Below are 144,179 nucleotides of genomic sequence, written 5' to 3'. Positions count from 1 at the left end.
AACTTGAAACGTGTTTGTGTTCCTGTGAAATTAAGCACATTGGCTGCTCCGAATCGCGCTAGTCAGTCATCCACTAAACAACTACTTTGGTAGTGAGCAGATATACTGTTAATATCACTCGGTTCAGCTGAATATGACCATGATGTATCAATCAATCAAGACTATGAACTCACCAGTGTTTTGATTGACAGTAGACAGTGACAAAGACGTTGATCTTATGGTTTCTTGCTGTCCAAAGTCTTCCTCCCCTGCACTATGTACCTGTTGTTAAACAAAATTTGAAAACAGGTGGTCAGGAAAACTCCTGGCTCTAAGTATATACTACCGGTCAAAAGGTTTAGAACACATACTCATTCAAGGGTTTTTCTTTATTTCTACTATTCTCTACATTGTAGAATAATAGTGAAGACATCAAAACTATGAAATAACACATATGGCATCATGTACTAACCAAAGAAGTGTTAAACAAATCAAAATATATTTGAGATTTGAGATTCTTCAAATAGCCACCTTTGCCTTGATGACAGTTTTGCACACTCTTGGCATTCTCTCAACCAGTTTCATGAGGTAGTCACCTGGAATGCATTTCAATGAACAGGTGTGCCTTGTTTAAAGTTAATTTGTGGAATTTCTTTCCTTCTTAATGCGTTTCAGCCAATCAGTTGTGTTGTGACAAGGTAGGGGTGGTATACAGAAGCCCTATTTGGTAAAAGACCAAGTCCATATTATGGCAAGAACAGCTCAAATAAGCAAAGGGAAATGACAGTCCATCATTACTTTAAGACATGAAGGTCAGTCAATACGGAACATTTCAAGAACTTTGAAAGTTTATTCAAGTGCAGTCGCAAAAAACATCAAGCGCTATGATGAAACTGGCTCTCATGAGGACCACCACAGGAATGGAAGGATAAGATAATTAGTTACCAGACTCAGAAATTGCAGCCCAAATAAATGCTTCAAGTAACAGAGACATCTCAACATCAACTGTTCAGAGGAGACTGTGTGAATCAGGCCTTCATGGTGAAATTGCTGCAAAGAAACCACTACTAAAGGACGCCATCCCTTTTGTGCTTAGTGGGACTATTATTTGTTTTTCAACAGGACAATGACCCGACACACCTCCAGGCTGTGTAAAGGCTATTTTACCAAGAAGGAGAGCGATGGAGTGCTGGATCAGATGACCTGGCCTCCACAATCACCCGACCTCAACCAAATTGAGATGGTTTGGGATGAGTCGGACCGCAGAGTGAAGGAAAAGCAGCCAAAAAGTGCTCAGCATATGTGGGAACTCCTTCAAGACTGTTGGAAAAGCATTCCAGGTGAAGCTGGTTGAGAGAATGCCAGGAGTGTTTAAAGCTGTCATCAAGGCAAAGGGTGGCTATTTGAAGAATCTTCAATATAAAATATATTTTGATTGGTTTAACACTTTTTTGGGTTACTACATGATTCAATATGTGTTATTTCATAGTTTTGATGTCTTCACTATTATTGTACAATGTAGAAAATAGTAAAAATAAAGAAAAACCCTTGAAGGAGTCGGTGTTCTAAAACTTTTGACCGGTAGTGTATGTCACCGTCAGTAGAGGATGCCTGGTTGTTCTTTAAAAGTAATTTCCTCTCAATCTTAAATAGACATGCCCCATTCAAAAAATACAGAACTAAGAACAGATATAGCCCCTGGTTCTCCTCAGACTTGACTGCCCTTGACCAGCACAAAAACATCCTGTGGCGTACTGCATTAGCATCAAATAGCCCCCGCGATATGCAACTTTTCAGGGAAGTTAGGAACCAATATACACAAGCAGTTAGGAAAGCAAAGGCTAACTTTTTCAAACAGAAATTTGCATCCTGTAGCACTAACTCCAAAAAGTTTTGGGACACTAAAGTCCATGGAAAATAAGAGCACTTCCTCCAAGCTGCCCACTGCACTGAGGCTAGGAAACACTATCACCACCGATAAATCTACAATAATCGAGAATTTCAACAAGCATTTTGCTACGGCTGGCCATGCTTTCCACCTGGCTACCACTACCCCGGCCACCAGCTCTGCACCCTCCGCTGCAACTTGCCCATGACCCCCCCGCTTCTCCTTCACACAAATCCAGACAGCTGATGTTCTAAAAGAGCTGCAAAATCTGGACCCCTACAAATCATCTGGGCTAGACAATCTGGACCCTTTCTTTCTAAAACTAGCCGCCGAAATTGTCGCAACCCCTATTACTAGCCTGTTCAACCTCTCTTTCGTAACGTCTGAGATCCCCAGAGATTGGAAAGCTGCCGCGGTCATCCCCCTCTTCAAAGGGGGTGACACTCTAGATCCAAACTGTTACAGACCCATATCCATCCTGCCCTGCCTTTCAAAAGTTTTTGAAAGCCAAGTCAACAAACAGATCACCGACCATTTCGAATCCCACCGTACCTTCTCCGCTATGCAATCCGGTTTCCGAGCTGGTCATGGGTGCACTTCAGCCACGCTCAAGGTCCTAAACGATATTATAACCGCGATCGATAATAGACAGTACTGTGCAGCCGTTTTCATTGACCTGGCCAAGGCTTTCGACTCTGTCAACCACCGCATTCTTATTGGCAGACTAAATAGCCTTGGTTTCTCAAATGACTGCCTCGCCTGGTTCACCAACTACTTCTCAGATAGAGTTCAATGTGTCAAATCGGAGGGCCTGTTGTCTGGACCTATGGCAGTCTCTATGGGGGTGCCACAGGGTTCAATTCTTGGGCCGACTCTTTTCTCTGTGTATATCAATGACGTCGCTCTTGCTGCTGGTGACTCTCAGATCCACCTCTACGCAGACGACACCATTTTGTATACATCTGGCCCTTCATTGGACACTGTGTTAACAAACCTCCAAACAAGCTTCAATTCCATACAACACTCCTTCAGTAGCCTCCAACTGCTCTTAAACACTAGTAAAACTAAATGCATGCTCTTCAACCGAACGCTGCTTGCACCCGCCCCACCCGACTAGAATCACTACTCTCGACGGGTCTGACCTAGAGTATGTGGACAACTACAAATATCTAGGTGTCTGGTTAGACTGTAAACTCTCCTTCCAGACTCACATTAAGAATCTCCAATCCAAAGTTAAATCTAGAATCGGTTTCCTATTTCGCAACAAAGCCTCCTTCACTCACGCTGCCAAACATGCCCTCGTAAAACTGACTATCCTACCGATCCTTGACTTCGGCGATGTCATTTACAAAATAGCCTCCAACACTCTACTCAGCAAATTGGATGTAGTCTATCACAGTGCCATCCGTTTTGTCTCCAAAGCCCCATATAATACCCACCACTGTGACCTGTACGCTCTTGTTGGCTGGTCCTCACTACATATTCGTTGCCAAACCCACTGGCTCCAGGCCATCTATAAATCACTGCTAGGCAAATCCCCGCCTTATCTTAGCTCATTGGTCACCATAGCAACACCCACCCGTAGTCTGCGCTCCAGCGGGTATATCTCACTGGTCATCCCCAAAGCCAACACCTCATTTGGCCGCAATTCCTTCCAGTTCTCTGCTGCCAATGACTGGAACAAATTGCAAAAATCTCTGAAGCTGGAGACACTTATCTCCCTCACTAACTTTAAGCATCAGTTGTCAGAGCACCTTACCGATCACTGCACCTGTACACAGCCCATCTGAAATTAGCCCGCCCAACTACCTCATCCCTATATTGTTATTTATTTTGCTCATTTGTACCCCAGTATCTCTATTTGCACATCATCTCTTGCACATCTATCATTCCAGTGTTAATACTAATTGTAATTATTTTGCACTATAGCCTATTTTATTGCCTTACCTCCATAACTTGCTAAATTTGCACACACTGTATATTATATGTATTTCTGTTGTATTTTTGACTTTGTTTTGTTTTACCCCATATGTAACTCTGTGTTGTTGTTTTTATCGCACTGCTTTGCTTTATCTTGGCCAGGTCGCAGTTGTAAATGAGAACTTGTTCTCAACTGGTTTACCTGGTTAAATAAAGGTGAAATAAAAAAATAAAAAAAATGTCAGGCAGCCAAGGGTGGATAGCTAATCGACTACGCCACCTAGATGTGTGTATAAGCCCTAGGAAATCAGAGACTGGAGTAGAGTGTGCCATATAGGTTAAATCCAAAACAATTATGTCACTTACCTCCTCTAGCTCAAAGGAGTTGGCCTGTTGAAGACTGTGGGAGGCCTCCCCTTGGGCCCGGATTGGTGGAGGGTTCAGAGGACTCTGGTACCTCTTGATCCCCCATACACCTGGATAATACTGGGCTGCTGTAGGCACTGCTGTGGTACCACCACTGGGAGTGAGAACCATCTCAGGTGTGTCTGCAGAACTAAAACTACAAATCACATCAGCTACAGTGATTAGACAAGGGGACCTCCTTCCACTAGGGAGCTCTATGGGCACGAACGTTGACTCCACCAGTGTCCCAGTTTCTCCCAAACTGGAGTCACCCTCAGACACAGCCTTTGGAATGGGAGTTATGACGACCTCTAAACTCTTGGCTGAGTTCCTGGTAGTTAAATGCTCCTCCTCCCTGGGTTTGTGTAGTGGGTCTGATGTGGTGAAGGATCGGTCAGATCTGACATTCTCACAGGACACAACAGATGACAAAATGGTCGCCATCTGTGTGTTATTATTCCACTGTTGTAGTTGACTGCTGTAGAGTGCCTGGTGCAGACTCTCAACGATCTGAGGACATGTGACTTCATGGGTAACCTTGGCAACCGGTGCCACCACCGCTGCCCAGTCTGTGTGATGAATTGTGTTTTGAGTGTCTCCAACCTCACAAGTAGGACTTGGAGTAGTAAGGCAAAAGTCCAGTTTCTTTCTACTACTGGGTTCTAGCTGACCTGATTCTGAAAGTGATGATGCTCGAAGATTGCGAGTTCTGTCGGTGTCTCTCTCCCTCTCTAAATCAGCCCCATCCCTGTCTGATGACGATCCCTGGTCCAACTCCTTGCCTCTGACTGTGTCTCTATGTCCCTGTGTCTCTGTCTCTCTGTCCTTCACGATAGCACTCATGTCCGCAGCAGCACTCATCCCATTACTGTCCCCTGTATCCTGATTATCCTCCTCCATGTCTCTGGATATAGCCTCTGCCTTGGCGTTCTCCAGGACCAGTCCCACCAAGTCAGGCAGGCTGCTTCTCTTCTTGGGGGATGACCCAGGTCCGGAAGAGAGTCCTGGACCACGGCAGGCAGAGTCCGAGCCCAGCCGGGCGGAACCACCAGAGCCAGTATACAGGCACATCTTAGAAACCGTGTCCTTGAGTCGCTCCACTGGAGACCTCGGTTCGCTGCGAACGCTTCCCATGAAGCGCCGTCCAGTCTGCCTGTCGGCGGTGGGGGAGAAGCTGAACTCGGGAGGGGCGAGCTTCTGGAGGGGTGTGCGGGACACGTGGGAGTAGAGGGAGTAGAAGGCATTGGCCATGGCTGTTAGCACCTCTACCTGCCTGAAACGACCTACAGGGGGGAAGAAACGTTCATCAGGGCAATTGAAAGAGATAATAACCATTTGTTTTGAATGTGCTGGCTGCCTAACACACAGGACAATGAGAGATGCATTAACGTGTCTTGTTCATAGCAAAGACTGAGTATAATGTATTTATTGTATGTTAAGACTCTGATTGGTGGAGAAACATATTATACTGACAGTGCTATGTAAATGTAGTCATATAGACACTCTGTGGATGTAGGTGTCTATTTAGAGATGAAGCTCTTTGAACTGCATAGAAAGTGCTGCATAACTCAAGTTATTATGTAAATGAAAGCTGAATCATGTACAGAGACTCTCTATACCTGGTTGTGGGTGTGTATGATGATGGTGATTACCACAGTAGTGTGTGGGAGTCCGACACATTGGTGTGAGTGTGTGTGTTTGTGTGCGTGTGTACGTTTGTGTCTTACTGGCTAGAGAGAGTCCTGGGTCTTCCTGTCGGAGGCGGTACAGTTGGGACTGGAGGAAGAGGCGGAAGTTGATACCGTGAAGCTGGGAGGGGAAGTTGAGGAAACGGGTGGGGATGCGGTCGGTGACCTTAGGCTCGTCACATCCGAACCCCAACTGGTACAGAGTCTCCTCTGCATCCTCTGCACACAGTTGCAGCACCTCAGACACACTGGGGGGTGTAGGTGACGAGTCAGAGAGACAGATAGAAAGAGAGAGAGGGGAGTGAGAGATTTACTGACAGATTTGATATACTATATGATAGTTAAGACTGTGTAACATACGGTTGATAGTGGTTGGTCCTAACTCACCTTGACGTCTTACTGGTGCTGTTGGAGAGGCCACTGGAGGCAATACTGTGGCAGAGGTGGAGTAAGGGCAGAGCCAGCATCTGACGGGGAGTACTGCAGGAACAAAGACATGAGATCAACATGCGACAGGCGAAAAATAAACAATGAAACAACTTAAAAAACTAACCAGAATTATTATAGTAATAATGGTTGAAGCATGCCTGTATTCAACAGATATATGTTAATGTAACCGTATTTAATGTACTAGTAGCTGGGAAAATGCATAAAGAGGGATTATAAAAAGAAACTCTAGAACAGAAATATAGCTTGCCATATGCCAAAGTTTGTGGGTTGCTCTAACTGACCTGGTGGTGGCTCCTCCTCTGTGAAGATGTTTGGGTGGCGGAAGCAGCACCCTACACAGTCAGCAGGCACCACCGTGGGAAGATAAAAGCAGGTCAAGCTCATGTCACGTCAACCAAACATGACTAATCTAAACCTCCCTCTGAATAGGAAGGACTTTTGGGCATAATTGATGTAATGAATCCACACATTCTTCTTGTTTATATTCCATTTATCTTACCCCAGTTCTGAGACTCCTTCAACATTTAATGCTTTAGCTGTAAAACATAAAATAAAAGTTTGAGTGGAAAGAGAACACTGTGTGTGTGTGTGCGCATTCGTGCGTGCGTTTGCATTCATGCTTATGTGTGCGCGTTTTCCTCCCAGACCTCTGTGACATTTGGCCATTTGTGTTGTGAGGCTCCAGTGAGCGATGGCGCCTCTATTTGCAGACACGCTCTCATTATTTCTTTGTATATTGGTCCAATCTTTGGGAGAGTGTCCGTCAGTCAACAGCTAAATCACATGCACCAGGATGTCAGTCGCTCATGGAAGAGGTGAAGGCTTAAGGTTTGATGCTACAATGAGCCTACTGTTTTATTGCAGTGTAACTACAGTAGGCTACAGTACATGTCCCTGGTGTACTGGCAGTGGAGAAGCAGTCCTTAGCCATGAGGATTTTTATGAAGGCGTCCACTAGTCAAACAGGTATAATGGACTTCAGTATTGGATAAAAGGCCTATGTTCTTTAAACATATTTGGTAATGGAAAATGAGTTCAAATAGGAATAACAAAAACAAAGAGGGAGGCTGTTGCACAGAAGCAGGAACAAAGCCTTTTCCAAAACATCCATGATGGTCTCCTACTTTTCCTACAAAGCTATTTCCTGCTTGGATTATTTACTATGGTGTGTGTGTCATTGGGTTTATGTACTCTGTTGTCCTCACCCTCAGCACCCAGACTCAGGTCATCTTCAAAACTGTTGGCTTTCAGCAGAGACTCTGGAAGAGGAGAATAGATGATCAAATAGAAGAAGAGGAGAGACTATAATCAGTGTTTTATACGGACCAATAGGACATTATATCATGATATCCATGCTGATAGTAGATTGCAGTGACGGTGGCTTTGTCAGACTTACCAACAGTCAGATGATGACTAGAGTTCTGTGAGCCTGTCTCCAGCCTAGTGAAAATATATAACGTACACCAAAACAACATCTTAGGATTCTGTACAGAGGAATAGCCTAAGATTACTCCAAATGTGTTCTCCAACTCATAAAACTAAAACTAAAATTACATGTTTTGAAAAAGGCTCAGTGCTGTTATCCTTGCAAGGTGAGGTGTTGAAAGGTATTGAAAACAGGGGTGTCAATCATTTTTACCCCTACCTTTTTGAGATTTTTTTTATTACTAGTTAAACAAAATCTCTTTCTCTGAGCAATTGTATTAGTATAAAATAATATAATTTCCCAAATGTTTTGAGCATACAATATATATAATAATAATTTGGTGGGTGCTTCTATTTGCCCTGTTTTAGATATGTGTTTTTTGCATATCCCAACTCTTCCTGAGACACCCTCGGAGAGTAGGGTCACAGCCAGGGTCTGCCATTATCAACGGCGACCCTGGAGCAATAAGGGTTAAGTGACCTATTTTTTACAGATTATTTTGACAGATGTTCACCTTGTCGGCTCGGGGATTCTAACTAGTGACCTTTGGGTTACTGGCCCAACGCTCTAACCGCTAGGCTACCTGCCGCCCTATACATCTATTTTATACAGTCAGTTTTGCTAATCTTTATCAAGGGTGTCAATCATTTCGCACCCCACAGTATACTATACGGCTCTGGATCAAACCTATGGGCATTACTTCTAGCTAGCTATCCTCTCAGTCTATCCAGTAAAGCTACAGCTTTTAAAAGTCAGTTCACTTCCTACATAGGAGATGCTCTCAGGCTGAGTGATTAGCAGTCAGATTATCAAGTCACATTAACCACATATGTTTTAAGAACGCCCCAACATTTCTTATCTGACATTATTTTAAATCAGATTCTATAAAGCCCACAAAGCAGCCTGGTCATCCAAGTTCACACATCAGTTTAGCCACATTTTCAGACTCAACTTGATCAATACAGTCACAGCCAAGTTAGCCATGATCATTAGTAATACATTTGAAATTGCACAATAGTGATGTTTGCATCCAGTGATGCAACAATTGCTTTTCTGTGCTTACATGGCTGCTATTTTCCGGTCAACACATAACTGGAGGAATCAACAGAACAAACACTACTTTTGTACCATTTCCTATGATGCAAATTTTTTACTATAAACACAAAGTACTAAAATAGAACGCCCTATAGTATAAATAGGACCAAACTAGTTCTAGAACCAAGTTGTTTTGGAGCATTGACCATTGACCTGTCTCCATATTCTAAACAGAATTCACATCTGTAATATTTCCCCAAACGGTGGGCGGTTTCCCTTCACCTTTTGTTTTTTTACTTGCCAGTTGCCACTGACTGACACATCATCCTATTGAGTATTTCTTGTAAGTTTAATTTCAAAGTCAAACCTTTCACGGCATGCTCACTCACCCACAGCCCAGAAGCCAGCTCTCAATCTTTCCTGCAGAGCATCCTGTGGAAACAGTAGACATAGAACAGTCTGGGTGAGCATTCAGCATTCAGAAAATTAAGACTTCTTACACTCTTTTTTCTGTGCTTTGTCACAAAGATGTGTGATGCATCATGCAGTGGCCAACCGCCCACATATTATGAGTTATAAATATACCAGTATGAAAAAAAATAATAATAATGTATGCACTCACTAACTGTAAGTCGCTCTGGATAAGAGCGTCTGCTAAATGACTCAAATGTAAATACCAGACTAAGCAGTGTTGTTGTTGTTAGGGAGTTTTAACCCTCTGCCTGTTGTTGATTACTTTATCCCATAGATATCATATAGTAATGCATCAATGTCACTCAAATGTAAATTCTTTATCAAGCTACCAAAATGAGAACTGACCATCTGAGAAAATGTCATCCTCTGATGCAGACTGGTGTGGATCAGAGGGATGGGTGTATGGTGGTCCCCGTGGGACAGAAGGACTGGTATATCCTGGTCGTTGTAGGGTAGAGGGGTGGGCAGAGGGATGGATGTACGGTCCTGGTCCCTGTGGATCTTGTTCTTCCAGGGTGAGCCACTGTCGACTGGTCTGGACCCAGGCCTGACGCCTGGTCGTAGAAGACGGGCTCTCCATCAGACTGCTCACCTATTCACTCAACAGCTCACCTATTAATTGAATAGCCTACTGTCGTATATGATGAATGGTGGCAATTATTGCCATCAACAAAGAGTCCGTTATGCTGCATCATGTTAGAAGTTTTTATTCATACCACGAGGTTACAGCATAAATTACAGACACGCGTTGTCCGGAGAACGGCTCCTCAGATTGCTATGGCCGCTCTAACGTCTCATCGTTTAACCCCTATTTATAAACACTGATGCCCCCTCTTCTGGCCAATCACCAGTCTCTCCTGTCTACAACCCACCTCCTGTCTGTGATATGTGGTATTACACCTAAAACATTCCCTCTTGATACTACCATAAACAACATTCTATTTCTTCATGAAAAACATTTAACAAAGGCATAATCTTCAGATACTATACTACGTCAATAATTATCAGCTGGGAGAACCCAAATCATGACGTAAGTATTATATCATCAGTAGGCTTATATAGACATAATACTTCCAAACCAGGTCCATCCAAATGATAGTTTCAGTGAAGCTACTGTAACCTACAGGGCTTTTCATGCAGGAACATGTAACCCCTCTTTATAATCTAGTACAGCTGGTTGGAATAGCAAATTATGACATAATTGAAATAAACAGCTGCAATTAGAAAATTATTGACACCACACACTAACTCAAATCAATCCATAAGTAGGTAATCATCATAATAGTCACAAACTCACACAATGCTTGTAATTATGTTAATGTACTGAAAAATCATAGCCTACATGACAATCACATTAGAAGTTCTCTCTTGGAAAAATAAAGTTATTGTTTTATATAGCCTAACAACTGCCAATATTTGTAGAAGCCTTTCAGTGCACATAATTACTCATGTCAAATTTGATAGAACTTTATTGCACTGCTCAAGCAAAAACAAGGACATATTTAGAAAACATGGCTGAAAATCCAAACGCATGCAGATGCTTATACCAAAGTAGGCCTACAGTATTCTATTTCAAGGACTAATGTAGAGACAAGCACATTTTCATCTCAAGCCTACCTTCACTGGCGCACCGCAGTTTTCAATTCTGGTTTCTCCCACTGCGCTCACCATTCTCGACTCGTATCTTGTTATCAGAATAGCACTGCATACTTCATACAGGGTTTCTTCAGTTTTTCTGATGACTATTTATTTAAACGGATAAATGTTGAGATTATCAACGCAAAACCTAGGCTACATGTTCATGGTTCTCTCTTTCAACTGTCTCTTTAGGCGCAAATACAAAGAAGGTAAAAAGGGAAGTGTGGCTTCAACTGAAACTAATTAACATTGCGACACATCCTCCCTGCAGAAACAGAAGCCGACACAGACACACTGTAGATAGTCTAATGAAGAAGAGCTGACAGTTGCCCTCTTTATACCTGCTGGTGCTAACATGCGCCCTGATATTGTCCACATTCTGATCTTGTCCACATTCATATTGTGCTTTATCAGATAGTGATTGGATCATATTGATCAGATCACTTAACTCACATGATAGTTAGCGCATGGTGTAAACAAGGCTAGTGATTGTGACTTCATGGGAGTCGTCACTCGAAGTTGGTTTTGTCTAGAAGGAATATAGCTTTTGTTAAGATTGACTTTCGTAGCAGGTTCAGGAGAACTTATGCTGCAGGTTAGGAGAATTAGGTTAAGGTTAGGGAAAGAGTTAGGGTTAGCTAAAATGTTTTTTTATTTTTTATTTTTTAGGTCAATTTGACAAAGCTGTATTCCATCTAGACATGACCCTCGAAGTTGGAGAGCCACACAGACAGTTGACCAACCTGGTCTCAGTGCATTTTGTATTATTCTGTATGAAATCCGAGACTCCGTTTATTATGATACGTTAGGTTTCATATGGAATGTATTAATTTGTGGATATCCATCACCCATTTCGTATGATACATTACAAATTAGAATTCGTATTATATGTTATGAATTTGCGAAACGTACAATATGTTATGAATTAGAAAAATTTATGATATGTTACGAATTCTAACTAGGGGGCTAATTGGCTAACGTTAGCTAGGCTAGGATTTAGGATTAGGGTTTAAGGTTAGGATTAAGTTTAGGAGTTAAAGGGTTAAGGTTAGGGGAAGGGTTAGCTAAAAGGGTTAAGGTTAGGTTTAGGGGAAGTGTTAGCTAGCATGCTAAGTAGTTGCAAAGTATCTAAAAAGTAGTAAGTAGTTGAAAAGTTGCTATTTAGCTAAAATGCTAAAGTTGTCCGTGATGAGATTTGAACTCTGGAACCTTTGGGTTGCTAGACTTCGCGTTATACACCCACCCAGCCACACAGAACAAGTAACCATCTGTCTTATCTAACCATACCAAATGTAACATACCATACCAAATGAAACATACCCTACCAATTTGAATGATTTACATGTACTATGTTACGTCTAGTCTATGAGACCAGGCTGGACAGACAGACACCAGACAACAGGCTCTCCTGCCTGTGTGGGCAGAGGCTGAGCAGTCAGTGCAGACAGGTTATCTATTATTTATCCCTTCAATTCCTTTACTTACTTAACAACTATGCAAAACTAATTTTTATTATAGGAAATCCCTATAATAACAGCAATATTTTGATGATCCTCAAACAAGACTGAAATCTGAGTTAGGCCGATGCTACTGGAGCCATAATCTTATCAAAGTTTTATTTGATTTATTTTACATTACAATCATTGCCTGCAGTAGGGTTAGACATAGATCAGTAGGGCAATGTGATGTGATGACCGGTGTTCTGCTAAACTTGGAGGTTGGTGGTGGCACAATCAAATGATATGGCCTGTTACCCTAATTATTGTTCTCAATATCCAGTGTGAGGACATAAAAAAGGCGAATCAAACAGCGTCTAGGTGCTTCTGGATACCTAACATTCGTGCTTGAAGGAGAAAAGTTGGGGGGGAGGGGGAGGGATGCTAAACTGACACGCATGGTGCACAAATTGATGACGTATGTCGCACAGCTTAGAGTTGAGATGGAGACTAATGGATTCCGTTCAGGACCGCCCACTGGGCGAAATGCCGTGTAAAGAGTGTGCGCCAAATCTAGAAGACATAGGCCAGGGAGGTATTTATTACGCCGATTCGGTTGTTTCAAATCAAAATCAAATCAAATGTTATTTGTCACATACACATGTTTAGCAGATGTTATTGCGGGTGTAGCGAAATGCTTGTGGGGGTGTAGCGAGATGCTTGCTTGGAAGATGGATGACGAGGAGGAGACCTGGCTGATGACTGTGGCATGTTTTGGGAACATGGAGAGGCCAGAGATAGCTAGACTAGTAAATTGGGCTAAGGAGAAAGGCCATCAGTGCATTTTCTGCAAGCAGTACATCGGATGATGGTGCGGCGTGAGTGTGGTGAACGGACAGACGTGGTTATGGACCGCGAGGAAGAAGGAGAAGAGCCGAATGCAGTGGGAAGCTATGAGTTGTTGACGAATGGTGCCAAGTACAAACCGTATTCTGCTGTCTCTGATGGCTCAGAAATTGAACCTGACGAGAGTGAGGGTGAATTACTTGTGGTGGCAGGTGTGGTGAAGACCTCCGAGTCCGAGCCAAGCCGCGATGGTCATGCAAAGGATGATTCGGGCCCAGTGGGAGTGGATCCCTGCCTTTTGGCTGATCCATATGTCAGCTCAGGCTGGGTAGAAAATAAGTTGGTACTGTTAAATCGGCGAAGATGGACTTCATTTTCTGTGTTTCGCCCGTTAAAAGGGAACTGACGCTTCGCGCCACGCGACTAGGGACAAGACCTGTGACTTGCTTTGCTCTCTAGAGCAGGGCGCCTTTGAAAGGAGTGAGTACTGGAGTGGCGTTAAGTGTTGAGGTGGAGCAACTGAAATTGAAGATTCCTTGTGTCTGTGACGCCCGCCATTTGTTGTGACGCAGACCCGGTGGCAAGCGTGGTGAAACTGAGAAGACACTGTCTGTCCTTTTGAGTTTTGAAGTAGTCTTTACCTGATCAAGTCATGTTAGGATATGTCAGTTATCCAGTGAGAGCTTTTTTGCCGAACCCACTAAGGTGTTTCAGATGCCAAGCTTATGGACATGTTGCAGCATGTTGTGTAAGAGGAATATTCTGAGATGTGAGAAGTGTACAGGAGGGCATGGGACAAAGGAAAGTGTTGTATCGGTGGAAAAAACAGTGTGTGTCAATTGTGGGGGTGCCCATGTTGCTGGGGATCAGAAATGCCTGGTGCGAGAGAGACAGGTTGAGGTTGCCAGGGTCAGAGTAGAACAGAAGGTGTCATATGCTGAGGCAGTGAAGAGAGTAGAGGATGACAGGTCAAGAGTGATTAGTACGCCTAGACCAATAAAGAGTGATACGAATTTGTGCTTCAGTAAGGTTGGCTTCTTTGCATTCATAATGGAGACAAAGCACTGGAAAACAACTTTGGACGCTGTAGAGCGCTTTACATAAATCCGCTCCGAGGTGGTTTAAACTACATTCTAATGTTGATTGCTTAAAGAAAACAGTTTCAAGCAAAGTGTTTTATGCATGCTCAGTTCTTGGAACTCCATTGCGTGGTTCTTTTCATGGGGAAAAGTCCTCAATGAAACGGACATTAGGCTAAATGTGGAGAATTATACATTTGCCTCTGTTGGCCATCAAGTAGCCTATAAATGTATATGCCATTGTAGGCTACCATTTGATACAATAACATTTTTGAAATGACGATATCATTGGAGTCATTGCAAATCAATTTGTGCCACTTGTGTAGCCTACCTGGAGCTGGAAACCAATGTAATAAATAGCCTATAACTTCAGTTTGTTTTTGTAGCCTTGTGTTATTATGAACGCATTAGATTGACTGTAACAGTAGTCAGAATAGGCTACAGGTAAAATGAATTCAAAAAAATAAACACTGGCTGTTGTTGACAAGCATATTCAGTTAATATACATATTGGCACCAGTGACTGGCACCAGTGACTCGGTTAATAAAAAAGTGGTCAGATGACGCAGATGCTAAGCTACAGGACTGTTTTGCTAGCACAGACTGGAATATGTTCCGGGATTCTTCATATAGCATTGAGGAATACACCACATCAGTCACTGGCTTCATCAATAAGTGCATCGATGACGTCGTCCCCACAGTGACCGTATGTACATACCCCAACCAGAAGCCATGGATTACAGGCAACATCCGCACTAAGCTAAAGGGTAGAGCCGCCCCTTTCAAGGAGCGGGCCTCTAACCCGGAAGCTTATGAGAAATCCCGCTATGCCCTCCGACGAACCATCAAACAGGCAAAGAGTCAATACAGGACTAAGATTGAATCGTACTACACCGGCTCTGACGCTCGTCAGATGTGGCAAGGCTTGAAAACTATTACAGACTACAAAGGGAAGCACAGCCGCGAACTGCCTAGTGACACAAGCCTACCAGACGAGCTAAATCACTTCTATGCTCGCTTTGAGGCAAGCAACACTGAAGCATACATGAGAGCGTCAGCTGTTCCGGATGACTATGTGATCACGCTCTCCATAGCCAATGTGAGTAAGACTTTTAAGCAGGTCAACATTCACAAGGCCGCAGTGCCAGACGGATTACCAGGACGTGTACTCCGAGCATGTGCTGACCAACTGGCAAGTGTCTTCACTGAAATGTTCAACATGTCCTCGACTGAGTCTGTAATACCAACATGTTTCAAGCAGACCACCATAGTCCCTGTGCCCAAGGACACTAAGATAACCTGCCTAAATGACTACTGACCCGTAGCACTCACGTCTGTAGCCATGAAGTGCTTTGAAAGGCTGGTCATGGCATTCTCCCAATCCTCTTCTGGATCATCCAAATGCACTCTAGCAAACTTCAGACGGGCCTGGACATGTATTGGCTTAAGCAGGGGGACAGGTCTGGCACTGCGGGATTTGAGTCCCTGGCGGCGTAGTGTGTTACTGATGGTAGGCTTTGTTACTTTGGTCCCAGCTCTCTGCATGTCATTCACTAGGTCCCCCCGTGTGGTTCTGGGATTTTTGCTCACCGTTCTTGTGATCATTTTGACCCCACAAGGTGAGATCTTGCGTGGAGCCCCAGATCGAGGGAGATTATCAGTGGTCTTGTATGTCTTCCATTTCCTAATAATTGCTCCCACAGTTGATTTCTTCAAACCAAGCTGCTTACCTATTGCAGATTCAGTCTTCCCAGCCTGGTGCAGGTCTACAATTTTGTTTCTGGTGTCCTTTGACAGCTCTTTGGTCTTGGCCATAGTGGAGTTTGGAGTGTGACTGTTTGAGGTTGTGGACAGGTGTCTTTTATACTGATAACAAGTTCAAACAGGTGCCATTAATGCAGATAACGAGTGGAGGATAGAGGAGCCTCTTAAAGAAGAAGTTACAGGTCTGTGAGTGCCAGAAATCTTGCTTGTTTGTAGGTGACCAAATACTTATTTTCCACCATAATTTGCAAATAAATTAATTCCAAATCCTACAATGTGATTTTCTGGAAAAAAAATTCTCATTTTGTCTGTCATAGTTGACATGTACCTATGATGAAAATTACCGGCCTCTCTCATCTTTTTAAGTGGGAGAACTTGCACAATTGGTGGCTGACTAAATACTTTTTTCCCCCACTGTATCTATGTCCCCATCTGTGGAAAATCTACCCTCATCCTCTTTTCTGAACCTTTTCCTATTTCTTTCTGTACTGTCATGTAGGTAGACTCATCACTGATCCTACTACCTTCATCCATCTCAGACTTACTCCCATCTGAGCTACCTGCCATGCCTACCTCAGTCTCAGTACAGATGTGCAGATCCGGCAACCAAACGCACCACAGATTTCACTTCCGAAACCGAATGTTATGATCAAACACCCATCGAGCTGGGATTGAGTTGGCAGATCGCATCTCACTTAAAGATGCATACACCGCCACCTACTGTACTAAAGTGTGAGGCCAGTCACAGCCTATCTACATAAAATTCTCTTAATTATTCCTGTTCCTAAAAGGAAAATAATTACACCATCAACCCAACTACACCTATATACAATTATTTCACCACCCCATTAACTCTTCTGCAGTAAAATCTCATACACCCAAGTACTTCTCTCCATCTGCCACCTAGACTCATTAAAACCCACTACCCAATTCCACTACTTTGACCCTATCTGCTCTTGCACCATGCCAATGGCATGGGAGGACGGGACACCAGCCCTCAACACACTCTGTAATTCTTCTGAAGTCAAATCTCGTATACCCGAATACTTCTCTGTAGCTGCCACCACAACAACTATACTGCTCAAAAAAATAAAGGGAACACTTAAACAACACAATGTAACTCCAAGTCAATCACACTTCTGTGAAATCAAACTGTCCACTTAGGAAGCAACAATGATTGACAATACATTTCACATGCTGTTGTGCAAATGGAATAGACAACAGGTGGAAATTATAGGCAATTAGCAAGACACCCCCAATAAAGGACTGGTTTTGCAGGTGGTGACCACAGACCACTTCTCAGTTCCTATGCTTCCTGGCTGATGTTTTGGTCACTTTGAATGCTGGCGGTGCTTTCACTCTAGTGGTAGCATGAGACGGAGTCTACAACCCACACAAGTTGCTCAGGTAGTGCAGCTCATCCAGGATGGCACATCAATGCGAGCTGTGGCAAGAAGGTTTGCTGTGTCTGTCAGCGTAGTGTCCAGAGCATGGAGGCGCTACCAGGAGACAGGCCAGTACATCAGGAGACGTGGAGGAGGCCGTAGGAGGGCAACAACCCAGCAGCAGGACTGCTACCTCCGCCTTTGTGCAAGGTGGAGCAGGAGGAGCACTGCCAGAGCCCTGCAAAACCAGCAGGCCACAAATGTGCATGTGTCTGCTCAAACGGTCAGAAACAGACTCCATGAGGGTGGTATGAGGGCCCGACGTCCACAGGTGGGGGTTGTGCTTACAGCCCAACACCGTGCAGGACGTTTGGCATTTGCCAGAGAACACCAAGATTGGCAAATTCGCCACTGGCGCCCTGTGCTCTTCACAGATGAAAGCAGGTTCACACTGAGCACATGTGACAGACATGACAGAGTCTGGAGACGCCGTGGAGAACGTTCTGCTGCCTGCAACATCCTCCAGCATGACCGGTTTGGCGGTGGGTCAGTCATGGTGTGGGGTGGCATTTCTTTGGGGGGCCGCACAGCCCTCCATGTGCTCGTCAGAGGTAGCCTGACTGCCATTAGGTACCGAGATGAGATCCTCAGACCCCTTGTGAGACCATTTGCTGGTGCGGTTGGCCCTGGGTTCCTCCTAATGCAAGACAATGCTAGACCTCATGTGGCTGGAGTGTGTCAGCAGTTCCTGCAAGAGGAAGGCATTGATGCTATGGACTGGCCCGCCCGTTCCCCAGACCTGAATCCAATTGAGCACATCTGGGACACATGTCTCGCTCCATCCACCAATGCCACATTGCACCACAGACTGTCCAGGAGTTGGCGGATGCTTTAGTCCAGGTCTGGGAGGAGATCCCTCAGGAGACCATCCGCCACCTCATCAGGAGCATGCCCAGGCGTTGTAGGGAGGTCATACAGGCACGTGGAGGCCACACACACTACTGAGCCTCATTTTGACTTATTTTAAGGACATTACATTAAAGTTGGATCAGCCTGTAGGGTGGTTTTCCACTTTAATTTTGAGGGTGACTCCAAATCCAGACCTCCATTGGTTGATAAATTTGATTTCCATTGATAATTTTTGTGTGATTTTGTTGTCAGCACATTCAACTATGTAAAGAAAAAAGTATTTAATAAGATTATTTCATTCATTCAGATCTAGGATGTGTTATTTTAGTGTTCCCTTTATTTTTTGGAGCAGTGTATTTTCTGTGATTTACGTTCCACTTCTGCGGTACAGTTGATAACCATTGCATTAACCGCTAAGAAGCCAACCTTACTGAAGCATAAAGTTTATCACTCATTGGCCTATCCCTCTGTGCTGGCATAGATATACTACTCACACGGATACTCTCAGGATCCCTTACCCTTGACCCATCCTCCTCTACTTTCTTCACTGCCTCAGCATACGACACCTTCTGCACTACTCTGACTCTAGCCACCTCAACCTGCCTCTCTCGCACCAGACACTTCCGATCCCCAGCAACATGGGCACCAATACAGTTGACACACACAACTTTATCCACCGAAACTACACAGTCCTCTATCCCATGCCCTCCTGCACACTTTCCACATCTTGGAATCTCCCTCCTACAAACTGCTGCGACATGACTATAAACATTGCACCTGAAACAGCGCAGTGGATTCGGCACAAAAGCTCTAACAGGACAACATCCTAACATGACTTTGTCGGGTAAAGACTCTGACTCAAAACTCAAAAGGACCGACAGCGACTCCTCTGTTTCACCACGCTTACCACTGGGTCTGCGTCACACCAAACGGCAGGCATCACAAACACCAGGAATCTTCAACTTCAATTGCTCCACCTCCACACTTAATGCTATCCCAGAAATCACTCCTTTCAAAGGTGCCCTGTTCCTAAGAGCAAAGCAAGAAACAGATATTGACCCAAGTTATATGACATGGAGCGGCCACTCTCTCTGGTCAGAAGAAACACAAACAAATATAACAAGTCCACTACAGGTTACCTTCACTGATTCAACTGCACCCAACTCCTTTCCCACCCACCCTGAAACCACAAATGGATCCGCCAAAAGGCAAGGATCCACTTTCTCCAAAAATGTCACTCCTACTGGACCAGATTCTTCTTTATCATGTCCATTGATGCTAGGCTCGGGTTCTGAGCTCTTCACCACACCTTCCACCTCACTTAACTCGCCCTCATTCACTTCCATTTCAACTCCAGAACTCGGTCTGGCGCTCGGCTCACTCTGTTTGCACTTGACACCATTCTTCTTCAACACCTCATCTCCATTTTTATTGCCATCTTCCTCAAATTAAAATCCAACCTCTGCTTTCCTCATTCTCTTTGACCACTTCTTCCTCTTTTCCCCCCTCCATTCCTCCTCAGAAATCCACCTTTCTGTGTCCCTGTCCCAATATTCCTCTTCTTCAAATTTGCTTGCGGCCCGGTGGCATCCCGACGTAACTCCATCCCATAATCGTCCTGCTCACCTCAGAAACTTGTCTTCTCCGGGCACTGACATTTTGAGCGCATGAGCCTTCTGTCCACTTGCAACTTTCAACAACAAACGTCCAACTAAAGTGTGTAACACTCTTATTCTTCTTCTTGTCAGCGTCTCTCCCGACTGGTAGTCACGTCTTTGGCGACTTCTTCTTCTTCTTCTTCGATGAGGTTTAACGGCAGTTGACATCCAATAAATGTTGCATTACCACCACCTACTAGACTGGAGTATAACTCCCTTATACTTTGCTTTAAAAAATAAAAAATAAAATAAAACAAATACCCTACCATCTAACACTACACTCACAAAAAATTAAAATAAATACAAATTAACTATAATAATAATAATAACTACCATACTCCTTTTTAAATATATTTATTCCTACTTCATGCCATCAGCCTGAAAGGATGGGACACCACCACTTAACACACCCTGTAACTCTTCTGATGTCAAGTATCGCACACCCAAATACCTTTCTGCAGCTGCCACCACAACTTCTATATTATTTGGCTTACGTTCCATCCCTGCAGTACAGTTAATAACCATTGCTATAAATGCCAAAAATCTAATCTTACTGAAACATATACAGTTGAAGTCGGAAGTTTACAAACACTTAGGTTGGAGTCATTAAAACTCGTTTTTCAACCACTCCACAAATGTCTTGTTAACAAACTATAGTTTTGGCAAGTCGGTTAGGACATCTACTTTGTACATGACACAAGTAATTTTTCCAACAATTGTTTACAGACAGATTATTTCACTTATTATTCGCTGTATCACAATTCAAGTGGGTCAGAAGTTTACATACACTAAGTTGACTGTGCCTTTAAACAGCTTGGAAAATTCCAGAAAATGATGTCATGGCTTTAGAAGCTTCTGATAGGCTAATTGACAAAATTGGAGTCAATTGGAGGTGTACCTGTGGATGTATTTCAAGGCCTACCTTCAAACTCAGTCAACGCGTTCTGTCTCCTAGAGAGGAACGTACTTTGGTGCGAAAAGTGCAAATCAATCCCAGAACAACAGCAAAGGACCTTGTGAAGATGCTGGAGGAAACAGGTACAAAAGTATCTATATCCACAGTAAAACAAGTCCTATATCGACATAACCTGAAAGGCCGCTCAACAAGGAAGAAGCCACTGCTCCAAAACCGCCATAAAAAAGCCAGACTACGGTTTGCAACTGAAGATCGTACTTTTTGGAGAAATGTCCTCTGGTCTGATGAAACAAAAATATAACTGTTTGGCCATAATGACCATCGTTATGTTTGGAGGAAAAAGGGGGTTGCTTGCAAGCCGAAGAACACTATCCCAACCGTGAAGCACGGGGGTGGCAGCATCATGCTGTGGGGGTGCTTTTCTGCAGGAGGGACTGGTGCACTTCACAAAATAGATGGCATCATGAGGAAGGAAAAGTATGTGGATATATTGAAGCAACATTTCAAGACATCAGTCAGGAAGTTAAAGCTTGGTCGCAAATGGGTCTTTCAAATCGACAATGACCCAAAGCATACTTCAAAAGTTGTGGCAAAATGGTTTAAGGACAACAAAGTCAAGGTATTGTTAGGCCTACTGCTGCTAGGTAGCTCTCTCTGCTCTCTCCCTCCCCTCTGTCTGTCCTTGATTGCAGGAGTGAAGTCTGGTGTGCGGGAGTCAGGGTTCCAGCTGCAGCTCATTCACCATAATCACCTCAGCCTTTAAGACCCGGTCAAACTTGCCACTCATCGTCAGATCATAGTCAAGACGACCGTGTTAGTCTCGCTGCCGATTCAACCTGGTTATTTTTGCTCTTTGTGTTTTTGGCCTGCTCTATTTACTTTTTCTCCTGTGCCACAGATATTGGAACCTGACTCCTGCCTCCGCTTCACTCCTGCCACCACCATCCTGCTCTCCTTTACCGGACCTCTCTTTTGGACTCACCACGGACACTAGGACATTACGGTACCACACCTGCCCTGATCTGGATCTGTTACCCTCCCTGTACCTGGACTTGCTCTTCCCCTATATTTGGAAACCTGGACTTTGAACATTGTAAATAAACCTGTTAAAACTTATCTGGCTTGGTGTACTTGTCTGCATTTGGGTTCTTATCCAGTTAAATCATAACAGTATGATCTGACCAACATGAACCCAGCAGACAGTAGCTCGGATACCACCCCAGAGTGCACTCAAATTTGGACTGCCATAGCCAATCAGGGCATTTTACTTGGCCAACATGATACCCTGTTTAAGACGATTGCTGAGGACAGTCAGGTGCTGCTTAATCAGGTTCAATTACTCTCCAATCAAGTGTCTGCCCTTACTACCCCTTCAGCCCAGATCCGAGAGCCTTTTGTTCCTGCTCCAGAGCGCTATGACGGGAACATGGGAACCTGTGGCGATTTTTTTGACTCAATGCTCGTTAGTGTTTGAACAACAGCCCCTCACCTACGCCTCAGAAAGAGCCCGTATTGCCTACCTTATCAACTCTACTAGCGGTTCCGCTCGTGCCTGGGGATCCGCGGTCTGGGAGAGTCAGTCGGACATCTGCAACGCTTACGTTGCCTTCACCACGGAGATGAGGAAGGTTTTGACCACCCCGTACGAGGCAAGGAGGCTGCGAAACGGCTGTTTTCTCTTCGGCAGGGGGCTCGTAGTGTGGCGGAGATGGCAGTGGAGTTTCGGACTTTAGCAGCAGTGAGTGGTTGGAATGACGAGGCATTACAAGGAGTGTTCATCAATGCTTTGTCTGAGACTTTAAAAGATGAATTGGTGTCATATGATGAATCGCCTACGCTGGATAATCTTATTTCACTCACTATCAGGTTGGATAATCGGATTCGGGAGCGCCGCCGGGAGAGGAGTGTTAGTTCCAAGCAACCTGTCTGTCATCAACAAACTCCTCCCTGCATCGTCCCTACGGAGAGAGCCGTGTCTTCCCGAGTCGATACGAGGAGCACTGAACCCGAAGCCATGGAGGTGGGTCGTGCACGGTTGTCCTCAGAGGAGCGTGCACGTCGTATTCAGGCTCGGGTCTGCCTGTATTGTGGAGAAGCTGGTCATTTCGTTCCTTCCTGCCCAGTTCGTCCGGGGAAAAGGGCCGGCTCATCATTAATGGGAGAAGTTTTGGTGAGCCGAGCAGCGGATTCTTCCTCTTCTCCCCGCATTCTGCTCCAGGCATCCCTCCAGTGGCAGTCCCAGAATTTCTCTGTTAGTGCGCTGATTGACTCTGGTGCCGACGAAAGCTTTTGGATAGAGAGTGGGCTCAACAAATGGATTTGGAGACTGTTCCTATGGACTGTCCGCTGCAGGCTAAGGGTCTAAATGGACAATTGTTGACCCTGTATTACCCATCAGACTGTTCCTGTTTGTCTTAGAGTGTCGGGAAATCATCAGGAGAACATTCAATTCTATATTATCGACTGCCCACAGACTCCCTGGTCCTTGGTATCCCCTGGCTCATAAGACACAATCCACACATTGATTGGGTGACAGGTAGCATTGTTTCATGGAGCACATTTTGTCATGTGAATTGTTTGTGTTCTGCTCAGACTCCTGCCAGTACTGTGCCTCAACCTCCACTGGAGTCCATGGATCTTTCTGCTGTTCCTGACGTGTATCATGACCTGGCATCCGTTTTCTGCAAACACAGAGCTACTTCTCTTCCTCCTCACCGGCCTTACGACTGCGCCATTGACCTCCAGCCAGGAGCCCCGCTCCCCCAGCAGTCGCCTGTACAATCTCTCCCGGCCGGAGACGGAGGCTATGGAGAACTACATTCGGGACTCCTTGGCGGCAGGTATTATGCGTCCTTCCTCGTCACCTGTAGGAGCGGGATTCTTTTTTGTTGCTAAGAAGGATAAGACCCTCAGACCCTGTATTGATTACCGTGGACTTAACAACATCACCATTAAGAACAAGTATTCTCTGCCTTTGATTAATTCTGCTTTTCCCCTTCATGGTGCTACCATCTTTACGAAACTGGATCTACGAAATGCGTATCACCTGGTGCGCATTCGTAAGGGTGATGAATGGAAGACTGCCTTCAACACACCCCTTGGGACATTTTGAGTATCTGGTTATGCCTTTTGGGTTGTCCAATGCCCCTGCTGTTTTTCAGGCACTAGTCAATGATGTCCTTCGGGACATGTTGAATCGGTTTGTTTTTGTCTATCTGGATGATATCTTGATTTTCTCAGAGTCCTCTCAGGAACATGAACTGCATGTGCGCCAGGTGTTGCAAAGGTTGTTGGAGAACAAACTGTTTGTGAAGATGGAGAAATGTGAATTTCATGTGTCTGAGACCTCTTTTTGGGTTACATCATAGCTCAGGGGGAGTTGCGGATGGACCCAGCTAAGATCTCTGCTGTCACGGACTGGCCAGCTCCCTCTACCCGCAAAACAACTTCAACGATTCCTGGGGTTTGCGAACTTCTATAGGAGGTTCATCAAGGACTACAGCCGCATTGCGGCGCCACTCACCGCTCTCACCTCCATCTCACGACCGTTCGCTTGGAATGAAGGGGGCCGAATCAGCGTTCGAAGAACTGAAACATCGCTTCGCCTCGGCTCCCATTCTGATGCAGCCGGACCCCGACCGCCAGTTTGTCGTGGAGGTGGATGCATCCGACACTGGGGCAGGTGCGGTGTTGTCGCAACGTTCTCCTGAAGATAACAAACTGCATCCCTGTGCTTTTCTCTCAAGGAAACTTTCTCAGGCTGAGAGGAATTATGATGTTGGCAATCGTGAACTGCTCGCCGTTAAGCTGGCTCTCGAGGAGTGGCGACATTGGTTGGAGGGGGCGGAACAACCCTTCATCGTTTGGACGGATCATAAGAATCTGGCTTACCTCCAGTCAGCGAAGCAGCTCAACCCCCGTCAAGCCAGGTGGGCACTATTTTTTGGGAGATTCAATTTTTTCTCTGTCGTACCGTCCTGGGTCACGCAACGTCAAGCCTGACGCCCTGTCTCGTGTTCATTCGGCTGTTGATACTGGTAGTAACCCTGAACCCATTTTGCCTCCTACCTGCAGTATTGCGGTCATCACATGTGACATCGAGGGGATTGTTAGACAGGCTCAACATCATCAAGCTGACCCTGGGAGGGGTCCTCCTAACCGGATGTTTGTCCCTGAGTCTGCTCGCTCCCAGGTACTTCAGTGGGCTCACTCGTCTCCCCTTACCTGTCACCCTGGAGTTTCGCGGACCCTTGACTTTGTGCGACGGAAGTTCTGGTGGGCCAGGATGGAGGCGGACACTCGAGCCTTCATTGCTGCTTGTACGGTATGTGCACGAAGTAAAAACTCCACCCAGGCCAGCGCCGGTCATCTACGACCTCTACCTATACCCAGCCGGCCCTGGTCGCATATCGCTATGGATTTTGTCACTGGACTTCCCCCCTCGTCTGGAAAGACTGTCATTCTTACGGTGATTGATCGTTTTTCTAAGTTCGCTCATTTTTTGGCCCTACCTAAACTGCCCACTGCCAGAGAGACGGCTGAGATTTTGGTTGAACATGTGTTCCGCTCTCATGGTCTACCCACGGATATTGTCTCTGACAGGGGTCCCCAGTTTGTCTCCCAGGTGTGGAAAGCTTTCTGTAAAGCTTTGGGCATTACATCCAGCCTGTCCTCTGGATATCACCCCCAGACCAACGGGCAAGCCGAGAGAGCGAACCAGGAGATGGAGACCGCTCTTTGCTGTGTCACTGGGTCTAACCCTGGGTCATGGAGCTCCATGCTCCCCCTGGGTGGAATATGCTCATAACACCTTGACTAACGCTTCCTCTGGTTTGTCTCCTTTTCTGTGTGCTCTGGGTTATCAACCTCCCCTGTTCCCTTCCCAAGAGAGGGAACTGGCGGTACCCTCGGTGCAGTCCCACATGCGCCGCTGCTTCAAGGTCTGGAGGAAGGCCAGGGTAGCTCTGTCCCGAGCTTCGGCGTACATGCAGAGGCAAGCCAACCGTCACCGGTCCCAGGCTCCCGGTTACTCTCCTGGTCAAGAGGTATGGCTGAAGTCACGGGACCTTCCATTGAAGGTGGAGTCTAAGAAGATGGCGCCTCGTTTTATAGGACCGTTCAAGATACTGTCTATTGTTAACCCCTGCGCGGTTAAGCTACAGCTTCCTGCCTCCCTACGGGTTCATTCCACCTTTCATGTTTCCCAGATTAAGCCTGTGTCGGTTAGCCCTCTGTGCCCGCCCTCTCGTCCCCCTCCTCCGCCCAGGATCGTGGGTGGGGGTCCGGTCTACACTGTCCGGCGACTTCTGGATGTTCGCCGCCGAGGTCGTGGTTGCCTGTACCTGGTGGATTGGGAGGGTTATGGTCCTGAGGAACGTTCCTGGGTGCCCAGGAGCTTCATTGTGGATCCTGCTCTGGTCCGAGAGTTTCATAGGTTACATCCCGATAAACCCCGTCGGCCGCCAGGTGGCGTCCGTAGAGGGGGGGTACTGTTAGGCCTACTGCTGCTAGGTAGCTCTCTCTGCTCTCTCCCTCCCCTCTGTCTGTCCTTGATTGCAGGAGTGAAGTCTGGTGTGCGGGAGTCAGGGTTCCAGCTGCAGCTCATTCACCATAATCACCTCAGCCTTTAAGACCGGTCAAACTTGCCACTCATCGTCAGATCATAGTCAAGACGACCGTGTTAGTCTCGCTGCCGATTCAACCTGGTTATTTTTGCTCTTTGTGTTTTTGGCCTGCTCTATTTACTTTTTCTCCTGTGCCACAGATATTGGAACCTGACTCCTGCCTCCGCTTCACTCCTGCCACCACCATCCTGCTCTCCTTTACCGGACCTCTCTTTTGGACTCACCACGGACACTAGGACATTACGGTACCACACCTGCCCTGATCTGGATCTGTTACCCTCCCTGTACCTGGACTTGCTCTTCCCCTATATTTGGAAACCTGGACTTTGAACATTGTAAATAAACCTGTTAAAACTTATCTGGCTTGGTGTACTTGTCTGCATTTGGGTTCTTATCCAGTTAAATCATAACAGGTATTGCAGTGGCCATCACAAAGCCCTGACCTCAATCCTATAGAAAATGTGTGGGCAGAACTGAAAAAGCGTGTGCGAGCATGGAGGCCTACAAACCTATAAAATTCATCCAATTTATTATAGGAAGCTTGTGGAAGGCTACCCGAAACGTTTGACCCAAGTTAAACAATTTAAAGGCAATGCTACCAAATACTAATTGAGTGTATGTAAACTTCTGACCCACTGGGAATGTGATGAAAGAAATAAAAGTAAATAAATAATTCTCTCTACTATTATTCTGACATTTCACATTCTTAAAATAAAGTGGTGATCCTAACTGACCTCAGACGGGACATTTTTACTAGGATTAAATGTCAGGAATTGTGAAAAACTGACTTTAAATGTATTTGGCTAAGGTGTATGTACACTTCAACTTCAACAGTATCCCTTGTTGGTTTATCAATCTGTACTGGTACAGATCTACTACTCACACCATTCCTCTCAGGATCCCTCCCCCTTGACACACCTTCCTCTACTTTCTTCACTGCCTCCGCATATGACAACTTCTGCACTACTCTAACCCTGGAAACCTCAACCTGTCTCTCTCGCACCGGTCATTTCGGATCCCCAGCCCCATGGTCACCCCTACAATTAACACATACCACTACTTTCCCCAATGCTACACATTCCTTTGTCTCATGCTCTTCTGCACACTTCTCACACCTAGGAACCTCCCTCCTACACACTGCTGCCACATGCCCATAATCTTGACAGCGTAATGTATTCGGTACAAAAGCTCGTTCCGGATAACTTATATATCCTAACATAACTTTGTCGGGCAAATACTCAACATTAAAACTCAAAAGAACAGACAATGACTCTTCTGTTTCTCCACCCACGCCACCCTGTTTGCGTCGCACCAAACGATGAGCCTCATAAACACCGGGAATCTTCCCCTTCAGTTGATCAGCTTTCACATCTACCGCTACCCCAGTAATCGCGCCCTTTTCTTGAGAGCAATACAATTCACGTTTCTTGCCCCCATTCGTTTAACATGGAGCGCCTGCTCGCTCTGACCAGCAGAAACACAAACAATTATCACTAGACCACTTCTGGTTACCCTCACCGATTCCACAGCACCCAACGCTATTGTCACCCACCCTGAAACCACAAATGAATCAGCCAAAAGGCAAGGGTTCACTTTTTACCAAAAACTTCACTCCTATTGTCACAGACTCCTCTTTATCCTGACCCTCTGTGCAAACCTCGGGCTCCGAGAACTTCACCACACCTACCACCTCCGATACCTAGCCCTCATTCACTTCCATTTCTCCTCCTGTCTTTAACTCACTTTGCTAACACTTTCTACCATTCTTCTTTAACAAACCATCTCCCTTTTTCACGCCATTATTAACTGACTCAATCTCACCCTCTTCCTCCCTCTCTCTCTTAGACCTCCTCTGCCTCTCTTTTCCCCTCCATTCCTCCTCCGTATTCCAAGTATAACTCTCCTTATGATAGTACTACACTTCTCCTGACATACATCTAGTTCTTGCCTTGTCTAGGGACGCCATTTCTCCTCCGACTCAACATGGGCAGAATGCCAATCCGCCTCCGTTTGTCAACATTACTGGCTGTCTGCACCCATCATGTCGCAATCGGATCTGCGGAGAAGATTCAAACAACGTTGTTTATTTGACGCCTTTCCAACTACACTTTGAATTTCAGCGGGTTAGTGGTGCGTCCTCAGTAAACTCTCCTTGACTCTAAAGTTTTCTGCATCACAACTGTCTCTCCCTCTAGCTCCTCCTCAGCACACGGCTTTGGCCACATTCGCATGGTTCAAACAAAAACGCCCTAATGATTGGTTGACAAATAGTGCCTCCCACAATGCAGGGGTGTAATCATTGGGTGGATTTGATTATGCTGAAGAGCGGAGAACAAGGAAAAGGCCCATCACGTCATCAAGTGAAAGCGGGGAGGAAGGAGTGCCCTTCTCAAATCTAACAGTAGGCTAATCTGTACCGCTCTGTCATTTTGTCAACAAGACAGCATGGTGTATCGTCCAGAAACATACAACATCTCTTTTCCATTAAATAAATGTTAGAATTTTCTAACTAGTTTTAATTGGGAAGACAGAGCGTTTTTATCAATCACTTTTGCATGGGAAAACACAGAAGCTTACTATTTACTACGTCTGCTTAATTATGTCACTTTTTTTTTACCGACTTCGCCATCGGACAAAGTGGGGCACCTGGCTCACACCTGGTTCCAAATCTAATGCAATCATCTTTCAGCCGGTGCAAAACACGCTTACAGTTGCAACAAGAGTTTCTATTGGACAAATTCAGGTAGGTCCCTCCCCGTTTCATTCCGTTTGCTTCTGCTTAAAGGGTAGGTAGCATAAACACAACCACATGTAAAATATGGATTTGCTTTAGTATTTGCATCAAAAGTTATTACATACAACCGATCAGAATTCAGAAGAATGACGAAGTCATGCTGTAAAAAATAAATTGTGCCGTGTGACGTAATATGGTGGACCCGGCAAGCTATATGTAAACTCCAACAGAAATAACTCCCACAGCCAACTAGTCTGCTAATGTTAGCTCTACCAGCCTGCGAACGTTGCGTGACTACCAGCCTGCGAACGTTGCGTGACTGCATGAGTCAGGCAGTTGGTATCAACACTTAGCTTACAGCTACATTCAACTACATTTGAAAGGCTGGTCATGGCTCACATCAACAGCATTATCCCAGAAACCATAGACCCACTCCAATTTGCATACCGCCCCAACAGATCCACAGATGATGCAATCTCTATTGCACTCCACACTGCCCTTTCCCACCTGGACAAGAGGACCACCTACGTGAGAATGCTATTCATTGACTACAGCTCAGCATTCAACACCATAGTGCCCTCTAAGCTCATCACTAAGCTAAGGATCCTGGGACTAAACACCTCCCTCTGCAACTGGATCCTGGACTTCCTGACGGGCCGCCCCCAGGTGGTAAGGGTAGGTAACAACACATCTGCCACACTGATCCTCAACACGGGGGCCCTCAGGGGGTGCGTGCTCAGTCCCCTCCTGTACTCTCTGTTCACCCATGACTGCATGGCCAGGCACGACTCCAACACCATCATTAAGTTTGCCGACGACACAACAGTGGTAGGCCTGATCACCGACAACGATGAGACAGCCTATGGGAGGAGGTCAGAGACCTGGCCGTGTGGTGCCAGGACAACAACCTCTCCCTCAACGTGACCAAGACAAAGGAGATGATTGTGGACTACAGGAAAAAAAGAGGACTGAGCACGCCCCCATTCTCATCGGCCGGGGCTGTAGTGGAACAGGTTGACAGCTTCAAGTTCCTTGGTGTCGACATCACCAAAGAACTATCATGGTCCAAACACACCAAGACAGTCGTGAAGAGGGCACGACAAAGCCTATTCCCCCTCAGGAGACTGAAAAGATTTGGCATGGGTCCTCAGATCCTCAAAAAATTCTACAGCTGCACCATCGAGAGCATCCTGACTGGTTGCATCACCGCCTGGTATGGCAACTGCTTGGCCTCCGACCGCAAGGCACTACAGAGGGTAGTGCGTATGGCCCAGTACATCACTGGGGCCAAGCTTCCTGCCATCCAGGACCTCTAATAATATAATAATAATATGCGATTTAGCAGACGCTTTTATCCAAAGCGACTTACAGTCATGCGTGCATACATTTTTGTGTATGGGTGGTCCCGGGGCTCGAACCCACTACCTTGGCGTTACAAGCGCCGTGCTCTACCAGCTGAGCTACAGAGGACCACTACTAGACCACTACTCTATACCAGGCGGTGTCAGAGGAAGGCCCTCAAAATTGTCAAAGACTCCAGCCACCCTAGTCATAGACTGTTCTCCCTGCTACCGCACGGCAAGCGGTACCGGAGTGCCAAGTCTAGGTCCAAAAGACTTCTCAACAGCTTCTACCCCCAAGCCATAAGACTCCTGAACAGCTAATCATGGCTACCCGGACTATTTGCACTGCCCCCCCACCCCATCCTTTTTACGCTGCTGCTACTCTGTTAATTATTTATGCATAGTCACTTTAACTCTACCCACATGTACATATTACTTCAACTATCTCAACTAGCCGGTGCCCCCGCACATTGACTCTGCACCGGTACCCCCCGTATATATAGCCTCCCTACTGTTATTTTATTTTACTTCTGCTCTTTTTTTCTCAACACTTTTTATGTTGTTGTTTTTACTTTACTGTTGGTTAAGGGCTGTATGTAAGCATTTCACTGTAATGTCTGCACCTGTTGTATTCGGCGCATGTGACCAATAAAATTTGATTTGATTTGATTTGAACAAAACCAAAGTTTTGTAAATACTTAACACTATCTAACCATTATCAAATATGTTACCGGTATATGCAGTTATCTTAGCCATCAAGCCAGCCAGCTAAAGGTAGTTATTTTAGTTTATTAGCTAGCCTAGCCAGCTAACTAGCCTAGCTAGCCATCCACCATGATCGACATAGCTAAATAGTAAGCCGGAGAACAACACCAACTAGTCTAGCACAGGCAGGAACACACAGAACACAACAACAACAAAAAGTCAGCAAATAAAAAGTAGAGAGAGCGGAGACTTACCAATTGACGACTGAGTTATCTACCAAAGAAGAACCAAGAATAGGCACTTCAGATGGAGAGGCCGTTTAACCAGCCGAGGAAGAGTCAACTAATCCAATAGCAATATAGTGAGGTAAATCCAAAGTTGATAGATTCCAGAGGCAATAATCCAGAGGCAGCATTGGGCACAGGAGACGAGGGTAAGTAGTGGAGGATCCTCAGAGGAGGAAGGTGAGGACCATCCTCCTCAGTGAATTTCATAACAATAAAAATAGTGAAACTTTTAAAAGTTATCCGTTTTAGATAAAACTATACTAAATAAATGTGTAATCACGTCACCAAATAATTTATAAAAACACACTGTTTTGTAATGAAGGTCTACAGTAACCTCAACAGCACTCTGTAGGGTAGCACCATGGTGTAGCTGGAGGACAGCTAGTTTCTGTCCTCCTCTGGGTACATTGACTTCAATACAAAACCTAGGAGGCTCATGGTTCTCACCCCCTTCCATAGACTTACACAGTAATAATGACAACTTCCGGAGGACGTCCTCCAATATCAGAGCTCTTTCAGCATGAACTGACATGTTGTCCACCCAATCAAAGGATCTGAGAATGAATTTAGTACTGAAAGCATAAGCTACAGCTACCTAGCACTTCAGTGCATAACATGTGGTGGGTAGTTGACTCAAAGAGAGAGAAAGACAATAGTTGAACAGTTTTGAACAAATTCATTTATTTAAAAATGAAGGAGAAGCGAGAGAGATAGCTAGCTATATTTTGTTGTATTTCTGTACACTTACACTTAGCTAGCGAATGCAGCTAGCTAGTTTAGCCTACTCAAACACCCGGCTCAAACAGAGAGGGATGCTATGTTAGGTAGCTGGCTATGGCTATCCAACACTGGAACTCTTCCAAGTCAAGGTAAGCTTTTGGTTTTATTAATTTACACCGGGGCCCTCCGGTGTAACTGCTAAACTGCTTACTGTACTGCATGATTGTAGTGGGTTTACAAACACGTTAGTTCTAGTAGCTATGTTGACTATGATGTTAGCTAATATGATGACAATATGATGTGTGTAGCAGTTAGCGGTTATGATGCCGGTTATGATGTAGTAGTTAGCGGTTATGATGCCGCGGGGCGGCAGGTAGCTTAGTGATTAAGAGCGTTGTGCCAGTAACCGAAAGGTCGCTGGTTCTAATCACCGAGCCGACTAGGTGAAAAATCTGTCGATGTGCCCTTGAGCAAGGCACTTAACCCTAATTGCTCCTGTAAGTCGCTCTGGATAAGAGCGTCTGCTAAATGACTAAAATGTAAATGTATTGATATGAAGGTTTGCCTTGGAAAGTTTTTTTTGCCTGGTCACAAACAGCTGATGTGTTGTGCACTGACGTCCACAAGCAAAGGGAAAGGATGAGAGGAGGAGAGCGTGTAGATGCCAGAAGTAATTATACAAGCAAAGTGATCATGCTGTTTGTATGTGACTGCTATGAAAGTGAACTGTGTTTAGGGGTGTATTCATTCCGCCGATTCTGTCGAAAAAAAGTTTCTTAAATGGAAACAAACGGAACGAAACGGGGATAAACATACCTACATTTGTCCAATAGAAATTCCTGTTTGCAACTGTTGGACTAATGATTGCTCCCTAGATCAGCTAGATGCAGGCAAGAGTGTGCAAGGCGGTATTGAATGTGTCACTGTCTGCCACCTTGATTACTACAATCTTTCTCTCGACCTGTGTACCTACGTTGTAAACATTCATTCATAGGTTAGGTTGTAGCAACCTCATGATGGGTATAGGGAAAATGCTTCCTACCCTTTACAAAACATTTTGCAACAGATTCAGCAGTACTAGACCAGGCCCACCTCAACTCAGCCCAGCTCTACACAGCACCGACCACTACCCTAGGGTCTGGCAAAACACTGTTGAGGGTAGTGCACACCATTATGCAGTCCATACCTTGTATCATTCACATCATCAGCCTACATATGCTGAGAGGTTGGAGCTTCGCCAGCCACACTGCCCTCCACACCACACTCCTCAATTTCCCCCACAACCTCCCTCCCAGGCTAGTTTTGGTTACCCCATCCCCAGGACAGGCCTGGGACACTCCTGCCCCCCATGGCAGCCCCAACCCTGCAACAGGAGGCACACCAAGACCTCCTGTGCCCACCCAGAATGGAGCATTGGCAGCCACTCCAGTCCCCTGCAGCAGCTCCACTCCTTTGGCGGGTGGACTGAGCTCTGCCAACACTACTCACCCAGTTCCAGCCCCTGCATCCAGCGACTTGAGGGAGGTCTATCAAATGCTCAGTCTGCTCTGCTCTCACGTGGTTGCAAGGAAACCTTGACAAAGTCTCAGCTCACTCAACAAATAGCTGCAGATGGCCCTATATGGCTGTTAGCGCTTATGGGAATGAGCTTAATACCCCCTTTGACTTTCAATCTCGTAGGGGGCTTGGGCTAAGTGTGATTTCAAAAACGGACACAATTGACATTTGGGTACAGGACTCATTTCCTGACATTCTGGTTCTCTCGGAAACATGTTTAATTGGTTCTTGTCTCTGATAAAGACATTGAAGTAAATGACTGTAATGTATTTAGATGTGACAGATTACAGAAAGGGGGAGGAGTGGCCATATCTCAAATCAAATTTCATGGTGTCCCAATCTTTAAATATTTCTGTTCCCAAGACATTAGAGCTCGTGGTTATAGATGTGTCCATAAACCAGAATACACATTTTTTTGTTGCTGGGATTTACCACCCCACTGCTGCCATGGCGGATGCTATTGGTGCTATATGTGAGTGTTTAACAACTTTTCTATCCTTGGAATTTGTCATTTTATGGGATTTGAATCTGGATTGGCTATCCCCAGCCTCAGATCAATTTAAGAGTATACACATTGATTTTAATCTGACTCAATTGATCTCAAAACCCACACGGCTAAATGTGAAAAACCCGGTTAACTATTTGTTGATTGATTTAATTCTTACTAATAACCCCCATAAATATTTGTCTAGTGGAGTATTTGCATATGATCTTAGTGATCATTGTCCCATAGTATGTGTTAGAGATACGAAACAGCAAAATACAAGATACATTTTTTTTAAAGCTTTCTCCTCATGGGTTTTTACATGACATGTTTTACTCTGATTTAGCCACTGTCTCCTGTATTCCTGTATTCCTGACCCCGAGTTGGCTCTAGAAAAGATCTCCTCCATATGTATTCCTCTGGCAGATAAACATGCCCCTTTTAAACAATTCAGAGTCCAAAATAGATCTTACCCCTGGTTCTTTCAGAGTTATCTGAGCTCATTCAGATGAGAAATCAGGCCTGGGCCAAAGCAAGGAAAACCGACTCTGTAGTGGACAGGTAATCTTTCAGACAATTGAGAAACAGATGTACTATCTCGATTAAGAAAGCTAAGTCAAGCTACTTTTTAAGCTCTATCTCTGACTCTGCTGGTGATCCTTCAAAATGTTGGAAAACAGTAAATGCACTGAAGCGTACAAATTCCTCTTCTTCCCTGCGTCAGCAAGTTCTGTCTGACTCTGGCATAACTGAGAAGAATGGGAAAAGTTATGCTTTTAATCTACATTTTATCTCAGCAGGCTTTTTTATTTGAGAGAAACTGTGGTTTAATTGACCCTGGTCAGTCAATCGACTGCTCTTCCCTCTGCCAGCCTCTAGCTGACTCAACGGTTGACCCGTCAACTTCTAGTGAATCTTTGTTTTCATTTCAACAATTTACTATCAGTTATGTGCTAGATGCCTTGCTTTAGATTGATGTAAAAAGAAATCCACTGGGGCTGATATGCTTGATCCATTTTTCTCTGCAGCTCTCTGCCCCCCTGATTGCTGAATCATTAACTCATATCTTTAACCTGACAATTATATCTGGTACTATCCCCAAGGTTTGGAAGGCAGCCCATATACTCCCACTTCACAAAGGTGGTGACCCTTGTGACTGAAATAATTATCGGCCTATTTCTAAACTTTCTTGCCTAGCTAAAATATTAGAATCCTTGATTAATTCTTAGCTAAGAACTTTCTTATCTTTGAAATGTTTTCTAAATGTACATCAGTCGGGTTTTAGACCAGGTCATAGCACTATCTCTGCTACATCTCTAGTTATAAATGATGTGGTTAACTGTATGTATAAAAGGCAACATTGTGCTGCCTTCTTCATTGACCTGTCAAAGGCTTTCGATACTGTTGATCACTCACTGCTAATTCAGAGGCTTTCCTCAATAGGCCTAGACCAGGCTGTATGTAACTGTTAAAAAAGTACTTGACAGATAGAAGTCAATGTTTACTTACTGATGATGTTAAATCAGTTTCCTGGATATTACAAAAGGTGTCCCGCAGGGGTCGATTCTGGGTCCTGTACTTTTTACCGTTTACATTAACAATATCGACTTGTCTATAAATAAAATTAACCAGCATTTGTATGCCGATCATACTGTTCACAGGAGGCTGCTGAGGGGAGAACGGCACATAATAATGGCCGGAATGGAGCAAATGGAATGGCATCAAACACCTGGAAACCATGTGTTTGATGTATTTGATACATATCCGCTCCAGTCATTACCACAAGCCCGTTCTCCCCAATTAAGGTGCCACCAACCTCCTGTGATACTGTCGTGTATGCTATTGCCCCCACGGTTGACCAGGCTCTATCTGAACTACAGTCTGCCTTCATGGTAGAGCATGACGCTTGCAACGCCAGGGTTGTGGGTTCGTTTCCCACGGGGGGCCAGTATGAAAATGCATGCACTCACGAACTGTAAGTCGCTCTGGATAAGAGCGTCTGCTAAATGACTAAAATGTCAATGTAAAATTAGTACTGAATGCAGGTAGAAATAAGTCTGATGATTTAAGCATATGTACTTTTGATGGTGTCCATATTGATCGTGTCCCTGCTTACAAATATCTTGGCATCTCCCCCCAAAAAACAACAACAATTAAATTAAATTTAAAAATAAAAACGTTTAAAAAATATATACAAATACAAACAAAAAAAATATATCTTGGCATCTGGATAGATGAAAAGCTGTCTTTTAAAAAGCATATTGATTAGTTAGTTAAGAAGCTGAGAATAAAAATGGGCATCTTCTAAAGAAATAGGTCCTGCCTCTCGCTAAATATTGGAAAGCAGATTAGTCGACGTTCCTATTGGTTCTAGGCTATGGCGACATCATCTATATGAACGCAGCTACCACTTCATTAAAGCCGTTAGATGCATTTTATCGTAGCTTTATTACGGGCGACAATTTTTGTACTCATCACTGCATTCTCTACCAGAAAGTTGGTTGGCCCTCTTTGATGTAACGTATGTTGATACATTGCTATGTTTTCATTTATAAAGCCCTTTTACAGAAAGTCTCACTGTACCTAACATCATTAATCAACTTTAGACATGCAAGTTACCACACTCAGTCTCTGGAAATTAATTTGCTCTACTGAGTTAGGTAAATCAGCTTCGAGTTTTCTTGCATTTTTTTTGTTGAACAATCTTCAAAATATTTTTACATTTGATGTTCTGGTGCCTCTAGGGCAATTCAAAAAGCTGATTGAGGACCTTATTACTGATTAATGGGTTTGTTTTTCTGTAAAAGAGACATTGGTCTCAGTATGACTCCCTGATAAAATAAAGGTTACATTTAAAAAATAAAAAGGCTTTAGTCTACAGTCGGTTGATTTTGCCTTACCACTCAAACGAGCCCATAGTTAGGGCGGAGACAAGACCATCTCGTCATTATATAGAGTGTCTCTGGTATAGCTCACTGAGTGGTCTCATCTACACCCTATTCGATTAACCAATGCCGTTAAGAAAGAGATAGATTAAGTCACATTAGCCCAGTTCATTGGTAATGGTAGACTGTTAATATTCTGTGCTGACCATGTTCAGCAAAGGAAGATTTTGAAAATGAAAACTCTCAATGGGAAGAAAATCACAATCGGCTAAGCTGAGGGGGGGTCATTTCTGGGGTTCCACTATCTATGTTCATAGAAGATATAAATACAATTTAGAGGGGGGCATAGTGGTTGAAGCCAAAAGGCTGTTCAGTAAGAAAGAGGGGCAGAGAAGTGAAAGCTTGTCAGTACTATTCATGTTTGAGAAGATTTTGCCTAAGAAAGTACAGATGGGCTTCCTGGCTTTCACTGTTAGGGTTTGTCCCACCTCCATTAAGGTGTTTTAAATGCCAAGGAATGGGACATGTAGTGGCTCTGTGCAAAGGAAAGAAAAGATGTGCCAAGTGTGGAGGGGAACATAATTATGGTGAATGTGGGAACAATGTCAAGGCTAACTGTTGTTATTGGACAGTGCAACATTTGGTTGATGCCAGAAAGAGGCTAGAGAGGCCCAAATATATAAAATCCCTCATAACGTATCTTATGCAGAGGCTGCAAGGCAGATTGGTGGAACTATTAGGCAGAATGATGGAGATAATAGGGTTACTCCTGGAAAAATTGGACCTACTGTAGGAAATGTTGCTTATGCTAGTCCTGACATGGTTATGAGACCTGTTCAGAAATCTTGCTCTCACAAATGTCTTGTGTCAAAGGACACCTTGATAGTTAATCAAATTGGCTTTATAGCTGTCAGGGCGACGTGTATAAGGTGAGCGAAGTCAAGCGCAGGACACCGAGCTACTGTCAGACAAACTTTACTAGCACAGTAATCAAAATACAAACAAAACCTCCAAACAGGGAGGAAACAAAATACGCATACACCCGAACACTGCCGACCTCACGGAAAACAATCACACACAATAACCAATGAGAGACAGGGGGTTATAAAGGGAATACAATATAACATAATGGGAAACAAGTGAAAACAATCAGGACAAACTAGACAAACACCGAAACATAGATCGGTGGCAGCTAGTACTCCGGGGACGACGAACGCCGAAGCCTGCCCGAGCAAGGAGGAGGGGCAGCCTCGGCTGATTCCGTGACAGTATCCCCCCCCCCTTGACGCGCGGCCCCAGCCGTGCACCGACCCCGGCCTCGGGGACGGCCAGGAGGACGCTGTGCAGGGTGAGTCGGATGACTCCGGTGGAAGTCCCTCAACATGGAGGGATCTAGGATGTCCCTCCTAGGGACCCAGCACCGTTCCTCCGGACCGTACCCCTCCCACTCCACGAGATACTGCAGGCCCCCCATCCGACGCCTCGAATCCAAGATGGAACGGACTGAGTACGCCGGAGCCCCCTCGATGTCCAACGGGGGCGGAGGAGCCTCTCGTATCTCACTCTCCTGGAGTGGACCAGCCACCACCGGCCTGAGGAGAGACACATGGAACGAGGGGTTAATGCGGTAATTAATGGGCAGTTGTAACCTATATTATACCTCGTTCAATCTCCTCAGGACTTTAAATGGCCCCACAAACCGCCGACCCAGCTTCCGGCAGGGCAGGCAAAGGGGTAGGTTTCGGGTCGAGAGCCAGACCCGATCTCCCGGTGCATACACCGGAGCCTCACAGCGGTGGCGATCGGCGCTCGCCTTTTGCCGCCTGATAGCTCGCTGCAGATGGACATGGGCAGCGTTCCAGGTTTATTCCAAGCACCGAAACCACTCGTCCACCGCAGGGGCTTCGATCTGGCTCTGATGCCAGATCGAATTTACATTTACGTCATTTAGCAGACGCTCTTATCCAGAGCGACTTACAAATTGGTGCATTCACCTTATAGCCAGTGGGATAACCACTTTACAATGTTTTAAAAAAAAGTTTTTTTATATTAATTTATATTTGTTTATTATTATTATTATTATTTTATATATTTTTTTGTTGTTGTTGTTTTTTTTTTGGGGGTAGAAGGATTACTTTATCCTATCCCAGGTATTCCTTAAAGAGGTGGGGTTTCAAATGTCTCCGGAAGGTGGTGAGTGACTCCGCTGTCCTGGCGTCGTGAGGGAGCTTGTTCCACCATTGGGGTGCCAGAGCAGCGAACAGTTTTGACTGGGCTGAGCGGGAACTATGCTTCCGCAGAGGTAGGGGAGCCAGCAGGCCAGAGGTGGATGAACGCAATGCCCTCGTTTGGGTGTAGGGACTGATCATAGCCTGAAGGTACGGAGGTGCCGTTCCCCTCACAGCTCCGTAGGCAAGCACCATGGTCTTGTAGCAGATGCGAGCTTCAACTGGAAGCCAGTGAAGTGTGCGGAGGAGCGGGGTGACGTGAGAGAACTTGGGAAGGTTGAACACCAGACGGGCTGCGGCATTCTGGATGAGTTGTAGGGGTTTAATGGCACAGGCAGGGAGCCCAGCCAACAGCGAGTTGCAGTAATCCAGACGGGAGATGACAAGTGCCTGGATTAGGACCTGTGCCACTTCCTGTGTAAGGCAGGGTCGTACTCTCCGAATGTTGTAGAGCATGAACCTACAGGATCGGGTCACCGCCTTGATGTTAGCGGAGAACGACAGGGTGTTGTCCAGGGTCACGCCAAGGCTCTTCGCACTCTGGGAGGAGGACACAACAGAGTTGTCAACCGTGATGGCGAGATCATGGAACAGGCAGTCCTTCCCCGGGAGGAAGAGCAGCTCTGTCTTGCCAAGGTTCAGCTTGAGGTACCAGGACCGGCTGATAACCTAGCACACACTGGAAAGGCATAAGGTTAGTGGAGGAGTGGCGGAGTGAGTTTTGGGCTATCTCTGCCCAGGGAATATATCCTGACCACTCAGTCCTGGCAATAGGACCTCAGAAACCTACACACATCCTGGTTCACTCTCTCCACCTGCCCGTTACTCTCGGGGTGAAAACCTGAGGTAAGGCTAATCGAGACCCTCAGACGTTCCTTCTCTAGAGGTGAACTGGGAACCCCGATCAGACACTATATCCTCAGGCACCCCGTAGTGCCGGAAAACGTGTGTGAACAGGGCGTCAGCAATTTGTAGGGCAGTAGGGAGACCTGGCATAGGAATGAGACGGCAGGCCTTCGAAAACCGATCCACAACGACCAAGATCGTCGTGTTCCCCTGGGAGGGGGGGAAGGTCTGTGACAAAATCCACCGATAGGTGAGACCACGGCCGTTGTGGAATGGGTAGGGGTTGTAACTTCCCTCTGGGCAGGTGTCTAGGCGCCTTACACTGGGCGCACACCGAGCAGGAGGAAACATAACCCCTCACGTCCTTAGCTAAAGTGGGCCACCAGTACTTCCCACTAAGGCAGTGCACTGTCCGACCAATAACAGGATGACCAGAGGAGGGTGACATGTGAGCCCAATATATCAATCGATCGCGAACCTCGAGCGGCACGTACCTCCGACCCTCTGGACACTGTGGGGGAGTAGGATCGGTACGTAACGCCCGCTCGATGTCCGCATCAACCTCCCACACCACCGGTGCCACCAGACAAGACTCCGGGAGTATGGGAGTGGGCTCAATGGACCTCTCCTCTGTGTCATATAGTCGGGACACGGCGTCTGCCTTAGCGTTCTGTGACCCTGGTCTATAGGTGAGCTTAAATACAAATCGGGAGAGAAACATAGACCACCTTGCCTGGTGAGGGTTCAGCCTCCTCGCTGCCCGGATGTACTCCAGGTTACGATGGTCAGTCAGAATGAGAACAGGGTGTTTAGCCCCCTCAAGCCAATGCCTCCACACCTTCAGGGCTTGAACCACAGCTAACAGCTCCCTGTCCCCCACGTCATAATTGTGCTCCGCCGGACTGAGCTTCTTAGAATAGAAAGCACGGGGGCGGAGTTTTGGTGGCGTACCCGAGTGCTGAGACAGCACAGCGCCGATCCCAGCCTCGGACGCATCCACCTCAACTTGGAACGCCAAAGAGGGATCCGGATGTGCCAGCACCGGAGCCGAGGTAAACAGGTCCTTCAGATGTCTAAACGCCCTGTCCGCCTCAGCCGACCACTGCAGATGCACCGGACCCCCCTTTAGCAGGGAGGTAAAGGGAGCTGCTACCTGTCCAAAGCCCCGGATAAACCTCCGGTAGTAATTGGCAAAACCCAAGAACCGCTGCACTTCCTTCACCGTGGTGGGAGTCTGCCAATTACGCACGGCAGAAACGCGGTCTATCTCCATTTCCCCCCTGATGCGGACAACCGATGTCCCAGGAAGGAGATGGACTCCTGGAAGAACAGACATTTCTCCACCTTCGCATACAGGTCATGCTCTAACAGTCTACCAAGCACTCGATGCACCAGGGACACATGCTCGGCTCGTGTAGCGGAGTATATTAGAATGTCATCAATATACACCACTACACCCTGTCCATGCAAGTCCCGGAAAATCTCATCCACAAATGATTGGAAGACTGAAGGAGCATTCATTAAACCGTATGGCATGACGAGGTACTCATAGTGACCCAAGGTGGTACTGAATGCTGTCTTCCACTCATCTCCCTTCCTAATGCGCACCAGGTTGTACGCGCTCCTGAGATCCAATTTTGTGAAGAATCGCGCCCCGTGTAATGACTCCGTCATACTAGCAATCAGAGGTAGAGGATAGCTGTATTTGATTGTGATCTGATTGAGACCACGGTAATCAATACACGGGCGTAAACCCCCATCCTTCTTCTTCACAAAAAATAAACTTGAGGACGCAGGGGAAGTGGATGGCCGTATGTATCCCTGTCTCAGAGATTCGGTGACGTATGTCTCCATAGCCGCCGTCTCCTCCTGAGACAGAGGATACACATGACTACGCGGAAGCACAGCGCCTACTTGGAGGTCTATCGCACAATCCCCCTGTCGATGAGGTGGTAATTGAGTCGCCTTCTTTTTACAGAAGGCGAGTGCCAAATCGGCATACTCAGGTGGAATGTGCATGGTGGGAACTTGGTTCGGGCTTTCCACCGTCGTTGTCCCTACGGAAACACCTGCACACCGCCCGAAACACTGATCAGACCATCCCTTGAGAGCCCTCTGTTGCCATGAAATGTTGGGGTCATGAGATGTTAACCAGGGAAGCCCCAACACCACGGGAAACGCAGGAGAATCAATCAGGGACGGCCTGTTCAATAGGGCGATATGGGCGACGCACTGCCAAACGGGAAAAGGAAGGGATTTTTTTTCTAATCAATTATATCACGGCAACAGTAGTTATCAGTGTTGTAATCTATACGTCTGATCTGCCACAGTGCCACACTGCCACTAAATGTCGAATCAGGCTAAAGTCGTGCTTCAAATGGCTCCACCCCCTTTTGGGGCGATTTCAGTCAGATTGAAAATCGCCCAGAACTTCTGTCATAGACTCCCATGTAAAATCTATTTTTTTCAAATTTCAGAGCCTTCAATACAATCTCAATGGGTGTCTGTGGGCTTGCACTTACGCGCTTTACGTCATACGTTACGTAACCATGAACGTAACTGAGAAAAGAGTGGATTGTTTGAAAGAAGTTCCTTTTTGTCGGCGAACAAATGAAGATAAATTGGCAACGAAACAATTAGGACCTCCCAGACCAAATTTAATAATTCAACAGGTTTCTACTAAAGGCGGAAAGTCCTACACCCGAGGATTTTCCAAAAATTGGTACGAACGAAAAAGACATTGCCACTCACTCAACTGGATGACGAGGGATACAGGCTAGCTGTCCGCCGCCACAACGATGAGGTTAGTGTTGATAATCACAAGTTTACTGGATGTGGATATGGTGTAATAAAGGCAGTTTATTCAGAGGTAAATATATCTGGAATCGCGTTCACGGACCCGTTCGTCAAACTCTTAGGGAGCTATAAATTAAGCCCCATTACTTACCATATCAGATAAGAGAAATTGCTGCAGCTACATATATTTTACATCCTGGCCCTACATAGTTCACTATTTGCATCACTTACCAAAATATTACATGTGGTCATATATGCTTGGAAAGTGGAGATGCCATAGAACGTCAAAAAAGTAAACATTGCTGGAGACACATTGCCGTTTTGGAGAAGACATCGCGTTTGCTAGCGAAGAGATTTGTTGTGGCAAATGAACTTGGGCTGGGAATTGCCAGGAACCTCACGATAAGATATATGCATCAGCATTGCGAGTCTCATGATTCTATACGTATTGCGATTCGATACTGTGATTTTATTGCGCACCATATGTCTGTTGCAGAGGGATCAGAAAGCCATGAGAACGAGTTTTGATCAGTCATGGAAATAAAAGTGCTGAAAACAAATTGGCTCCCAATGTGAAAAGATTGAGAACAAGCTATGAAGGAACAATAATGGTGTTTTGGTGCAGGTACAGCCAACTAGCGCTAAAATATTGCGATATTGTCAATACAGTATATCGTAAAGTATCACTATGTAACTCGATTTCTTTCACCCCAATCCCTCAAATTAACGGTAAATAACTGAATTGTTTGCCCCACATTTAGCTAAGATGATTAGCTAGCCAGCTAAAATGTTTTAGTTAGTTAGCAGTCGCATCTACAATAGTTTACTGTCAATAACATGTCTCCAAAAATGACGTGGTGTCTCCAATTGTGTTGACATTTTACAATTGCAATGCGCATCCATGAGTATCCACTTTCTGTAGCTCAGCTGGTAGAGCATGGTGCTTGTAACGCCAAGGTAGTGGGTTCGATCCCCGGGACCACCCATACACAAAAATGTATGCACGCATGACTGTAAGTCGCTTTGGATAAAAGCGTCTGCTAAATGGCATATTATTATTATTATTATTATTATATCTGAAGAGAGCCCCGAAACATTGTGTGCAGACATTTTATGCAATAAATGAAGTAGGTTCAATCTAGTAGTTCTGATCTTCTGATTGGTCCTGATGAGTTGGGCGAGGTCCCCTGCAGGCTACTGTCACTGTTGCATTGGCTCTGAGTCGGGTTCTCTGTCTTCAAATGTTCAGCCTAAGAGAGGGGATTTTTGTGTGTGTGTGTGTGTGTGTGTGTGTTTAACAGTGATGATGTGTGTGTGTGTGTGTGTGTTTAACAGTGATGATGTGTGTGTGTGTGTGTTTGTGTGTGTGTGTGTCCTCAGAGCAAAAACTCGTGAGTTGGAAGAACTGAGAGGCCTATGGCGTGGGTGTTGTCCTTGGCCACCTGCTGACAAGGCTGACAAGATAGGACCCTTTTGTCCATTGTTATTGGATAGGAACAGAACTTATAACCAGCTCCTGACCTAAATAGATCTTAGCACAACATTTTACTCAACATATCATATTCCATATTCACTATAACAAATATATTTACTACGACATTAGCAAGAACCGCCACATCCTCAGCCGGCTAATCCAGTGTGTGAAGTTTTGCGGAGTGTTTGAGTTAGCTTTGCGAGGCAAAGATGAAACTGAGGGCTCCACCAACCCTGGTAAGCCAACACTTTTGAGATCAGTCAATAAATGCTTCTGGTATTGACTTATATGCTGCCCCTGTCTTCATGTTGTTGCTGGACATATCTTTTTTTAAATGTGTGTAGGTCACCTAAATCATCAGAAAAATTGCCCCTCCTGAGAATTTTTTCAGGAGCCGCCACTGGAATCAATCAAATACAAACGTAGTATCTCCTCATGGCCCTCCTGCGTTTTCATCCTGAGCGGCGCTGTGACTTCCCTAATCAATCCTGACCCCAAAGGGCGGCTATCTAGGGCATGGATGGGGAAGGGCACATCAACAGGTACAATAGGAATCCCTAACTTATAGGTGAATTGGCGATCGATAAAATTTCCAGCTGCGCCTGAATCTACTAGCGCCTTATGCTGGGAGTGAGGAGAAACCTCGGGAAACACAACTTTAATACACATATGCGCAACAGAGAGCTCTGGGTGAGTTGGGTGCCTACTCACCTGGAATGACTCATCAGTGCGCTGCCTACCGCCTCGATTCCTAGGAGACCCTCCCCAGCACCGACCAGCAGTGTGTCCTCTGCGGCCACAGTTGGTGCAGGGGACGGCCTCCCTCCTGGTCTCTCTCCTGGTCTCCCTAGCACCAACACCTCCGAGCTCCTTAGGGGTCGGCTCGGAAGTGCTGGGGGATGGAATGGACGGCCCTGAATCCGGACGTCCGCGGGTAGCCAACAGGGTATCCAGGCGAATGGACATGTCCACTAGTTGGTCGAAGCTGAGGTTGGTGTCCCTGAAGGCCAATTCTCGACGCACGTCCTCCCTCAGGCTACATCTGTAGTGGTCGATGAGGGCCCTCTCATTCCATCCCGCGTTGGCAGCCAGCGTCCGGAAGTCCAGCACGAACTCCTGTGCACTCCTCCTCCCCTGTCTAAGGTGGAATATACGCTCACCCGCCGCTTTACCCTCTGGTGGATGATCGAATACTGCCCTGAAGCGGCGGGTGAACTACGCATAGTTGGACACGCTCTCGTATCCCGAGGGCACCGGGTGGATGGTTGCTAGGTAGAGTTCAACCTGGAGCAGGAAACCCTGACACCCGGCCGCAGTGCCATCATAAGCCCTCAGGAGTGAGAGCCGAATCCCACTGGACCCCGGAGGTGAAGCGATGGGCATCGCCGATGGTGGTGGTATCGTTGGAGTGCTCAATAGTGCTCACCACCCGTTCCATGGCGGTGCCGAGAGCCTGGATCATGGCCGCTTGGTGTTCGACGCGTTCCTCCATTGATCCAGCTGGCACCGCCGCTCCTGCTGACTCCATGAATGGTGTGTGATTCTGTCAGGGCGACGTGAATGTGGTGAGCGAAGTCAAGCGCAGGACACCGAGCTACTGGCAGACAAACTTTACTAGCACAGTAATCAAAATACAAACAAAACCTCCAAACAGGGAGGAAACAAAATACGCATACACCCAAACACTGCCGACCTCACGGAAAACAATCACACACAATAACCAATGAGAGACAGGGGGTTATAAAGGGAATACAATATAACATAATGGGAAACAGGTGAAAACAATCAGGACAAACTAGGCAAAGACCGAAACATAGATCGGTGGCAGCTAGTACTCCGGGGACGACGAACGCCGAAGCCTGCCCGAGCAAGGAGGAGGGGCAGCCTCGGCTGATTCCGTGACAATAGCATTCATTGGAAAGGTTATCAACCTGACTGCCTTTGTGGAAAGGAGAACTGCCAAGTTGAAGATCATTGTGGAAGCAGCAACAGAGTTTTTAGGAGTAACAGATGTTACTGTCGCCATGATTGTTATATTTAATCCTAATAATACTAATGATGGATTGTCTCAGTATGATGATAATTAGTTATGGTTTTTGTCATCCTTCAGTGGAATGCCAGAAGCCTTATTGCAAATGGTCAGGAGATTAAGAAATATGTAATTGATTTAGATCAAAGATCTGAAGTGATATGTGTTCAAGAAACGTGACTTGGACCACGTTGATTTTATTATTCCTGGTTATTGTTCAATCAGATCTGATAGCTCAATTGGACAGTGTGGTGGTTGTGCTACGTTCATAAGGGAAGGTCTTGTATATCGTAATATACCTGTACCATCTGAATATGAATGTGTGATGGTGGAAATCAACAGTGCAGGTAGTAATATTAAGTTGCAATACTTTTACAAACCTTGTTAACTATATGTAGCGATGTTTGATGAAATATCAGGAGAATTGGTCTCTAGAGAGATATGGTGCGGCGACTTTAATGCACATAATAGTTTATGGGGAAGCACACATACAGATGCTAATGGTATTATTATGGAAGATATGATGGAAACAAGAGCATTAGTATGTCTTAACAATGGATGTGGTACAAGAGTTGATGTTGTTAGAGGCGTTACATCCTGCCTAGACCTCACACTGGCTTTGGACTCTATTGCGTAGGGTCATTAAGTCTGTCAAGAGAAATGCATGGAGCCAGTTCTGCTCTACAATAGGCAGGGGTACTGAGCTGGAGGATGTATGATCTATGTTGAACAAGATGACTGGAAGAAGCAAGTCCACTTGAATTCCAGTTTTGGGTGTGGGTTAAAAAAAAGCTGATTTGTTGGGGAAGACATGTGCTAGGATACATATGTGGGTTACTTTAGACTAAGTATATAAGCAATTCAGGTGTGAGATTTTAAATTATTGTGTTAATGTGTATAAGAAAAGGGATACTGTTGACTCTTCTTTGGATGCTGATTTTACCATACATGAGATGCGTTCAGCCTTAATAGGCTGTGGATATACAGCTCCAGGTCATGATCAGTTGTGCTGTGTAATGTTTAAGCTTCTACCTGATGAGGTCATGAATGTTCTCCTGGGATTATTTAATACGATTTGGAGTGAGGGTGTTATACCTTCTGGTTGGAAACGTGCAGTAATATTATATTTTGTAAAGCCTGGTAAGGACCCTTCATGTGCTGATAGTTACAGACCAATAGCACTGACCTCTAACTTGTGTAAACTGATGGAAAAGATGATTGTCATATTTCCTGGAACATAGAGGTTTATTGAGTCTACTTTGGATGCATTAGTAAAGGTGAGCAATGAAGTTGAAAAAACTCTGGTCATGAAGGAAGTAATGGCTACTGTCTTTTTTTATATTGAAAAGGCATATGACACTATGTGGAGAGAAGGCCTACTGATTAAGTTGGAAAGACTTGGTATCGGTTGGAGGTTATATAACTGAGTTTTGGCCTTCTTATTTAAATCGCTCTTTTCGAGTTAAAATAGGATCCATTTTATCTGATGCCTATGGAGTTGACAACGATATTCCTCAAGGCAGTGCTATCAGACCTATTTTGTTCAATATTATGATTAACAATGTGTTTTCGAATGTAGGTAGGGGTATTGGGGCTTCCCTATATGCTGATGATGGAGCTATTTGGAAGAGGGGATTGAATGGCTCTCATGTGACCAAATCTATTCAACAAGCTATGGTCAATTGACTTGGGTTTTAAATTATCAGTGGCGAAGTCTTGCTATATGAAGAAAGTTGCTGATAATATACAGTTGTTTCTATATGGACATCCTATGGGGTTTCTAAATAGAGATTTTTGGGTATATGGTTCAATGAGCGATATACATGGAAAGATTATGTCATAAATGTTGAAACAAAGTGTAAGAAACTTATGCGCTCGGTCTCTGGTTATGAATGGGGTGCTGACAGACAATCGATTGATATTTATAGAGCTCTGATCAGGACGACAATTGATTACGGGTGTATAGTTTATGGAACAGCGGCGAAGACTTGGCTTCAGAGGCTGGACAGAATCCAGTATATAGCTTTAAGGATATGTATTGGTGCATTTAAATCAACATCTGTATGTGCCTTACTAGTGGAGGCAGGTGAGATGCCTTTGGATATACGGTGTAAAAAAGTGTCATTCGCTTATTGGGTTAGGCTGAAAGGCTGTGAGGTTGATCATCCCACTGCTACTACTCTAGATGACTGTTGGGAATATACTAGTAGACAAGGCAGTGATTTTGGTTGGACAGTTGGAAAGCTTGCTGATGAGAGTGGTTTGAGGGAGTTGGAGGTAGGGCTTTAGTGGTCATGAAACTTTGTCAGCCGGTGACTGTCAAGCAAATAATTGCCAGTCTCACGGTAATTGACCGTTAATTAGCATAAACACGTTTAGCATCTATAATAATATATAATATGCCATTTAGCAGACGCTTTTATCCAAAGCGACTTATCCAAAGCGACTCCTGGCTTCCACGCATAGCCTCCAAGCCACTGATGCAGACCTTTTAGAACAGGGGTGTCAAACTCATTTTAGCTCAGGGGCCACATGGAGGAAAATCTATTCCCAAGTGGGCCGGACCGGAAAAATCATGGTATATATAACTTAAAAACAACAACTTCAGATTGTTTTCTTTGTTTTAATACGATCAACATACAACATAAAGCTGGAGCCTGAGGACAGTGTGTCCAAAATAGTACAAGCACAACATCACTATTAATCATAAAACACGTCAAGTTTATTTGAAAATTCTAAAGAAAAAGAACACACAAACACACACTGCCTCAGTGATTAACAGAACTGTTTCACAGATCACAGAACTATATCAGGGTGTCATTTCTCAGGCAGAAATGTAGATAAAAAATAATGAAATCCTGTTCCCCAAACAAGTGCAAGAACCACAGAGTCAAGAATAGGTTAAATATACAAATAAAATAAAATCAATTAAAAACAATAGCACATCAACATAAAAACATATAAACATAAAGCTGGAGCCTGAGGACAGTGTCCAAAAGCACAACATCACTATTAATCATAAAACACCTCAAGTTATTTGAAAGTTCTGAGGACAAAGAACACACAAACACACAATGCCTCAGTGATTAACAGAACTGTTTCACAGATCACAGAACTATATCAGGGTGTCATTTCTCAGGCAGAAATTTAGATAAAAATAATGAAATCCTGTTCCCCAAACAAGTGCAAGAACCACAGAGTCAAGAATAGGTTAAATATACAAATAAAATAAAAACATTTAAAAACAATAGCACATCAACATAAAAACATATCAACATAAATCTGAAAGCGTTGCTCAAACTCCCGTAACAGTCCCATTATTTTATCTTTGAACCGCTTCATGTCTGCCACATGTTGGGTCGCGCACACATTTTTCAGACAGGGGAAGTGAGCTGCATCACCACCGGCAAGTTGCGTCTCCCACAATGACAGCTTCAACTTGAAAGAACGTATGCTGTCATAATACTGCGTGACAACTTTGTTGCGCCCTTGCAGCTGTTTGTTCAAGTTATTCAGGTGCTCTGTAACATCCACCATAAATGCAAGGTCCTGCATCCATTCTGCGGAATGAAATTCTAACACTGGTTTGCCCTTTTCTTCCATTAACTTCTTCTCGTAAATCAAAGAAACGCCTCAGCACAGCACCTCGGCTTAACCATCTTACCTCAGTGTGGTATGGCAGGCCATAGATGTGGTCTTTCTCTCTGAGAAGGCTGTCAAACTGACGGTGATTCAGGCTTCTGGATCGGATGAAATTAACAGTTTGGATGACCACCTTCATGACGTTATCCATCTTTAATGACTTGCAACACAAAGCCTCCTGGTGCAAAATACAGTGAAAAGTCAAAAAATCACGTCCTCCATTTGCAGATTGCACTTTCTCTCTGAACTTTGTCACAACGCCTGCTTTTTTCCCGATCATTGAGGGCGCACCATCTGTAGCCAGGCTGACAGCGCGGGACCAGTCCACTCCGACCCTGTCCAGCGCGCCGACGAGTGCGGTAAAAATATCAACTGCTGTCGTTGTATCTGTCATCGGCACCAACTCCACGAACTCCTCGGTGACGGTCAATGTGTCATCAACTCCGCGGATGAAAATGGCCAGTTGTGCAACATCTGTAATGTCCGTACTTTCATCAATTGCAACCGAAAACGCAATAAATGACTTTACTTTTTGCTTCAACTGGCTGTCCAAATCCACTGAAAGATCGGAAATCCTGTCTGCAACTGTGTTTCTTGTCAGGCTGATATTTGCAAAAGCCTGCCGCTTTTCAGGGCACACAATCTCCGCTGCCTTCATCATGCATGTTTTTACAAATTCACCCTCACTAAATGGTTTTGAAGCCACTGCGATTTCATTAGCAATGAGGTAGCTAGCTTTCACTGCAGCGTCACTGATGTCTCGGCTGTGAGTAAACACAGACTGCTGTTTCTTCAGACCCGCCAACAGTTCATTCCCCTTCTCTCATCTCCGCTGTCCTTGAAAGTTGTCATATTTGTCGGCATGAAGACTCACATAGTGGCGACGAAGGTTATATTCTTTCAGCACTGCAACATGCTCTGAACACACCAAACATACAGCTTTCCCATTCAATTCCGTGAATAAATAGAAGGATGACAATTTTTCTTGGAACACTCTGCACTCTGCGTCCACTTTTCTCTTTTTTGACAGAGACATAATGGGGCAATGAGGGTGCCAAAGCACATAATGTTAAAAGTAGAAGCCGTAATAAATATCGCGGGCAAAACAAAGTAGCTCATTGGCTGCACGTGCTTGACCTACTTGCTCTGCCCCGGTATAAACAGTTTGCTTGCTTAACACAATTGCTATTGCGCCATCCAGTGGACGCAATTGGAACAGCAGTTTATTTTATTGAAAAATTGCAGCGCATTTTTATGCTTGACAAAATTATTATTAAATAATTATTATTATTTTTATTTTATTTTTTTATCATCTCGCGGGCCGGATTAAACCCGTTTGCGGGCCTGATCCGGCCCGCGGGCCGGACGTTTGACACCCCTGTTTTAGAACATCTACATTTAAAAAAGTATAATAAATCAATTTAATATAGCCTACACCGTCACAATAAATCCATTATTTATTTTAGACAGGTCTAAAGAAACATGATATGAAGAAAATGTAGTCTATTTCAGAAGAACAGAATAGCATACTCTGAGTTGATCTTATGTTAGGCCCTGATCTAGCTATGCCATATGGCTGTGGGCTACACTAGTTCATTTAGCAGACAAGATTTGCTTAGAATTCCCCTTGTGTGGCCGTAATGCCCCCTAAAAAATCAATGGCTTTGGCCCTTGGGCTGAATATAATAGGCTAATTACAATTCCCTTCTCCCGGCTGCCGTGCTCCGAAGCACCTCTCACTCACATGGCTCTCTCAGATGTAGCCAATGCCTGTCACGTGATCGGGTCCTTCTCACAGGCATTTCAGCTAAGAAGTAGGCTACAAGTGAATGAAGACGCAACTGCAAGCGTCCGTCTTATCTTATCTATTTCTTGAACTGCATTGTTGGTTAAGGGCTTGTAAGTAAGCATTTGATGGTAATGTTGTATTTGGCGCATGTGACATTTGATTTGATTAGATTGTCATTTCCATCAATGTAATTGTCTGCATCATTTCCAAACCCCTATATATTTTTTGTAAATATATACACTACCGGTCAAAAGTTTTAGAACACCTAATCATTCAAGGGTTTTTCTTAATTTTTTACTATTTTCTACATTGTAGATATATAGTGAAGACATCAAAACTATGAAATAACACATATGGAATCATGTAGTAACCAAAAAAGTGTTAAACAAATCAAAATACATGTTATATTTGAGATTCTTCAAATAGCCACCCTCTGCCTTGATGACAGCTTTGCACACTCTTGGCATTCTCTCAACCAGCTTCATGAGGTATGGAATGCATTTAAATTAACAGGTGTGCCTTCTTAAAAGTTAATTTGTGGAATGTATTTATTTCTTAATGCGTTTGAGACAATCAGTTGTGTTGTGACAAGGAAGGGTGGGTATACAGAAGATAGCCCTATTTGGTAAAAGACCAAGTCCATATTATGGCAAAAACAGCTCAAAAAAGCAAAGAGAAACAACAGTCCATCATTAATTTAAGACATGACGGTCAGTCAATACGGAACATTTCAAGAACTTTGAAAGTTTCTTCAAGTGCAGTCGCAAAAACTATCAAGTGCTATGATGAAACTGGCTCTCATGAGGACCGCCACAGGAATGGAAGACCCAGAGTTACCTCTGCTGCAGAGGATAAGTTCATTAGAGTTACCAGCCTCAGAAATTGCAGGCCAAATAAATGCTTCACAGAGTTCAAGTAACAGACACATCTCAACATCAACTGTTCAGAGGAGAATGTGTGAATCAGGCGTTCATGGTCGAATTGCTGCAAAGAAACCACTACTAAAGGACACCAATAATAAGAAGAGACTTGCTAGGGCCAAGAAACACGAGCAATGGACATTAGACCGGTGGAAATGTGTCCTTTGGTCTGGAGTCCAAATTTGAGATTTTTGGTTCCAACCGCCGTGTCTTTGTGAGGCGTGGTGTGGGTGAACGGATGATGTCTGCATGTGTATTTCCCACCGTAAAGCATGGAGGAGGAGGTGTTATGGTGTGGGGTTGCTTTGCTAGTGACACTGTCAGTGATTTATTCAATTTATTTTAAATTAACTTAACCAGCATGGCTACCACAGCATTCTGCAGCGATACACCATCCCATCTGGTTTGGGCTTAGTTGGACTATCATTTATTTTTCAACAGGACAATGACCCAACACACCTCCAGGCTGTGTAAGGGCTATTTTATGAAGAAGGAGAGTGATGGAGTGCTGCATCAGATGAACTGACCTACACAATCCCCCGACATCAACCAAATTGAGATGGTTTGGGATGAGTCGGACCGCAGAGTGAAGGAAAAGAAGCCAACAAGTGCTCAGCATATGTGGGAACTCCTTCAAGACTGTTAGAAAAGCATTCCTCATGAAGCTGGTTGAGAGAATTCCAAGAGTGTTCAAAGCTGTCATGAAGACAAAGGGGGGCTATTTGAAGAATCTCAAATATAGAGTATATTTTGATTTGTTTAACACTTTTTTGGTTGCTACATGATTGCATGTGTTATTTCATAGTTTTGATGTCTTCACTATTATTCTACAATGTAGAAAATAGTAAAAATAAAGAAAAACCCTTGAATGAGTAGGTGTTCTAAAACTTTTGACCGGTAGTGTATACAAGGCATTAGGAAAATTTTCAGATCCCTTGACTTTTTCCACATTTTGGTAGGTTACAGCCTTATTCTAAAATTGATTAAATCGTTTTTTTCCCCTCATCAATCTACACACAGTACCCCATAATGACAAAGCAAAAACAGGTTGAGAATTTCTTGCTAATTTATAAAAATATAAAAACTGAAATATTACATTTACATAAGTATTCAGACACATTACTCAGTACTTTGTTGAAGCACCTTTGTCAGCGATTACAGTCGCGAGTCTTCTTGGGTATGACGCTACAAGCTTGACACACCTGTATTTGGGGAGTTTCTCCCATTACTCTCTGCATATCCACTCAAGCTCTGTCAGGTTGGATGGGGAGCGTTGCTGCACAGCTATTTCCAGGTCTCTCCAGAGATGTTCGATCGGGTTCAAGTCCGGGCTCTGGCTGGGCCACTCAAGGACATTCAGTCTCGAAGCCACTCCTGCATTGTCTTGGCTGTGTGCTTAGGGTTGTTGTCCTGTTGGAAGGTGAACCTTCGCCCCAGTCTGAGGTCCTGAGCGCCCTGGAGCAGGTTTTCATCAAGGATCTCTTTGTACTTTGCTGCGTTCATCTTTGCCTCGATCCTGACTAGTCTCCCAGTCCCTGCCAGTGAAAAACATCCCCAGAGCATGATGCTGCCACCACCATGCTTCACCATAGTGATTGTGCCAGGTTTCCTCCAGAAGCATTCAGGCCAAATAGTTAAATATTGGTTACATCAGACCAGAGAATCTTGTTTCTCATGGTCTGCGAGTCTTTAGGTGCCTTTTGGCAAACTCCAAGAGGGCTGTCATGTGCCTTTTACTGAGGATTGGCTTCCGTCTGGTCACTCTACCATAAAGGCCTGATTGGTGGAGTGCTGCAGAGATGGTTGTCCTTCTGGATGGTTCTCCCATCTCCACAGAGGAATTCTAGAGCTCTGTCTGAGTGACCATCGGGTTCTTGGTCACCTCCATGACCAAGGCCCTTCTCCCCCGATTGCTCAGTTTGGCCGGACGGCCAGCTCTAAGAAGCGTCTTGGTGGTTCCAAACTTCTTCCACTTAAGAATGATGGAGGCCACTGTGTTCTTGGGGACCTTCTATGCTGCACCCTTCCCCGGATCTGTGCCTCGACACAATCCTCTCGGATTGCACTGTCAACTGTGGGACCTCATATAGACAGGTGTGTGCCTTTCCAAATCATGTCCAATCAATTAAATGTACCACAGGTGGACTCCAATCAAGTTGTAGACACATCTCAAGGATGATCAATGGAAACAGGATGCATCTGAGCTCAATTTCGAGTCTCATAGCAAAGTGTCTGAATACTTATGTAAATATGGTTTTTCTGTTTTTACGTTTTTTTTAAATATGCAAACATTTCTAAAAACCTGTTTTCGCTTTGTCATTATGGGGTATTATGTGTAGATTGCTGAGGATTTTTGTTTTATTTAATCAATTTTAGAATGAGGAGGTAACGTAACAAAATGTGGGAAAAGTGGAGTCTGAATACTTTCCGAAGGCGCTGTACATATCTTTGAAAAATATGTTTTCCTTTATTATTTTCCCCTAAGACTACCACCCCTCCCCTAATTGGAGCAAACTAATGGACAACAACACTTAGGCTTCTACTTCCAGCTTATACATACTATATACATTTTACGGACACAATGTATTTTACAATAGTTATCCTTTGTTTGTTTTATATATGTGATATTAGTTTTTATTTAGAATGGACCATTATCATGCACCTGTCTCGGAACAGGGACATGGGGGAAAAAAATACAAGTAATCTATGCACTTAAATAGCGAATAGAGGACGCTTTACCCATGGTTCATTTTCATAAGATCCAGGTAGGCTATACTCCTGTTGTAAAGCAAAGCAATGTCCTTAATATTTGGAATGTTGATAAATAAATATAGTAGGCTTAGCCTATAGAAAGCTCTTTTTAATAGAGGCCATCAACTCTCAAGCAATTGCATAGCCAATAAAAATGTTGTGCAACATGAGCTCATGGGCACTCATGAAGTGTTTGAATAGATTTTTGATAACATTTGCATTGATGTCAGAGTGATTAGAGGGACAATAGAGTGCTGAGTACCAGGCAGTTAGCAAGTTTGGTAGGCTACTAATGACCATTAGCAGCATCAGAGCTTGGAGAAGCCTAATTACCGTGACTAAACGGTCACGTGGAATTTGACTGCCGTCATAACTCGTCGCCGCCGGTGTGGCGGTAATACGTTCACCTTAACAGCCTTAGTTGGAGGTTGGCCCTTCTGTGGTGATAGATGTTCCTCCGTGGTTACTCTCAGATCTTGTTGTTGATCTAACTTTAGTAGAGAAAAGATTGGTCAGAAGTTAGTGATATAGGGAAACTGGTTGACAATTACATTAGTAGATGTTTTTATTCATTTTTACCGCTTTACACAGATGGATACAAGGACCCAGATAGTGGGCGCACAGGAGCAGGCTTTTACGTTCCTAACTGTGATGTGCAGAAGACTAACAGATGAACTGTCAGTATTCTCAGCTGAACTGTTGGCGATAGTAGTTGCCCTCGAGTGGGTGGAGGATGTACAACCTGTTAGAATTATAGTATGCTCAGATTCTCTGTCTGTATTGAATAGTTTATCATCTGGCAAATCTAGTAGGAGTGACCTACTATTGGAGGCATTAATGTTATTATGGAGCATTGAAAGACTGGGTGTAGTAGTGAGATTCTACTTGGTCCCAGCCCATTTGGGTGTGGAAGGGAATACAATTGTAGACCAGATAGCCAAAATAGCTTTAAAACGAGATATAATTGATATTAATGTTCCACTGGGTAGAGGTGAGGCCAAATGTAAGATCAGAGTAATTTTGATAGATGTGTGGCAGAAGAGATGGGCCTCCGAAGAAAGGTCAGTGGACCAAGATTCAAAGGTCATTAGGAAGGAACAGGTGGTGTTTGCTCGATTGCGCCTAGGACATTGTACATTGAACTCGTCATTACATCTGGTTGGCAAGCGAATGGTTTGTGTATGGTCGATGAAACTGTAGTCATTTTTAGCAGACACTCTTATCCAGTGCATACATTATTTATTTTTCATACTGGCCCCCCGTGGGAATCGAACCCACAACCCTGGCATTGCAAACGCCATGCTCTACCAATTGAGCCACATCCCTGCCGGCCATTCCCTACCCTGGACGACGCTGGGCCAATTGTGTGCCGCCCCATGGGTCTCCCGGTCGCGGCCGGCTACGACAGAGCCTTGATTCGAACCAGGATCTCTAGTGGCCTTAGACCACTGAGCCACTCGGGAGAGAGGTTAAGATTGAAATGTAGGGTAATTTAGTTAGTAGGGCTCTTTTTTATTTTCTCATTAGAACTGAGTTAGGTAGGAGGATTTAGAAATGTGGAGCTAATGTTGTAAACCGTGATTGACCACACACTACAAAACAGTAGGTGGCAGCATGCACCTTTAACGTTTGTTTGCGGATCACCAATACATCATAGAAGAAGAAGAAGAGAACCCGATCATCATCTCACACTTCCCTCTTCCCCGAATCCTTTTAAAACTCTCCCCCGGGTTTCTACCCTCCCGAACCTCTCCCCTTCTACCCTCACAACCCCACCCTCCCCCCGACAACACATCCCAAAACACGGATCAGGTAAGAGCATCTTATATATTTGTGTGCAATAAAATCTCAAATAAACCCACACCGCATCTTGGATCTGGCTAGCTAGTACACACAGTCAGGCTTCACGTGAATTTGCCAGGCCGCACTACTTGCACGCAGCTCACACGAGCTTATTTGTCATTCAAATGGCTGCTATTTACGCGTGTAAATTTGTAAATGACCAGTGTTGATGTTTGTAACCGATATATTCTTGAAACATTGCTAGCGTGAATGACAACTGGACAGCCATTCATACAATGTACACATGCTCCACATACAGATGCTAGCCACCCAGTTAACTTGCTAGTTAGCGCGCTATGCTAGGTCGTAAATCTAGCTAACTAAACGCTAGACTAGAGCCGGCCGGTGAGGCTAAACTACATGCATTAGTTATGAGTTAAGTTAAATTCATTGCAGCCAAGTAATCGGACACATTGTTCATTCATTTACGAACTGAACCCCAAGTTAGTTTCGCTCGGGATTCACTCTTGGGACCATTAACCTGTTTGTTAGTTAGTCTAGCATGCTAGCTAGCTATCCATTGAAATTGATCTGACTAGCCAGCAGTGTGCTACTAGTACTAGCAAGCTAAAAGATGCACGTGAATCATTGCTATGATGACCACTCCAACTAAGTTTGATTGTTACTTTTAGTCTAATGGCAGGTTACTTTGCATGAATCATGATACAGTACTAATGATGATCATGCACGCAACCTCACAAAAGGCCCCATTCTTGTTTGGGTCACTAGTAGCTGAGTAAACTCGACTTTGTCCATATAAAGTTAGCTGTATCTCTACGGAGTTGAGTGTTGGCGGAGTGTACCATGCTATCAGTCGATACTCGTAAAAATATATATTGTTTAATACTTACCTTGTACTACCTTTTCTTTGGGTGCTGAAATCCGTAGTTTAAAAAATAGATCTAAGTAGCATTTGACGCGACCTCTGCAGAGGTAGCTGTTGTTGAGAAGGAGCAGACCGTAATTTCACTGCAGATAATTACTCTAGTTTTGGCAAGGGACACACCGTGGATTAAAGGGCGCAATATGACAACCTCACATAAAATGACTTTTTAATAAAAAACAATGGAATTCAACAGCCAAAGATAAGCCCACAGTTACATAGGACAAACATAGGTACAAGGTAAGCATTAGAATAATGTACATTTTTACATCCATGATAGCGACTCGATGTAGTTGGTGGTACTCTCCGCCAACACTTATCGCAACTCTACACCGTAGAGGTGCAGGCTGTATGGACATAGTTGAGTTTACTTAGCTAGTTCACGTGCTGCAAATTGAATTTTATCACTCTTATAATAATAGAATCAGTTTAGGTCAGGTGTTATGCATATATTTGATTAGTTTGTAAGAACATCAGTGCCCACAGATAATCTCCTCCATTGAACTTAAAGCAGCTACTGTTTTAAGAAACATAGCATTATTTGGATGGTTTCAGCAGCTTGTATCGTTTACTTGTACAGTGATATTATGTTACCTTCCTATCAAGTTTCATGAGTTCAGTAGTTCGCTAGCCATTTAGTATTATTGCACAAAGTCATAGGCTGAATTAAAAACCAAAACCAGCGGTCATATTCTGTTCACATTCTATATTCAATTGTTCTCCTGCTCTTCCCTCAGCCTCTTTACTCTTCTTCCTATGCACTATTCTAACTTTTTCTACTTTTCTTACTGTTCTCTTGTCTGACCTCCAGATCCCATCTTTGTGACCAGACTCCAGTTTTGACCCTTCTGCAGCAGCTACTCTCCCATCCAGTGGTAGTTATGGACTCCGGTGTGATTGAAGGAGGACTCAATGTCACCCTGACCATTAGATTGCTCATGCACGGCAAGGTGAGTAAGCTCCCACAGCAGGTGAGACTGTTAGCCCACTGAGCTAAAGGCTAGGTAATGTCATGCTAACCATTAGATTGCTGATGCAAGGTGAGTGAGCTCCCACAGCAGGTGACTAAGGCATTACATTTCTAAATGCATATTTTTTCCTTTTCTCTTTTAGGAAGTTGGAAGCATCATTGGCAAGAAAGGTGAATCTGTGAAGAAGATGAGAGAAGAGGTGGGAACAGATGCCTTCTGTTTCTGAAAGACAGTAAAGCTTTTTGTGTTCTGTTAGTTGCACGTCTTATATAACTAATGGTGAATTTCCCCTCCCCCTGTGTCCAGAGCGGCGCTCGCATCAACATCTCAGAGGGCAACTGTCCTGAGAGGATCATCACTTTGGCAGGCCCCACGACCGCCATCTTCAAAGCATTCTCCATGATCATCGAAAAGCTGGAAGAGGTAACTTAGTTACCCTGTCTTGTCCAGGCCCAACTGTTTATTTGTCACTTTGGCATCTGTATGGAATGTGATTTGGCTGCTTTTACGAAACTGATTCACTCTATCTCTCAGTACAGCCAAGGTGCATGAATAGAGGAACCGACTGGATGTGTGCTGTGTTCAGCTAATCCTAGAGGACTATTAGAAGTTGATTTGAAAAAAGGTTATTTATTAACAATACATTTGTTTCCAGTTGTCCTCCAAGAGTGGCTGAACACCTCTCGCATATCCATCAATGATGTTGTCAAGTGGAAGTTCTGGAGTAAGTTAGTTGATCAATCACTCTCCTCTCTTCTCTCCCAGGACATCAGCAGCTCCATGACGAACAGCACGGCCACCAGCAAGCCCCCGGTCACCCTGCGCATCGTGGTGCCAGCCAGCCAGTGTGGGTCCCTCATCGGCAAGGGAGGCTGCAAGATCAAAGAAATCAGAGAGGTGAGTGGGAGAACAAATGTACTCACATTTCAAATCAAATCAAATCAAATTTTATTGGTCACATGCGCCGAATACAACAGGTGCAGACATTACAGTGAAATGCTTACTTACAGCCCTTAACCAACAGTGCATTTATTTTAAACAAAAAAGTAAGAATAAAACAACAACAAAAAAGTGTTGAGAAAAAAAGAGCAGAAGTAAAATAAAGTGACAGTAGGGAGGCTATATATACAGTAAAATAAAGTGACAGTAGGGAGGCTATATATACAGGGGGGTACCGTTGCATAGTCAATGTGCGGGGGCACCGGCTAGTTGAGGTAGTTGAGGTAATATGTACATGTGGGTAGAGTTAAAGTGACTATGCATACATACTTAACAGAGTAGCAGCAGCGTAAAAAGGATGGGGTGGGGGGGCAGTGCAAATAGTCCGGGTAGCCATGATTAGCTGTTCAGGAGTCTTATGGCTTGGGGGTAGAAGCTGTTGAGAAGTCTTTTGGACCTAGACTTGGCACTCCGGTACCGCTTGCCGTGCGGTAGCAGAGAGAACAGAACATTTGCACTTGTCTTTTCTTACTAGCACAGATTTAGCAGAAAGTGGCTATTTGGAAGGTTTGACTTGCAGTGATTGTGATCGGTGGTCGTTTTACCTACCTTAGTTCCCAGCACTAATTGTAAGTTTGTCTGGATATGAGCGTCTGCTAAATTACTAAAATGTTACTGTAAAATGTAAGTCCAGACCAGTCAATCTCTCCTCTCTCTCCCTCTCCCCTTCCTCTCTCTCTAGTCAACAGGTGCTCAGGTACAGGTGGCAGGGGACATGCTTCCTAACTCTACAGAACGGGCCATCACCATTGCAGGGACCCCCCAGTCCATAATCGAGTGTGTCAAGCAAATCTGCGTGGTTATGCTTGAGGTAAGTGTAAGTAATATCCTCAGATCGTTGATCTATTTTTATTCCGTTTAAATATGAATCATTTTCTTAATTGATCAAATTACCCCTGCAACCTCTTTGGTTCCCATCTTTTACTCACTTATACAAAAGTGTTTTGAAAACGTCTGAATTAAACCCATTTTCCTGTCTCTCCTTCTCTCCCGTCCCTCCTTCTCTCCCGTCTCTCTTTCCTCCAGTCTCCCCCTAAGGGGGTCACCATCCCATACCGACCAAAACCTTCAGGATCCCCTGTCATCTTCGCCGGAGGACAGGTATGTTTTGATATTTTTTATTTATATACATTATTTTTTCTGGGGGGGGGGGCTCCTCTGAGAACTAACCTGTAGTTGAAATGTTTATTTATTTTGTTTTATTTAACTAGGCAAGTCAGTTAAGAACAAATTCTTATTTACAATGACGGCCTACCAAAAGGCCTCCTACGGGGGCTGGGATTAAAAAAATATAGGACAAAACACATCACGACGAGAGACACTACATAAAGAGAGACCTAAGACTAACGCAGCAACACGACATGACAAATACATGGTAGCAACACAACATGGCAGCAGCACAACATGGTAGCAGCATAATATGGTACAAACATGATTGGGCACAGACAACAGCACAAAGGGCAAGAAGGTAGAGACAACAATACATCACACGAAGCAGCCACAACTGTCAGTGTCCATGATTGAGTCTTTGAATGAAGAGATGGAGATAAATCTGTCCAGTTTGAGTGTTTTTTGCAGCTCGTTCCAGTCGCTAGCTGCAGCAAACTAAAAAGAGGAGCGACCCAGGGATGTGTGTGTGTGTTTTGGGGACCTTTAACAGAATGTGACTGGCAGAACGGGTGTTGTATGTGGAGGATGAGGGCTGCAGTAGGTATCTCAGATAGGGGGGAGTGAGGCCTAAGAGGGTTTTATAAATAAGCATCAACCAGTGGGTCTTGCGATGGGTATACAGAGATGACCAGTTTACAGAGGAGTATAGAGTGCAGTGATGTGTCCTATAAGGAGCATTGGTGGCTAATCTGATGGCCGAATGGTAAAGAACATCTAGCCACTCAAGAGTACCCTTACCTGCCAATCTATAAATTACGTCTCCGTAATGTAGGATAGTCATCTGAATCAGGGTTATTTTGGTAGCTGGGGTGAAAGAGGAGCGATTATGATAGAGGAAACCAAGTCTAGATTTAACCTTAGCCTGCAGTTTTGATATGTGCTGAGAGGGCGACAATGTACCGTCTAGCCATACTCCCAAGTACTTGTATGAGGTGACTACCTAAAGTTCTAACCCCTCAGAGGTAGTAATCACACCGGTGGGGCGAGTGGCATTCTTCTTACCAAACCACATTACCTTTGTTTTGGAGGTGTTCAGAAGAAGGTTAAGGGCAGAGAAAGCTTGTTGGACACTAAGAAAGCTTTGTTGTAGAGCGTTTAACACAACATCCGTGGAGGGCCAGTTGAGTATAAGACTGTTGCTGTATTTTTTATAGGGTTAGGGTTTGCAAGTATGTTTTTGCCTTTTCACCTCTGTGTATGGTACTTTTCCCTTTGGTTTTATGTTACTGTAATGGCATCTCTGGTGGTTAGTAACAGAAATAGGGATGTGCACTGTTATTCGAATATCCGAACGTACGTGAGTATTCCTTTTTGTGGGCAAGAATGTAGGGGCTTATTTTAACACGAAAAAAAGACTTTTTCAAAATTTAATATATCCATGACATTTCAAATTATAAATTCAACAAAACAACCGTTCAATGAAGTTATGACGTGCGCTAGGCAGAATGGAAACGTGCTTTGTTTTCAATCGCTTTAACATCCCTTTAGAAATTGCATCATTCCCGATAATATGGATACTTTGTTCAAGACTTGGTAACTTTAAAATGTACTTGAGAGCGTTTAGACGTAGACCTATAGGGTCTGTGTGTGTTGAAGCAAAATAGACTCTCGTTAGGGACGTCAAGCGTTCAGGCGCTGCACAGACACTATGGAAGCTCAAGTCTGTTAAATTGTTTCAAAACATTTTGAAACTCTAAATTGTTGAATGAGTGAGATGGATGTACAATGCCTAGTGACAGTCTACACACCCGTGCAAAGTTTTTTCATTTTGTTGCCTTAAATTTCTATCTAAAAAGGGATTCAATTGGGATTTTACCCCACTGATCTACACAATATACTGATTTGTTGAAATTATCCAGTCAGTTTCTTTTTTTGTATTCGCCATCTACCGTAAACTTTGGCACAAGGAGATGGGTTGATAAATGGCTACTACAGGTTCTTATCTATCGACAGGTATACGTTGTATACCCAAGTTCGTTGTGGTTTTGTCTGTAAGAAGAGCGCAAATGGTACATGTCGCTGCGGTTATTGTCCCAGTTTCATTGATTGCAATATCGACGCAAGTGATTAATTTGCGCGTGCTATTACAGTTGAATAAGCGAATCAGTCCCAGTTTAGAGTGGATGTTTGGCAAAAGTTGGCGTGTGTGCACTTTTAAGGTACTAATTTAGCAAAATAAAAGTAATCTGAACACAAGTGTGACGTACAGTACCAGTCAAAAGTTTGGACACCTACTTATTCAAAGGTTTTTCTTTATTTTTACTATTTTCTACATTGTAGAATAATAGTGAAGACATCAAAACTAAGACATGACACCTATGGAATCATGAAGTAACCAAAAAGGTGTTAAACAAATCAAAATATATTTTATATTTGAGATTCTTCAGTAAAGTAGCCACCCTTTGCCTTGATGACAGCTTTGCACACTCTTGGCATTCTCTCAACCAGCTTCATGAGGAATGCTTTTCCAACAGTCTTGGAGTTCCCACATATGCTGAGCACTTGTTCGCTTCTTTTCCTTCACTCTGTGGTCCAACTCATCCCAAACCATCTCAATTGGGTTGAGGTCAGGTGATTGTGGAGGCCAGGTCATCTGATGCAGCACTCCATCACTCTCCTTGGTCAAATAGGCCTTACACAGCCTGGAGGTGTGTTTATGGTCATCATCCTGTTGAAAAATAAATGATAGTCCCACTAAGCGCAAACCAGATGGAGTGGCGTATTGCTGCAGAATACTGTGGTAGCCATGCTGGTTAAGTGTGCCTTGAATTCTAAATAAATCACTGACGGTGTCACCAGCAAAGCACCATCACACCACCTCCATGCTTCACGGTGGGAACCACACATGCCGAGATCATCCGTTCACCTACTCTGTGTCTCACAAAGACACGGCTGTTGGAACCAAAAATCGCAAATTTGTCTTGCAGGAATGCAGTGTTTGGTTTTCGCCAGGCATAATGGGACCCATCTCGTCCAAAAAGTTGACTCAAGTTTGCCAAAAAGCACCTGGATGCTCATCAATACTCTTGGAAGAACGTTCTATGGACAGATGATTCAAAAGTATAACTTTTTGGATGACATGGTTCCAGTAATGCCTGGCGAAAACCAAACTCTGCATTCCACAGTAAGAACATCATACCAAAGGTCAAGCATGGTGGTGGTGGTGTGATGGTTTGGGGATGCTTTGCTGCCTCAGGACCTGGACGACTTGCCTTAATAGAAGGAACCATGAATTCTGCTCTGTATCAGAGAATTCTACAGGAGAATGTCAGGCCATCCGTCTGTGAGTTGAAGCGCAGCTGGTTCATGCAGCAAGACATTGACCCAAAACACACAATCAAATCTACATGAAAATTGCTAAAAAGCAACAAATTGGAAGTTTTGGAATGGCCTAGTCAAAGTCCAGACCTAATCCCAATTGAGATGTTGTGGCAGGACATGAAACGAGCAGTTCATGCTTGAAAACCCACACGTCACTGAGTTAAAGCAGTTCTGCATGGAAGAGTGGGCCAAAATTCCTCCACAGCGACGTGAGAGACTGATCAACAACTACAGGAAGCATTTGGTTGGAGTCATTGCAGCTAAAGGTGGCACAACCAGTTATTGAGTGTAAGGGGGCAATTACTTTTTCACACAGTGGAATTGGGTGTTGCTTTACTTTGTTTATGAAATAAATATGTAATTGTTGTGTTATTTGTTCACTTATGTTCCCTTTATCTAATATTAGGTTTAGGTTGAAGATCTGATAACATTCAGTATCACAAATATGTAAAAGTAGGGAAAATTAGAAATGGAGCAAATACTTTTTCATAGCACTGTATGTGTTATTTCTTCACTATTATTCTACAATGTAGAAAATAGTAAAAATAAAGAAAAACCCTTGAGTGAGTAGGTGTGTCCAAACCTTTGACTGGTGCTGTATGTGTAGATTACTTTCTATGTTTTGGTCTTCAAAATATCACAACCTATTTCAGCATATTCATTGTTTTGACACTGGGCTATAAATCCATGACAACAGGAAGCAGCAACAGCATCATTTTCAACGTGTTTTAGGAATACAAATGATACTTTGAACCTTCTAACATACGTTTGTCCTGCCTACTCTTGTGGCTGCGAATCGTGACATGTTGACAGGATGCCTATGAACACTTTGTTCTTGTTTCAGGCGTACGCCGTTCAAGGACAACATGCGATACCCCAGCCAGATGTAAGTGCTGTTGTCACAATTTCTTCCTCCTGGTGTCCGTATCCTCCCTACCCTCTGTCTTTTCCCTAACATCCTTAACTGTCTGTACCTTTCCTACCTTACGCTATCATCCCTACCCTTCACCTCTCAATTTATGCCCCCCAGTTACCTATCCTATGGACCTCCCTGCCCACCATTCCCAACCTACCCTCACTCCAACCAGTGCGCTAGGGAAAGGTGTGGGATAGACTAGGTCAGAGGCTCCAAACCCAGCCTAGTTGTGACGCCTAAAGAGGAAGGATTTGTTCACAAACTCCAACAAGCATCATGGTGAAGAGATGACATTATTAGACACTCCAATTTAGAGGAGTTAGTGTATTAACCAATCATATTATTCTCAACATAGCACTGGGTTATGGCTTAAGAAATGATGTATATGTTCACTATTGATCTTGTATTATTGTCTTAAGTGATACTGTATTGATTATACCATGGCCTGTAGTTGATGTGTGGGCCTGGTTGGTAGGGGCAAGGAAAGATCATATCCATCTGCCAGAAGACTACAAGCAAACATTCCAAACTGAGTCCCAAGTTCTCCTGAGCTACAGTGGAAAGACCATAGGGTACAAATGACTAAGAATGATTCCACAACCCACCCAACACTTGTCCATTTTAGAGAAAGAAAAGAAGATAGGACAACTGGTCAAGATAGCTGGGCCGTGTGTTCATTAGGGCATGCAACAGAGTTTTCAACAGGTAGTCCCTCCCTGTTTCAGTCAGTTTGGTACGTAATGAACACTATAACTACTCTTATGAATTAATGTTGTGGTGAATGAAATGGTTTCGGTACCGTACTGACCATGCTTCTTGTCCCGTCTCTCTCTCCATTTCTCTCCTCCCTCCCTGCCCCCTCTCTTGCCCTCACAGTCTTCCTCTATCTCTCCACAGCTCACCAAGTTACACCAGCTGGCCATGCAGCAGAGCCCCTTCCCAATGGCCCCCAGCAACCAAGGATTCCAAGGTACTAGGGGACTTGAGAATATAGTTTGTATAAAAATTAAAGGTTATTGAAACTACTGCGCTCAGAACTGGTGTGTTGACTAAATAAAAACATAGAGTAGGTCTGCGCTCAAAAGTTATTTTATGCTTATTTTATTTGTTGAGGCAACTAGCAAAATAGAAACGTTTTGGCTGTCAGGCCATCGTTGGTGTGTCACACTGATGGAAAGAGAACTCCTTGACTTTCAGCTTTACCTGCTGAAATGTCAGTTAAGATTTTGTTCCATGGAACATGCCACTACAATAATGGCATTTACATATCATGAAGAGTGCCATGTTCCTCTTGATCCTTGTTTTGTTGATGTATTTTTGGCTTGTTGATTTAGGAGGGATGGATGCCTCTGCCCAAACTAGTTCCCATGAGATGACCATTCCAAATGATGTAAGTATTTCCACAGTGATGACTCTGACCCTCCCCTTCCATTTCCCTCCAGCGATTTAGACATTTCACACTACCAATCCACTTTAGTTGATTGGCTTAACTGACTTCCTGGTTTTTCTCCCCTGGAGTTGATTTGGCGTAACTGACTTCCTGTTTTTCCTCCTCTAGTTGATTGGCTTAACTGACTTCCTGGTTTTTCTCCCCTGGAGTTGATTTGGCGTAACTGACTTCCTGTTTTTCCTCCTCTAGTTGATTGGCTGCATCATCGGTCGCCAGGGTGCTAAGATCAATGAGATCCGCCAGATGTCGGGTGCCCAGATAAAGATAGCCAACTCCGTGGAGGGCTCCGCGGACAGACAGGTCACCATCACTGGTTCCCCCGCCTCCATCAGCCTGGCAGAGTACCTCATCAACGCCAGGTCAGACACAACATTAGTTACCACACGCTTTTTAACCAACTACCAACTGTTGTCCTCTTAAGAGTCAGGGATAAATTGTCTTTGGGTTGCAAAATTCCAGAAACATCCCCCAAATTCCTGGGATGGATGATTCCCAGTTGGAGGATTACCTCCCTGCATGTTAACTCCTGATTCCGGAAATCCTCCAACCAAGTTTTCTGAAAAACCTGGGAACTTTCTGTAATTTTGTTTCTGGTCCTGGAGCACCACAGTTGGTTGGTGCAGGAGGCTTTTGATCCAGCCCAACACAAACTAACACAGCTGGGTTGGAACAAAAGCACACAGCTCTCCAGAACTAAGGTAGCCCAGTATTCTACCAAGCCCCTTTTGGTATTTTCTGTATAATTGAGAATCCACCCACTCTCATCTACCCCACACCACTGTACTTCCTTTTGAGATTTGGGTACCTCCCAGTTAGTCTGCCTACAGTACAATGTGTCCAGTGTTTGTGTTAGATGACTGCCTAACCCCCAACTTCTATCCATGGCATGTGTTGTACTCTACTGGCTCTATTCTGAATACCGGTAGTTCACCATGTTTGAGGGGATCAGTTTGAACAAGATGAGGCACAGAATCGCTCATCTTGATCACATAATGAGTAGTTATTCGGGGATGCAAGGTGATTTGTAGATCAGCGATCCTGCGCAGTCCGGCTGGAACGTAGTCGATCTCAAACACGCACATTGTCTATTGAAACATGAGTCAGTCTTCTAATGATGTTTACTCACTGATGGCCCACTATGGTCAGTTGTGTTATACCTGTCCGACTCTCACACCCCTCCCTGACTGTCAGTCTGTGCTTAATATTCCCCCTCATCCACCCTCCCAACCCTGATGTCTACCCCTCCTCCCTCCCCCCATACTCACCAGCCTATCCTGTAACCCATCCCGACTGTGTGTCCCTCTTTTTCCTTCTTGTCTCGTTTCTACAGCGTAGAGTCCTCTAAATTCTCCTCCTCGAACCCTGAACAGACCCACAGCACCAGCCTCCTCTGCCCTCCTCTCTCCACTACTACCACCTCCTCTCCTGCCGCTACCTCCTCTACTGCTTCCTCCTCCTCCTCTTCTTCCTCCTGTTTGGCGCCCCCCTCCGCCTCCATCTCTCTGTCCTTGTTGGCTCCTCAAGGACCCTCTGACTCCCCAATCTCCCCCAGCTCCCCTGCTGTCCCCTGTGTCTCCAGTCTGCTCAGTCTTAAGTCCCTCCCCCTCCTGGCCCTCCATGTTGTTTCCACTGGCCCCACCTCCTCCAGTAACCCTGCCCACTCAGCCAATCCCGAGCCAAAGCTTTCCTCGGAGCTGGGCTCCAAGTCTAAGAGGCGAAGGCTCTCTCCTTACTAAAGCTACGGCAATAATAGAAACTACAGTACAGACGTGAAGTGTGTCCCAAATGGTACTATTCCTTATATAGTGCCCCACTTTTGACCAGGGCCCTTGTCAAAAGTGGTGTACTTTATAGGGAATAAGGTGCCATTTGGGATGTAGCTTAGCATTGTCTGTACTTGGTCCGCACTGCTCTGTACCTGGCTGTGCCCTATGCCACATGCTTCTTAACTATACAATTCATCAACAAAAAAGAAAAGGTTACACGCCCAGATATGGCCTCTCTCTTCCATGTTCTTTGGGTCCACTGCTTTGGTTTACGTCTATCTATCCCATACCCCCCCCCCTCACCCTCTTGAAGGACACTTGAGTCCCTGCTCTTTCTATCTAAGGACACTGCATCAGCATGGACACCCTTGTCTCAGACAGACTTCAACTTGACTAATTGAAAAGCTTTTGGTTGGTTTTTCTCTCTTGCTGTAAGCTCAGGTAGCACCTTTCATGCCATCTTTATATTAAGATCTCATGCTATATTTCATTTATTTCAATATTAACTTTGTCCTGGATAATGTGTGTGGTAGCTAGTTGTATTTGTTGTAAAGTGTTCATTATAATGCTAAAATCTTGTTTTGTTTATGTATCGAACTGCCACATGGTGTGACGTTGGGCTTAATCACTATAATAGTTTGCCCTCAGGTATCATATCGCCCCGCTATTCATGGGTTGTTGGACCTGTACAATTTCAGGAAATGGATGTCCTCGTAATGCCTAGATTAGGACTCTTGAATCGAGCCATAGCTGCTTCCTTTAGCCTTTCGCTGGCAATCACCGCTGCACTACAATTTTTTAGCACTGATCAGAGGTCAGTGACCGTAAGGGGATATGGAAGGACATGGAATACACTCCTTGAAGAGGTTGATGTCAAGGAAACATCCTCTTATCCATTGATAGTTAATACACCTCGAGGCTTATCTATTGGGTAGACATTTTCTGAACTGAAAAAAGGGTTGTGGAGGTTTGTAAAAGGTTAAATTCTCCGATTTTATCGATCTGATTTGAAACGCACAGCATGGCTTACTCTCTCCCCCTTCGATCTCTCAATGTGTCTCTCTCCAGGCTCTCCTCTGAAGCGACAGGACTGGCGGCCAACTGATAGAACAGACTGCATAGATGTGATCTGCACTAACCCCCCCCACATTTTACCTTCTACCACCAATTGATCCATCAGTCAGCGTTCTCCTTTTAAAGTGGTCAATGCAACTATCCAACGCCACCCACCTGATTATTTTGATCTGCTTTCATTTTTCTGTTTAAAAATTATTATTCTTAAGTCCCTTTGAGTCCCGGTTGGAAGTTTTTAATGATTTGTTCTTAGATAATTTTTTTGTTGGATGGAGAACTTTCTCCCTATCTTTCTTTACAGCATCACAAGAGTAGAGGTGGGGAAAATCTGAATAGGTTTAGTTCAAACAAAAAATAGATTGACTGTTTTTTAATGGGCTTTTTTATCCCCCACTCCCACCCAACCATCCTGCATCCCCCTAGTAATTTTATCCATTGAATTTCTGCAAAAACACACCTTGATTTGATTGTCACTTCCTGTTATGTCACAATGCTCGCGGAATATAAGGGGGGGGGGGGGATACGTACCTTGTGCTGTCGTCACTGCTGGTATTTTGGGTATGACAAACAGCTCTAACACTACTAGAAGACGTGGATATTGCATTTGTTGAAATAATTTCAAACTGTATGTACTCATGTCACCTAAACTTTTTTTGTTTGTGTCATTCCTATTTTTCCACCTTGACTTTTGCCCCCCCAGTGTGATCATATGTTTCTTAAATGGAGGAAATATTTGTTTTAACTACCAAAGGAGAGAAACTCCTGAACTATGACTGACTGGTGTGTCTGTCTGTGAGTGTGAGGAGAGAAACTAAGATATTATGAATCGTTGATGAGCTGAAACTAAGACCTGGCGATAAATTAATTAATTTCCTGCTCTTTGCTTTCTTTGCTCAAGGCATATTTAATTTTGTATTATTTGCAGGAAATATAATAACACTTTTGTGCACGTTTTGGAAATAATGTAGACCTTGGGTGCCACAACATTGTTAAAAAAAAAACTACAGAAATAAAATGTGAAATGCTCAAACTACAAATTCTCGTTCTTTGTGTTGCTCCCAGTCGTGTGTGTGTGTGGCATTTTTCACAATGTGCAATACAGTTATTATACTGGGCACTCTGAAGTTCATTGGAATGGTCATTGCTTTTATGAAAACCTATAACACTTACCCAGAATTAAAACCTGACACCCACATTTCCAGTTTTTGAACAGTGATTTTTATTTGTCTTAATTTGTTTCTTAAATATATTTATTGTACACAGATACAATACATAATGCAATATAAAAACAAACATTTACTTTCAAAGGAACGAGAAGTCTGTTTTTGATTCAGCATATTGAAAACTAGCCTGAAGCCAAATCTGTTAGTGTTGTTCTGCACAAACATTAACGTGACATTGACCATAGAGACTTGATAAGACAAATCAACAGATCTGGAAGCAGGCTAATCAGAAACATACAAGAAAGAGCCTCTTTCTCCAGTCACAACGGGGCAGTGGTATTTTGCTGTATTGGCAAAACAATTAATAATTTGTCAGGTCCAACATTTTTGGCACCCTTGAAAAAGATGAACAAAAAAGACTAAAATAAATAATACAAATACTGAGCTATTTTGCATGCGCAATTTTTTGGGGGAATTATGTTTTATACTAACACAATCACTCAGAGAATGAGATTGTGTTTAACAAGTACAGGTAATAAAATAAAACAAAATCTCAGATTGTCAAAATGATTGGCACCCCTGTTTTCAATACTCCAGCACCCTCCCCTTTCCGAGGATAACAACACTGGCCTTTTTCTAAAATGTTTTGAGATTGGAGAACACATTTGGAGGGATCTTAGCATTCCTCCATACAGAATATTTCCAGATCCTTAATATCCTTTGTCTGCGGATATGGACTGCACTCTTCAATTCAAACCACAGGTTTTCAATGGGGTTCAAGTCCGGAGAAGTTGAAGCAAAATAGCCCCATAACATCAAAGATCCACCACCATATTTTACCGTAGGTATGACAAACTATTCTGCATATGCTTCTGTTTTTCAACGCCAAACCCACAATTGGTGTGCGTGGCCAAAGAGCTCTATTTCCATGTTATCTGACCAAAGCACTGTCTGGAGGTTGATAAATGGCATTGGCAATTGGATTGGAACTGGTGCTATAAGAGCAGACAAACGATATCAAGATCCCTCCCAACATGTTCTCCAATCTCATAAAACATTTTAGAAAAAGGCTCCGTCTCACTGTCCTCGCTAGGAGAGGGTGCTAGAGTATTGAAAATGGGTGCGAATAATTTTGACCCCTATATATATACTTTCGTTTATTTATTACCGTACTTAAACTAAATATTTTTCTCTGAGCAATTGTATTATAAAATAATATCATTTCAACTATTGTTTTATTGCATACAATATAGCTCAATGTTTGTATCTACTTTATACAGTCTTTTTTTGCTCATCTTTATCAAGGGTGCCAATAATTATGGCCCTGACTGTATATGTCTGGTTGACATCCAGTATAAGACTTATTTGTCTAACAATTGTTTGACTGAAGGGGACAGAATAGATTCTGAGATTTTAAATTTTTTACAAATCGATGCTTTTACATAAAATAAACACTAGTGGATCTATAAAACCTTACAGATTAAAGAACACAGGAGCTGCCATTTTATAGCTAATCAAATGGAACCTGCTGAGTCATTCGATAGATTAGTCAGAACAGAATTCTGCCAACACTACAGGAGAGGACGGAAAGGAGGCTGTTTAAACATAGGCCTCTATTGCGTCCCAATTCTGCCCAAGTTTACACTTGCTCACTCCTCCCCATGGATAAAAAAAAGTATATTTGGATTGGCAGAGGGTGGTTCCACCATATTTCTTACAGCATTCCTTTCCTTTTCAATCCAAGAAGGGAAGTGAACAAGTGCGCATTTAGGTGATAAGGATTTAGAATCGGGACGCAACCTTAGTTGACAGGAAACTAACTAGTTGCCAGACAATTAGTTAGTTTAGGAACAAACTAGTCTGCTGCTCATGAGTTGGATAGTTTTCATAGAGATGGATAGTTAATTAGTGAGTGGTAGAATCCCTTTTTTCTATAGATTCTGTTTCTATGGCTGACTAAGTCCCTTTGATCTGAGCCTCATGCTCTGACTAACATCTGCATTTGGACAAAAATACAATACAAGTATATTACAACCATGCTTTAGTGAACTGCTCAAGTATCTTTACACTTCTAGATGGCAATGCACATGGTCGGTGACTGAGGCTTTGTCTCAAATGGCACTCTATTCCCTATGAAGTGCACTACTTTTGACCCAGAGCTGTGGGGATTACGGTGCCATTTGAGATTTGACCTGAGGTTTTGTTCTCAAAGATATCCTAGTAGGTAGTATTGCATTTTAATACAGTATAAACACTGCAATACCAAATAAATACAATAGTTAATCTACAAAAACAAGTGCTGTCAGACCCTGAAAGAAAGGGGCTGTAGTTTGAGTGTACTCCATGGTGCAGCCAGGGGAATGATTCAGAGTTAGTGGACATATTGCTTGGTGTTGTTCTTTAGCTATTATTGTTCTGTTCCCTTCAACCTGTGTCTTTACTGCCATAGAAATATAATTATTAGATTAGATTCTATTTCTATGCTTATTAATGCCTTCCGGTACCAGACCAATAGAATATATGTTCAGGGCCAGGTTCAGTAGGCAAACGTTGAATGTTTCAGATAGAAATGTCATGAATAGAGCTGACATGATTAATTTGTTCTACATGTCGAGAGGTATGTTTGTTCTACATAATCTATTTCTATCTGAACTATCCACAACGTTGTGCCCTGCTGAATGCTCCTGAGTTCTGTTGTCCGGTACAATTCAATAGCGCCCTCTAGTGTAAAACATCAGTCAGCACCATTAGATGATACAGTCTTGCATTTCAACTCATTCAAATATGTCTATTAATTGTAAAGTGTGTCAAGAGGTCCAAATATTTACATACAGTTAATGTTATGTTAAATAAAATACAGATTGTATAAAAGATTAGGACAACAAAATCTCTGATGCAAAACATTTATAAATACATGTGAAAATGTAAAGAAGAAGAATGTAAACATTGATTTTCTCTCTAATACCCAATAAATAAATTAAATGACACTCAGTGCATAACGCTTGTGAGGAAACAAAGGATTTTGGACATAAAATAATCAGTACCAATCAAGTAAACAAAGTGCAGAAAACAACACCAGATGCCTCTGACAATGTTGACATATTATATTTACAAAATCTGAATGGGAGACTTTACATAGAATAGATAATGAAGTTTGACAATTTTTTGACAAAAAATAGAAGTAACAAACTACGGTCTGGATAGTGAAAGAATCCCTATAACATGTAGAAGTTACATCCGTAGTCTGGTGTTGCAGAGGTCCCTGTAGGTGAGGTGAGTTGGCTTGTTGAAGTGTTTTTGCAAGGCTGGGGCTGGGAAATGAGGTTGAGGTGAGGGTGGGGGGGCTTGGTTGGCTGTACATAGGTCTGTCGAGGAGGCTGGGGCTGAGGTCTGGGGGGAGTGGGCCTAGGTCTCAGTCTGAGGCTGGGGCCTGGCCTCCTCACCAGTTGGTGCTGGGGGGCCTCTGGGGCTGGGGCTCTGTGCAGCCTGAGTAGTCCAGCTCAGCACTGTCACAGTCAGAGTCATCATACAGACTCTGGAGTGAGGAGGAGAGGCAGAGTTAGAGTTAGAGGATGGGCATTACTGCATTGCGACTGGTTATTAATACAGTTTTTCCTAGCCATGCCACCTGAGTATTACCTGACCTGGAAATATCATTTCACCTAAAACTGGGTCCTAGTGATCAGGGAAAAGGATGGGCCCTACCAGTGGCGGCCTGCCCATTAAGGCGTTATGGAGAAAAATAAATTGAAAAATAAATTGTATTGAAAACAATTGATTCAATAATACATGGATTATGTTTTAAATGCTCATAAAAGTGTGTTAATGTGTACATTTTCCTGTTTAAAAAATACACTACATGACCAAAGGTGTGTGGACACCTGCTCGTCGAACATCTCATTCCAAAATCATGGGCATTAATATGGAGTTGGTCCCCCCTTTGCTGCTATAACAGCCTCCACTCTTTTGGGAAGGCTTTCCACTAGATGTTGGAACATTGCTGTAGGGAATTGCTTCCAGTCAGCCACGAGCATTAGTGAGGTCAGGCACTGATGTTGGGTGATTAGGCCAGTCGGCGTTCCAATTCATCCGTGTTCGATGGGGTGGAGGTCAGGGCTCTGTGCAGGCCAGTCAAGTTCTTCCACACTGATCTCGACAAACCATTTCTGTATGGACCTCGCTTTCTGCACGGGGGCATTGTCATGCTGAAACAGGAAAGGGCCTTCCCCAAACTGTTGCCACAAAGTTAGAAGCACAGAATCGTCAAGAATGTAATTGTATGCTGTAGCGTTAAGATTTCCCTTCACTGGAACTAAGGGGCCTAGCTCGAACCATGAAAAACAGCCCCAGACAATTATTCCTCCTCCACCAAACCTTACCATTGGCACTATGTATTGGGGCAGCTAGCGTTCTACTGGCATCTGCCAAACCCAGATTCGTCCGCCAGACTGCCAGATGGTGAAGCGTGATTCATCACTCCAGAGAATGCGTTTTCACTGCTCCAGAGTCCAATGGCGGCGAGTTTTACAACACTCCAACCAACGCTTGGCATTGCGCATGGTGATCTTAGGCTTGTGTGCGGCTGCTCGGGCCATGGAAAGCCATTTCCATGGCCCGAGCATGTTCTTGTGCTGACGTTGCTTCCAGAGGCAGTTTGGAACTCGATAGTGAGTTTTACAACCGAGGACAGACGTTTTTTACACACTTCGCGCTTCTCTGTAGCTCAGCTGGTAGAGCACGGCGCTTGTAACGCCAAGGTAGTGGGTTCGATCCCCGGGACCACCCATACACAAAAAAAATGTATGCACGCATGACTGTAAGTCGCTTTGGATAAAAGCGTCTGCTAAATGGCATATTATTGTTATTATTATTATTTCAGCACTCGGCTGTCCCGTTCTGTGAGCTTGTGTGGTCTACCACTTCGAGGCTGAGCTGTTGTTGCTCCTAGACGTTTCCGCTTCACAGTAACAGCACTTACAGTTGACCGGAGCAGCTCTAGCAGGGCAGAAATGTGACGAACTGACTTGTTGGAAAGGTGGCATCCTATGACGGTGCCACGTTGAATGTCTACTGCCAATGTTTGTCTATGGAGATTGCATGGCTGTGTGCTCGATTTTATACACCTGTCTTCAACGGGTGTGGCTGAAATAGCCAAATCCACTAATTTGAAGGGGTGTCCACATACAGTGCATTCGGAAAGTATTCAGACCCCTTCACTTTTTCTACATTTTTAAAAACATTACAGCCTTATTCAAAAATTGCTTAAATACTTTTTCCCCCCTCATCAATCTACACACAATACCCCATAATGACAAAGTGAAAAAAGTTTTTTCAATTTTGAATACTATTTACATAAGTATTCAGACCCTTTGCTATAGGACTCAAAATTGAGCTCAGGTGCATCCTGTTTACATTGATCATCATTGAGATGTTTCTACAACTTGATTGGAGTCCACCTGTTGTAAATTCAATTGATTGGACATGATTTGGAAAGGCACACACCTGTCTATATAAGGTCCCACAGTTGACAGTGCATGTCAGAGCAAAAACCAAGCCATGAGGTCGAAGGAATTGTCCGTAGAGCTCCGAGACAGGATTGTGTCGAGGCACAGATCTGGGTAAGGGTACCAAGAAAGTTCTGCAGCATTGAAGGTCCCCAAGAACACAGTGGCCTCCAAATGGAAGAAGTTTTGAACCACCAGGAGTCTTCCTAGAGCTGGCCGCCCGGCCAAACTGAGCAATCGGTGGAGAAGGGCCTTGGTCAGAGAGGTGACCAAGAACTTGATGGTCACTCTGTCAGAGCTCCAGAGATCCTCTGTGGAGATGGGAGAACCTTCCAGAAGGACAACCATCTCTGCAGCACTCCACCATTCAGGCCTTTATGGTAGAGTGGCCAGACTGAAGGCACTCCTCAGTAAAAGGCACATGACAGCCCGCTTGGAGTTTGCCAAAAGGCACCTAAAGAACTCTCAGACCATGAGAAACAAGATTCTCTGGTCTGATGAAACCAAGATTGAACTCTTTGGCCTGAATGCCAAGTATCATGTCTGGAGGAAACCAGGCACCGCTCATCACCTGGCCAATACCATCCCTACAGTGAAGCATGGTGGTGGCAGCATCATGCTGTGGTGATGTTTTTCAGCGGCAGGGACTGGGAGACTAGTCAGGATCGAGGGAAAGATGAACGGAGCAAAGTACAGAGAGATCCTGCTCCAGAGCACTCAGGACCTCAGACTGGGGTGAAGGTTCACCTTCCAACAGAAAAACTACCCTAACAACACAGCCAAGACAACGCAGGAGTGGCTTCGGGACAAGTCTCTGAATGTCCTTGAGTGGCCCAGCCAGAGCCCAGACTTGAACCCGATCGTATATCTCTGGAGAGACCTGAAAATAGCTGTGCATCCAACCAGACAGAGGTTGAGACGATCTACAGAGAAGAATTGGAGAAACTCCCCAAATACAGGTGTGCCAAGCTTGTAGCGTCATACCCAAGAAGACTCAAGGCTGTAATCGCTGCCAAAGGTGCCTCAACAAAGTACTGAGTAAAGGGTCTGAATACTTATGTAAATGTGATATTTCAATTGTAAAAAAAAATGTTTTTGCTTTGTCATGATTGGGTATTGTGTGTAGATTGATGAGGGAATATAACAATTTAATCAATTTTAGACTAAGGCTGTAACGTAACAAAATGTGGGAAAAGTCAAGGGTTCTGAATACTTTCCGAATGCACTGTACTTTTGTATATAGAGTGTATATTGTTCAAAACAAGCTGTGAAATCGCATAGCATCAATTTTGACAGCACAAGGTAAATGGACCGTCCTGGGGCACTCAAATGTGCGCTCAGTCAGAACTTCTGGGTCTGCTCTAGCCTCCCTCCTAATGAGTCTCTCGCACCAGAATGCTTTCTTCCGCACATGAGACTAGATCTGCTCTATCAGGTACAGATGGCGTTAAAACAAAGAGCTAATTGTAATTAACTTGGAAATAAATAATCATAACAGTCATTGGAGCCTGGGACCTGATAAACGGGACATCTACATCCAACAAGAGTCCAAGGACAGATGGATACACTTGCTAGAACTTTCTCATTGCGGATGTAGTAGGACAAAAAAGCATGACTGTGGCTAGACAATTTGATTGTTTCCCCCCCACGGTGTTCATCAGGTTCTACTGTAGGTGACAGGGCAGCATGTTGGGTGGACTAAAACAGCATAAAACCGGTGTATCACAAAGCATGATCAAATTAATTAGCCAGCTACAGTAATTTTGAGAAACATTGAAAAATAGTTTGGTAAATGTTTTGGTCAAATTAACCAGTTATCTACCTTTGATAAGTAGTTAGCTAGCTATAGCTAGCTGGTAGCTTGCTATCTAGTTAGCTCCCATGCCAATTTCAAGTCTATCTAAACTAATATCTGACTTACTCGTAAATGTGAAGTTATTTCATAATGAAAGTTAACTGGCTAGCACATCAAGGTTTGTGACATTAGCTATCCCAGTTAGATCATGTGTTTTCACTTATTGCATCTGCATACTTGTTGCGTTCTCCCTGGGGCACTTGTTTGTTCGTGAGCTGGCTGCTCGTTCTATATAATATAATATAATCTGTTCAAAACAGTGGCAGCATGTGCAGCATTGGTCATTTGTTTTTTAACATGCAAAAGTGAAATAGGTGTATTTATGCTGTTGTTCAAATGCACAGATCGCTTTAAATATCTTCTCAAAGAAACTACCAGTATTTCTAAAACTTGCCATATTTCTGTCATGCTGTTTTGTTGACAACTTCAACCACGACCACCCCCACGCCCACCCCCCAGCCAATCAGCGGCCGCCACTGATCCCTACTCAAGAGCAAAATCCAAATGTAGACCTATATTCTGTTATAGTGATGGCAGCCTTAATGATCAGAGCATGCATTATAATGGGGATTCCGTCTCTCATCATTTCTCGGTCGATTATTGCTAAACATAACAGTTCTCATGGTAACCCTACAATAGTTCTAGTTGTCACGGTAACCCTTGGTCATAGCTCTAGTTGTCACGGTACCCCACCTCATAGTTCTACAGTTCCCATAGTAACCCTGTCCCTTCCTACCTCATAGTTCTGCTCTGTGTTGAGGTGGGTCTTGACCTGGCGGATGGTGGCCTCCTCTGATAGGCCTTCAGCTGGGTCAAGGGCAGGGTCGGCAGGGATCTCCGACCCCTGGGACAGAAGGTCGTCGCTCTTGTCGTCCAGGCGTTCATCTGTGTTGGTGCTGACCACGTCCGGCGTGCCACTGTGGGAGTGGTCGCTGGTGTTGCCCTCCTCTCCGTCCGACACGGACACTGCTGACAGGTTCTCAGAGCTGAAGGTAGACAGGGACTGGCACTTGTTGATGCTCACTGGCCGACTGCATGGGGAAGAGAGGAAATAGATGAAATAATGGGGCTCTCAAACTCAGACACAAGCTCTTTTTATCACACCAATAATACACTATAATCTTGACTATATACAGTATAATGTATAAGATGTATATTCTCACCGTCTCCGTGGTAACTCCACCTCACTGTCCACCTCCCCTTCCTCTTCCTCTGAGGACACACCACGTCTCTGGAGGAGACAGGGAAGAGATATGATAAGACTTAGAAAGGGATCAGCTTCATCTTACAACCTTTTTCTCAATTTATTTGGAACATTGTTGGAATATTTTAAAGAAAAGAACCAGCACCGCATGCACTACAGACAATGCATTCTTTTCTTATTCGAAACAGCTTTTTCTGGCCCAGCATCTTTATTACAGTACTGTGACAGACCTACCTGTTTGCGTGTGACCTGTTTCCGGTAGAGCAGTGCTGCAGGTGTGAGGTGGCTCCTGGGTGACCTTATGATCCCTGTCTCCTCCTCCTCCTTCTCCTCCCCATCCTGGGGTATTCTCCCTGGGCCTCCCAGCACCGACCTACTTGCTGTCGCCCCCCTCCCACAGGGTGAATCTGGGCTACTGGAGAACGGGATGGAGGCCGCCTCCTCGCTGGGGGTGTCACTACGAATTGGGGTCTCTGTCTGATCGTCTGTCCCTCCTCCACCTCGACCTCCTCCTCGACCTGCAAGTCATTCATACCAACCAGCGTCAGTTTCCTTATTTCCTAAATACAGAAGGACTATACACCATAACCCAACATCTACAGTGTATTTAATAACGAATGTCTGTCTGATCATGTCTTGTGTATTATGTCCTGTGACTGAAGTGTTGTATGTGATCTATTATGGATATGTCCCAAATGGCACACTATTCCCTTTATAGTGCACTACCATAGGTCTCTAGTTAAAAGTAGGGCACTATGTAGGGAATAGGTTGCAATTTGGGACGTAGATAATATGTATGCAATGTATCCCTGTATATTACTAGCAAATTTCCCTACGGGACATTATTATAACTATTCATCACCTCCTCCTCCCAGGCCAGCAGAGGCGCTCTGGCTGCCCCCTCTCTCCAGGCCGGGCTTCTCCTGTCCCCTGTGGCGGCCCTCTGCCTCCAAAGTGGTGGAGATAAGGTCTGGGCTGGACGAGGACATCTTCTTCAGCAGCAGGTCATGTTGGAGACCTCTTAGGGCTGCGCTGGGGTCCAGGTGCTGCTTGCTGCTGGGGGGGAGAATACATCTTTATTGTGGGCCCTGAAGGGCGATTTGGTTGCAGCAAAATTACACCCTGGCTCCATCTCAATGCGTCTTTTTGCGATTCCTCACATTTTTCTCAATTGTATTGGAGGAGAAGGTCCAAGGTCCCTCCCCTCAAACCTTCTTCTTCTTTGACAGAGGTTGCGAGGAATCAAGGAAAGATTAATTGAGATAGAAACACAGACTGGACACATAAAAACAAATGCACACAACTACACATCAAGTAGAGGATAGCTTTCAATATACACTGAGTGTACAAAACATTATTAACTTTCCATGACATAGACTGACCAGGTGAATCCAGGTGAAAGCTAAGATCCCTTATTGGTGTAACTTGTTAAATTCACTTCAATCAGTGTAGATGAAGGGAAAGAGAGGTTAAATAATGATTTTTAAGCCTTGAGACAACTGAGACATGGATTGTGTATGTGTGCCTTTCAGAGGGTGAATGGACAAGACAAAATATTTAAGTGCCTTTGAACGGGTATGGTAGTAGGTGCCAGGCGCACCGGTTTGTGTCAAGAACTGCAACGCTGCTGGGTTTTGATGCCATGACATGACAAATTGTGGCTGTTCTGAGGGAAAATGGGGGGGTGGTGCAACTCAATATTAGGAAGTTGTTCTTAATGTTTTGTACACTCAGTGTAAATACCTGGGTGTGGAGGTGGTGTTGGTGGTGGTCAGTGACATAGTATTAGCCAAGCCCAGGGTAGAGGACAAGGCTGCCTTCAGCCCAGCCAGGTCTCCACTGCTGCCCTTCCCTGCCTTCCTGTAGCGGGGCTTGGCCCGGCGCGACCTCCCCGGGGACGTGGAGCCCTTCTGGGGGCAGGAGGGGATGGTCACCTGGGTCATGGAGGAGTCCAGTTTGGGGAGGATCACCTCTGACTTTAGCAGGTCTGGCCTACTGGAACACACAGTGAGTAAAGTATATAGTTTCTGTACACTGAATCAATAAAGTCAAAGTCAAGTCAAGAGAAATGGATGCAGCTACAGCCTTTCCCTTTGTATCCAAATAAACTATATACATTGAAGGCGCATACTGTGCATGCTTACAACAAGTAATAATACATAATAACTGTATGCCCTATAAGTGTTACATGCTATTTAATCCAAAACACATACAGTATATACAGACAGGGATTGAATATGTGGGATTAGTGAGTGTGAATGGTTCAATGGTTTCCCCCTCCTCAGTCTCACCTCTTGCTGTGAGATGCCAGTTTCTGAGGTACGTTGCGTTTCTTGATGAGTTTCTCCATGGAGTTGGGTGAGCGTTCTTGTCTGGAGCTGTGGTGTTTGATGCATCCTGGGTACTTCTTATCCAGGGACTGCTCCCTCCTGGGAAACACACACACAACATTGTTTGTTTGTTTGTTTGTTCATTCATTCATTCATTCCCTGAACACAACAAACACTATTCATCACAAACGTCTGTATTATGTATTACATTATGTCTGCTATTCCCTCTCCCTCCATGTGTCTTTGGCAGATAACCATGAATGTTGTATACACAGGTGGATATTGATTGTAAGGTGTGCAACAATAAATATGAATATTACTTGAGTAGCTCTTTCTCCTTTAGTTCCAGCTGTAACATGACAGCATTGAGCTCCATGTAGAGATTGTTGGCTCTCTCCAGCTTCCTCTCATAGTGCTCACGGATGTCCAGGGCATGCCTGAGAGGGAGAGAGAGAGAGAAAGAGAATGGAAGGGACGGACAGCGTTATTACACACATTACAGCTAGCTATTCATTTACTGTCTGCAAAGGCGCAATGACCACAATTGGGAGCAACATCATTAACATCAATGGACAGCCATAAGCAACACACACAGAACAGCTTTTGTTGTATGTATGTATGTATGTACAGTTGAAGTCGGAAGTTTACAAACACCTTAGCCAAATACATTTAAACTCAGTTTTTCAAGCTGTTGAAAGGCACAGTCAACTTAGTGTATGTAAACTTCTGACCCACTGGAATTGTGATACAGTGAATTATAAGTGAAATAATCTGTCTGTAAACCATTGTTGGAAAAATTACTTGTGTCATGCACAAAGTAGATGTCCTAACCGACTTGCCAAAACTATAGTTTGTAAACAAGACATTTCTGGAGTGGTTGAAAAACAAGTTTTTTATGACTCAAACCTAAGTGTATGTAAACTTCCGACTTCAACTGTATGTATGTAGCTACGTATATGTGTATGTATGTATGTAGCTATGTAGGTATGTAGCTATATATGTATTGTGGCGTACAGCAGGTCAGCCACTAGGGGGAGACTCGTCGAGGCCTGGTAACAGATGGAGTATACATCACGAGGCGGTGGCTCCATCTGCTGCTATGGGTACAGTCTGGCCCATCGGGCTCAACGGTTCAACGACTGGAGGTTCGTACCCGAAGAGCGACCTTCTGCGCGTCACCAGGGCATGGGTCCTAACCGACGTATCCACCCTCTCCCTCCTCGACAAAGTGGTCCTGGATCGCTTCGTACGGGCGCTGCCCCACGACATGAAGAGGGCAGCGAACCTATGAGCGCCCCAGACCTTGGAGGGCCTCCTGGAAGCAGTGGAGACGCATCAGAACACTCAGGCCCTACTGAGGGGGAGCCGGGACGAGTCGGCGACCTGTGCGAGGGGACGGAAGGACAACCCCACCGCGGTGTACCCCGAACCGACAGTCGGCAGGGCCAAGGGACCGCAAACCCGTGGAGAGACGGCTGGGGCATGGCCGACCCGCCACCGACGACCCCAGGTAGATGGAGACCAATGGAGGTGTTTTGAGTGTGGTGCCCGGGGGCACATGGCCTGGAATTGCCCTGTTCGATAGGAGTCGATGCCATCAGCTAGCACCGGAGGCCAGGTGGGTCACGCCGTGAACTATGTCACCTCCTGTTGGGCGCACCATGAATCAACTGCACCCATGGTCCCGGTGAAGGTTGACGGACACGACACGGAAGCGCTATTTGACTCCGGAAGCATGGTTATGCTCGTAACCACGAGCCTGCTGTACCAGGAGACCGAATGGGGTAGGGAGATGTCCATTTCCTGTGTTCACGGTGACAAAAAGCGGTATCCCGCCGTATGGACCAACATCGTGACACCACAAGGGAGCTGCCAGATGATGGTGGGTGCAGTACCAGAGCTGCCGGTACCTATCCTAGTGGGACGGGATTGTCCGCTGTTCACGGCCCTATGGTGGCACGAGTTGAAGAAAAAAAACGAGCCGGCCAAAGAAGAGAGCGGGACGACCCCTCGCCAGTGCGGCCAGGCACCACCAGTTAACCAACCTGACTCTACGGGTCCGGAGTCGGAGGGGGAGGGGGAGCCGGAACCCGAACCCCCTGGGGAACCACTGGAGGAGGAGCCAAGCCTCCCCCTTCTCGATTTCGAGGGGCCAGTCGAGACCCCCGTTGGGGGCCAACTGAGGGGACAATTCGGGACGGCCCAGTGGGAGGATCCGAATTTGAAAGCTGCCGCAGCCCAAGTGATAGCGGTGGATGGACAGCTACTTCCGGGGGTGAGTGACTGGCGATACCCCCATTTCCAAATTAAGAATAACCTTTTGTATCAGGTGTCGTGCCAACAGGGGGAACTTCGAGAGGTATTGTTGCCGCCCCGACGGTACGTAGGAACCGTTCTTCAGCTGGCCCACACCCACCTGTTGGGAGTGCACCTGGGAGTGGAGAAGACCCGGGAACGGGTCACCGCCCGGTTCCACTGGACCGGGATGAGGAGGGCAGTGGAAGTGGAGGCTATGCTGAGGATGGGGGTCGTTGAAGAGTCCCACAGTGCATGGTGCATCCCCATCGTGTTGGTGCCCAAACCGGATGGTAGCCTCCGGTTCTGTAATGATTTTTGGGGTGTGAACGACATAAGCATATTCGACGCCTACCCCATGCCGAGGGTAGACGAGCTAATCGACCGATTGGGAAAGGCCCGGTACATCAGCACCCTTGACCTGACCAAAGGATATTGGCAGGTACCATTGGCAGTCTCCTCCCGGGAGAAGATGGCGTTCTCGACACCAGACGGTCTATACCAGGACCGGGTGCTCCCGTTCGGTCTCCACGGAGCCCCCCTCCCCCCACATTCCAGCGACTGATGAACAGAGTGCTTCGACCCCACCAGCAGTACGCAGCGGCCTATCTGGATGATATCATCATCCACAGCCAAGGTTGGGAGGAGCACCTGACGCGCCTCCAGGCGGTGCTGGACGTGCTCAGACAAGCTGGGTTGACCGCAAACCCCAAGAAATGCAAGCTAGGGTTCTAGGAGGTGGAGTACCTGGTGTATTTGATTGGACGGGGGGACGTCAAGCCCCAGGAGAGGAAGGTTCACGCGGTACGTGACTGGCCCGTTCCACGCACCAAGACACAGGTCAAGTTCTTCCTGGGACTGGCAAGTTACTATAGCCGGTTTATCCCCAACATTGCGGCTATAGCTTCCCCCCTCACCGATCTAACCAGGGGACTAGGGGCCGTTCTGTCCCAGATACATGATGGGGAGGAGCACCCCATCATGTAAATCATCCGAAAGCTGATACCAAGAGCAAAAAAAAACAGCAGGTCAGTCACCAGGGGGAGATTCGTCGAGGCTGGACGTGCCAGGTCTCGACGGGCTCCCCGGACAGGACTAATTGGGGCTGATTGGGAGCTGGTGAGTAATTAAGGGCGGATTGCTCACCAGCTGTGCAAGGCCCATAAAGCTGACAGAAGGGCAGCACATGAGGGAGGACTGGGGGAAGTAAGGTAACTTCTGTGTAGTTGGAGACGGTATCCTGGAGAGGGTCTCATGGGGGAGACTTAACCTTTTCTTTTGATTATTTTATTAATAAACACCCTTGAAACCGAGCTAATCATACTCTGTCCGTGTCTGATCTGTGTAAACGTCTTGACCCAACCCCCTGATCTGCCACAGTATGTATGTATGTATCTACGGTGACTTCGGAAAGTATTCAGATCCCTTGACTTTTTCCACATTTTGGTAGGTTACAGCCTTATTCTAAAATTGATTCATCAATCTGCACACAATACCCCATAATGACGAAGCAAAAACAGGTTTTTAGAACTTTTTGCTAAAAACTGAAATATTACATTTACATAAGTATTCAGATCCTTTACTCAGTACTTTGTTGAACCACCTTTGGCAGCGATTACAGCCTCGAGTCTTCTTAGGTATGACGCTACAAGCTTGGCACACCTGTATTTGGGGAGTTTCTCACATTCTTCTCTGAAGATCCTCTCAAGCTCTGTCAGATTGGATGGGGAGCGTTGCTGCACAGCTATTTTCAGGTATCTTCAGAGATGTTCGATCTGGTTCAAGTCCGGGCTCTGGCTGGGCCACTCAAGGACATTCAGAGACTTGTCCGGAAGCCACTCCTGCATTGTCTTAGCTGTGTACTTAGGGTCGTTGTCCTGTTGGAAGGTGAACCTTTGCCCCAGTCTGAGGTCCTGAGCGCTCTGGAGCAGGTTTTCATCAAGGATCTCTCCCTCGATTCTGACTAGTCTCCCAGATCCTGCCACTGAAAAACATCCCCACAGTATGATGCTACCACCACCATGCTTCACCGTAGGGATGGTGCCAGGTTTCCTCCAGACGTGACGCTTAGCATTTAGGCCAAAGAGTTCAATTTTGGTTTCATCTGACCAGAGAATCTTGTTTCTCATGGTCTGAGAGTCCTTTAAGTGCTCATTGGCAAACTCGAAGCGGGCTGTCATGTTCCTTTTACTGAGGAGTGGCTTATGCCTGGAGTGCTGCAGAGATGGTTGTCCTTCTGGAAGGTTCCCCCATCTCCACAGAGGTATTCTGGAGCTCTGTCAGAGTGACCATCGGGTTCTTGGTCACTTCCCTGACCAAGGCCCTTCTCCCCCGATTGCTCAGTTTGGAAGAGTCTTGGTGTTTCCAAACTTATTCCATTTAAGAATGATGGAGGCTACTGTGTTCTTGGGGACCTTCAATGCTGCAGAAATGTTTTGGTACCCTTCCCCAGATCTGTGCCTCGACACAATCCTCTCTCGGAGCTCTACGGACAATTCCTTCGACCTCATGGCTTGGTTTTTGCTCTGATATGAACTGTTAACTGTGAGACCTTATATATACAGGTGTGTGCCCTTCCAAATACTGTCCAATCAATTGAATTTACCACAGGTGGACTCCAATCAAGCTGTAGAAACATCTCAAGGATGATCAATGGAAACAGGATGCACCTGAGCTCAATTATGAGTCTCGTAGCAAAGGGTCTGAATACTTATGTAAATAAGGTATTTCAGTTTTTCATTTTTAATACATTTGCTAAAATGTTAAAAACCTGTTTTCGCTTTGTCATTATGGGGTATTGTGTGTAGATTGATGAGGAAAAATATTTATTTAATCAATTTGAGAATAAGGCTGTAATGTAACAAAATGTGGAAAAAGTCAAAAGTTCTGAATACTTTGCGAATGCACTATATGTATGTATGTATGTATGTATGTATGTATGTATGTATGTATTTATGTATGTAGCAATGTATGTATGTAGCTATGTATGTATGTTTGTATGTACAGTGGGGAAAAAAAGTATTTAGTCAGCCACCAATTGTGCAAGTTCTCCCACTTAAAAAGATTAGAGAGGCCTGTAATTTTCATCATAGGTACACGTCAACTATGACAGACAAAATGAGAATTATCTTTCCAGAAAATCACATTGTAGGATTTTTTATGAATTTATTTGCAAATTATGGTGGAAAATAAGTATTTGGTCAATAATAAAAGTTTCTCAATACTTTGTTATATACCCTTTGTTGGCAATGACACAGGTCAAACGTTTTCTGTAAGTCTTCACAAGGTTTTCACACATTGTTGCTGGTATTTTGGCCCATTCCTCCATGCAGATCTCCTCTAGAGCAGTGATGTTTTGGGGCTGTCGCTGGGCAACACAGACTTTCAACTCTCTCCAAAGATTTTCTATGGGGTTGAGATCTGGAGACTGGCTAGGCCACTCCAGGACCTTGAAATGCTTCTTACGAAGCCACTCCTTCGTTGCCCGGGCGGTGTGTTTGGGATCATTGTCATGCTGAAAGACCCAGCCACGTTTCATCTTCAATGCCCTTGCTGATGGAAGGAGGTTTTCACTCAAAATCTCACGATACATGGCCCCATTCATTCTTTCCTTTACACGGATCAGTCGTCCTGGTCCCTTTGCAGAAAAAACAGCCCCAAAGCATGATGTTTCCACCCCCATGCTTCACAGTAGGTATGGTGTTCTTTGGATGCAACTCAGCATTCTTTGTCCTCCAAACACGACGAGTTGAGTTTTTACCAAAAAGTTCTATTTTGGTTTCATCTGACCATATGACATTCTCCCAATCCTCTTCTGGATCATCCAAATGCACTCTAGCAAACTTCAGACGGGCCTGGACATGTACTGGCTTAAGCAGGGGGACACGTCTGGCACTGCAGGATTTGAGTCCCTGGCGGCGTAGTGTGTTACTGATGGTAGGCTTTGTTACTTTGGTCCCAGCTCTCTGCAGGACATTCACTAGGTCCACCCGTGTGGTTCTGGGATTTTTGCTCACCGTTCTTGTGATCATTTTGAACCCACGGGGTGAGATCTTGCGTGGAGCCCCAGATCGAGGGAGATTATCAGTGGTCTTGTATGTCTTCCATTTCCTAATAATTGCTCCCACAGTTGATTTCTTCAAACCAAGCTGCTTACCTATTGCTGATTCAGTCTTCCCAGCCTGGTGCAGGTCTACAATTTTGTTTCTGGTGTCCTTTGACAGCTCTTTGGTCTTGGCCATAGTGGAGTTTGGAGTGTGACTGTTTGAGGTTGTGGACAGGTGACTTTTATACTGATAACAAGTTCAAACAGGTGCCATTAATACAGGTAACGAGTGGAGGACAGAGGAGCCTCTGAAAGAAGAAGTTACAGGTCTGTGAGAGCCAGAAATCTTGTTTGTTTGTAGGTGACCAAATACTTATTTTCCACCATAATTTGCAAATAAATTCATTGAAAATCCTACAATGTGATTTTCTGGATTTATTTCTCTCTCAATTTGTCTGTCATAGTTGACGTGTACCTATGATGAAAATTACAGGCCTCTCTCATCTTTTTAAGTGGGAGAACTTGCACAATTGGTGGCTGACTAAATACTTTTTTCCCCCACTGTATGTATCTATTGTAGGATTATTACTGTATGTTCATTCCCTTGCCTACTCACTCACTCACTCACTCACTCACTCACTCACTCACTCACTCACTCACTCACTCACTCACTCACTCACTCACTCACTCACTCACTCACTCACTCACTCAAATATTCATTCATCCATCCATAATACTCTCCCTGTACCTGAGCTCCTCTTTGCGTCGTATGATCATCTCCTCGTCCAATCTGTGTATACACGTCCCCTCAGACTTGATCTTTTCAAAGTGCTGCTTCACCTCCTCTCGCCACTCCGCCTGCACAACAGACACAGCAACAGACCATGTGTCAGTTAAAACTCAGCAACACAGACCATAGTATCTCAGTCATAACAGTCAGACAGACAGCAGCATAGACATACCATGTGTCAGTCAATACAACAATCCATGGCACAGAGCATCTCAACTGTGCTCAGTAAACAGTGAAAACATTCTGAAAGGACACAGTGGACATTTTCCTGCCTGTGTATCATTCTGACCTGTCCCTCTAGCTGCTGTCTGTCTGTTTTTACAAGGACAGAAAGGTTTTAAGGAGAGAGAGCGAGAGAGAGAAAGTGAGTGAGTGTGTGTGTGTGCTCGCGTGCATGTCCGTCCATCACGGTCCCTCTGTGTGTGTGTGTGTGTGTGTGTGTGTGTGGCTCTTGTTATTAAGCTAATGCAGCCATCCCTCATTCCTCTATGTCCCTCCCTGCCTCTCATCTTCTCCCCTTCTCTCTGCCTTTCCTCCCCTCTTGCCTGCCTCCTCCTCCCTCCCTCCCATCCTTCCTGCCTCTCCTCTCCCCCCCTAACCTGCCCCTCCTCCCCGCCTCTCCTCCCCTCCTCCTTGCTTCTCCTCCCATCCCCTCCTCCCTTTCTCTCCTCCCTGTCTCTTCTCCCTGCCTCTCCACCCCTCCTCCCACCCCCCCTCTTCTCACTGCCTTTCCTCCTCTCCCCTCCTCCCTGCCTCTTCTCCCCTGCCCCTCCTCTCCATCTCTCCTCCCCGCTTCCCTTCTTCTCCTCCCTGCCTCTCCTCCCTGCCTCTTGTCCCCATTAAAACAATCGGAGATTAGCTATGGCATAAGGACTCAAACGCATTGATCTTTTCGTCTTTGACGAAAATAAGAGATAACATTACTAGCTAGAAAGCTAGCTAGCTGTCAGTGCCCTCCATATAGATCCTATTAAATTACAAGAAGGGCTATGTCATCAATCCTCAAAGTAACAGAATGGGGTGAAAATGGCAGCCATAATGGTCAGGGAAAATTCAAACCAGTCTAATTGGAATTAATGGCAGTAGATGCATAATCCTGATTTTACTTATGCAGGAAAATAAAAGTAAGGCATGTGATATCAGAAATTGTGCAATATAATTATTGTCAAGCTCAAATATTGTCATGTAATTATAAATACAGTTTATATGGGTTTGAAAAACATTTTCTGTATAAATAATAGCCTCTAAAATGTAGGCCCATGTACACAGACCATAAATGTCAACATTTGTGTTTTCTCGGAAAGCTGTGAGTGCTATTATATGATACAATATCAGTACTTGTTGCATTAACAACTTGTCTAAGTCCTATCATCAACTGATTTCAGCCATTGTATAGCTGTGGCTTTACTGCATTGTTTGAATGGAATGTTGTCATATTGGCAGTTAATTAGAACAATCAATGGACTAATTCCTCTAAAACTGTCTGGCTAGCTAGCTAACAAACATACAGTGCAGATATATTCTTCAAATTCATTATTTTACACAATATCTTATCACCAACACCCTGACCAAAATGGCTGACTTGTGTCCCATCATAAGAAGGTTCATGTCCATTCTAAATAGTATTCAATGTCCTAATTCTATGGTGCCCTCCATATCAGCTAGCTATCAGTGTCAGTGCCCTCTCCTCCCTATTTGTTGTTGTTTCTCTCCACTCCAAGTGGAATTCCCAACAATGATATGTGTGCACACCCCCAATTCAGGCATATCTATTAGTAGCCCCCATCATTCTTCGGTGGCTGAACTAAAATAAGCATTTCTGCTGTAAGACAGGAATTATATCGAAATACGGGCGACATTGCCCTCTGGTTTAAGGTTTATGACATAAGCGTCCTGTTTACATTGATCATCCTTGAGATGTTTCTACAGCTTGATTGGAGTCCACCTGTGACAAATTCAATTGATTGGACAATATTTGGAAGGGCACACACCTGTCTATATAAGGTCTCACAGTTAACAGTGTATCTCTATGGGTACAGTAGAGCAGTGGTTTCCAAACTGTGGGTTGGTGCATTACAAAAAAGTATAATTATTATTTGAATATACAGTGCGTTCGGAAAGTATTTATAACCCTTGACCTTTCCCACATTATGTTACGTTACAGCCTTATTCTAAAATGGATTAAATTATATTTTTCCCTCATCAATCTACACACAATACCCCGTAATGACGAAGCGAAAACAGGTTTTTATAAATCTGTGCAAATGTATTGAAAATAAAAAAACATAAATACCATATTTACATAAGTATTCAGACCCTTTGCTATGAGACTTTAAATTGAGCTCAGTTGCGTCCTGTTTACATTGATCATCCTTGAGATGTTTCTACAGCTTGATTGGAGTCCACCTGTGACAAATTCAATTGATTGGACAAGATTTGGAAGGGCACACACCTGTCTATATAAGGTCTCACAGTTAACAGTGCATATCAGAGCAAAAACCAAGCCAAGAGGTCAAAGGAATTGTCCGTAGAGCTCTGAGACAGGATTGTGTCGAGGCACAGATCTGGGGAAGGGTACCAAAACATTTCTGCAGCATTGAAGGTCCCCAAGAACACAGTGGCCTCCATCATTCTTAAATGGAAGAAGTTTGGAAACACCAATAATCTTCCTAGAGCTGGCCACCTGGCCAAACTGAGCAATCGGGGGAGAAGGGCCTTGGTCATGGAGGTGACCAAGAACCCGATAGTCACTCTGACAGAGCTCCAGAGTTCCTCTCTGGAGATGGGAGAACCTTCCAGAAGGACAACCATCTCTTCAGCACTCCACCAATCAGGCCTTTATGGTAGAGTGGCCAGACGGAAGCCACTCCTCAGTAAAATGCACATGACAGCCCGCCATGAGAAACAAGATTCTCTGGTCTGATGAAACCAAGGTTGAACTCTTTTGCCTGAATGTCAAGTGACACGTCTGGAGGAAACATGGCACCATCCCTACAGTGAAGCATGGTGGTGGCAGCATCATGCTGTGGGGATGTTTTTCAGCAGCAGGGACTGGGAGACTAGTCAGGATCGAGGGTGAGATGAACAGAGCAAAGTACAGAGAGATACGTGATGAAAACCTCAGACTGGGGCGAAGGTTCACCTTCCAACAGGACAACAACTCTAAGCACACAGCCAAGACAACGCAGGAGTGGCTTCGGGGGAAGTCACTGAATGTCCTTGAGTGGCCCAGCCAGAGCCCGGACTTGAACCCGACCTAACATCTCTGGAGAGACCTGAAAATAGCTGTGCAGCAACGCTCCCCATCCAACCTCTCAGAGCTTGAGAGGATCTGCAGAGAAGAATGGGAGAAAGACCCCAAATCAAATGATGCAATGCAAATAGTCTGGGTAGCCATTTGATTAGATGTTCAGGAGTCTGATGGCTTGTGGGTAGAAGCTGTTTAGAAGCCTCTTGGACCTAGACTTGGCGCTCCGGTATCGCTTGCCGTGGGGTAGCAGAGAGAACAGTCTATTACTAGGGTGGCTGGAGTCTTTGACAATTTTTAGGGCCTTCCTCTGACCTGATATAGAGGTCCTGGATGGCAGGAAGCTCGGCCCCAGTGATGTACTGGGGCATACGCACTACCCTCTTTAGTGCCTTGCGGTCGGAGGCCGAGCAGTTGCCATACCAGGCAGTGATACAACCAGTCAGGATGCTCTCGATGGTGCAGCTGTAGAACCTTTTGAGGATCTGAGGACCCATGCCAAATATTTTCAGTCTCCTTAGGGGGAATAGGTTTTGTCGTGCCCTCTTCACGACTGTCTTGGTGTGCTTGGACCATGTTCGTTTGTTGGGGATGTGGACACCAAGGAACTTGAAGCTCTCAACCTGCTCCACTACAGCCCCGTCGATGAGAATGGGGGCGTGCTCGGTCCTCTTATTTTTCCTGTAGTCCACAATCATCTCCTTTACCAAGCTTGTAGCGTCATACCCAAGAAGACTCGAGGCTATAATCGCTGCCAAAGATGCTTCAACAAAATAATAATAATAATAATATGCCATTTAGCAGACGCTTTTATCCAAAGCGACTTAGTCATGCGTGCATACATTTTTACGTATGGGTGGTCCCGGGGATCGAACCCACTACCCTGGCGTTACAAGCGCCATGCTCTACCAATTGAGCTACAGAGGACCACAAAATACTGAGTAAAGGGTCTGAATACTTTTGTAAATGTGATATTTCAGTTTTTTATTAAAAAAAACCCTGTTTTTGCTTTGTCATTATGGGGTATTGTGTGTAGATTGATGACAAAAAAAAACAATTTAATCAATTTTAGAATAAGGCTGTAACATAATAAAATGTGGAAAAAGTCAAGGGGTCTGAAAACTTTCTGAATGTACTGTATATATATATATATATATATATACACACTACCGGTCAAAAGTTTTAGAACACCTACTTATTCAAAGGTTTTTCTTTATTTTTACTATTTTCTACATTGTAGAATAATAGTGAAGACATCAAAACTATGAAATAACACATATGGAATCATGTAGTAACCAAAAAAGTGTTAAACAAATCAAAATATATTTTATATTTGAGATTCTTTAAATAGCCACCCTCTGCCTTGATGACAGCTTTGCACACTCTTGGCATTCTCTCAACCAGCTTCACCTGGAATGCTTTTCCAACAGTCTTGAAGGAGTTCCCACATATGCTGAGCACTTGTTGGCTGCTTTTCCTTCACTCTGCAGTCCGACTCATCCCAAACCATCTCAATTGGGTTGAGGTCGGGTGATTGTGGAAGCCAGATCATCTGATGCAGCACTCCATCACTCTCCTTCTTGGTAAAATAGCCCTTACACAGCCTGGAGGTGTGTTGGGTCATTGTCCTGTTGAAAAAACGAATGATAGTCCCACTAAGCCCAAACCAGATGGGATGGCGTATCACTGCAGAATGCTGTGGTAGCCATGCTGGTTAAGTGTGCCTTGAATTCTAAATAAATCACAGACAGTGTCACCAGCAAAGCTCCCCCACACTATAACACCTCCTCCTCCATGCTTTAAGGTGGGAAATATACATGCGGAGATCATCCGTTCACCCACACCACGTCTCACAAAGCCACGGCGGTTGGAACCAGAAATCTCCAATTTAGACTCCAGACCAAAGGACACATTTCCACCGATCTAATGTCCATTGCTCGTGTTTCTTGGCCCAAGCAAGTCTCTTCTTCTTATTGTGTCACGAATTCAGCCGAGGCTGCCCCTCCTCCTTGCTCGGGCAGGCTTCGGCGTTCGTCGTCTCCGGAGTACTAGCTACTACCGATCCATGTGTCTAGGTTCAACTTGTTTTGTTTTCATTGGTCACACCTGTTTCCCATCATGTAGTTATGTCTTCCCTATTTAACCCTCTGTCTCACACTGTGTGTTGTGCGTGTTTGTTCATGTTTTGGTGGTCGTTAGTGTGCGGGTTTGTTCCTCCCTGCGTGGAGGTTTTGATTCATTCATTTACCTACGAGTAAAGTATGCTTTTTCGATTAGCTCTGTGTCCTGCGCCTGACTTCGTCTACCGCATACACTGACGCCTTGACATATTGGTGTCCTTTAGTAGTGATTTCTTGCAGCAATTCGACCATGAAGGCCTGATTCACAAAGTCTCCTCTGAACAGTTGATGTTGTGATGTGTCTGTTACTTTAACTCTTTGAAGCATTTATTTGGGTTGCAATTTCTGAGGCTGGTAACTCTAATGAACTTATCCTCTGCAGCAGAGGTAACTCTGGGTCTTCCATTCCTGTGGCGTTCCTCATGAGAGCCAGTCTCATCATAGCGCTTGATGGTTTTTGCGACTGCACTTGAAGGAGTTCTTTACATTTTCCGGATTGACTGACCTTCATGTCTTAAAGTAATGATGGACTGTCATTTCTCTTTGCTTATTTGAGCTGTTCTTGCCATAATATGGACTTGGTCTTTTACCAAACAGGTCTATCTTCTGTATACTCCCCATACCTTGTCACAACACAACTGATTGGCTCAAACGCATTAAGAAGGAAATAAATTCCACAAATTAACTTTTAAAAAGACACATCTGTTAATTGAAATGCATTCCAGGTGACTACCTCATGAAGCTGGTTGAGAGAATGTCAAGAGTGTGCAAAGCTGTCATCAAGGCAAAGGGTCGCTATTTGAAGAATCTCAAATATAAAACATATTCACTTTTCTGGTTACTACATGATTCCATATGTGTTATTTCATAGTGTTGATGTCTTCACTATTATTCTAAAATGTAGAAAATAGTAAAAAATAAAGAAAAACCCTTGAATGAGTAGGTGATCTAAAACTTTTGACCGGTATTGTACACACACATTTTCAGAATGGAAAAACGCTTTCAGTGTAAACTTAAACGACTAACACCAAATAGGAAGTATTTGCCCACTGAAGTGGGTTACTACGCCGAACTGCAGTCAGGTTGAGGACGACGAGCATTCAGATGAGCTTCCCTGAGACGGTTTCTGACAGTTTGCGCAGAAATCCTTCGGTTGTGCAAACCCATAGTTTTATCAGCTGTCCGGGTAGCTGGTCTCAGACGATCCCACAGGTGAAGAAGCCGGATGTGGAGGTCCTGGGCTGGCGTGGTTACACGCGGTCTGCGGTTGTGAGTCTGGTTGCACTTACTGCCAAATTCTCTAGAATGACGTTGGATGAAGCTTATGGTAGAGAAATTACCATTCAATTCTCTGGCAATAGCTCTGGTGGACATTCCTGCAGTCAGCATGCCAATTGCACGCTCCCTCAAAACTTGTGACACTTCTGTGGCATTGTGTTGTGTGACAAAACGGCATATTTTAGAGTGGCCTTTTATTGTCCCCAGCACAAGGTGCACCTGTGTAATGATCATGTTATTTAATCAGCTTCTAGATATGCTACACCTGTCAGATGGATGGATTATTTTGTTAAAGGAGAAATGCTCACTAACAGGGATGTAAACCAATTTTGTGCACAACATTTGAGAGAAATAACCTATGGAACATTTCTGGGATATTTTATTTCAGCTCATGAAACATGGGACCAACACTTTACATGTTGCATTTATATTTTTGTTCGGTGTATTTTTCTTGTGACAGCAGCAAGAAGTATTAGCTTGTAGAGTGTCGCTTTTGACACCATGTAGATGTGCATAAAGATAAACACACGTTGTAACTTCACTTGCCAAAGTCTGGTGGTTTATTCACATACAGATGCTCCTTTGGTACAGTGGTACCAAAGACAGTACAGTATGAAGATAGGCAGAAACTGCTTCTCCAATAGAAATCCCTGATTACACTTGTAGGCGTTGCCAGGCGATGTTGGCTTGATAAGCTACTGCAAAGAAACAAGCCATCGGGCCTAACGTTCGTCTCACGCCGAACTGTGAATGTGCAGGCCGTCAATTCAAAGGCACTCCTTCGATATAAAGTAGTTTTTGTCAATGTCACAAGGTTGGAGTAATAACATGTTCAACTATTTGAGACATTGGCTCGAATCTAGGTTGTGCCTTTAGATTTCAAGAAAATTAACAACCAAGGAATCATTTTTCACTTCTCTCATTGACTTCTCAAACTCCAAACCCCGGCCTTGTCTGCTTGGTCTGTTTCGCAAGCGTAAGCACCTCTAGGTTTAGAAACTCTGTGGCGGTACTGGTACGTCCAGATACCTCAGAGTGAACTTGACCTACTCATGATGCTCTAGTGATGACCTCATAACTAGGCAACGATAAACAAAAACACATTCCATCTTTAGGCTAAGGCTAGTGTTCAAAAGATTAGCCATAACACTGGCTATGGCTGGTTCTAGAGATGGTTTGTCATAAGCATTTAGGGAAGACTTCGCCGTCTGTGTTACTCCAAATGCGTGTTCTTGGGTCCAATGCCAGTGAGAATCTGTGCTGCAAAGAGGTAGAGGAGGAAGCTTATGTTGCTGATTGCATTTCCTTCTCAGTACATAGTCATCAATCATGAAAGGAAAAATAACAGAGACACATCAATTACAAATAGTGGTTGTTATGAACATTTTGTTGTTCACACAATAAACCTATTTTCAATGATATATCTACCATCACACAACACAGATGAATGGGTAAAGGGTTTATAATAATCTTTGAGTACACTGTTCATGCACCTACACAACATTATTAGTTGGCTAACTAGTGTTCTACAAAGTAATAGCAATGGTCGTCCTGTAGCAGAATGTGTATGCCATAGGATTAGGAATTAGTCATTTAATAGGATCTCTGTAGTGTATGTATGCACTGTACAGGTGATGGCAAAGTGCAGAAATGTGTTGGTGGCATGCTACTGACCACCCAGGTTTTGCCCTGTATGCCTCAACCCATATGCCCTGCAGGCTGTATGCAATGCTTACAGGCATGAACATGGGGACATGGATGCTGAAATATATGGGTAGGTAAATGCAAAGTATGCTATGTTAGAGCACAGGAAGGGTTCTAATTATAGGGAGATTGGACATCCCTATAATAACTTAAATATCAATGAATCCCCAGTCAATGGGGAAATCTAACCCTGAGCAAAATTATAGTGGACTAGAACACACTTTTTTTTTGTTGGTACTGGTCCCCTGTGGGAATTGAACCCACAATGCTGTCGTTGCAAGTTCCATGCTCTACCAACTGAGCCACCATGCTCTCTGGATATGGTTGGCTACCGATGTCCACTTTGCCACTATCTCCTCACCACACTTTGATGTTGAGGCCGACCGGTACATAATGGTTGATTATGGACCTCCACCAGCCGCTCACCATCTCACAGTTTCTCTCCTTCCTCTTTCCCCCACAGCTGAATAGATACAAAATAACAGGCAGAGTATTACACACCATTTTTGCCTGTGCAGTCCCTCCCCCCCACAGTACCCACACTTTCTGAAACATGAGAATTGAACAACTACATACATTTAGCCACATGCCACCCATCGTAGTTGAGCTTGATGTAAGGCCTCTCCACCCTCAGGTACTTCTGGATCTAGGGGTGTCGATCTGTGACAATCAATGTCAGTCCAACACAAGACAATTGTGGACATTTGTATATGCGCGCGTATGGTCAAATATGCGTGGGACATGCAGGCATGTGTGCCTTTCTCCACATGGAATTCAATAGTGGACAGCATGCAAAAACATTTTTCAAACCAAATTTTGCACCGTGGCCAGGCGAGCCTGCTCTCATCCCCTCCAAGATCCACAGGTTCCCCGACAGACTTCTGGAGGACGACTCTCTGCTCTGACTTCCACTGCCAATATATGGTTGGAAGCAGGACCGTTTTCTGATGGCTGTAGAAAGTCGATTCAGATATGGTCTGCACTTCTAGATCAGAAATAAAGCACATCAAAAAGTAGTTCAGCATTATGTACTTACATTAAAAGTTTTAGATTACACTACAACATATTTTGCTTTATCTTGTTTGTCTGAGCAAAAGAAGAGGAGGTGAAAGCAATAGCTGCAGTCAGGTAGAGGTTGCCTGCAGGGCACATACGGTTGACTCTTCCACGTCTTAGTGTGGTCGCACTGAGGGCATATCTGGACAATGGAGATGAGGGTGCCTCTGAACCGCTTTGTGATGTTGTATGTTCTGGTGCAAACCAGACAGGAGTGGAAAAGCTGCAGCAGACAGTCTTCGAACACAATGTAATTCCTCAACATGTGAACATGTGTGTTAAGGACTCTGTAATAGTGATAAAAAGTTGCCGGTATGAGGTACACTTTTTTCCCTGTCTACATTAGTCTACATGTAGTATTTTGGCACAGCAATACAGTTCACTAATCAAATGGGTCAGTACTACAACACATCTAATCATAAAAATAACATTACAAGCTCACTACAGTGTCATCTTACAGTTCGCCATCACAGATGGTGTTTGTGTCATCATCAGGGTGATAACTGGAGTCATCGCTGGAATAGTCCACTCTTGGCCTTTTTACTGGAATGTAAGGAGCTGAGGTTTCAGGCATGCACAGCAGTTTTGCTATATTGCAAGACACGCTCTTCTGTTTTGGCTGGAACTGGGTGGCTGTAAATTATGTAGAAAGACTGATTTTTTGGTATCTCTGTGATACTCCAATCATGGATTGCCATCCACATGCAACTCTTTGTGGTGATAAACAGGCAAAATGACACGTTTGATAATCTGGTGAACTGTAGGCTACAGAAGTTAGGCAGTTAATTATCTCATTCCCATTGGCAAGTCCAGTCAAACTGTCTGCCCCCAAAGCCCTTCCCTACCCGAGTGCAGCCTGTGTCACGCCCTGGCTCTGGGGACTCTCGTATGTTGAGCCAGGGTGTTTATTTTGTTTAGGTTCTAGTCGTTGTCTATCTATGTTGGCCTGAGTGACTCCCAATCAGAGGCAACGAGTGTCAGCTGGTTGTCTCTGATTGGGAGCCATATTTAACTGTCTGTCTTTCACTTTGTGTTTGTGGTTTCTTGTTCGTGTTGGTTTGTGTTTAAACCATAGACGTCACGTTTTTCGTTTGTTGTTTTGATCGTGTGATCATTAAATAAATATAAATATGTTCACCTGCAACGCTGCGCCTTGGTCTCTCCCTGACGATCGTGACAGAAGAAACCAACAAAACCAGACCAAGCAGCGTGTCCAGGAGCCATCGCTAGCAGATCTCCGTGGCAACCTCGACTGGGTCAAGCCTAGTGAGGAGCAGAGAGGGTGGACTTGGGACCAGTTGAGGAAGAGCTTCGACTGGGTCAAGCCCATTGAGGAGCTGAATGGCGGGAGTTGGAGACAGAGGAGCGAGAGTTGGGCGAGAACGATGGAGGCCTGGCCCACGGGGAGGAGAGACCCCCAGAAAAATTTTTTGGGGGGGCTCACGACGTCGGGGCAGCAGGAGGCCGCGATAGAGCGGTCCAGCGGGTTGGCAGAGGAGGCCGCCAGGTTACGGGAGTCACTGGTCACCAGGGGGAAGGAGGTTGTAGAGGCACGGCAAGAGGTACTGGCGTGTGTTGCCAGTCCGGTCCGGCCTGTTCCTGATCCCCACGTAGGGCCAGTGGTGTGTGTTCCCAGTACGGTCCGGCCTGTTCCTGCCACTCCCACCAAGTCAGTGGTGCGTTTCGCCAGCCCGGCGCGGCCCGTTCCTGCTCCCCGCACCAAGTCAGTGGTGCGCGTCGTCAGCCCGGTCCGGCCCATTCCTGCTCCCCGCACCAAGTCAGTGGTGCGCGTCGCCAGCCCGGTCCGGCCCATTCCTGCTCCCCGCACCAAGTCAGTGGTGCGCGTCGTCAGCCCGGTCCGGCCCATTCCTGCTCCCCGCACCAAGTCAGGGGTGCGCTTCGTCAGCCCGGTCCGGCCCATTCCTGCTCCCCGCACCAAGTCAGGGGTGCGCTTCGTCAGCCCGGTCCGGCCCATTCCTGCTCCCCGCACCAAGGCAGTGGTGCGCTTTGTCAGCCCGGCTCGGCCCGTTCCTGCTCCCCGCACCAAGTCAGTGGTGTGCTTCGTCAGCCCAGTCCGGCCTGTCCCTGCTCCACGCACCAAGCCTACGGTGTGCGTCGTCAGCCTGGTAAGGCCCGTTCCTCCTCCACGCACCAAGCCAGGGGTGCGCGTCGTCAGTCCAGCACAACCCGTGCCTGGGTCATGTCCGGAGCCGGATCCGCCGCCGAGGCGGGAGTGCCCACCCGGTCCCTCCCCTGTTGTGGTTGGTTGGCGCGGTCGGAGTCCGCGCCTTTGGGGGGGGGTACTGTCACGCCCTGGCTCTGGGGACTCTCGTATGTTGAGCCAGGGTGTTTATTTTGTTTAGGTTCTAGTCGTTGTCTATCTATGTTGGCCTGAGTGACTCCCAATCAGAGGCAATGAGTGTCAGCTGGTTGTCTCTGATTGGGAGCCATATTTAACTGTCTGTCTTTCACTTTGTGTTTGTGGTTTCTTGTTCGTGTTGGTTTGTGTTTAAACCATAGACGTCACGTTTTTCGTTTGTTGTTTTGATCGTGTGATCATTAAATAAATATAAATATGTTCACCTGCAACGCTGCGCCTTGGTCTCTCCCTGACGATCGTGACAGACTGTCCCTCTCACACTCTCCACAGCTCCACTGAACCCTACCTCAGATAGAGATTTGTGTTGATATTGCTGCTTAGAGATGTTTTTCATTACACAGTATGCCTGTATTTGAAGTCATCTGAATGTCAAGTATGTCAGTAACAACAGTAACATGAGGTAACATTACATCTGAATAGGTGGGGAGAGGCAAAGGGAATAGCCAAGCCAACTAGTTAATTATTCTTGTTGATGTGTTGTTATCAGCACCACTGTAGTTTCTACTTGAGCGTCATAAACTCACCCTTGCTCCTCCTTTGTGGGGATGCTTTCGCAGAGAAATTACAAACCTGTGGCGGGTCTGTCTGGGAGCAATCTCTCTTGTGCTAGAAACCTGTAAATATATGTACATTGTAACCTCGAAAGTTTTGGATACGTTTTGCCCTAAACCAAATAGTTTGGTAGCTAGCTAGCTATCTTGAACTGAACTCACTTCATTCGGATGTTTTGATATCGTACATTTATCACAGCTGAGCTAACGTCGTTAGCTAGCTAGCTTATTACGTAAGCATTTCATGTAATGATGTAGCTAACTATTGTAGAAGAGGCAAGTTTAGAATGTACATTTGATCAGCTAACTAGCTAGCTGAGAAGCTCTCTTTTACTTACAGTCTCGCCGTCCGGGTAGATGGTCGGAACAGCATCTTCATTGAGTCAAAGCCTCATTTGAAAGCCCAGCTGCACCGGCAAGTAATTCAAAATGGAAACCCAGGTGATATGCGCATTGCAGACTGACACACGTACAGTTTCTTCCGACTCTACCAAGCTGAGGAAAGTGATCCACTGGCGGTAAACATGAGGATGGAGACATGGGGAGGGCAACTCATACAAACCCCAGACTTTGATGTTTCAACCGGAAACCCTACACGCACCGTAGCCACAGGGCATTGCACAAATGGACAGACAGACAAACGTATAAAGCTACAAACAGACAAACAGATACAGAAGTGGACAGATAAACTTGGACAAAGCTACAAACAGACAAATGGATTTAGACAGATAGACAGATTGATATATAGATATAGAGTGCAAAATAGAGTGCAAAGTAGCTGTATAAAGCAGGAGCAATAGCAAGTGGACATTGAAAGGCTGTTTGGCTCAGTCGTGAAGAGGAATAACTTTGCAGGTGTTTCTAATTAATATAAAAACAATCAGACCATGCTGGTGGGTGGTAAAATTTAAATAAAACCCAGCCCTGAAACAAAACGTAGGCTAAAAATAATTTGTATTTCATCTCATAGGAAAAGACACAACATTGACGTGGATTTGCAAGAAGTGGGCAGTTAGGATTTGTCACTTCAAGCCCAAATATATCATACGTTGACTAAAATGATGATTAATTGACTTAAATCGTTGTGCAACATCATGGGTAAGCTCTGGCCATCGTCTTTCAGCTTGAAAAAGTAGATTTCTACTGGTGTGGGCATTTAAAGGATGAGTAAGTTATTTCAGAAGAGTCATTACTTACCAACAACAGCTGCGAATCCCAATAAAACGACATGAATCTAGCAAATACGTTTTGTGGGTAATTTGCCTCTAACCTGACAAATTCCCACAAATTCCCATGATTTGTGAATCTGTTTGGACCGAACAGCTATCGCGACAGCTCAAATGGCTTTGAGATTTCAGCTAATAGGGAGAAGTATCTAACAAAATAACTATATTATGGCATTCACTAAACATAAACTATTTACATATAATAGAAATGTGGGTACACTTGTGGACAAAATGCTAACTTACTCAACTGTACAATGAAAGTTTAATTTCTAAAAGGCCATCCTGTAGTAATGTTGCCGGAATGCCAATGTCGATTCTAGTGTTCTATTTACTTGTAGCTGAGATTTTAAGTATGTCTCTTGTGGGGTTAGGGTTAGAGAGCAGTAATCTACTGTACTCTACTGGGCTCTACTTTACCTGAGATTTGAAGTATGTCTCCTGTGGGGTAGACAGCAGGTCAGCTGAAGCGATGTCCAGATGTAGGAGGATCTGACGGAACGAAGGTCTGTTCCTGGGCTTACAGCTCCTGGGACCAGAAAAAACAACAACATTAGAACATGTCTACTTCTACCTTTAAAGGGTAACTATCAACCCCAATTTCAGCCTTTGCACAACCACTTCAAATAAATAAAAAAATGCATTCAGGTGAGAAGTTGTGGGTGGGGAGAAATGCTCATAAATACACATTTTGGGAGTGGGTAAATGTAGTTGTACCTGATCCCAACAGTTTCTTACTAGCATACATACCAGAAGTCCACTGGCATGCTCTGATAATAAACGTATGTGCGTCACAAGCAAATATGGCTCTGGATAGTTAGCTCACAGTGGTAATATAGCGAGTTCCTGACATCTATTGCCAATTCGAATGCCCCATGGGTGCAAAAAAAATATTGTGGACTCACATTTATTGCGGTATTGTGTTGGGAAGAAAAGTGCAATCATCACTGTGAGAATTAAGATTAGGGGCTCAATTCAATCCAACCCGCAGTATTTACACAGTAGCTTTCTTTTCCAATGGTCAAATTACTCACAGATTGGTCATGGGTACTGTATAACAACCTACAACTACTACCACCCCTCTCACAGGTATGCTTTCACTTTCAGAAAAAGATGTGTGTGCACATCGGATGAATATTGTAAATAAAATATTTAAAAAGCAGGTAGCTTGCAATCGACCTGTTTTTGACCCCAGACGTAGAGGCACCATCTCAAGGTGCCTCTACATCACGATTTCAATGGTAGAGTTGAACCGCTACGGGCAAAAAGAGCTAGATTTACAACTGAAAGACCAACAAAAAGTATGTGGACACCCAGACCATTATTTCTCCTCCACCAAACTTTACAGTTGGCACTATGCATTGGTGAAGGTAGCATTCTCCTGAAGGTAGCAAACCCAGATTCGTCCGTCCGATGGTGAAGCGTGATTCATCACTCCAGAGAACGCGTTTCCACTGCTCCAGAGTCCAATGGCTGCGAGCTTTACACCACTCCAGCCGACGCTTGGCCTTGCACATGGTGACCTTAGGCTTGTGTGCGGCTGCTCGGCCATGGAAACCCATTTCATGAAGCTCCCGACGAATAGTTATCATGCTGATGTTACTTCCAGAAGCAGTTTGGAACTCGGTAGTGAGTATTGCAACCGAGGACTGATTATTTTTACGCGCTACGCGTTTCAGCACTCGGCGGTCCCGTTCTGTGAACTTGTGCGGCCTATCACTTCACGGCTGAGCCGTTGCTGCTCCTAGACGTTTCCACTTCACAATAACAACACTTACAGTTGACTGGGTCAGCTCTAGCAGGGCAGAAATTTGATGAACTGACTTGTTGGAAAGGTGGCATCCTATGACGATGCCACGTTGAAAGTCACTGAGCTCTTCAGTACGGGCCATTCTACTGCCAGTGTTTGTCTATGGAGATTGCATGGCTGTGTGCTCGATTTTATACACCTGTCAGCAACAGGTGTGGCTGAAATAGCTGAATCCACTAATTTGAAAGGGTATCCACCTACTTTTGGCCATGTAGTGTATATCACTTTTGCAACAAACTGTCAAAATGAAGACCAGAATTGACATATTTTACTATAACTAAGCCTAAAACATCTGGTTTTCGATGAAAAAACAGTTTTTTCATGAAAGCTACTCTTAAAAATGTTTTACCTCCTCCTCAGTTACTGCCATGTTTATGGCCTTTCCTCCACACCTCCCTCCTCCTCCCCTTCATCCATCTCTCCATTTCTCTACCTCCCACCCCTTTCCCCCTCCCTTCCCACCTCTCTACCTCCCTCCCATTCCTCTATCTCACCAGCACTGTCGCAGCAGTATTTTGAATCCATCTGGGCAGGTCTCTGGGACGGGCAGGTTCAGGCTGTTGTTGCCCACTCCCCAGATGATGGCCGAGGAGTCCACATCTTTATACGGCACCTCTCCTGTTAGCATCTCCCACAGCACCACACCAAACGACCTAGAGTGAAAGAGAGAGAGACATGCATGAGCTCCAACTAATCTTTAAGACTAACCTTTCCATACCATAGCATATGCCAGCAGCATACCACCCTGCATCCTACTGCTGGCCTGTCTCTAAAGCTAATCAGGGTTGGTCCTGGTCAGTCCCTGGATGGGAGACCAGATGCTGCTGGAAGTGGTGTTGGATGGCAAGTAGAGGGCTCTTCCCTCTGGTCTAAGGAGATCTCAGGGCAGTGAAGGGGACATTGCTCTGCGTAGGGTGCCTGGCCAAATTCCCAATCATCCCACTGATTCCTGATTGGCATATATCACGCCTCACCTCTCCACCATGACAGCTGATGTGTGGTGAGTGTTCTTGAACAAAATGGTTTCCATGCATCACCCAAGTGGGTGTTACACATTGGTGGTGGAAGATGTGAGTTTCCCCCCTTACCATGTAAAGCACTTTTAGCACCTACCTTAGAAGGAAAGGCACTTTGTAAATGCAATAAATTATTATTATACAATAAAGACAGTCTGAAACCACTCTAGTACACACGTTTTATAAGACAACACATCACTCCTCCCCTTGTGTTTGTCCCCTCTTTTATGTACCCTCCGTGCTTTTTCCAATGTTGTTTTCATCTCTGAACTAACACACAATGAACACAAAGCGGTGTACATGTTTGATTGTGAGTAGTAAAGGGGTCAGTCAGACAGCCTGTGTTTATGTGTGTACTGTGTTCCCCTGGCCGCTGACGCAGGCCACCGCTGATCATGAGGACTGTGAGCTCTCGTTCTCCGTGGCCGACGTGAGTAGGAAATGTAAGCGTGTTAACGCTCGCAAGGCTGCCGGCCCAGACGGCATCCCAAGCCGTGTCCTCAGAGCATGTGCAGACCAGTTCAATCTCTCCTTATCCCAGTCTGTTGTACCCAATTGCTTCAAGATGTCCACCATTGTTCCTGTACCCAAGAAAGCGAAGGCAACTGAACTAAATGACTATCGCCCCATAGCACTCACTTCTGTCATCATGAAGTGCTTTGAGAGGCTAGTTAAGGATCATATCACCTCCACCTTACCTGGCACCCTAGACCCACTACAATTTGCATACCGTCCCAACAGATCCACGGATGACGCATTCACCATTACACTGCAGACTGCCCTATCCCATCTGGACAAGAGGAATACCTATGTAAGAATGCTGTTTATCGACTACAGCTCAGCCTTCAACACCATAGTGCCCTCCAAGGTCATCACTAAGATTGGGGCCCTAGGTCTGAACCTCACCCTGTGCAACTGGGTCCTGGACTTCCCGATGGGCCGACCCCAGGTGGTGAAGGTAGGCAACAACACCTCCGCTACGCTGATCCTCAACACGGGGGCCCCACAAGGGTGCGTGCTGGGCCTCCTCCTGTACTCCCTGTTCACCCATGACTGCATGGCCACGCACATCTCCAACTCAATCATCAAGTTTGCAGATGACACAACAGTGGTAGACCTGATTACCAACAACGACGAGACAGCCTACAGGGAGGAGGTGAGGGCCTTGGCGGAGTGATGACAGGAAAATATCTCTCCCTCAACGTCAACAAAATGAAGGAGCTAACCGTGGATTTCAGGAGACAGCAGAGGAAGCACACCCCACATCTACATCGACGGGGTCGCAGTGGAGAGGCTGAAGACAATGTGGTGAAGAAGGCGCTACAACCTCAGGAGGCTGAAGAATTTCAGCTTGGCCCCTAAGACCCTCACAAACTTCTACAGATGCACCATTGAGAGCATACTGTCGGGCTGTATCACCGCCTGGTATGGCAATTGCACCGTCCGCAACCGCATGGCTCTCCAGAGGGTGGTGCGGTCAGCCCAACCCATTACCGGAGGCGCACTGTTGGCCCTACAGTACATCTACAGCACCCTGTGTCAAAGTAAGGCCAAGAAGATTGTTGGAGCCAAATTCTCATTTTCTTCCTTTGTGCTATATTTATTGTTTTGCTCCATTTAGAAAAATTATATTATTGAATATAAGTATAAATATTTCATTATGAATTATGGAGTATGGTTGATGAACTCATGTTTTGGGTTTTCTATTATGATTATCATGGGTATTTAAAAGGATTATGGAGCCTTTCCTGGACACACCCCTTTTTCCCCCATGTTCCCCTTCCCTTTTTTGTTTTTTTGCAGTATGGGTCTACTAGGCCTCAGGTATGGTGGTACCTTACTGTTTTTTTGCAGTATGGGTCTACTAGGCCTCAGGTATGGTGGTACCTTACTGTTTTTTTGCAGTATGGGTCTACTAGGCCTCAGGTATGGTAGTACCTTACTGTTTTTTTGCAGTATGGGTCTACTAGGCCTCAGGTATGGTAGTACTTTACTGTTTTTTTTACTGTTACACTACGACTTGGAACTAAGAAAGCTGCTACTAGTCTATATCTTTTGTTTACAGTTTAAATCTGATCGCTTTGACTTTGTTCATCGATGGAATATAGCCTATGAAATTACCTTTTGTTAAATGTTTGTTTTTACACTATTGGAGCTTTGGAGTCCCTGTTCTGTGGTTGCTTTGGAAGCTCGTCTGACTACGGCATCACCTACCTGTGGCATCAAGGCAAGTTTGGAATTGGATTGTGAATTGCCTTTATAAAGATCATTAAGGACCTCAGCGACACGAGCCATGGCCTGTTCCCCCCGCTACCATCTTCTATCTCCAGGCCATCAGACTGTTAAATAGTCACTACTAGCCGGCCTCCGCCCAGTACCCTGCCCTGAACTTAGTCACTGTTACTAGCCGGCTACCACCCGGTACTCTACCCTGTACCTTAGGGACTGCTGCCCTATGTACATACAGTGGGGAAAAAAAGTATTTAGTCAGCCACCAATTGTGCAAGTTCTCCCACTTAAAAAGATGAGAGAGGCCTGTCATTTTCATCATAGGTACACGTCAACTATGACAGACCAAATGAGATTTCTTTTCTCCAGAAAATCACATTGTAGGATTTTTAATGAATTTATTTGCAAATTATGGTGGAAAATAAGTATTTGGTCAATAACAAAAGTTTCTCAATACTTTGTTATATACCCTTTGTTGGCAATGACACAGGTCAAACGTTTTCTGTAAGTCTTCACAAGGTTTTCACACACTGTTGCTGGTATTTTGGCCCATTCCTCCATGCAGATCTCCTCTAGAGCAGTGATGTTTTGGGGCTGTCGCTGGGCAACACGGACTTTCAACTCCCTCCAAAGATTTTCTATGGGGTTGAGATCTGGAGACTGGCTAGGCCACTCCAGGACCTTGAAATGCTTCTTACGAAGCCACTCCTTCGTTGCCCGGGCGGTGTGTTTGGGATCATTGTCATGCTGAAAGACCCAGCCACGTTTCATCTTCAATGCCCTTGCTGATGGAAGGAGGTTTTCACTCAAAATCTCACGACACATGGCCCCATTCATTCTTTCCTTTACACGGATCAGTCGTCCTGGTCCCTTTGCAGAAAAACAGCCCCAAAGCATGATGTTTCCACCCCCATGCTTCACAGTAGGTATGGTGTTCTTTGGATGCAACTCAGCATTCTTTGTCCTCCAAACACGACGAGTTGAGTTTTTACCAAAAAGTTATATTTTGGTTTCATCTGACCATATGACATTCTTCCAATCCTCTTCTGGATCATCCAAATGCACTCTAGCAAACTTCAGACAGGCCTGGACATGTACTGGCTTAAGCAGGGGGACACGTCTGGCACTGCAGGATTTGAGTCCCTGGCGGCGTAGTGTGTTACTGATGGTAGGCTTTGTTACTTTGGTCCCAGCTCTCTGCAGGTCATTCACTAGGTCCCCCCATGTGGTTCTGGGATTTTTGCTCACTGTTCTTGTGATCATTTTGACCCCACGGGGTGAGATCTTGCGTGGAGCCCCAGATCGAGGGAGATTATCAGTGGTCTTGTATGTCTTCCATTTCCTAATAATTGCTCCCACAGTTGATTTCTTCAAACCAAGCTGCTTACCTATTGCAGATTCAGTCTTCCCAGCCTGGTGCAGGTCTACAATTTTGTTTCTGGTGTCCTTTGACAGCTCTTTGGTCTTGGCCATAGTGGAGTTTGGAGTGTGACTGTTTTAGGTTGTGGACAGGTGTCTTTTATACTGATAACAAGTTCAAACAGGTGCCATTAATACAGGTAACGAGTGGAGGACAGAGGAGCCTCTTAAAGAAGAAGTTACAGGTCTGTGAGAGCCAGAAATCTTGCATGTTTGTAGGTGACCAAATACTTATTTTCCACCATAATTTGCAAATAAATTCATAAAAAATCCTACAATGTGATTTTCTGGATTTCTTTTTCTCAATTTGTCTGTCATAGTTGACGTGTACCTATGATGAAAATTACAGGCCTCTCTCATCTTTTTAAGTGGGAGAACTTGCACAATTGGTGGCTGACTAAATACTTTTTTCCCCCACTGTAGTCATTGAACACTGGTCACTTTGATAATGTTTACATACTGTTTTACCCACTTCGTTTGTATATACTGTATTCTAGTCAAGGCTCATCCTTTATAACTACTGCTGTACAAACCTTTTCTATTCATATACTGTCCATACTGACTATACACACCATCATATACATATATACTTATATTCTGGACTCTGCTATTTCTTAATTTCTTTATTTTTATTTTTGGGATTTGTGTGTATTGTTTTTTATTGTTCGGTATTACTGCAATGTGGAAGCTAGAAACATAAGCATTTTTCTGCACCTGCGATAACATCTGCAAAATATGTGTACATAAAATTTGATTTGGCCTTCCCTGGTCCTGGAGTGCCGACCTGGAAGACCAGGTGTGTTGAATTTAGGCAATCACTGAACTGATCAATTAGCTCAGTTGGTCAGGTGTGGTGCCTAGTTGGAACAAAATCCTGCAGTACCTGCGGAACTCCAGGAACAGGGTTGCCTACCCATGCCCTAGCCTGTCTGGTGTCAGGGTGCTTGGTTGGCTCAAGGCCAGTGTGTGGCTCAGCCCCTATCGTCGGGTAGAGGCTGGGGGATAACACGCAGGCTGAGGGACTATGGAAGTGTTGTTGTTGATGGCACCTTATATTGCCATGGTGACTCTGGTACGCACCAATCGTATCATGTGGAAGGGAGAGCGCACCAATAGCATTGTGTGGGAGGGAGAAAGCACCAATAGCTTTGTGTGGGAGGGAGAGAGCAGTGCAGGACATTTTAAACTTGTAGTGTATTTGAGGTTGAAAAAGCCTTGTAAAGTTTGTAATTTCCACTTTGAAATTTCAGACCTGATTTGACCTTACAACAAATGTATCAACCCTGACAGAAATGTCCATTAATTATAATCCACATAATTCACATTTCCTGTTGCTGCAGGATTATTTTCCTGCCGTAGCAAACTGGCTCAATTTAAGATCCTAAATCTGTAGCTCAATTTGTGCTTCAATGTTTAATCTGGAGAGAGACAATTATTGGTGCAGCATGGGGAGGCCTGGCACAGGGCAGGGAGGTACTGGAGACCTGGTACATACCTGGCACAGGGCACTGAGTAGGACGATAGTTTAGACCTGTCACAGGGTAGGGATTAGGAAAGTACTGGGAGGGAAAGTTCTAACCTTGCTGTTTCACTACCACATATAGTCACAGTGCATATGTCTAATATTTCCAAAGACAAGGAGCACTCACTCAAATGAGTCCTCCCATTTTATTGTCTAACAAAAAAGAACCCAATGTTCTTTTATATTTAGCCAGTTCTCTGGCCCAAATGTCAGAAGATGTTAGTGCAGACAGGACAGAGGATACACACAACGCCTCAAATCATCCCTTCTCTCAGAACAGATAACCATGAGGCCAAGAGATGTAGTGCTATTAGATAGATAAAGCAGATACAGTATACTGCTAAAAACAAGGGTGCTTTGCCCGGTTCTAAAACCTTTTAGAGTCCAACATTTTGACCATACAGTCACTTCTAAATTATTGGCACCCTTGATAAAGATGAGCAAAAAAGACTGTGTAATGCTCCAAAAATGAGAAAATGATACTATGTTATACTAATACAATTGCTCAGAGAAATATATTTTGTTTAACAAGTAATAAAAACAAATCTCAAAGATACAGTATGTCTCAAAAGTATTGCCACCCATTTTCAATACTTTGTGCACCCTCCCCTTGCAAGGATAACAGCACTAAGCCTTTTTCTATAATGCTTTATGAAATTGGAGAACACATTGGGATGGATGTTAGAACATTCCTCCATACAGCATCTTTCCAGATCCTTGGTATCCTTTGGTCTGCGCTCATGGACTGCCCTCTTCAATTAAAACCACAGGTTCAAGTCCGGATACTGTGATGCAAAATTTTAATATTTTTTAAAATCAATTAACCATTTCTTTGTGGATTTTTATGTGTGCTTGGGGTTATTGTCTTGCTGGAAGATCCACTTGTGGCCAAGTTTCAGCCTCCTGGCAAAGTCAACCAGGTTTATGGCTAAAATGTCCTGGTACTTGGTAGAGTTCATGATGCTGTTGACCTTAACAAGTGCCCCAGGACCATTGGAAGCAAAACAGCCCCATAACATCAAATATCCACCACCATATTTTACAGTAGGTATGAGGTTATTTTCTGCATATGTATCCTGCTTTCGATGCCAAACCCACCACTTGTGTGCGTGGCCAAAGACCATAGCACCTGGTTCCAATGAGAGAGAGAGAGAGAGAGAGAGAGAGAGAGAGAGAGAGAGAGAGAGAGAGAGAGAGAGAGAGAGAGAGAGAGAGAGAGAGAGAGAGAGAGAGAGAGAGAGAGAGAGAGAGAGAGAGAGAGAGAGAGAGAGAGAGAGAGAGAGAGAGAGAGAGAGAGAGAGAGAGAGAGAGAGAGAGAGAGAGAGAGAGAGAGAGAGAGAGAGAGAGACCTTACTCTTACCAGATGTCGACCTTCTCTGAGACGGGTTCGTTCCTGATGACCTCCGGGGCCATCCAGGCCACCGTACCGGCGAATGACATCTTGGTGCTCTTATCACTCATCTCTTTAGACGTGCCAAAGTCGGAGATCTTCACCGCGTCGTCGTACGTAATCAACATGCTGGAGGGAACAGGCACAGTCAGGAAAATGTACGGTAGCCACAGCGCCAGCCGTCCTATAACTATTCAAACGACATTAACGAGAATATGGTGTTGAGGTCTGGTACCGTGATACACGGACACTAAAACAACCTCAATGGAAATAAGTCGTAGAAATTGATATTTACTTTGTGTATGACCATATGTTTGCATGACAATGAACACAACAGAGGTGTTGGCTCAAGCACAAACAGATCTACAATGAAGTTAAAGTATAGTTATCAATGTAGGTAGAACTCACTTGGGTGACTTGAGGTCCCTGTGGATGATCTTGTGGAGGTGAAGGTAGTTCATGCCCCCAGCAATGCCCATGGCCCAGTCGATGAGCAGGGAGGGGGTGATCTTCCTGCCCGCCCTTAGCACCTCATACAGCTGGCCCTGGGCACAGTACTCCATTAGGATACAGTAGCACGGAGCCTGGGTGCAGATACCCCTAGAGAGGGAGAGAGGGAGGATAGGTAGGAGAAAAAGAGAAGGGGGGTGAGTAAAGACATGACTCAACATATCATCTATTTTTATAACCGATCTACGTCTTTGTAGGGAAGAGAGGGAACAGTGGGATGATAGAAGGGTTGAGGAAATGAGCCAGAAAGACCCTGAACACATCATCACTATTTACAACCTACTGTACATACCCCTGGAGGGAATTAATGAATACAACTTACGGATTCTCTGAGGGGAAATGTGGTTTGTCACCAGTATAAGACAAAAACATGGACAACTCAGACACAGGCATACATGATCAGAACACAAAGATCTGGGGACTAATGGCAAGGAAAATAGGAAACTGGGGACGACATGAGCAGATGAAGAAGAAAACCCCTGATATTTTTGCTAGTATTCTCACTTGAAGGTGATGATGTTGGGGTGTTTGAGCTTCCTCAGGTGTCTGATGTCTGTCTCCTTGATGTCTCGGACCTTCTTCACCGCTACTTCCTGTCCGTGGAGTTTCCCCAGGAAGACAGCCCCCTGGGCCCCGCTGCCTACCCACTGCAGCTCTGAGATGTCCTCAAATGGTACCTCCCACAACTCTGGAGAGGAGAGGGGAGAGGAGGAAGGGGGAGAGAACACGGAGAAAGGGAGAGAAAAGGTCAGCGAAACAGTATTGGCAGAAAAAAAGGGGTCGGGGTGAGACACATCCTGTTAATGAGTGAGTGAGTCACTGCTTTGAGAATGACAGTAACTGAAAACAAATATTTCCAATATTACTGCATCTAGGATGGACACCATTCCTTGACATACAGTATACATGTACATACTGTACCTTTAAATTATCAATATGATTCCACACTACATGTCAGCACCCAAAGCCAGTGAGCTCACTGAAATTCTACATAAGGAGTTACAGTCAGTATCAGAATGGGAGATTAATAATAAACTGGTCTTAAATACATCTAAAACTAAAAGTATTGTATTTGGTTCAAAACATTCTCTAAGACCTACACCTCAACTGGAGTTGTACATAAAGGGTGTGACCATTGAGCAAGCTGAAGAAGCTAAACTCCCAGGTATAACATTGGATGGTCAATTATCATGGTCAAGTCATATTGACAAAACTGTTGTGAACATGGGGAGGGGTATGTCTGCTATAAAAATATGTTCTGCCTTTTTGACACAAAAATCCATTGTACTGGTTGTTCAGGCTCTGGGCTTGTCCCATCTTGATTACTGTCCGCTAATATGGTCAAGTGCAGCAAAGAAAGACCTAGCAAAGCTGCAGCTGGCTCAAAACAGAGCAGAATGCCTTGCCCTTAACTGCACACACAGAACTAACATCAACAACATGCATGCCAGTCTTTCCTAGTTGAGGGTTGACGAGAGATTAACTGCTTCTCATCTAGTTTTCATGGGAAATATTACTGTGATTAAAAATTCAAGATTGTCTGCATAATGAAATAACATTCAGCTCAGACACCCATACATACCCCACAAGACATGCCACCAGGGGTCTTCACAGTCCCCAAGTCCAAAACGAATTCACGGCAACACACAGTACTATACAGAGCCATGATCGCATGGAACTCCCTTCCATCTCCAATTACTCAAGCAAACAGCAAAATTCCCTTTAAAAAATGGATTAAACAACATCTCATGGATGTGGGGACTGTGAGGGGACACGCACAAACACACACTTATTTTTGTTGTTGTATTGTTTTTATATTGTTGTATTTAACATTTTGGTGACTGTCTTTGTCTTTCAGTGTATCAGTGTTTTCTTACTTGTTATGTTTTGTGTTTCTTGTGGACCCCAGGATGAGTAGCTGCTGCTTCTGCCAAAGCTAATGGGGATCCGGATAAACAAATAATAGAGTTGCACTGCAAACCATGCATGAAAGAAAGACAACTACAACAACAACAGAATATAATAATCATACTTCATGGCAACCATTTGGCAATAATTTATAGACTTCTGAAAAACGAATCCCATCAAGGTAGATCATTAATCATTCGTAGCGTCCTGGCTAATTTGATAAATGTATCAGAAAATTCTCCCTGTGAAGGAAGGGAACAGCAGAACAGCAGTAATTTCGGCATCCTGTGTTAACTGTCTGTCTGTCTCCCCTTATCAGGCAGACTCCCCATCCCCAACCCCCATCACCCCCATCCCTGGGGAATCCCCCCCACCCCTCCTCTGCTATCCTTCCATATTAGCCTCTCAAATCCCCCTCTTCCCCTCCTCTCAACACTCGCCTCATGTTCCCTCGCTCTCACCTCTCCTCTGCTACTCTTCCACAATAGCCTCCCAAATCCCTCTCTTCCCCTCTCCTCCCCTTCCCTCTCTCACTCCTTTCCCCCTCTCCTCCTCCTCCTCCTCTCATCCCCTCCTCTCCCGTTCCCTCTCTCTGTCCCCTCCAGAGCACAGAAGTCTTGTTACAGTCACCTTGCCACAATGGCAGGATTTAGAGTGGAAAACGTATTACCCAGAAGACTACAGAGTGTGTGTGTGTGTGTGTGTGTGTGTGTGTGTGTGTGTGTGTGTGTGTGTGTGTGTGTGTGTGTGTGTGTGTGTGCGCCTGCACCGGTGTGGTGTGTGTGTGTGTGTGTGTGTGTGTGTGTGTGTGTGTGTGTGTGTGTGTGTGTGTGTGTGTGTGTGTGTGTGTGTGAGACGCAGGCAGGGAGACAGGCCTGTTTATGTCTGCAGCCTGGCTGCTACAATAGCCCTCCTCTCCCCTGGGACCCCTCCGCCAAATCTAAGTCATACATTATTCAACACCACACACTGACCCTGCACCTCTCATCTCTATTAACACGCGCAGCCACAGCAAACCATCTCTCACACACACACACACACAGAGGCATGCGCACACACAAACACTCTCACATAGACACAGGCGTGCACATACCCACACAAAAACACACTCAAACACCCAAACACTATCTGGCAGAGAGGTGCACGGATGTTTTATTCCGCCTCTCTCTCTCTGCCCTCTGCTTTTTGATCTATCTCCATCTTCTACCCCACCCTACCACCCTCTCTCTCTCTCTTTCTCTCTCCAGCTCTCCAGTCAGAGAGCGAGGGTGTACTTACAATATGCTGGTGTGTTCTATTTTATTGAGACATTTTACCACCGACTGGTTGATATAATTATACATAAACACATGTAGGCCTATCATCCCATTAACATCCACTATATATTCAAAAGTATGTGGACACCCCTTCAAGTTAGTGGATTCGGCTATTTCAGCCACACCCGTTGTTGACAGGTGTATAAATCGAGCACACCGCCATGCAATCTCCATAGACAAACATTGACAGTAGAATGGCCTTACTGAAGAGCTCAGTGACTTTCAACGTGGTACCGTCATGGGAAGCCACCTTTCCAACAAGTCAGTTCGTAAAATGTCTGCCCTGCTAGAGCTGCCCCGGTCATATGTACAGTGAGGGAAAAAAGTATTTGATCCCCTGCTGAGTTTGTACGTTTGCCCACTGACAAAGAAATGATCAGTCTATAATTTTAATGGTAGGTTTATTTGAACAGTGAGAGACAGAATAACAACAAAAAATCCAGAAATACGCAGGTCAAAAATGTTATAAATTGATTTGCATTTTAATGAGGGAAATAAGTATTTGACCCCCTCTCAATCAGAAAGATTTCTGGCTCCCAGGTGTCTTTTATACAGGTAACGAGCTGAGATTAGGAACACACTCTTAAAGGGAGTGCTCCTAATCTCAGTTTGTTACCTGTATAAAAGACACCTGTCCACAGAAGCAATCAATCAATCAGATTCCAAACTCTCCACCATGGCCAAGACCAAAGAGCTCTCCAAGGATGTCAGGGACAAGATTGTAGACCTACACAAGGCTGGAATGGGCTACAAGACCATCGTGGTGAGAAGGTGACAACAGTTGGAAGAAACACAAAATAACTGTCAATCTCCCTCGGCCTGGGGCTCCAAGCAAGATCTCACCTCGTGGAGTTGCAAAGATCATGAGAATGGTGAGGAATCAGCCCAGAACTACACAAGAGGATCTTGTCAATGATCTCAAGGCAGCTGGGACCATAGTCACCAAGAAAACAATTGGTAACACACTACGCCGTGAAGGACTGAAATCCTGCAGCGCCCGCAAGGTCCCCCTGCTCAAGAAAGCACATATACAGGGCCGTCTGAAGTTTGCCAATGAACATCTGAATGATTCAGAGGAGAATTGGGTGAAAGTGTTGTGGTCAGATGAGACCAAAATCGAGCTCTTTGGCATCAACTCAACTCGCCGTGTTTGGAGGAGGAATGCTGCCTATGACCCCAAGAACACCATCCCCACCGTCAAACATGGAGGTGGAAACATTATGCTTTGGGGGTGTTTTTCTGCTAAAGGGACAGGACAACTTCACCGCATCAAAGGGACGATGGACGGTGCCATGTACCGTCAAATCTTGTGTGAGAACCTCCTTCCCTTAGCCAGGGCATTGAAAATTGGTCGTGGATGGGTATTCCAGCATGACAATGACCCAAAACACACGGCCAAGGCAACAAAGGAGTGGCTCAAGAAGAAGCACATTAAGGTCCTGGAGTGGCCTAGCCAGTCTCCAGACCTTAATCCCATAGAAAATCTGTGGAGGGAGCTGAAGGTTCGAGTTGCCAAACGTCAGCCTCGAAACCTTAATGACTTGGAGAAGATCTGCAAAGAGGAGTGGAACAAAATCCCTTCTGAGATGTGTGCAAACCTGGTGGCCAACTACAAGAAACGTCTGACCTCTGTGATTGCCAACAAGGGTTTTGCCACCAAGTACTAAGTCATGTTTTGCAGAGGGGTCAAATACTTATTTCCCTCATTAAAATGCAAATCAATTTATAACATTTTTGACATGCGTTTTTCTGGATTTTTTTGTTGTTATTCTGTCTCTCACTGTTCAAATAAACCTACCATTTAAATCATATACTGATCATGTCTTTGTCAGTGGAAAAACGTACAAAATCAGCATGGGATCAAATACTTTTTTTCCCTCACTGTAAGTGCTGTTATTGTGAAGTGGAAGCATCTATGAGCAACAATGGCTCAACCGCGAATGGTAGGCCACAAAAGCTCACAGAACGGGACCGCCGATTGCTGAAGCACATAGCGGGGGTTAGATCAGCTTTAATATTGCAGATAGATTGTAGTGTAGATCAATGCATCACTTTCGATCCCCCATTTCGTTTTTTGAAAAAATATATAAAATAAATAAATATGCCATTTAGCAGACGCTTTTATCCAAAGCGACTTACAGTCATGCGTGCATACATTTTTGTGTATGGGTGGTCCCGGGGATCGAACCCACTACCTTGGCGTTACAAGCGCCGTGCTCTACCAGCTGAGCTACAGAGGAATATATATATGGACAGTACCAAAACAAATTATCTAATGATTCTGTCTCTTCGCAGCAAACTCTGCAGAGCTGGGAAGGTTGTATCCCCCATATAAATAACATTCTATTGGTTGCAAGAATTTTGTATAATATTGTAAATTGAAAAATTCAAAGTTTTGAATCCTGTGTCGTTTTGCGTATCAGTTCATAAACCCTGTGCCATGGAATTGGTACGTCAGAAATCTCTTCCCAACTATTTTGCAATCTATATGGCACAGCTGTCCATTTTTTGGTCCTTAAATGAAACTGGTATACTTTTTTATTTATCCGAATTTTCTTTAACCAATGATAGTCGTTAATGTAGGGCCGACAGATAAGTTCCTTACTTTTTCCCCCTTCCACTTTCCTCTTGCATTTTTGCGGTAATGCTGCAATTAGTTGGTTGTAATTTTGCGTAGAGCAGACATTTCCATATGTTTTTGTTAGCTGCATGTGCAACATAACTCCACCAGTCCTACCTATGATATAATTTACGAAAATTATGCCTTTTTTTAATCAATTAGTATATTTGAGTTTAACCACAATATTTGTTGCATTATTTGTTCTGTCCTTTCTGGTTGATGAAATTGAAATTGCAACCAACTTTCTATGACTTGTTTTAAAAATAGCAATTTTTGGGAGATAACTGAAAGTGAGAGGTTGTAATCTGAATAAAGGGATGAAGGCCATTCTTGAACACAGGGTGAGACATTCTTACTAATTTGCTGGAGAACCAGTTCAGATTTAAGTATAACTTTTGTATGACTGAAGCCTTTAGTGAGAGGTCTAATGCTTTAATATTTAAAAATGTATACTCTCCGAATTCATATTCATTATATAAATAGGCCCATTTAATTTTGTCTGGCTTGGCGTTCCAAATTAAATGGAATATTTTTTTCTCATATAATTTAAAAAACGGTTCGCTATGTGTAGGCAAGACCACAAGCAAATAGGTAAACTGGGATATTACTAAAGAGTTAATCAGGGTGATATTTCCACAAATAGACAGGTATTTACCTTTCCATGGTAGCAAGATCTTATCTATTTTTGCTAACTTTCTATAAACATTTATTGGAGTGAGATCATTTCTTTCTTTCGGGATATGTATACCGAGTATATCCACATCACCATCAGACCATTTTATTGGTAAACTACACAGTAATGTAAAAGTTGTATTTTTTAGTGATCCAATACGTAATATAGTACATTTATCATAATTTGGTTGTAATCCAGAGAGGTTAGAAAAATTATCTAGATCCTCTACGTGGCTGTGGAGGGACCCACGTTTTGGATTTAAAAGAAAACATGAATCATCAGCGTACCACACCTTTGTTTTTAAGCCCTGGATTTCTAATCCCTTGATATTATTGTTGGATCTGATTTTAATATGGCCATAATAAATAGATATGCCGATAGTGGACATCCTTGTTCTAGTCCTCTTGACAGTTTAAAACTTTCTGAGAAGTAGCCAATATTTGCAATTTTACACCCAGGGTTACTATACATGATTTTAACCCATTTTATAAGAGATTCTCCAAAATTGAAATGTTCCAGGCATTTATATATAAACTCCAGTCGTACTTTATCAAAAGCCTTTTCAAAGTCAGCTATTAATAGCAGGCCTGGTTTCCCAGATTTTTCATAGTGTTCTATTGTTTCCAGTACTTGCCTTATATTATCTCCAATGTATTGTCCATGTATAAAACCTGTCTGATTAGAATGAATATTGTGCGACAATTCCTTTTAATTCTATGCGTTATAGATTTTGCTAGATGTTTTGCATCGCAACACTGAAGTGTAAGGGGCCTCCAATTTTTTTAATGGACTGGATCTTTATATTTCCCACTTGTATCCTGTTTCAGTAATAATGAAATCAGCCCCTCTTGTTGAGAGTCTGATAATCTACCATTTACATAGGAGTTGTTAAAACATGCTAATAACGGTCCTCTGAGTATATCAAAAAAGGTTTGGTATACCTCAACTGGTATGCCATCCAGCCCTGGAGTTTTCCCGGACTTAAAGGATTTAATTGCATCAAGAAGTTCCTCCTCTGTAATTTCGCCTTCACATTAGTCTTTCTGTATGGTTGTTAATTTTACAATATGAATAGAAACAAAATCCATATAATTAGCTTCGGTTAAAGGAGATGGAATGAGAATGCCAAGAGTGTTCAAAGCTGTCATCAAGGCAAATGGTGGCTATTTGAAGAATCTCAAATATAAAATATATTTTGATTTGTTTAACACTTTTTTGGTTACTGCATGATTCCATATGTGTTATTTCATAGTTTTGATGTCTTCACTATTATTCTACAAAGTAGAAAATAGTAAAAATAAAGAAACACCCTTGAACGAGTAGTGTATATATTTTCAAAGAAGCGTGGATCATCATTATTTGGTCAGTAAAGGTTAATGAGCCATATCTGTTTATGGTCCAATAAAATTTTTGAAATCATCTATTTACCTTGCGGATCTGTTTGGACAATTTGCACATTCGGATCAAAATTACTGTTAATTAATATCATCACCCCTTTCGAGTTTCTTTCCCATGGGAAAAGTATATTTCGCCCCCCAGTCCTTTTTCCACACAAAAAATTGTTGAATGAGTTTCCTGTAAACAATAGATATTATATTCCTTCTCTTTTAGCAAGGTAAATATTGTTCTTCTTTTCTTATTATCTGCTAAGCCATTACAATTATAACTGGCTATACTTATTTCACCTAATACCTATTTATCATACTATATGTTTGTAAATGTACCATTAAAAAGTACCATTGTGATTGAGTGTCCATATAGCTGTACAATGATATTTGCATTGCTACTAAGTAACCCTCCAATTGTTCTCCACTATTCCACCCGCTAAATCCCCCATCCCAAGTTGGGCCGTCTTCCCAGTGACCGGCAGACCACTCCCGTCCCCCCGGATCCCTAGGCCCCCCGAGGGGCCAGGACCCATCCTTCGAAAACAGCACACAGTGCCACCCACAGAACAGAAGCAGATCATCCGCTAAAAGTATTTCCAATGCTTAAAAATCGTCTGTCCTCGGTTGCAACACTTACTACTGAGTTCCAAGCTGCCTCTGGAAGCATTGTCCGCACAATAACTGTTAGTTGGGAGCTTCATGAAATGGGTTTCCATGGCCGAGCAGCTGCACACAAGCCTAAGATCACCATGCGCGATGCCAAGCGTCACCTGGAGTGGTGTAAAGCTCGTCGCCATTGGACTCTGGAGCAGTGGAAATGCGTTCTCTGGAATGATGAATCACGCTTCACCATCTGGCAGTCCGACGGACTAATCTGGGTTTGGCGGATGCCAGGAGAATGCTACCTGCCCCAATGCATAGTGCCGACTGTAAAGTTTGTGGAAGAGGAATAATGGTCTGGGGCTGTTTTTCAAGGTTCGGGCTAGGCCCCTTAGTTCCAGTGAAGGGAAATCTTAACGCTACAGCATTCAACATGATTCTGTACAGTTTGGGGAAGGCCCTTTCTTGTTTCAGCATGACAATGCCCATGTGCACAAAGTGAGGTCCATTCGGAAATGGTTTGTTGAGATCGGTGTGGAAGAACTTGACTGGCCTGCACAGAGCCCTGACCTCAACCTCACGAACACCTTTGGGATGAATTGGAATGCTGACTGCGAGCCAGGCCTAATCGTCCAAAATCAGTGCCCGACCTCACTAATGCTCTTGTGGCTGAATGGAAGCAAGTCCCCTCATTCCAACATCTAGTGGAAAGCCTTTCCAGAAGAGTGGAGGCTGTTATTGCAGCAAAGGAGGGCCCAACTCTATATTAATGCCCATGATTTTGGAATGAGATGTTTAACGAGCAGGGGTCCACATACTTTTGTTGTGTATCAACGCTTTCATCCATACTTAAAGAGATTCTTCAGTACTTTTGTATTCTTTTTAGCCAGTAGTTCTGAAAGTAATGCTCACGAGCCAAAAGTGATCCCTGAAAATTGTGTACTACGTCACATATGTGCAGATATGTGCACCACATCATTGCACTCTCTCGCTCACTCTACTGTGTGTGCATCTTGCTAGCTGTCACTCAAATGGCAAGGGGCTAAAGCTCATTGGCTGGAACTCGAATTGCTAGGGGGCTGGCCCACTTGGGGGAAAATGTAGGGAAAATGGTGCCGCACTGCTTCCAGTAAACAGTCGCTTTCAAACTAGGGATTTCGTGGCTAGCTGAGGTAAGCCAGTAATTCTGCTCATAGATTATGCATGTATGAACTACTCATTGACACATCCAGCCCAAAGCGGTAGGTTGAAAAAATGTTTACTAGTCGCCACAATTCCAGAGCATGTCTTTAAAAGCAAGCATTTTCTGAAAAGGCATACCAAAAAGCTATCATTACATCTGTTCAAATTGTGATCACACACAATAGTGTGCAAGAAGGGTCAATATTTGTATTGTTTCCTGGTCAAGTCATGTGGTCAGGAGAAGCTCCTGACCCTAACTACAATCCCTATCTCTCTTCTTACCTTCCAAATTGTGTTTGTGTTCGGTGGAGTAGGCCTTGCCGATCATGGTCCAGACTGGCTTTAGACACCCAAACAGTCCCTCCAGAAACCCTCCACTTCCTCCCGACAGCAGTCTCACATCATCAGCCTTGCTCCGGACTGCCCCTCCCTCTGCGTCCTGGCCCTCTCCCTCTGTCCTCCCCCCTCCTTCCCCATTCTCATGGAGTTTCAGCACGCTGTTGGCAAAGTACTCCTGCTGTTCTTCGCTCGGCGTGGGGCTGTGTCCCCCGCAGGTGTGTTCTTCATTATGGCCACCTCTTCCACCTCCCCCGCCCTCAGGCACCGGAGCACCCCCGGTGTCGATGGATAGTACATTCCGCAGGACACACTGGGTGGGGGTCAGGTCCATCTCAGGGGTGCAGGCGGGGGACTCTTCCAGCCGTCCCCGGAAGGGAGGGGTGTGTTCTGAGAGGGGGGTGTTGAACTCGGAGAGAGAGGGGGACGGGACGCGCGTCTCGGTGATGCAGGCCATGTGGAGCTGTGGTCATGAGATCCTTAAGAACCCCGGGACTTGTGTCTGGCTGACTGGTGGTCAGAGAGGAAGGTTGGCCTGTAGGAGGAGAAAGGATAGTTATCATTATAGATAACTACAGTTTGCCTTCTATCAGTAGCAACCTTGGAACGACGTATGTATTACACTATATACTTGTAACGGGGACACTGAAGTCAGAGTCTGCATCAGGATTTTGGGGTTACCATGTCAACGCTTGTTCCTGATATGCCTAGCCTCCAATAAGTAGTAGACCCCATGACAATAATAACAGAAGCTGGGCATATACGGGCTAGTCACCACTAACCAAAGAATAAAGATGATGCGTGTCTTTTCATATTTGAAATTCTTAGAAGAGTATTCAGTCATTGCTCAAATACAAACAGAGAGTGTGTAGGCTGACAATAAAATTGGAGGGAATGTCTCTTGTCTTAGCGTTGTGCACAGTCCTTTTGTTTTCTCTGATATCCTCCTACTCCATCTCTGGGAGATCAGTGCAACTTGTGTTAATATATCAGTGCTATGTTAATAGGATAGCAGTTCTTGTGGTGCTGTTAGTAATGAGAGAAAAGAGTGAGTGGCTGCTCTACAAAGCTTGTCAGGTCCCCAAGGACAGACATCCCCCACAACAGATCCAGGAGAATATGATTAGATTTTCCTCTCTGACTTCCGGGCTGTTTTTATTACTAATGATGATAGAGTATTAGGACAATACTGTAGTGACATATTCGTATAACAACATTCCCTTGGTAAATTAGCTGTTCAACAAAATAATGAAAGCCAATCTGGATATCAAGGTAAAGATCTGATAACTAGGCTTAGTAATAAAACACACCTCTCATCACAAAATGATTTGCACAGATAATTCCAGGAGGATATTAATATTAAGTCTCATGGTTCTGCTCGCCTGAGTTAGAATACCTCATGATAAGCTGTAGACCATACTATTTATATTTTTCGTAGCTGTCTATTTACCACCACAAACCGACGCTGGCACTAAGACAGCACTCAACGAGCTGTATAGGGCCATAAGCAAACAAGAAAATGTTTAAGTGTTGTTGTCCATTAGTTCACTCCAATTAGTGGAGGGGTGGTAGGGTTAGGGGAAAATAATCAAGGAAAATATATATTAAAAAGATATACAGTGCATTCAGAAAGTATTCAGACCCCTTTCCACATTTTGTTACGTTACAGCATTATTCTAAAATTGATTAAATCAAATCAAATCCTCATTAATCTACACACAATACCCCATAATGACAAAGCGAAAACAGGTTTTTAGAAATGTTTGCAAATTTATAAAATATGAAAAACAGAAATACCTTATAAGCATTCAGACCCATTGCTATAAGACTCTAAATTTAGCTCAGGTGCATCCTGTTTCCATTTATCATCCTTTTTTTTTTTTTACCTTTATTTTACCAGGTAAGCCAGTTGAGAACAAGTTCTCATGTACAACTGCGACCTGGCCAAGATAAAGCAAAGCAGTGCGATAAAAACAACAACACAGAGTTACATATGGGGTAAAACAAAACATAAAGTCAAAAATACCACAGAAAATATATATACAGTGTGTGCGAATGTAGTAAGTTATGGAGGTAAGGCAATAAATAGGCCATTGTGCAAAATAATTACAATTAGTATTAACAGTGAAATTAATAGATGTGCAAGAGATGATGTGCAAATAGAGATACTGGGGTGCAAATGAGCAAAATAAATAACAATATGGGGATGAGGTAGTTGAGTGGGCTAATTTCAAAAGGGCTGTGTACAGGTGCAGTGATCGGTAAGGTGCTCTGACAACTGATGCTTAAAGTTAGTGAGGGAGATAAGAGTCTCCAGCTTCAGAGATTTTTGCAGTTCGTTCCAGTCATTGGCAGCAGAGAACTGGAAGGAATGGCGGCCAAAGGAGGTGTTGGCTTTGGGGATGACCAGTGAGATATTCCTGCTGGAATGCATACTACGGGTGGGTGTTGCTATGGTGACCAATGATCTAAGATAAGGCGGAGATTTGCCTAGCAGTGATTTATAGATGGCCTGGAGCCAGTGGGTTTGGCGACAAATATGTAGTGAGGACCAGCCAACAAGAGCGTACAGGTCACAGTGGTGGGTAGTATATGGGGCTTGGTGACAAAACGGATGGCACTGTGATAGACTACATCCAATTTGCTGAGTAGAGTGTTGGAGGCTATTTTGTAAATGACATCGCGGAAGTCAAGGATCGGTAGGATAGTCAGTTTTACGAGGGCATGTTTGGCAGCATGAGTGAAGGAGGCTTTGTTGCGAAATAGGAAGCCAATTCTAGATTTAACTTTGGATTGGAGATGCTTAATGTGAGTCTGGAAGGAGAGTTTACAGTCTAACCAGACACCTAGGTATTTGTAGTTGTCCACATACTCTAGGTCAGACCCGTCGAGGGTAGTGATTCTAGTCGGGTGGGCGGGTGCCAGCAGCGTTTGATTGAAGAGCATGCATTTAGTTTTACTAGTGTTTAAGAGCAGTTGGAGGCTACGGAAGGAGTGTTGTATGGCATTGAAGCTCGTTTGGAGGTTTGTTAACACAGTGTCCAATGAAGGGCCAGATGTATACAAAATGGTGTCGTCTGCGTAGAGGTGGATCTGAGAGTCACCAGCAGCAAGAGCGACATCATTGATATACACAGAGAAAAGAGTCGGCCCAAGAATTGAACCCTGTGGCACCCCCATAGAGACTGCCAGAGGTCCAGACAACAGGACCTCCGATTTGACACATTGAACTCTATCTGAGAAGTAGGTGGTGAACCAGGCGAGGCAGTCATTTGAGAAACCAAGGCTATTTAGTCTGCCAATAAGAATGCGGTGGTTGACAGAGTCGAAAGCCTTGGCCAGGTCGATGAAGACGGCTGCACAGTACTGTCTATTATCGATCGCGGTTATAATATCGTTTAGGACCTTGAGCGTGGTTGAGGTGCACCCATGACCAGCTCGGAAACCGGATTGCATAGATGTTTCTACCTGTGGTAAATTCAATTGATTGGACATGATTTGGAAATGCACATAACTGTCTATATAAGGCAAAAACCAAGCCATGAGGTCGAAGGAATTGTCCGTAGAGCTCCAAGACAGCATTGTGTCAAGGCACAGATCTGGGAAAGGGTATCCAAACAATTTCTGCAGCATTGAAGGTCCCCAAGAACACAGTGGCCTCCATCATTCTTAAATGGAAGAAGTTTGGAAACACCAAGACTCTTCCTAGAGCGTGTCACCCGGCCAAACTGAGCAATCGGGGGAGAAGGTCCTTGGTCACTCTGACAGAGCTCTAGAGTTCCTCTGTGGAGATGGGAGAACCTTCCAGAAGGACAACCATCTCTGCAGCACTCCACCAATCAGGCCTTTATGGTAGAGTGGCCAGATGGAAGCCACTCCTCAGTAAAAGGCACATGATAGCTCGCTTGGAGTTTGTCAAAAGGCACCTAAAGACTCTCAGACCACCATGAGAAACAAGATTCTCTGGTTTGATGAAACCAAGATTGAACTATTTGGTATGAATGCCAAGCGTCACTTCTAGAGGAAACCTGGCACCATCCTTACGGTGAAGCATGGTGGTGGCAGCATCATTCTGTGGGGATGTTTTTCAGCGGCAGGGACTAGGATACTAGTCAGGATGGAGGCAAAGACGAATGGAGCAAAGTACAGAGAGATCCTAGATGAAAACCTGCTCCAGAGTGCTCAGGACCTCAGACTGGGGCAAAGGTTCACCTTCCAACAGGACAACGACCCTAAGCATATAGCCAAGACAACGCAGGAGTGGCTTCGAGACAAGTCTCTGAATGGCTTTGAGTATCCCAGCCAGAGCCTGGACTTGACCCCGTTTTAACATCTCTGGAGAGACCTGAAAATAGCTGTGCAGCAACTCTCCCCACCCAACCTGACAGAGCTTGAGAGGATCTGCAGAGAAGAATGGGAGAAACTCCCCAAACACAGGTGTGCCAAGCTTGTAGCGTCATACCCAAGAAAACTCAAGGCTGTAATCGCTGCCAAAAGTGCTTCAACCAAGTACTGAGTAAAGGGTCTGAATACTTATGTAAATATAACACCTTTTTTTAAAAACATTTTTATTTTATTTTTTATAAATTAGCAACAATTTCTAAATTCCATGTTTTTGCTTGGTCATTATGGGGTATTGTGTGTATATTGATGAGGGGAAAAAACTATTTAATCAATTTTAGAATAAGGCTGTAACCTACCAGAATGTGGAAAAAGTCAAGGGGTCTGAATACTTTCCGAAGGCACTTTATATATGTGTGTGTGTGTGTGTGTGTGTGTGTGTGTGTGTGTGTGGTGTATGTGTGTGTGTGTGTGTGTGTATGTGTGTGTATATACAGTTGAAGTCGGAAATTTACATACACCTTAGCTAAATACATTTAAACTCAGCTTTTCACAATTACTGACATTTAATCCTAGTAAAAAGTCCCTGTCTTAGGTCAGTTAGGATCACAACTTTATTTTAAGAATGTGAAATGTCAGAATAATAGCAGATAGAATGATTTATTTAAGCTTTTATTTCTTTCATCAAATTCCCAGTGGATCAGAAGTTTACATACACTCAATTAGTATTTGGTAGCATTGCCTTTAAATTGTTTAACTTCGGTTGAACGTTTCGGGTAGCCTTCCACAAGCTTCCCACAATAAGTTGGGTGAATTTTGGCCCATTCCTCCTGACAGAGCTGGTGTAACTGAGTCAGGTTTGTAGGCCTCCTTGCTCGCACACACTTTTTCAGTTCTGCCCACAAATGTTCTATAGGATGAGGTCAGAGCTTTGTGATGGCAACTCCAATACCTTGACTGTGTTGTCCTTAAGCCATTTTGCCACAACCTTGGAAGTATGCTTGGGGTCATTGTCCATTTGGAAGACCCATTTGCGACCAAGCTTTAACTTCCTGACTGAATACTTGAGATGTTGCTTCAATATATCCACATAATTTTCTTTCCTCATGATGCCATCTATTTTGTGAAGTGCACCAGTCCCTCCTGCAGCAAAGCACGCCCACAGCATGATGCTGCCAACCCCCGTGCTTCACGGTTGGGATGGTTTTCTATGGCTTGCAAGCATCCCCCTTTTTCCTCCAAACATAACGATGGTCATTATGGCCAAACAGTTCTATTTTTGTTTAATCAGACCAGAGGACATTTCTCCAAAAAGTATGATCTTTGTCCCATGTGCAGTTGCAAACCGTAGTCTGTCTTTTTTATGGCGGTTTTGGATTAGTGGCTTCTTCCTTGCTGAGCGGCCTTTCAGGTTATATTGATATAGGACTTGTTTTACTGTGGATATAGATATTTTTGTACCTGTTTCCTCCAGCATCTTCACAAGGTCCTTTGCTGTTGTTCTGGGATTGATTTGCACTTTTCGCAACAAAGTACGTTCATCTCTAGGAGACAGAACGCGTCTCCTTCCTAAGCGGTATGACGGCTGCGTGGTACCATGGTGTTTATAGTTGCGTACTATTGTTTGTACAGATGAACGTGGTACCTTCAGGCGTTTGTAAATTGCTCCCAAGGATGAAGCAGACTTGTGGAGGTCTACAATTCTTTTTCTGAGGTCTTGGCTGATTTCTTTTGATTTTCCCATGATGTCAAGTAAAGAGGCAATGGGTTTGAAGGTAGGCCTTTAAATACATCCACAGGTACACCTCCAATTGACACAAATTATGTAAATTAGCTTATCAGAAGTTTCTAAAGCCATGACATCATTTCCTGGAATTTTCCAAGATGTTTAAAGGCACAGTCAACTTAATGTATGTAAACTTCTGACCCACTGGAATTGTGATACAGTGAATTCTAAGTTAAATAATCTGTCTGTAAACAATTGTTGGAAAAATTACTTGTGTCATGCACAAAGTAGATGTCCTAACCGACTTGCCAAAACTATAGTTTGTTAACAAGACATTTGTGGAGTGGTTGAAAAAAGAGTTTTAATGACTCCAACCTAAGTGTATGTAAACTTCTGACTTCAACTGTATACAGTACCATTCAAAGGTTTGAACACACCTACTCATTCAACAGTTTTCAACAGTCTTGAAGGAGTTCCCACATATGCTGAGCACTTGTTGGCTGCTTTTCAGTCACTCTGGGGTCCAACTCATCCCATCCCAAACCATCTCAATTGGGTTGAGGTCAGATGATTGTGGAGGCCAGGTCATCTGTTGCAGAACTCCATCGCTCTCCTTCTTGGTCAAATAGCCCTTACAGAGGCTGGAGGTGTGTTGGGTCATTGTCCTGTTGAAAAACAAATGATAGTCCCACTAAGATCAAACCAGATGGGATGGCGTATCGCTGCAGAATGCTGTGGTAGCCATGCTGGGTAAGTGTGCCTTGAATTCTAAATAAATCACTGACAGTGTCCTAGCAAAGCACCCCCACATCATCACACCTCCTCCTCCATGCTTCATGGTGGGAACCACACATGCGGAGATCATCTGTTCACCTACTCTGCGTCTCACAAAGACACGGTGGTTGTAACCAAATATCTCAAATTTGGACTCATCAGACCAAAGGACAGATTTTAACCGGTCTAATGTCCATTGCTCGTGTTTCTTGGACCAAGCAAGTCTCTTCTTATGATTGGTATCCTTTAGTAGTGGTTTCTTTGCAGCAATTCAACCATCAAGGCGTGATTCGCGCAGTCTCCTCTGTACAGTTGATGTTGAGATGTGTCTGTTACTTGAACTCTGTGAAGCATTTATTTGGGCTGCAATCTGAGGTGCAGTTAACTGTAATGAACTTATCCTCTGCAGCAGAGGTAACTCTGGGTCTTCCTTTCCTGTGGGTCTTCCTTTCCTGTGGCGGTCCTCATGAGAGCCAGTTTCATCATAGCGGTTGATGGTTTTTGCGACTGCACTTGAAGAAACTTTAGAAAGTTCTTGACATTTTCTGTATTGACTCACCTTCATGTCTTAAAGTAATGATGGACTGTCGTTTCTCTTTGCTTATTTGAGCTGTTCTTGCCATAATATGGACTTGGTATTTTACCAAATAGGGCTATCTTCTGTATACCACCCCTACCTTGTCACAACAGAACTGATTGGCTCAAACACATTAAGAAGGAAAGAAATTGCACAAATTAACTTTTAACAAGGCACACCTGTTAATTGAAATGCATTCCAGGTGACTACCTCATTTAGATGGTTGAGAGAATGCCAAGAGTGTGCAACGCTGTCATCAAGGCAAAGGGTGGCTACTTTGAGGAATCTCAAGTATAAAATATACACTACCGTTCAAAAGTTTGGGGTCACTTAGAAAAGTCTTTGTTTTCGACAGAAAAGCCATTTTTTTGTCCATTAAAATAACATCAAACTGATCAGAAATACAGTGTAGACATTGTTAATGCTGTAAATTGCTATTGTAGCTGGAAACGGCTGATTTTTAATTGAATATCTACATAGGTGTACAGAGGCCCATTATCAGCAACCGTCATTCCTGTGTTCCAATACCACGTTGTGTTTGCTAATCCAAGTTTATCATTTTAAAAGGCTAATTGATCATTAGAAAACCCTTTTGCAATTATGTTAGCACAGCTGAAAACTGTTGTGCTGATTAAAGAAGCAATAAAACTGGCCTTCTTGAGACTAGTTGAGTATCCGGAGCATCAGGGATGCTGACCTTCGGAGTTGCAAAGAAAAAGCAATATCTCAGACTGGCCAATAAAAATAAAAGATTAAGATGGGCAAAAGAACACAGACACTGGACTTTTTCTTTGCAACTCTGCCTAGAAGGTCAGCATCCCGGAGTCGCCTCTTCACTGCTGACTTTGAGACTGGTGTTTTGCGGGTACTGTTTAATGAAGCTGCCAGTTGAGGACCTGTGAGGCATCTGTTTCTCAAACTAGACACTCTAATGCATTTGTCCTCTTGCTCAGTTGTGCACCGGGGCCTCCCACTCCTCTTTCTATTCTGGTTAGAGCCAGTTTGCGCTGTTCTGTGAAGGGAGTAGTACACAGCATTGTATGAGATCTTCAGTTTCTTGGCAATTTCTCGCATGGAATAGCCTTCATTTCTCAGAACAAGAATAGACTGACAAGTTTCAGAAGGAAGTTCTTTGTTTCTGGTCATTTTGAGCCTGTAATTGAACCCACAATTGCTGAAGCTACAGATACTCAACTAGTCTCAAGAAGGCCAGTTGTATTGCTTCTTTAATCAGCACAACAGTTTTCAGCTGTGCTAACATAATTGCAAAAGGGTTTTCTAATGATCAATTAGCCTTTTAAAATGATAAACTTGGATTAGCAAACGCAACGTGCCATTGGAACACAGGACTGATGGTTGCTGATAATGGGCCTCTGTACGCCTATGTAGATATTCCATTAAAAATCTACCGTTTCCAGCTACAATAGCCATTTACAACATTAACAATGTCTACACTGTATTTCTGATCAATTTGATGTTATTTTAATGGTCAAAAAATTGCTTTTCTTTGAAAACAAGGACATTTCTAAGTGACCCCAAACTTTGAACGGTAGTATATTTGAATTTGTTTAACACTTTTTTGGTTACTACATGATTCCATATGTGTTATTTCATAGTTTTTATGTCTTCACTATTATATATATATATATATATATATATATATATATATATATATATATATTGTACAGTGGGGAGAACAAGTATTTGATACACTGCCGATTTTGCAGGTTTTCCTACTTACAAAGCATGTACAGGTCTGTAATTTTTATCATAGGTACACTTCAACTGTGAGAAACAGAATCTAAAACAAAAATCCAGAAAATCACATTGTATGATTTTTAAGTAATTAATTTGCATTTTATTGCATGACATAAGTATTTGATACATCAGAAAAGCAGAACTTAATAGTTGGTACAGAAACCTTTGTTTGCAATTACAGAGATCATACGTTTCCTGTAGGTCTTGACCAGGTTTGCACACACTGCTGCAGGGATTTTGGCCCACTCCTCCATACAGACATTCTCCAGATCCTTCAAGTTTCGGGGCTGTCGCTGGGCAATACGCACTTTCAGCTCCCTCCAAAGATTTTCTATTGGGTTCAGGTCTGGAAACTGGCTAGGCCACTCCAGGACCTTGAGATGCTTCTTACAGAGCCACTCCTTAGTTGCCCTGGCTGTGTGTTGTCATGCTGGAAGACCCAGCCACGACCCATCTTCAATGCTCTTACTGAGGGAAGGAGGTTGTTGGCCAGGATCTCGTGATACATGGCCCCATCCATCCTCCCCTCAATACGGTGCAGTCGTAATGTCCCCTTTGCAGAACAGCATCCCCATAGAATTATGTTTCCACCTCCATGCTTCACGGTTGGGATGGTGTTCTTGGGGTTGTACTCATCCTTCTTCTTCCTCCAAACACGGCGAGTCGAGTTTAGACCAAAAAGCTCTATTTTTGTCTCATCAGACCACATGACCTTCTCCCATTCCTCCTCTGGATCATCCAGATGGTCATTGGCAAACTTCAGACGGGCCTGGACATGCGCTGGCTTGAGCAGGGGGACCTTGCGTGCGCTGCAGGATTTTAATCTATGACGGCGTAGTGTGTTACTAATGGTTTTCTTTGAGACTGTGGTCCCAGCTCTCTTCAGGTCATTGACCAGGTCCTGCCGTGTAGTTCTGGGCTGATCCCTCACCTTCCTCATGATCATTGATGCCCCATGAGGTGAGATCTTGCATGGAGCCCCAGACCGAGGGTGATTGACCGTCATCTTGAACTTCTTCTATTTTCTAATAATTGCGCCAACAGTTGTTGCCTTCTCACCAAGCTGCTTGCCTATTGTCCTGTAGCCCATCCCAGCCTTGTGCAGGTCTACAATTTTATCCCTGATGTCCTTACACAGCTCTCTGGTCTTGGCCATTGTGGAGAGGTTGGAGTCTGTTTGATTGAGTGTGTGGACAGGTGTCTTTTATACAGGTAACAAGTTTAAACAAGTGCAGTTAATACAGGTAATGAGTGGAGAACAGGAGGGCTTCTTAAAGAAAAACTAACAGGTCTGTGAGAGCCGGAATTCTTACTGGTTGGTAGGTGATCAAATACTCATCTCATGCAATAGAATGCAAATTAATTACTTAAAAATCATACAATGTTTTTTTCAGGATTTTTGTTTTAAATTCCGTCTCTCACAGTTGAAGTGTACCTATGATAAAAATTACAGACCTCTACATGCTTTGTAAGAAGGAAAACCTGCAAAATCGGCAGTGTATCAAATACTTGTTCTCCCCACTGTATATATTTACCGAAAAGTATATGACGAACTGGAAATGATACAGAAAATTGCATTGATGGAAGCTGATCTACCAACTAAGAAATAAATTATAAAAATTACAACAAAATGCTCATCCAGATGCGGTGCTCCTCGTGGCCGGTGGTTTCAATGCAAGAAAACTGATATCCCTTTTACCTACTTTCTTCCAGTATGTCATCTGTGCAACTAGAGGGAAAAAAACTCTAGATCACCTTTACTCCACACACAGAGACACAAACAAGCTCTCCCTCGCCCTCCATTTGGCAAATCTGACCATAACTCTATCCTCCTGATTCCTGCTTACAATCAAAAACTCAAACAGGAAGTACAAGTGATGCGCTCAATACGGAAGTGGTCCGATGAAGAGGATGCTAAGTTACAGGACTGTTTCGCTAGCACAGACTGGTATATGTTCCGGGATTCATCTGATGGCATTGAGGAGTTTACCATATCAGTCACCGGCTTCATTAATAAGTGCATTGACGACATCGTCCCCACAGTGACAGTACGTACATATCCCAACTAGAAGCCATGGATTACAGGCAACATCCGCACTGAGCTAAAGGCTAGAGCTGCCGCTTTCAAGGAGCGGGACACTAATCCGGACACTTATAAGAAATCCCGCTACGCCCTCTGATGAACCATCAAACAGGCAAAGTGTCAATAGAGGACTGAGATCGAATCCTTCTACACCGGCTCTGACACTCGTCGGATGTGACGGGGCTTGCAATCTATCACGGATTAAAAAGCGAAACCCAGCCATGAGCTGCCCAGTGACGCGAGCCTACCAGACAAGCTAAATGCCTTCTATGTTCACTTTAAGGCAAGCAACACTGAACCAAGCATGAGAGCACCAGCTGTTCTGGATGACTGTGTGATCATGCTCGCCGTAGCCAATGTAAGACCTTTAAACAGGTTAACATTCACAAACCCGCAGGGCCAGATAGATTACCAGGACTCATACTCAGAGCATGCGTTCACTAACTGGCAAGTGTCTTCACTGACATTTTCAACCTCTCCCTGACCCAGTCTGTAATACCTACATGTTTCAAGCAGACCAACATAGTCCCTGTGCCAAAGAATGCCAAGGCAACCTGTATAAATGTCTACTGCCCCGTAGCACTCACATCTGTAGCCATGAAATGCTTTGAAAGGCTGGTCATGGTTCACATCAACACCATCATCCCAGAAACCCTGGACCCACTCCAATTTGCATACCGCCCAAACAGATCCACAGATGAGACAATCTCTATTGCACTCCACACATCCCTTTCCCACCTGGACAAAAGGAACACCTACATGAAAATGCGGTTCATAGACCACAGCTCAGCGTTCAACACCATAGTGCCCTCCATGCTCATCACTAAGCTGTCCCTGAAACTGAACACCTTCCTCTGCAACTGGATCCTGGACTTCCTGACGGGCCGCCCCCAGGTGGTGTGGGTAGGCAACAACACATCTGCCACACTGACCCTCAACACGGGGGCCCCTCAGGGGCGCGTGCTTAGTCCCTTCCTGTACGCCCTGTTCACCCACGACTGTGTGGCTGCGCACGACTCCAACACCATCATCAAGTTTGCCGATGTACAACGGTGGTGGGCCTGATCACCAATGATGATGAAACAGCCTATAGGGAGACGGTCAAAGACCTGGCAGTGTTGTGCCAGGACAACAACCTCTCCCTCAATGTAAGACAAAGGAGCTTATCATAGACTACAGGAAACAGAGGGCCAAATGCCCCCATTCACATCTAGTGGATCGGGTCGAGAGCTTCAAGTTCCTCTGTGTCCACATTGCTAAGGACCTTTCATGATCCAAACACACCAACACAGTCATGAAGAGGGCACGACAATGTCTCTTCCCCCTCAGGAGGCTGAAAAGATTTGGCATGGGCCCTCAGATCCTCAAAAAGTTATACAGCTGCACCATTGAAACCATCCTGACTGGCTGCATATCCGCATGGTATGGCAACTGCTCAGCATCCGACCACAAGGCACTACAGAGGTTAGTGGGTACTGTACATCACTGGGGCCAAACTCCATCCAGGACCTCTATACCAGGCGGTGTCAGAGGAAGGCCTTAAAATTGTAAAAGACTCCAGCCACCAAAATCACATACTGTTCTCTCTGCTATCGCACGGCAAACGGTACCGGAGCGCTAAGTCTGGGACCAAAAGGCTCCTGAACAGCTTCTACCCCTAAGCCATAAGAATGATAAATAGTTAACTAAATATATTGAACAAAAATATTAACACAACATGTAAAGTGTTGGTCCCATGTTTCATGAGCTGAAATAAAAGATCCCCACATTTTTCTATACACACAAAAAGCTGATTTCTCTCAAATGTTGAACATTTCTCATTTGCCAAGACAGGTGTGGCATATCAAGAAGCTGATTAAACAGCATGACCATTACACAGGTGCACCTTGTGCTGGGGACAATAAAAGGCCACTCTAAAATGTGCAGTTTTGTCACACAACACAATGCCACAGATGTCTCAAGTTTTGAGGGAGCGTGCAATTGGCATGCTGACTGCAGGAATGTTCACCAGAGCTGTTGCCAGATAGTTGAATGTTCATTTCTCTACCATAAGCTGCCTCCAATGTCATTTTAGAGAATTTGGCAGTACGTCCGACCGGCCTCACAGACCACGTGTAACCACGCCAGCCCAGGACCTCCACATCCGGCTTCTAAACCTGTGGGATCGTCTGAGACCAGCCACCCGGACAGCTGATGAAACTGAGGAGTATTTATGTCTGTAATAAAGCCCTTTTTGGGTAAAAACTCATTCTGATTGGCTGGGCCTGGCTCCCCAGTTGGTGGGCCTGGCTCCCAGTTGGTGGGCCTGGTTCCCAAGTGAGTGGGCCTATGCCCCCCCCAGGCCCACCATCCATGGCTGCTGTGCTCCTGCCCAGTCATGTGAAATCCATAGATTATGGCCTAATGAATTTATTTAAATTGACTGATTTCCTCATATGAACTGTAACTCAGTTAAATCGTTGAAATTGTTGCATGTTGTGTTTAATTTTTTTTCAGTATAGCTGACCGGACTATCTGCATTCACACTTTTTGCACTAACTTTTTTTGACTCTATGCACACACACTGGACTCTACCCACACACTCACACATACTTACACTGACTCTCCAACACATACACATATACACACTCACACATAACATGCCCACACAGGCATACTGTCGCCACACACACACTTAAACACTTCCACACTCATCACATACACTGCTGCTATTGCCTATTATCTATCCTGTTGCCTAGTCACTTTACCCCTACCTATATGTACATATCTACCTCAATTTTCTCGTACATCTGCACATCAACTCGGCATTGGTACCCCATGTATATAGCCAAGCTATCATTGCTCATTGTGAATTTACTACTCTTCTTACTATTATTTTCCTATTATTATTATTATTATTATTGTTCGTTTTTTTGTGTTCTGCATTGTTGGGAAGGGCCCGTAAATAAGCATTTCACTCATAGTCTACACCTGTTGTTTACAAAGGATGTGACAATTAAAATTTGATTTTATTTTATTTGAGAATCACATGAGTAAATGACAGAATTATAATTTGGGTGAATCTTGTAAATGAAGCTCCTTTTCACTGACATGTTACCTCCCCTCCTCTGTTCTGAGAGATCCTAAGAGAGAGCCTTGGAATCTGAAGGTCAGTGTCTCAATAATAGGCCTACTCACTCACTCAACATTTCTCTAGGCCTGAATGGCTCAATTACCTGGACACAACCCACTGGGCAAAAACTGGTTGAATCAACGTTGTTTCCACGTCATTTCAACAACAAAAAAATAATGTAATGATGTGGAAAACATCATTTTCTTTTTTAAAGTAATCAATGTAAGTGAATTTCGTATTTTTTCCCAACCAACTTCTAACCTAAATCCAATGAAATGGTGAAATGCTTTGTTGATTTCACGTTGAATTCATGTTAGTTGATAACTAGACATTGAATTGACCTCTGTGCTCAAAGGGAAGCTGCTTCATACCTAACTAGAAACACCTTTGTCCAAGTTAACTTCAGGACCATGGATAGCGCACGTTGTTGCTAAAATTCCTTACCAGTTTACTGTCTAAAGTCACATGCAGTCCTTCCCATTCTCTTGGTATATCCCATGTATGTAAAACTAACTGATAAATAATGGGACCTCTACCCGGCATGCAAAAACCAAATCATCAAAGGCAGGAACACAAAAACAAAATATTCCAGGCACAAACTTGTCCAGCATATTAATTATGTATAGGTCTAACCATGTCCCTGTTTTCATGTGTTCTGTTTACAACTGAAGATACACATTATATTGTGCATCACAACAGTCTCAGCCAGACAGCCATACACATTTACCGTTTTGGATGCTTCAAATTCAGATTTGCTGAATTGGAGGGAGAAACCTGTTCATTGTCTGTCACCTGTCAAATCTTAGAGTAATCATTTCGTGCCACTGATTTTTCTGTTAATGACCCTGTTCCCCTCCGTAACAGCCGCAGCAGCTGCTCGTAGACAAGCGGAGAAAGCCCCCATGCAGTATAGGCTGGGCGGTGCATTGTATCGACCTCCTTAATGGCACCGGTGCATAGCCTACAGCCTCCTATATGGCACCAATTCGCTTCACATCTACGGGACCCATGCGCCAAGTGCATCACAATACAGAGTGGGAGTCTATATACAGAGTGGGAGTCTATATAAATTAGGCTACAACTGATTTATTTACATGGAAATGTGATTTACACGATCTTGGTTCAAATGACATACCATGCCGTGTGCTTAAATAGTGCGTAATTTGCTATCTGTACAAATATCAGCTTATGCATTTGTTTATCATAACGTAGGCCTACCTTTAGCAAATGCAGCAAGCTCAAGTCTCAAACTCCATTGTTGTTAATTGTATAGTTCATATAGGCTGCTATTTATTTAATTTGTTTCCGACTCAGCCGTCTAAACAGTGCAATCATTCTGCTTTCCTCGTTTTGTTTATATAATCAGTGTCAACGCGCGCGACTCGGCATCCACTATTCCTGCACAGACTATTCTAGAATGGGCTCTCGAGCGATGGAAGCGATGGAGAGTCCGTCGTCTGTTTATTTCAACCCGATCCATATAGGCTTAAAGCTAAAATCTCTATCCCGGTCCCGCCGGTGATGCGATCATAGACCTGATATCCCTTTCTTCTGAAGAGATTTTATGTTTGGAGGAGCTGCATGTCCTCCTCTTCAAGCCACTGTAGGTTTTATATTGCAGGAGTGTCTCTCTCACCTGGAGGAGAGAGAGAGTAGAGGGGCATGTGTCACGGCTCGTGAACACGGGCGGCCCGTGTACATTACTGTCAGCACCGCGCGGTGAAACACCGCTTCCCATTCATTTTCAATGGAAGGAAAGCGGTGAGAAGCGGAGTGGGCGGACTATTGGGCGGGGTAAACGTGGCGTTGGAGGCGGAAAAGTTCAGCCTTTCCCAACTTTATGCAAATCTCCAGCAGCGACAGCTGGGCAACATCCAATCATATCGAGTGGTTCCCATGACAAACTGACACTATGAGACCCAACTCTGGAGACTTTCTTCAGCAAAGTTGTCTAGGATGGAAGCAAATGTAAGTAATTATAACTTCAGAAAGAATCATGCAAAAAATGTACATTTGAGAGGAATATGTTAGTTAATGAGACCAACGATTATGCATATTTTTTTGTCATAAAGCTAATCTAGAAAATCGCTTTTTAGCAAGCTAGCTGACTAGCTAACATTAGCCAGCTTGCTAGCCAGCTAGCTTTATGGGCGTTGTGACATTAATGTGAAATTGTAATTCGTGTTGTTTAATGTTTTAGGGACTCCTGAGAAAACAAGCAAACCAGGCTGTCGTCTTGTGAAACAGTGAATGTAAAGAATCTAGCTAGCTAAAGCAGTTACTGCAAATTGAATGAACAATTTTGTAAGCTTGACTTGCTGATATTTGGCATGCAATGCAGCTGAAGTAACGTAGCTAGCTAACTATGTTCTTGCTTATTGTGTAGTGGAGGATAAAAATACCTGTTAGCCTATGGATGTGTACCTAGCTATGTAGCCGATCTGTGTATGGACCCCAAAACGTTTGTTCAGAACCTAGCTATGAACCTCAGCCATCATGGCATCAATGAAGCCTATGGATTGAGTAGAATATAATATAACTTTATTGTGCCAAGGATGCAAGTCGTATATACATGTAGTTATTACCAAGCATGAGTTCCCCACATTGTAGCCTGTACATTGAATATATTCACTGATCATGTACTCTACCTTGGTTCAGGTATGAATGTCTGTGAGAAATTATTTTTCAGTCATATCCAATACCAGGAGTATGAAACTCCAGTCTTTCAATGATGCTGTGTCTGCATGTATGTATTACAATTATACACTTCAACAGTGTTCGCCAAGCCTGGTCCAGGGACATCAATTGTTACACATTGTAATTATGCAATAGACTAGAACACATGATTTAACTAGTTAAAGGCTGATTTGTAATTCATATATACAGAAACAGAATTTAAAAAACAGTACAATACACTTCCTATGCATCATGTAAATACTCTAAAACAGGTTAATCTCAATATTACATTTCCTTCATCAGCACTGATCTGAGGCCACAGGATAGGTGTAGTATTTCATCAAATGAGAGACTTAATTTCAACCAGTAGAGAATGTGAAAAGCTTTATTGAAAGAAGTTCATTATCCAAGTTTTATAAATACATAATACATGCATTATAAATATTGTAATTGTAATATTATATTATAATTACAAGTTCAATTTGTACTTCAATGCACATCTGGTGTGCATTATAAAAACTGAGGAAGAAAGAGGTGGGGAGAGAGGTGTGAGGATGAGTGTAAAAGACAGAAAGGGAAAGAGGTAAGAACAGAGTTTCATGGAAGACGGCATATGATTAATGAATTACAATGCTACTCTCAGGTCATCACAATTACATAATAGTGTCTCTAGCGGTGTCTCTTAACCAGCCTTGGGCCCCCAGTTGGCCCGAAGTTTATCTTAAGAGCGGGTGAGGTGGTGATGACGGGACTGGGGGTTGGCATCCTGTCACGAGTTACAAAGCCAGAACCCAGAAGCAGACCAGGACAAGGTAAGTTGAAACGAAGGTGAGTGTTTATTTACAAATTCAAGAGTGCTGCTGAATAATCCAGGGAACAGAGCGGGCGGCGTTGATTAGTGGTTGGGGGTGCAGTGGTTGATCCCGTCATGGCTCGGCAGCCGCCGACCACCAGGCAGAGGTTGGATGAAGGCTCCGGACGAGTGACTGCAGATGGAACAAAACGGAGGTGAGTAAACAACCAACCAACAAGGTGCAAAAACAACAAAACTACCGCTAGAGGCTCTAAGACTGATACTCTGGTAAACCTACTGTTCATGGCTAACGATCCGGCAGGGAATGGATGTTAGGCCAGAGCCTAAGAAGGGTGATGATCAGGACCAGGTGTGCAGATTGCTGATGGGATGCAGGTGCGGAAATCAAGAGAGCTCCCCGGAGCGTTCCAGAACCCTCGGGAAACTGGAGATCACGAACAGAAAAACTAGTCCACAGACAGGACCCGACTCAGACTGCCGGGATCGTTACAGTACCCCCCCTCCGACGAACGCCACCGGGCGGACTCCCGGAGCGCCAGGATGGAGGCGGTAGAAGTCACGGATGAGGTCAGCATCTAGGATCTGTCGCCGCGGAATCCAACTCCTCTCTTCCGGACCATACCCCTCCCAGTCCACGAGATACTGGAAACCCCGGCCCCGCCGTCTGGAATCCATAATGCGTCGCACCGTGTAGGCAGGACCACCTCCGATCATCCGAGGAGGAGGAGGAGGAGGCGGAGGAGGCAACAGAGGACTGAGGAAAACAGGCTTGAGGCAGGAGACATGAAAGGTGGGATGGACTCTGAGCGTCCTCGGGAGTTTGAGTCGAACTGCCACCGGATTGATCACCTTCTCCACCACAAACGGACCAATGAACTTCGGTAACAACTTCCTAGACTCAGTCCGTAAAGGAAGATCCCGTGTGGCCAACCAGACCCTATCTCCGATGGTATAGGTGGGAGCGGGGATCCGGCGACGATTCGCCTGGAGCTGATACCGGTCCGAAACTCTAAGAGTGCCTTTCTGGCCCGATGCCAGGTCCGGTGGCAACGACGAATATGGGCCTGAACAGAAGGCACTGAGAGCTCCTTCTCCTGAGAAGGGAACAAGGGAGGTTGGTAGCCATACAGGCACTGGAAGGGAGACATCCCAGTGGCAGATGTAGGGAGAGTATTGTGGGCATACTCAACCCAAGGCAACTGAGAGACCCAGGAGGTGGGGTTGGAAGAGGCCAGGCAGCGTAGCGTGGATTCCATCTTCTGGTTGGCTCTCTCCGCCTGACCATTAGATTGGGGGTGAAAACCAGATGTGAGACTGACTGTAGCTCCAATGGCCAAACAGAAGGACTTCCAGACAGCAGAGGTAAACTGAGGGCCACGGTCGGAAACGATATCACTGGGCAACCCGTGGACCCTGAAAACCTCCCTAACCAGGATCTCGGACGTCTCCGAGGCAGAGGGAAGCTTGGCAATTGGCACAAAGTGGGCGAACTTGCTGAATCTGTCCACGATAGTCAGAACGACCGTGTTTCCCTCAGAAGCGGGCAACCCAGTGACAAAGTCCAGGGCCAGATGCGACCATGGTCGCCGGGGAATAGGAAGGGGGTGAAGTAGTCCAGAGCTGGGCCGATTGGTACCCTTATTCTGCGCACACACTGGACAGGCAGCAACATAACCCCCGAGTATCCTCGGCCATGGCAGGCCACCAAAACGTCTGCGAAGAAACGCCATCGTCCGAGCCACGCCAGGGTGACAAGCCATCTTGCTGGCGTGGGACCATTTGAGGACCGCAGGACGAACCGACTCAGGCACAAACAACCGACCGGGTGGACCGTTACCGGGACCGGGCTGCGTCCGAAGAGCCGCCATCACCTCCTCCTCAATCTTCCACCTAACAGCTCCCACGACGCAGTTCCGGGGGAGAATTGTCTCGGTCTTGGACCCACTCTCCTCCGTCTTGGAGAACATCCGAGACAAGGCGTCCGCCTTGCCGTTCTTAGATCCAGGTCGGAACGTCAGGGAAAAATTGAATCGTCCGAAAAACAACGACCACCTGGCCTGACGGGAGTTGAGACGTCTAGCCGATTGCACGTAAGCAAGATTCTTGTGGTCAGTCCAGACAATAAACGGTTGCTCCGCCCCCTCCAACCAGTGGCGCCACTCCTCCAAGGCAAGTTTCACCGCGAGAAGCTCCCGGTTACCCACATCGTAATTCCTCTCCGCAGGCGAAAGGCGACGAGAGTAGTAGGCGCAGGGATGGAGTTTACTGTCCGTGGAGCATCGCTGCGACAGGATGGCGCCAACTCCCACATCAGACGCGTCCACTTCAACGACGAACTGACGGGCCGTGTCCGGTTGAGAGAGAATCGGTGCGTTGGTGAATCGCCTCTTCAAATCCAGAAACGCTCGATCCGCCTCCGGATTCCACTTGAAGCTCCTGATACTGGAAGTCAAGGCAGTTAACGGAGCGGCCACACGGCTGTAATCCCGGATGAATCTGCGGTAGAAATTCGCAAACCCCAAAAATCTCTGGAGCTGCAATCTCGTACCGGGCTGGGCCCATTCCAGAACCGCTCTAACCTTCTCCTGGTCCATCCTAATCTCTCCCCTGGAGATGATGTACCCGAGAAAGGATGTCGTGTGGGCGTGAAACTCGCACTTCTCGGCCTTCACGAACAGGCGATTCTCCAACAATCGCTGCAGAACCTGCCGGACATGCTGGACGTGGTCGGAAGGTTCCTTCGAGAAGATCAGAATGTCATCCAGGTAAACAAACACAAAGAGACCGATCATATCTCTCAGGACGTCGTTCACCATACTCTGGAATACCGCTGGAGCATTGGTCAGTCCAAACGGCATCACCTGATACTCGAAGTGACCCATCGGTGTATTGAAACCCGTCAACCACTCGTCTCCCTCTCTGATCCGGACCATGTGATACGCATTGCGTAGGTCTAGCTTGGTGAACACCGTAGCACCCTGTAAGGAGTCGAAGGCAGAACTCATCAAGGGCAGGGGATACTTGTTCTTGACCGTGATGTCATTCAACCCCCGATAATCAATACACGGTCGAAGAGAGCCATCCTTCTTACCCACAAAGAAGAATCCTGCCCCCCAGGGGTGATGACGAGGGACGAACGAGACCAGCAGCTAGGGACTCCTTGATGTAGGTCTCCAAAGCCTCACGTTCAGGGCGGGAGATACTGTATAACCTTCCCTTGGGGTAGACAGCTCCAGGGAACAGGTTGATGGCACAATCATATGGTCGGTGGGGGAGGGAGTGACAGAGCCTTCTGCTTACTGAACACTTCCCCCAAATCGTGATATGTCTCGGGAACCAGGGACAAATCTGGGGGTTTAGCCTCAATCACCTGACTGGGAACCGAATGGGGACAGGCAGTCTTGAGACAGTTAGCATGACAATCAAGGCTCCAACTCGTTACCTTGCCCGTCACCCAATCGAACGTGGGATTGTGTTCCTTCAGCCAGGGGTATCCAAGGACCAGAGGAACATGGGAAGACGGCAGAATGAAGAATGAAATCATCTCCGAATG

The 144,179-nt window shown here is 44.6% G+C and overlaps 3 protein-coding genes and 1 long non-coding RNA gene across 14 annotated transcripts in view; 1 reads left to right on the top strand and 3 right to left on the bottom strand.

Moving 5' to 3' along the window:
• The window catches only part of LOC121578314 (protein ITPRID2), a 14,169-nt gene extending 3,081 nt beyond the window's left edge, over positions 1-11,088 (bottom strand). The window contains exons 1-11 of the mRNA XM_041892612.2: positions 10,883-11,088; positions 9,611-9,857; positions 9,181-9,223; positions 7,727-7,770; positions 7,536-7,589; positions 6,830-6,866; positions 6,612-6,662; positions 6,268-6,360; positions 5,920-6,128; positions 4,154-5,475; positions 174-261 (exon numbers count right to left, since the gene is read on the bottom strand). Of these exons, the coding sequence (XP_041748546.2) occupies positions 174-261; positions 4,154-5,475; positions 5,920-6,128; positions 6,268-6,360; positions 6,612-6,662; positions 6,830-6,866; positions 7,536-7,589; positions 7,727-7,770; positions 9,181-9,223; positions 9,611-9,857; positions 10,883-10,936 (2,242 nt within the window). The 5' untranslated portion in view covers positions 10,937-11,088. The remainder of the gene's footprint in view (positions 1-173; positions 262-4,153; positions 5,476-5,919; positions 6,129-6,267; positions 6,361-6,611; positions 6,663-6,829; positions 6,867-7,535; positions 7,590-7,726; positions 7,771-9,180; positions 9,224-9,610; positions 9,858-10,882) is intronic.
• Positions 11,089-57,365: 46,277 nt separating this feature from the next.
• Positions 57,366-71,138, top strand: LOC121578311 (poly(rC)-binding protein 2). 8 transcript variants are annotated; one of them, XM_041892609.2, is made up of 12 exons: positions 57,366-57,521; positions 59,246-59,384; positions 59,548-59,604; positions 59,712-59,828; positions 60,171-60,302; positions 61,087-61,215; positions 61,431-61,505; positions 65,740-65,781; positions 66,709-66,781; positions 67,146-67,201; positions 67,451-67,620; positions 70,096-71,138. In XM_041892609.2, the coding sequence occupies exons 2-12, from the start codon at positions 59,316-59,318 to the stop codon at positions 70,130-70,132; spliced, it is 957 nt and encodes a 318-aa protein (XP_041748543.1). In that variant the 5' UTR covers positions 57,366-57,521; positions 59,246-59,315; the 3' UTR covers positions 70,133-71,138. The 8 variants fall into 8 exon arrangements, with proteins under 8 accessions (XP_041748543.1, XP_041748545.1, XP_041748544.1 ...); XM_041892611.2 differs by having other exon boundaries at positions 66,688-66,781; XM_041892610.2 differs by having other exon boundaries at positions 61,087-61,221.
• Positions 71,139-74,155: 3,017 nt separating this feature from the next.
• On the bottom strand, positions 74,156-138,828 carry LOC121578310 (mitogen-activated protein kinase kinase kinase 12-like). Of its 3 annotated transcripts, none has more exons than XM_041892600.2 (16): positions 138,355-138,828; positions 122,712-123,300; positions 113,247-113,430; positions 112,641-112,832; positions 112,203-112,361; positions 105,151-105,309; positions 103,267-103,375; positions 89,246-89,355; positions 82,478-82,594; positions 82,119-82,256; positions 81,571-81,822; positions 80,690-80,883; positions 80,062-80,345; positions 79,787-79,854; positions 79,360-79,654; positions 74,156-74,799 (listed from the first exon to the last, which is right to left on the bottom strand). In XM_041892600.2, the coding sequence occupies exons 2-16, from the start codon at positions 123,220-123,222 to the stop codon at positions 74,704-74,706; spliced, it is 2,868 nt and encodes a 955-aa protein (XP_041748534.2). In that variant the 5' UTR covers positions 123,223-123,300; positions 138,355-138,828; the 3' UTR covers positions 74,156-74,703. The 3 variants fall into 3 exon arrangements, with proteins under 3 accessions (XP_041748534.2, XP_041748536.2, XP_041748535.2); XM_041892602.2 differs by having other exon boundaries at positions 80,690-80,880; XM_041892601.2 differs by having other exon boundaries at positions 81,571-81,819.
• LOC121578312 lies at positions 96,339-103,260 on the bottom strand. 2 transcript variants are annotated; one of them, XR_006002758.1, is made up of 5 exons: positions 101,276-103,260; positions 98,447-98,621; positions 98,213-98,296; positions 97,998-98,099; positions 96,339-97,192 (listed from the first exon to the last, which is right to left on the bottom strand). It is a non-coding gene; the product is annotated as an uncharacterized LOC121578312 (long non-coding RNA). The 2 variants fall into 2 exon arrangements; XR_006002759.1 differs by having other exon boundaries at positions 96,339-97,187.
• Positions 138,829-144,179: the final 5,351 nt, after the last annotated feature.

Source organism: Coregonus clupeaformis, chromosome 12, assembly GCF_020615455.1.
Source record: "Coregonus clupeaformis isolate EN_2021a chromosome 12, ASM2061545v1, whole genome shotgun sequence".
Lineage (NCBI taxonomy): Eukaryota > Metazoa > Chordata > Actinopteri > Salmoniformes > Salmonidae > Coregonus > Coregonus clupeaformis.
This window is presented reverse-complemented; position numbering and strand designations above follow the sequence as displayed.

What these genes read in the sequence shown, in the direction of transcription:
- LOC121578310 (XM_041892600.2), bottom strand. Translation starts at nt 123,222, where the DNA reads ATGGCCTGCATCACCGAGACGCGCGTCCCGTCCCCCTCTCTCTCCGAG. An exon ending in ACACAAACACAATTTGGAAG is followed by an intron (nt 113,431 to 122,711) that starts GTAAGAAGAGAG and finishes TCTCCTCTCCAG; the next exon opens with AGTTGTGGGAGGTACCATTT. An exon ending in TCAGAGAAGGTCGACATCTG is followed by an intron (nt 105,310 to 112,202) that starts GTAAGAGTAAGG and finishes CTTTCACTCTAG; the next exon opens with GTCGTTTGGTGTGGTGCTGT.
- LOC121578311 (XM_041892604.1), top strand. Translation starts at nt 59,316, where the DNA reads ATGGACTCCGGTGTGATTGAAGGAGGACTCAATGTCACCCTGACCATT. An exon ending in ATGCGATACCCCAGCCAGAT is followed by an intron (nt 65,782 to 66,687) that starts GTAAGTGCTGTT and finishes TTGCCCTCACAG; the next exon opens with TCTTCCTCTATCTCTCCACA. An exon ending in GAGTACCTCATCAACGCCAG is followed by an intron (nt 67,621 to 68,591) that starts GTCAGACACAAC and finishes TCGTTTCTACAG; the next exon opens with CGTAGAGTCCTCTAAATTCT.